The sequence below is a fragment of the Chlorocebus sabaeus genome, chromosome 24 (assembly GCF_047675955.1).
Source record: "Chlorocebus sabaeus isolate Y175 chromosome 24, mChlSab1.0.hap1, whole genome shotgun sequence".
NCBI classification, from domain to species: Eukaryota; Metazoa; Chordata; class Mammalia; order Primates; family Cercopithecidae; genus Chlorocebus; species Chlorocebus sabaeus.
This window is the reverse complement of record NC_132927.1, coordinates 81,836,313-81,974,447: the sequence shown is the minus strand read 5'-3', so window position 1 is coordinate 81,974,447 and position 138,135 is coordinate 81,836,313. Positions and strand designations below refer to the sequence as shown.

The following is a 138,135-nucleotide window of genomic DNA, read 5'->3' as shown; positions in this document are numbered from 1 at the left end:
TAACGGCTCTTAAGTCAGTCAGCATGCGCCATCTTCCAGATTTTTTCTGAATTACAAACACTGGAGAATTCTAAAGAGAGAAAGTGGGTGAAATATGTCCTTTTTAAAATAGTTTTTTTAACTATTTTATGTAGCACCCCCAACTTTTCCTCAGGGAGCAGCCACTGTTTGACCCAGACAGGGCGCTGCAGGGCGAGTCTGAATTGCTCCTTCACCGTAGTGCATGTGGGCAATAATGGGCACCGGGAGCGAGTCTCAGAGCCTGGTTTCGGGCTCCCTCCCCCAGCACTCACTCGGCTGAGGAGGAGGTGGCCATCCTGGTTTTAGCCCTGATGACCCCGATGGTTTTGGACCTTTTTCTTCTAATTTTAATGTTTCAGGGTATATTACCTCCTGTCATTGATTGTAGTCAACATTTTGCGTTGACCGAGCCATTACAGACTCTGTTACATATTTACAATGTGAACTTTTCGTTCCTTTCTGGAATTCCGTCCCTGCCTCTTCTTCACACTCTATTACACAGCTTTCAGGGGCATCAGAAACTGAAACACTATCTTCTCCTGTTTGAAACAGTTCTAAAGTTGCTTTAATAATGGCCCAATCATTCCATACTGTAAGTGGAATCATTTTACCTTCCCTACTTGCATGTTTTAATTCTTTGTCAATTTTTTCCCAAACTTTTAGATCTAAAGTTCCCTGTTCTGGAAACCATGGACAGAACTGTTCTATTGTTTGAGATAGTGTACTTAGATTTTGTGTAGAAGCTCTAACTCCCCCTCTTCTTAAGAGAATTTTAATGAAGCTGAGACAAGAGGCACATTTACTTTCAGTTTGTCCCGTTGTTACCTGGATTCCTCCAAGCGCACAAGCTTACCGCAAGGCTGACCGTGGACATACTCGGGAATCTCTCGTCGACTGTCCTCCATGCTCACGTTCTTAGCGTACCTTCACCCTAGAGAAAGGCACCCACGTTCGGCAGCAGATGAAGGGGGCCAGCCCCTGCACACCTATGGGTAGTTCTTGTCAGGCGGGATGAGAGACTGAGAGAAGAAATAAGACACAGAGATAAAGTCTAGGGAAAGAAGAGTGGGCCCAGGGGACTGGTGCTCAGCATACAGAGGACCTGTACTGACACCGGTCTCTGAGTTCCCTCAGTATTTATTAATTACTATTTTCACTATCTCAGCAAGTGGAATGCGGTAGGAGAGCAGGGTGACAGTGGGGAGGAGGTCAGCAAGAAAACATGGGAGCAAAGGAATCTGTGTCACAAGTAAGTTCAAGGGAAGGTACCCTGGATGTGCACGTAGGCCAGATTTATGCTTCTCTCCACCCAAACATCTCAGTGGAGTAAAGAATAACAAAGGAGCATTGCTGCCAACATGCTTCACCTCCCGCCACAGGGCGGTATTGCTCCTATCTCAGAATTGAACAAATGTACAATCGGGTTTTATACCAAGACATCCAGTTCCCAGCAGCAGGCAGGAGGCAGAGGCCTTCCTCTTATTTCAACTGCAAGAGGCCTTCCTCTTTTACTAATCCTCCTCAGCACAGACCCTTCACAGGTTTCGGTCTGGGGGACGGTCAGGTCTTTCCTATCCCACGAAGCCATATCTCAGGCTATCACATGGGGAGAAACCTTGGACAATACCCGGCTTTCCAGGGCAGATGTCCCTGCGGCTCTCCGCAGTGCATTGTGCCCCTGGTTTATCGAGAATGGAGAATGGTGATGACTTTTACCAAGCACACTGCCTGTAAACATTTTGTTAACAAGGCACATCCTCCATAGCCCTAGATCCCTTAAACCTTAATTCCATACAACACATGTTTTTGTGAGCTCAAGGTTGGGGCAAAATTACAGATTAACAGCATCTCAGGGCAAAGCAATTGTTCAGGGTACAGGTCAAAATGGAGTTTCTTATGTCTTCCTTTTCTACACAGACACAGTAACAGTCTGATCTCTCTTTCTTTTCCCTACAAATTCAAGATCCAGTCCAGTTTGCAGATAAATAACGAAACCTCGTAAACAATGAACAGGGCTGAAATCTCATCACAGTGCCCTGCAGTTTTCCATTGAGTCATTTTTTTGTCCACAGTCACTCCCATATTTCCATAAATGTTGATCCAAATAGGAGTGATATGTTTGCAAAGTAAGTCTAGTTTCACTAAACTTGGCCTGATTGTTTATATAAGTACAACAAGAAGCAATTGACCACACTGGCTCTCTTTAAATTTGCTTTGCTGGAGGCTGGGCGTGGTGGCTCACGCCTATAATCCCAGCACTTTGGGAGGCCAAGGCGGGCGAATCATGAGGTCAGGAGTTCGAGACCAGTCTGCCCAACATAGTGAAACCCTGTCTCTACTAAAAATAAAATTAGTTGGGTGTGGTGGTGTGCGCCTCTAATCCCAGCTACTCGGGAGGCCAAGGCAGGAGAATCACATGAACCCGGCAGGCGGAGGTTGCACCCAGCTGAGATCACACCACTGCACTCCAGCCTGGGTGCCAGAATGAGACTCTGCTCAAAAAAAAAAAAAATTGCTTTGCTGGAGCTTTTCATAAAGAATCTCAGATTAAACTGTAAAGGCCTCCTGAGGCTGGGAAGTCACACCAAGGACTTGCCATCTGACTTGGCACTCAGTACCTGTAGATCTGGATGAATTCCTTTCTTCTCACAGTCCCCAAAACGCCCTGAGGTTGCTGGGCTGCTTTACTCACCCTGCAAGACCGGGAACCCTCAGGCCAATTTTTCCAAGTGGGGGTTTATCAGCTCCCTAAAGTCAACCCTAGTTCCTTAAAGCTGTGTGGTCATATCTGAATATATGACGTTCCAGTCAAAGCCTTGGTAATATCATCAGTGTCTGTAATTGTGCCCTGTTACAAGGAGAACAGATTCTTATTGAACTTTTATAAATAATTCTATTGTCATAAAAACAAGTGTAGGGAAAAGAAAGAGATCAGACTGTTACTGTGTCCATGTAGAAAAAGGAGACATCAGAAACTCCATTTTGATCGGTACTAAGAAAAATTGTTTTGCCTTGAGATGCTGTTAATCTGTAACTTTAGCCCCAACCCTGTGCTCACAGAAACACGTGCTGTGTGGAATCAAGGTTTAAGGGACGAGGGCTGTGCAGGCTCTGCCTTGTTAACAATATGTTTACAGGCAGTGTGCTTGGTAAAAGTCATCACCAGTCTCCATTCTCGATTAACCAGGGACACAATGCACTGCGGAAGGCCGCAGGGACCTCTGCCCGAGAAAGCCTGGGTGTTGTCCAAGGTTTCCCCCACTGAGACAGCCTGAGATATGGCCTCGTGGGAAGGGAAAGACCTGACTGTCCCCCAGCCTGACACCCATAAAGGGTCTGTGCTGAGGAGGAGTAGTAAAAGAGGAAGGCCTCTGCCTCCTGCATGTCCCTGGGAATGGACTGTCTCGGTGTAAAACCTGATCGTACGTTCGTTCTATTCTGAGATAGGACAATACTACCCAGTGGCTGGAGGTGAGATACGCTGGCGGCAATGCTGCTCTGTTACTCTTTACTACACCGAGATGTCTGGGTGGAGAGAAGCATAAATCTGGCCTACATGCACATCTGGGCACAGTACCTTTCCTTGAACTTATTGTGACACAGATTCCTTTGCTCACATGTTTTCCTGCTGACCCTCTCCCCACTGTCACCTCGTTCTCCTGCCACATTCCCCTTGCCGAGATAGTGAAAATAGTAATCAGTAAATACTGAGGGAACTCAGACACCGGGGCCTGTGCGGGTCCTCTGTTTGCTGAGCACCGGTCCCCTGGGCCCACTGTTCTTTTTCTATACTTTGTCTCTGTGTCTTATTTCTTTTCTCAATCTCTCGTCCCACCTGACGAGAAATACCCACAGGTGTGGAGGGGCTGGCCGCCTTCAGTAAGAACACTCACTATTCGTTTTGGGGCTCTGGAGGGATTAGGAAGGGAGAAAATAGTTGTTTCATCTCTGTTCGCAAAGGTGTAACTTACCAAATTGCTGTAAACTATTGACAGCTTAAGGGAAAAAAAGTTTTCTAAGATCTGGAAAATAAAACATTAAAGAACCAACAATGTTTCCAACAAAAAGTCATTTAAAAATTATCCTCGGCTGGGTGCAGTGGCTCACACCTGTAATCCCAGCACTTTGGGAGGCCAAGGCCAGCAGATCATGAGCTCAGGAGTTTGAGACCAGCCTGAACAACATGGTGAAACCCCGTCTCTACCAAAAATACAAAAAAATTAGCTGGGCATGGTGGTGCATGCCTGTAATCCCAGCTGCTCAGGAGGCTGAGGCAGGAGAATCACTTGAACCCGGGAGGTGGAGGTTGCAGTGAGCCGAGATCGCACCATTGCACTCCAGCATGGGCAACAGAGCGAGACTCCATCTCAAAAACAAAAATTATCCTGATTGGTTCATTCAGTCCCATGTAATTAAATCTTGTTCTGTTTGAAGCTGGATTAGGAGTTTCATGACATTAGTTTTCTCATTCCATTTCTGAAAATTCTTACACAGTCCAATGGTAGGATCTCAAAGCTATCAGCAGCAGTCTGTATATCGGAGTAACTGTCAGAGTCTTTTTCATGAATCTCCTTGAAGAACAAGCCACTTTTGTCTGTAGCTAATTGCAAATGACTTTAGAAAAGAATCAAAGGAAAACAGTAACTGTGAATGGCAAAGGCTTAAAATGGCCATTTGTAAAGATGTGATGAGAGTTCATTATAATAATGATACAATTTACAAGGAAATCTGGTTATTTCTGTAACATACAACACTGTAACACAATATCTGAAATTATGGCTGATAAAATTATACCAGGACATGTCAGATTTCCGGGATTTCCACATAATTTCTGAAGCACTCATTAATAACATTTCCAAAAATATAATTTAAAGATGTAGCATCAAATACTATTTGCTTTCCTTATAACTTTATAATGTTTTCCTTATAACTTTACTTATCAAATAAGCCCAGTTAGACCAGGCGCAGTGGCTCACGCCTGTAATCCCAGCACTTTGGGAGGCTGGGGTGAGCAGGTCACCTGAGGTCACGAGTTTGAGACCAGCCTGGCCAACATGGCAAAACCCCATCTCTACTAAAAATACAAAATTTGGCTGGGCGTGATGGCACACACCTGTAGTTCCAACTGCTTGGGAGGCTGAGGCACAAGAATCACTTGAACCCGTGAGGCAGAGGTTGCAGTGAACCGAGATCTCACCATTGCACTCCAGCCTGGGGGACAGAGCAAGAGTCTGTCTCAAAAAAATAATAATAATAAGCCTAATTAGTTTAAAATCTCTCTCTTTTTTTTTGAGACAGGCTCCTGCTCTGTCACCCAGGCTGGAATACAGTGGTGCAACCATGGCTAACTGCAGCCTCCACCTTTCAAGCTCATGCTATCCTCCCATCTCAGCCTCTGGAGTGGTGGGGATTACAGGCATGTGCCATGTCACCTGGCTAATTTTTTTATTTTTTTGTAGTGACAGGGTCTCACTAAGTTGCCAGAGCTGGTCTTGAACTCCTGGTCTCAAACGATCCTCCCACCTTTAACTCCCAAATCGCTGGGATTAGGGACAGGAGCCACCATGCCCGGCCTAAACTCCAGGGGTAAGGCCATTCCAAAGCGTCCAAGTTGACTATACTCCAATAGGCCACCTCAAGTATTTACTAGTGATAGTAGACCACCTTACCCACTGGGCAGAAGCTCTCCCCTTCCCACATGCAACAGCCAGTAATGTCGTCAAAGCCCTGTTAGAACATATAATACCCAGGTTTGGACTAATAGACACCATTGATTTAGACAATGGGACCCACTTTACCAGGCTCATTATTAAAGGGCTAACCCAAGCACTAGAAATAAAGGGGGAATACCATACTCCCTGGTATCCACCCTCACCAGGAAGAGTAGAAAGAATGAACCAGACTCTAAAATCCCACCTACCTAAATTAATTCTAGAAATCCGGTTACCATGGACTAAGTGTCTTCCCATTGCCCTGTTAAGGGTCCGAACTGCTCCCCGAAAAGACACCAGCCTATCCCCTCATGAAATGCTTTATGGGTTGCCTTATTTAAGTTCCACTACTGACCTCCCAACATTTGAGACAAAAGATCAGTTTCTTAAAAGCTATGTATTCAGTCTGTCTTCTACCCTCTCCTCCCTTGAATTCCCAGTTCACCAACACCAGCCCCGAGATCACGTTCTTATCAGAAGCTGGAAAGGGGAAAAGCTTGAACCCACCTGGGAAGGACCTTATCTGGTGCTCCTAACGACCGAGATGGCAGTCGGACCGCTGAGAAGGGGTGGACCCATCATACCTGAGGCTAAAAGGCCTCGCCCTCTCCAGTGTCATGGACCTTCATCCAGGACCAATCCCCACCAGAGTAACGTTAAAGAAAAACGCCTAATCGGCCTGTCCGTTTTTCCTCTTCTCTTTTTCTTAGCTACCCCACATCTCACTATTAATGTAACCAGGGCACAGTCACCCCAAATCATTACTTTTGATGCTTGTCTTGTTATATCTTGTGGAGACTTGCAAAGTCAAAGGCAGCTCTCTACTTCAGAAAAGTATCTTTTTGGGAAAAAAAAAAATTGCTCTTTTTCATTAATTAAAGACATAATGAAAGACAACATGAAGCACAAGGCATTATCTTGATGAAACACAAAAACCTTAGTTTCCTAGGCCAATTACTTAAAAGGTAAACAAAAACCTTCAGACCGCCACCGCCGCCTCAGAACCCAGGCCTGGGGGGCGGTGGGGCAGCGTATGGAGCCCCCACCCCCCGGAGCTGCCAACATTGCCAGCGCCACCGCCACGCTACACACAGGTACCCCGGGATGGCGTGAGCGCTCCCCCAGCGATGGACGCATCTGTGACGCTGTGGCAGTTTCTGCTGCAGCTGCGGAGAGAGCAAGGCAATGGCCACATCTCCTGGACTTCACGGGATGGTGGTGAATTCAAGCTGGTGGATGCAGAGGAGGCGGCCCGGCTGTGGGGGCTACGCAAGAACAAGACCACCATGAATTACGACAAGCTCGCCGGGCCTTGCCGTACTACTATGACAGGAACATCATCCGCAAGGAGAGCGGCCAGAAGCTCGTCTACAAGTCAGTGTCCTACCTGAGGTCGCAGGGTGCTCCACCGAGGACTGCCCGCCCCAACCAGCGGTGTCTGTTACCTCCGCCATGGCACATGTGGCCCCTGCTGCCGTACCTGCCGCCCCAGGGAACGCTGTCTCAGGAAAGCCAGGCACACCCAAGGCTGCAGGAAGGGCAGGCCCCAGCCGTTCGGCGCGCAGCAGCCGGAACAAGTACCTGCGCTCGGGCCTCTCTTCCACCCGCACCATCCAGTCTCCGCAGCCACAGCCGCCCCCTCGGCCTCGGCCTGCTGTGCTGCTCCCCAGCGCCGCTCCTGCAGGAGCCCCAGTCCCAGCCGCCTGCAGGAGCAGCAGCGCCCCCGGGGAGCAGGAGCCCCAGTCCCAGCCGCCTGCAGGAGCAGCAGCGCCCCCGGGGAGCAGGAGCCCCAGTCCCAGCCGCCTGCAGGAGCAGCAGCGCCCCCGGGGAGCAGGAGCCCCAGTCCCAGCCGCCTGCAGGAGCAGCAGCGCCCCCGGGGAGCAGGAGCCCCAGTCCCAGCCGCCTGCAGGAGCAGCAGCGCCCCCCGGGGAGCAGGAGCCCCAGTCCCAGCCGCCTGCAGGCCCGCCTGGAGGCTGAGGAGGCCCGCTTGCCTCTGCAGGTCATCCTGACCCGGCCCGAGGCCCCAAACCTGAAATCGGAAGAGCTGAATGTGGAGCTGGGTTTGAGAAGCGAGAGTGGAGGGGCCCAGGGAAGAGTGGGAAGTTGCGGGAGAGAGAGGGTTTGTGCCGGAAACCGCCAAGGCCGAGCCCAGAGTCCCTCCGCGCGAGGGTGTGCCAGTTACGGACCCTGCAGGGCAGCCGGCGGCCACGCGGCTTCCATCCCTGAGATCTCCCAGCCGCAGAAGGGCCGGAAGCCCCGGGACCTAGAGCTTCCACTCAGCCCGAGCCTGCTAGGCGGGCCGGGACCCGAATGGACCCCAGGATCGGAAACTGGCTCCGGTCTCCCGGCGCCGAGGCCGGCGCTGACCCCGTCCCTGCTTCCTACGCATACATGGACCCCGGTGCTGCTGACACCCAGCTCGCTGCCTCTCAGCTTTCACTTCTGGAGCACCCCGAGTCCCACTGCGCCCCGTAGCCCGGCCAAGCTCTCCTGCCAGCCTCCGTGCAGTGGCAGCGCCCAGGTGCACATCCCTTCCATCAGCGTGGATGGTCTCTCGACCCGGTGGTGCTCTCGCCAGGGCCCCAGAAGCCATCACCACCACCACCACCACCATCCCTTCTGGGGTCACTCCATCCTTGCTCTCTCAAGGAGAAACAGTTCACCTGAAAGACTCATGCCTGATTGTGGTGGGGTGGGGATCCTTGGGAAGAATTACTCCCAGGGGTAACTAACTCTCATTAACTCCTCCACAGAAAACACGCAGCTTCCACAGCTCCTCTCTTTTCTGTCGGTCCCCCAGTGGCTGCCCTTACACGTCTCCTACTTCAGTGGTAGGGGCAGTTTGTTTATTTATTTTTTGAAGGCCACTGGGAGGCGACTGACCTAACCTTTTAGGATGGTTAGGATATCTCCCCCACCTCCCCACTTCTTTCCCCAAGACACGACAATCAGGGTCTGGCTTAGACCTTTCTTTCTTTATTCCTCAGCCTGCCCTTGGGGAGGTGAAGGAGCCCTGTCTGCATTTTCGGATGTGAGCAGAAGAGTTAGTTTATTTCGTTCTATTATTCCTGGCCATACTCAGAGGTTCAGGAAGAATTTGTACCATTTAATGGGTTGGGAGTCTTGGCCAAGGAAGAATCGCCCCCTTGGAATAGAAGTTTCCACCTCCCCAGCCTTTCTCTCAGACAGCTTATCCTTTTTCAACCAACTTTTTGGCCAGGGAGGAATGTCCCTTTGCTCTTCTTCCCCCTGAGAAGCCATTCCTTTGTCAGCCAAACTCCCTGGGGTCCTGCCTGTTTCCCCGCAATGGAGGGGTTTTTTGGGGGTGGTCCCCGTCTGGGGGGCCCCTCCAGCCAGTACTCCAGGTCTCCCTGTCTCTCCTCTGCTGCCATTTTGATAGTATAAACTATTTTTAAATGGGGATTTTCAATAGGGGAGAGGGAGTCATCTCTTCCTATATTTGGTGGGGTGGGTGGGAAGGAAGGGATCTGGGGGGAAATCTTCCTGCCGCCTCTCCCCACAAGTGTTTATTTCTGATACCAAATGTGTATTTTCAGATCCCTCTCTCCCAGCTCCCCAATTTCCTGCAGGTGGCTACAAAGGACCCTTTCAATGTCCCTGGAGTTGGGAGGGAGGAATGGGGGACATAAAGCCTGTCCTGTCTCTATTCTAGGTAGGAGAGAGTGGGTTCAAAAGACTGCTGGACTCACCTGTCAGCCCTGGCCCAGCCCAGGTCTCGGGACCTGGGGGTTGGTGATTTGGGGGACAGTGCTACACTCATCTCCACTGTTTGTTTTACTTCCCCAAAATTGACTTTTTTTTTTTCTAAAGAGTCCCAGAGAATGGGGAATTGTTCCTCTAAATATGTATTTTTCAAGGTGAAAAAAAAAGAGAGAAAAACCTTCCAGAATCAAGAGCAGACCAATATTCCAGAAAACTGTCACTTTAACAGAGAAGACCAAATTCTACTTTTGCATCAGTGAACTGTTAATAGTAAAGCTAATTTTAATTAAACCTTATAAATAAATCCATCCAGGCTGGGCAAGGTGGCTCACACCCATAGTCCCAGCACTCCAGGAGGCCAAGGAGGGGGGATCACTTAAGCCCAGGAGTTTGAGACTAGCCTGGGCAGCATGGGGAAGCCCTGTCTCTACAAAACATACAAAAAAAAAAAAAAATTATGCAGGCGTGGTGGCACGTGCCCATAGTCCCAGCTACTTGGGAGGCTGAGGTGGGAGGACCGCTTGAGCCTGGCCTCCAGGCCTCGGTGCTAAGTGTCACTGCACTCCTGCCTAGGCAACACAGTGGGACCCTGTCTCATAAATAAATAAATAAATAAATCCAGCCAGGTGCAGTGGCTCACACCTGTAATCCCAGCACTTTGGGAGGCCAAGGCAGGTGGATCATGAGGTCAGGAGTTCGAGACCAGCCTGGCCAACATGGTGAAACCCCGTCTCTACTAAAAATACAAAAATTAGCTGGGTGTGGTGGTGGGTGCCTGTAATCCCAGCTACTGGGAAGGCTGAGGCAGGAGAATCATTTGAACCCAGGAGGTGGAGGTTGCAGGGAACTGAGATCATGCCACTGCACTCCAACTTGGGCAACAAGAGTGAAACTCCGTCTCAAAAAGATAAATAAATAAATCCAATCACAGCCAGCTTTGACCACGTAAGATCCCTTTTCCACAATGCTTTTACAACAATTTTTTTTTTTTTTTTTTTTTTTAAACAGAGCCTTGCTTTCACCCAGACCAGAGTGGTGCAATCTTGGCTCACTCCACCTCCCAGGTTAAAGCGATTCTCGTGCCTCAGCCTCCCGAGTAGCTGCAATTACAAGCATGCACCACCACGCCCGGCTAGTTTTTGTATTTTTTGTAGAGATGGAGTTATGCCATGTTGGCCAGGCTGGTCTCTAGTTCCTGGCCTCATGTGATCCACCTGCCTCAGCCTCCCAAAGTGCTGGGATTACAGGCTGAGCCATCATGCCTGGCCTCCTTTCACAATCTTTTTCTTTTAATGTATCAGCTGTTTTTCTTTTTGTTGTTGTTCTTTGTTTTTTGAGACAGAGTTTCACTCTTGTTGCCCAAGCTGGAGTGCAATGGTGTGATCTCAGCTCACTGCAACCTCTGCCTCCTGAGTTCAAGCGATTCTCCTGCCTCAGCCTCCCAAGTAGCTGTGATTACAGGCATGCACCACCATGCCTGGTTAATTTTTGTTTGGTTTTTTTTTTTAGTAGAAATGGGATTTCACCATGTTACCCAGGCTGGTCTCGAACTCCTGACCTCAGGTGATCCACCTGCCTCAGCCTCCCAAAGTACTGGGATTACAGGAGTGAGCCAGCACGCCCAGCCTCAGCTGTTTTTCCTTACATTTTTGTCTCTCTTATTCTGAAACAGTCATTATCTTTCAGTACATAATTTATTAATATTACTCCTTTTCCTTTAACAGAAAACACAACCTCATGTCTTATAACTTTTCTTACTAAAATTACTCCCTGTATAGTTTGCATACAAAGTTTCTTTATTATTCTAATTGTTTTAATTACATATATTTTCAGAATTTTAATCCTTAGAAATTATGAATTGTCTGCCACCAGCATTCTGTAGATTAACATTTCATACTTTTTAAAAACATGTGCTTCCTCATAGTACAGCTTCTCATGTGATTAACAGACCCAAATATGTTTAGGTTTTCAATACCACATAAAAACGAGATGCTGGGCCAGGCACAGTGGCTCATATCTATGATCCCAGCACTTTGGGAGGCCAAGGCAGAAGGCTCACTTGAGCCTAGAAGTTTGAGACCAGCCTGGGCAACACAGCAAGATCTTGTCTCTACAAACAAATTAAAAGTTAGCTAGGTGTTGTGGCCCATGCCTGTAGTCTTAGCTGCTGGGAGGCTAAGGCTAGAGACTCGTTTGAACCCAAGAGGTTGAGTTTGCAGTAAGCTATGATCACACCACTGCACCCAGCCTGGGTGACAGGTGAAACCTTGTCTCTAAAAAATAAAATTTTAAAATTGTTTCACAATAGAAACAGAATGTATAACTTCTAAATCAGAAGAAGAAAGATTAAGTGAGGAAAATAACTCCTAAAGAAATAAGGAAACAATTTAAAAGATACTGAGGAAAAGCAAGATAAATAGAAACACAAAATAAGGAGGTAGGAATAAATATGACTAATGAAAATAAAAAGATATGGACTACATTCTCCAGTTAAAAGACGGATGTTCTTAATCCAGCTATGTGGTTTTCCAAGAAAGACACACAAAACGAAATGACACAGCAGAGTTAGGAGGGAAAAGATAAACCAGGCATACAGTAGTGCATGAATACATACACTTTTGTGAGTTTTGTGGCATTTTACTCTCAGGCAAAATTGATGTTTTGGGGAAAAGCATTACTAGAGATGTTTTAAAGGGCATTAAATACTGATTATTATAATAATATCTCCACACGAAGCACTTACAATGACCTGGGGGCAGTTCTCAACCCCTTAGTTAAATTAACCCCCATTTTATAGGTGAGGAAAGGCAAGCACAGAACAGTCAGGAAGTATTTTCTGAATTTTCATGGAAGCTATCTTTTCAATTATCTGCCTTATGATTTGTGCTTCCAAATTTTTATTTTAAAACTTTTTCCCTGCTCCAACATCAATAAGTGATCCTCCTTTTTTTAGCATTAACTTTATAGTTAATTTATAACAATTCACAGATCTATAATCTGGCTCAAGTCCACGCTTGTATGGAACAAGTGGTGGAGGCCCAGTTTTTATTTTTCTCTGTATCGTGAGTCCACTTTGCCAATACCATTTATAAATAATCTTGTCCCATTGATTTGTGGTGTTTCCTTTTTATCTTATATTAAGAGTGTGTGTGTGGTAGCAGTAAACATTGTTCATATTCAGTGGTTCTCTACTTCCAGGAGCACAGAGTTACTCCTCCCTCACCCCTTGGCATTGTCATTCGTTCTGGCCAATTTTATTTGAGAAGTGATGTATGGAACTTCCAGGTCTCAGCATTCAATGGCCAGGATCCCTCTCCATTCCTAGCTTCCCTGCTATAACTGTGATGATAACCTTCTTAGTTCATAGTTTTCTATCCTTCTATTTTTCAACTTGTGTCTTCTTTTGTTTTAATTATAAAGTTGCTCTTGGAGGGCTTGTTTCTTTGTTTGTTCATTTGTTTGTTTCAGAGACAGGGTCTTGCTGTGTTGCCTGGGCTGGACTCAAATTCCTGGACTCAAGCAATCCTCCACCCCAGCCTCCTGAGCCTAAGTAGCAGGGGCTATAGGCAAGTGTCTGCCACTATGCTTAGCTTTGTCTCATCTTAATTTTTTTTTAATTTCAATACAAGAATATCTATTTTTTAACTGATCAGTTTAAGACATTAATATTTATTGTGATTACAACTGTATTACGATTTAGTTATATCATCAAAGCTATTTTTTATTTGTTTCTTCCGTATTTCCTGTTTTCCATTGAATTGATTACATTTTTTTTTACTGGTTTAAAAAATTGTACTAATAATTTTTATAGTGATTGTTCTTAAGATTAACTTGTAATTACCTTACTCATTTACTGAATATATTAATTCATAAATATAATTCATATTCTCCCAACAAGGTATATGCTTTAGCATAATCTTAGTTCCTTGATTAATTCCACATCCAGCATCATATTGATATTTTCTGGAATTTTGGTTATGGGTAATTGTGGACATATTGTCATTTTTCGTTTTCAAGATATTAGCTGTTATCCACAGTATATTATATAGGCATATATCATGATATTAACAATAACCTTTACTCGCTCTTACTTCCTGTATCTCTTGCAACAGCTCCTGGGATTTTCCCTTCCTTCGTGAGAACTTTTTCCTACAGTGTTTTCAATGTGGGTCTCTGTACAGCAAGTATTCTGAGGCCTCTTTTGCCTAAAAATGTTTTTATTATACCCTCACATTTGAATTTAAAAATTTGCTGGATATAAGATTATAGGTGTAGGCTGGCCACGGTGGCTCATGCCTGTAACCTCAGCATTTTGGGAGGCTGCGGTGCGATGACTGCTTGAAGCTAGGAGTTCAAAACCAGACTGAGAAACACAGGGAAACCCCATCTCTACAAAAAATTAAAAGAGGAGCCAGGTGTGCTAGCACGTACCTGTGCTCCTAGGTACTCAGGAGGCTGAGGTGTGAGGATTGGCTTGAGCACAGGAGTTCAACGCTGCCGTGAGCTGTGATTGAGCCACTGCACTGCAGTCTGGGTGACAGTGCAAGACCCTGTCTCAGAAAAAAAAAATGGCAGGTATAAAGTGGGGTTTTTTTTTTTTTTTTTGATACCTTAAAAATAATATGTAGTCTTCTTGCATTGTTGAATCATGTTGAAGGGTCTGAAGTCGGTGTGATTCTTACCCTTTATCCACGACCTGCTCTCTCATTAAAACTTTTTCCTTCTTTTCAAATTTTTTTAAACTTTCCCTTTTTTTCTAATATTCTTACATTTTAATATAATTGTGACTAGGTACGGGTTTTCCTCATATCACCTTTTGGAATTCTGTGGCGTCTTACTTCCCTAACGTTTGAAAATCCCTCTCACCTTTTTCTTCTGCTCTGTCCTCCCACCCACTTCTCTCCTCACAGTCCCTGTGCTTCTTCCTGTGCCCCAGCTGCTTTGCCAGGATTCCTTCCCCTCGTTTGTCACTTTGCAGATTGTTTTCCTCGGCTGCGTCTGTCCCACTGTATTTCAGTTACCACATTTTCTCAATCATTATTTTGATACCTGAAATTCCTACTTGGTTCTTTGTGCTCCCTGTTATTGTTTTCTATTGCTAATATCTTTCCTTAATTCTTCAAGGATGTTACCGCGTTTGTCTTTAATTCTTTGCCTACAGGTCCTGACACTCCTGCTGCACACAAGTCATGCTGTGGAGGGCGCTGTTTTTCTCTCAGGCGCTGTTCTCTCCAGGCTCTTGTTACTTTGGCCTGGGAGGGTATGTCCCCCAGCGGGGCTCAGTTCCTCTGGCTTCTGGTGTGGCCTGGGGAAGTGCTGAAGGCCACAGCCTGGTCTGGGTGGGTCCTGGCAAGCTTTGGAGAGGGGAAGAGGGAGCAGACAGGCCTCATCACCCTGGCTCAGCGGTGAGCCTTCCTATTTCTTGCCCCACCACCAGGCTGCCCTCTAGCCGGGCTTCACCTTCCAGTCTCCATGATGGAGAAGGCTGGAGGGGGTGGTCTCCACAGTTGCAGCCCAGCCCTGGAGACGTGGACAGAGTAGGCAGGCAAGGGAATGGAAACGCGGCGGGTGTGCTCCAACTGGGATTTTCCATAGAAGGTCTATCTCCAAAGGAACTAGAGGTTAGAGTGGGATGAGTGGGATGCGGAAACCGCGAGGGTCAGTGCAGGAACCTGACGCTGCCGCATCCAAGCTTTGCAGCCCAAGACCCAGCGAGGCGAGGGTCCGGCACAAAGGGAAGCTGTGTGGACCCAGCCGCCTCTGGAGGGACAACGGTCTTGGGAAAGTTGTCAGAAGCAAAATGCAATCAAAATGAGGAAAAAAAAAATATCTGACAAACACAGCAGAAAGGAGAAGGGCAGAGAGGGTCGGGAAGGGAGAACCAAAGGTGCCCTGCAGCCTGACAAAGCTCCCGGAGCCGCGTTGGCCCACAGGTTCCCCAACTCCTCCCCACAGGGTTGCCCCCACCAGGAAGCACCCAAAGGATGCCAGCGGCAGAGGCCCGGCTGCCCCCACCAAGTTTCTCCAAGAAAAGGTCAGTCGTGAGAGCAGAAGGCAGCGAGATGGTTCCTGAGGGTTCCCTCCGCCTCCCCGGGGCCTCCACCCCAGTCTGCAGCCCTCACCCCACATGGGGCCAAGACAGTATCCAGCCTGCCCAGGGCTCTGCAGCCCTAAGCGTTTGCCGCTAGAGTAAATATGTCTTCCTATGCATGCAGGTTCTCCAGGGTGACTGGTTTCGGTTTTTTTACACAGTGTCTTGCTCTGTCATCCAGACTGGAACGCAGTGGTGCGATCATAGCTCATTCCGGCTTCTACCTCCTGGGCTCAAGGGATCCTCCCACCTCAGCCTCCCAAGGACCTGGGACTACAGGTGCACACCACTATGCCCTGCTAATTGTTTAAATTTTTTGTGGTGACAGAGTGTTGCCATGCTGCCCAGGCTGGTCTGGAACTACTTGGCTCAAGGGATCCTCCCTCCTCAGCCTCCCAAGGACCTGGGACTACAGGTGCACACCACTATGCCCTGCATGCACCTGTATTCCCAGCTACTCAGAAGGCTGGGGCAAGAAGAATCGCTTGAACCCGGGAGGCGGAGCTTGCAGAGAGCTGAGATGCCATCACTGCACTCCAGCCTGGCGAGACAGTAAGACTCCGTCTCAAAAATAATAATAATAATTAATAATGGCCGGGCGCGGTGGCTCAAGCCTGTAATCCCAGCACTTTGGGAGGCCGAGACGGGTGGATCACAAGGTCAGGAGATCGAGACCATCCTGGCTAACCCTGTGAAACCCCGTCTCTACTAAAAAATACAAAAAACTAGCCGGGCGAGGTGGCGGGCGCCTGTAATCCCAGCTACTCGGGAGGCTGAGGCAGGAGAATGGCGTGAACCCGGGAGGCGGAGCTTGTGGTGAGCTGAGATCCGGCCACTGCACTCCAGCCTGGGCGACAGAGAGAGACTCTGCCTCAAAAAAATAATAATAATAATAATAAATAAATAAATAAATATAAAACAAATCACCTAAAAGCTGGGGAACAAGAGGGACACCTTAACTTACATGAAAATTGATCATCTGGGCCAGTTCTGAAGCCTGTCACAATTCAGATTTGTCAGAAACTGGATCCAGTGAGCACCCTCGCCTGCCCCAGACCCAATCAGCCAAGCATGGGGAGAGCAAAGAATTTCGAAGTTTAAAGTGTGCCTGTGAAGAACTGCTTTGTGTTAGATAAATAAGTTTAAATTCTTTGAAATCTGGGTTTTTTCTTTCTTTCTTTGGGTTTTTTGTGGGTTTTTTTGAGACAGGGTCTTGCTCTGTTGCCCAGGCTGGAGTGCAGTGGCACCATCTCTGCTTGCTGCAGCCTTGACCTCCTGGGTTTAGGTGATCCTCCTGCCTCAGCCTCCCGAGTAGCTGGGACCACAGGCACGCGGCACCATGCCTGGCTAATTTTTTTAATTTTTTTAGAGACAAAGTCTCACTACATTGCCCAGGCTGGTCTCAAACTCCTGGGCTCAAGCAATCCTCCTCCAGCCTCAGCCTCCCCAAGTGCTAGGACTGCAGGGGTGAGCCACGGCACCCAGCCCTTGGAAATCTTTTGTAATGCCCAGTGATGTTTGTAATGTGTTGATAGCAGAGACCAAGTCAGGGTCCCTCATTCCCGAACACAAGTGGGACAGAGTCCCAGCCTTCTTGCGGCAGATGTCACCGTGAGGCTGGGCCCTGGACAACAATGTGAGTAAGATAAGCTGGGGAGCTTCCACCTGGCCAGGCTGTCGGGGCCTTGGCCTGAGTGTGACCCAGGGCAAGCCAGGGTCAGTCTGCGATGAGCGTCAAGGTTCAGTGTGGGCCTGGGCTCAGGGCCTGGGACTATGAGAGATGTGTCAGTCAGGGGCACGAGGCTCTGCTGCAAAAACAGAGGCCCCAAGAGCTCAGTGGCTTCAGCAGCAAAGGGTGGTTTCCTGCTTGGGTTTTGGTGGGGAGGTGGGATCCGCTCCAGGAGTCACTCAGGGCCCATGCCGAGGCACCCACCTTCCTTAGCCCACCCCTGGAACCGTAGCCTCTCCGGGCACTGCAAGAGGGGAGACGCCGCTGGGCCATGGTCAGCCAGGAGGTGACACAAAGGTGGCACAGGAGATGATGCGGGAGGTGACATGGAGGTGACATGCGAGATGATGCAGGTGATGTGGGAGGTGACACAGAGCTGATGCAGGAGGTGACATGGAGGTGACACACAGATGACACGGGAGGTGACGTGGGAGGTGACATGAACCCACTGGCCAGGCCCTCGCTACCGGGGCAGGCAGAGGCAAGGGAGCAGATGAGTGTTCAGTGAGCAGAATCGGGCTCGGGTTCTGGTCAGGAACATCAGCCCAGCCTGGGGCTGGGGCAGGTTTAGCCTTTGGCCGGGCAGGGTCCTGTGGGGTCAGGGTCGGGGTCGGGGTCGGGGTCGGGGTCGGGGCCCCACTGGTGTGTTCCGGTCTCACAGCCGGGTCCCGGCGCCTCCCGCCTCACAGGGACCGAGCGCCGGGCTCGGGAGCCCCCTTGTGGCCGTCTGGCGACACTGCAGGCTCCGCTGGCGCCAAGGTCCGGAGACTCCCGCCTGCCCCAGCCGGACGGGGTTCTCAGGCAGGTGAGCTTTGTGGGCAGCCCTACCTGCCAGGAATATGTTTGCCCCCCACCTACAGGCCAGCCTTGGCCACGGTCAGCCCCTCCATAACATCACGTGGTGAGGCCTACCCTAACCCAAGGCCTGCCTGAGTGGGGTCTCTCCGTGTGGCCCTGCACCAACCTCCCTGCATCGCACTCCACTCCACGCACCTGTGTGATACCTGTCTCCATCCAGGCGTGGAGCCTCTCTTCCTCGGAGGCGTTCCAGAGACGCCCCGGGGGGCGGGGGTCACTCGGGTGCACCCCACGGGTGCAGGTTTCAGATGGGAGACCAGCACGCACCTGCTGTGTGGCTCCTGCGGCGAGCACTGCCTCGTGGTGCTGTGGACTTGGCATCCGGTGCACAGGCCCACCCCGCCTCACCATCCCCTCCAGGACCACCAGCCGTTTGTGTGCAACTTCCCACAGCAGCCTTGAAAGTGTTCATGGAGGGAACGCAACACGGACCAGCTCTCGGGGAAATCACTCCCTGGGCGGATACTCATGAGGGCGGGAGAAAGGTTTCCTCAAGGCTCATACACTTTGCTACACATGTTTCCAATGAGCTCCACGTTCAGCTTATTTCATAAGCAATGAGTAAAAGTGAGTCGGTCACCTTAGGTCACCTTCAGCCGGGCGAGTGCTACGGGCCAGCAGGGGCTGCACGGCAGTGGGAGTGCAGACTGAGAAAATGCAGACCCCCGGGGCATTACTCATCTCTCCAGCTCCGGTCCGCTGTTGTACCAGGGGTCTGATCAGGCCTGTGTCTTTCTCCTTCTTGAACAGCCCAGAGACTTCATCTAAACAGCTTTCCCACAGCCGCTCCCCACACCAGGTGGCCAGATGGGAGTTCCCGACCAGAGCTGTCTCAAGGGACATTCACACAGCCTCAAAGACTATTGACGTTGGAGCAGCCCCAGTGGATGTGGCTGGCTTAGGGGTGGCATTGGAACAGTGTTTGGAAGCTTGATCGTTGGCTATGCCAGGAACCTGTCTCTCAAGCAGAGCTCATCTCTGATGCCATTCTGGGCTTTGCTCTGTCTGAGGCCATGGGACTCTTCTGTTCGATGATCGTCTTCCTCATCCTCTTCGCCATGTGAGGCTCCACGGACATCACTTGCCTGTCCCTGCTGCCTGTCCCTACTCCATGCCATTCCTGGTGCTGGGGTGTGCTAAGTTTTACCATTAAACACACGTTTATGTCAAAGAAAAAAAAATTCTCCCCCACATAAATGTTACTGCGAAGACCTGAACCATGGGCCGGTGCTCATCCATATCAAATTTCACCAGTTGATGGCTTCCGTCATCGTGAGTTTTCCTTCTCAGCCATTATAACCATCCAGGGTGACTCTGTTTTGTAAAATGTTTCAGCATTTCACTTTGTCCAGAGGATTTGCCAGTGGCAGGTGGGAGTGAGGAGGTGGCCCCTGGGGCTCTCACACTGCTGGGCAGGGTGCAGGTTCGGGCAATGCTTGGGAAGAAAACACTGAAAAATCCAGTAAAGTTACCAAGGTGCAGCCACACAGGATGGCTCCGCTTCCTCACAGTACAAGAACCCCCCTGGGCATGTGGCACCCAAAGGCAGGTCCCTCTTCCTGGCTCCCTGGCAGCTCAGGGCACTGGCATGTCTAAGTTCTGGGCAGCAGCGTGTAGGCAGCTGCCTTGTGCCAGCTCCTGAGACCCATCCCAAAGAGACCCCAGAAGCATCCCCTGTCGCTCCTCCACCCTGGCTGTGCTGCAGCTGAGACCTGATGGCGCAGCCTGACCTGTGAGAGCAAGAATTACACCCAGGACCCAGGGGCCAGGAGTGGGAGGGACCTGTGTCCTGGCAGCCTGGACCACCTGCCCAGACTCGCCCGGGAGGGAAATGAATGTGTATGTTGACAAGCACCACCATCATCCTAGCCTGGGGTAGGGCTTGAGTGTCCCCTCCAACATTCATGTGGAAATTTAATTGCCACTGTGGCAATATTAAGAGGTGGGGGGCTGGGTGCGGTGGCTCACGCCTGTAATCCCAGCACTTTGGGAGGCCAAGACAGGCAGATCCCTTGAGGTCAGGAGCTCGAGACCAGCCTAGTCAACATGGCAAAACCCTGTCTCTACTAAAAATACAAAAAATTAGGCGGGTGGTGGCAGGTGCCTGTAATCCCAGCTACTTGGGAGGCTGAGGCAGGAGAATTGCTTGAACCCCGGAGGCGGAGACTGCAGTGAAACAAGATCACGCCACGGAACTCCAGCCTGGCGACAGAGCAAGACTCCATCTCAGGCCGGGTGCAGTGGCTCAGGCCTGTAATCCCAGCACTTTGGGAGGATGAGGCGGGTGGATCACGAGGTCATGAGATCAAGACCATCCTGGCTAACACGGTGAAACCCCATCTCTACTAAAAGTACTATATATATATATATCACCGGGCGTGGTGGCAGGCGCCTGTAGTCCCAGCTACTCCAGAGGCTGAGGCAGGAGAATGGCGTGAACCCGGGAGGCGGAGCTTGCAGTGAGCTGAGATCACGCCACTGCACTCCAGCCTGGGCAACAGAGTGAGACTCCGTCTCAAAAAAAAAAAAAAAAAAAAAAAGAGCTGAAGAGAAGGGGCTGTTAAGAGGTGATGAGGCCAGGTGGCCTCCACCCTCACGGAGGGGTTAACGTCGTTATCTCGCGGTGTGTTTACTATTTGCACAGTGGGTAGTTACGACAGCAAGCTGGGCCTTCTCTGTCTCTCACCCTCTCCTGCCCCTGCACCTTCCACCATGAGCTGGCACAGCACAAAGACCCTCGCCAGAGCTGGCACCTCGATCTTGGACTTCCCAGCCTCCAGAACTGTAAGAAATAAATATCTTTTCTTTGCAAATTAATTCCCCAGTCTGTGGTGCTATTATAGCCACACAAAATGGACAGCCTGTTGCATTGGGGATTATGTTTCAACACAAGTTTTGGAGGGGATGCAAACGTTCAAAGCCCAGTGGCCACCATGGGTTTTCTCTCTCGGGGGACAGTGTGATGTTAACACCACTTCCTTGGCAGCTGCCCCAGCCCAGAGAGGCCGGAGTCCACTCCACATCAGCCACGGAGTGAGGAGAGGCGGTACTGGCCCAGGGAAATCTGGGGCCTCGTGCCAGTGCAGGGTGGTGGGGATGGGGATGGGCACGGGCCAGGGGCTGCCATGTGTCTGGCAACACTCCCGCTCACCTCCCCCTCTGTCTTGACTTCCCTCTGGCACCCAGGCCCCTTCCTCCTCCTGCCCCCTTCTGCCTCCCTCTGGTGTTCCCCTGACCTGCCCACTGCCTTTTCTACCCTCTCCTCACCCACCTGTTGACTGTCTGCACCCTTTGTCCTCACGCCCAGTGCAGCCCTAGTCACACTGCCGGGGCCTGCCTGCAGACCGAGCCCCCAAGACAGCGGATCTCCCTGACACCCTCTGACTGGGGGGTGTTTTTTCCCTTCATCTTTCTCTGGTTAAATGGCAGTTACCTTGTTTTTACAACAAATGAAGCCACCCATGTTTCAGCCAGGGTGGGAACGTGGCTTTGCAGCCTCCGCCACCGTTCTGCACTGGCAGTGACTCTGATGACTTTTCCCTCTGGGGCTGCCACTTAGTGCATCTCCATTATTTTACTGCATAAAACGAATCCAATAATGTTTGCTTTTTTATTGCTTAAGATAAGTGAGTTCAATTTCGCTCAATTGGGTTTTTATTATTATGAGGCTGTTTTCCTATAGAAAATGTGAGTGGAAGATGAAGGGTCAGAAGTTCAAGCATATTTTATCTTTTTGGATGACTGATCTTGTTGCGTCTGTGATTAGACTCTGACGTCTCTTCCCACAAGCAGGTGGAGGCGGGTCTGACCCAGCTCCCAGCCCTATAATTCTAGGGAAATGAAGGGGGACACAGTCCCACTCTGCCGTAAAGGAGAGTGGCTGGGGCTTTGGCCAGGGCGGCCCTGGGTAAGCCGAGCTGCAGAACTTCCCAAGGACTCAGGAGCTCCCAGACCGTGCTGCTGGAATCTCCTGGGAAGAGAACTATTGACATGTGCTGGGTGAAACAGAGCTGGAGGCTGGGTTGCTGCCGTGCAGGTTAAGCTGGATGTTGCTCCGTGTGAGGGGTTAAATATGTGCTGGCGTTATGTAGAAAGAACTTGATCACCATGATGGCTCTTATATGATCAAAGGCAATTTGCAAGCTCACAGCTTTTGCAGAATGTGAGCCTGGGCCAAGTTGCAGAGTATTTTTGATGTCACGCTGGGGCCTCCTGGGTAATGGCAGAGGCAGGGTGGGCTCCTGCCAGCTGCGTGTGCTGGATCACCAGGCACTCCCATCGCCCCTACAGGATTGTGGGCAAGAGGAGCCACAGCTGAAGCTCGTGCTGAGAAACAAAGCCCTTTGTCTCAGACCCAGGAGTCTCGTGTCTTCTGGGGCATCCATGATACCACAGGCTCACCTGTGGGCAGGTGGCCAGTCATGACACCCATGTCCTCTGCCAGTGGAAGTGTACAGATTGTCCTGGAACAAGCTCTGGACCACAGGACCTGAGCGGACACTTCTGAGAAGCATTTTCCTCCTAAGGAGAGGGAGGCACCCAAGGAGGAGCCGTCCCTCCTTCCCTCACACGGATGATATTTTGAGACAATATGAAGCTCGCTGCTGTTGTGGCTCCATCACCAACCCACCCAGATGGTAAAGAAAGATGGGCTGAGCCTCGGTCCTCCATGGCCAAGGGACCCTGGAAGGGGTCACCTCAGACTTCCACAGAGTGACCCGACAATGTGTTCACAGCTACAACCTGTCATGTACTTCACACTTAGAAAAGAGCTCACTCTCATTCATCTAGAGGAGCCGACTGGGCTGGGGCTTTCCTGGTGCAGCTTCAGCAGCACCTGAATTCCTGGTGGCGGTGGAGCTATGGTGGGGCATGCATACTGCATGGCCAGGCCAGGCCTCCGGGCCTCAAATGTGTCAGGGCGAGGGACACACACGGGGATTTATGGCGAGCATCTCAGACAAGGCAGAGCCCTGTCATCTGGAAGTGGGGTGTCTCTTGCCACAACTGCTCATGCTAGGAGAATAGCACACCCCACTCCAGGGCGGCAACATAGGCCACTGTGTATCAGAGACAGGGTTTGTCTTCTCTGCCCCTTGATCGACTCTCCTGCCCTCAGAGGGCTGCAGGGAGGACGAGGGACAGCATCTGGCTGTACTGGGAGGCAGGGGTTGCAGGGCAGGGAGGTAACTGCTGGTGTAGAGGTGGACTAGGCCACGAGAGGGAGCAGATCGCCTGCAGACAGCCTCTTTCTTGGGACAGGACCTCCACTGCCCAGTTTCTCTCCCCCACATGCACACCTCCCTTCCCAGCCGAACCACACGGGTGCACCCAGCTGCATCTCCGTCCACACTCTGCTCAGCATCCCAGCCCACCTCTTCCCTCCGAGCTGCCCACTTCTCCCTGCTCAGCATCCCAGCCCACCTCTTCCCTCTGAGCTGCCTACTTCTCCCTGGGGCCCTTTCAGCTCCCTTTGCTGGTAAGCTGCCCACCATGGTCCTCTCAGGCGCTGACACACCCAGCTCTCTGCCTCCAGGCTGCTGCACCTGCGGGCCTCCCCGGGGCCAGCTCCCAAGCCCACCTGAGGAGGCCTCCCTGCTCCTCCCAGGCCCTAACTCCCCAAAGTGTGGCTGTCCCCAGGCGTCTCTGTGTGGGTTGGGCACCGGGCCCCAGCACAGGGCCAGTGGGTAGTGGACACACATCAGGACTCACGTACTGACCAGGAATCAGTGAGGGGACAAGGGAGCCAGCTGGGGTCTCCATTGAATCTGGCCATCGCAGGACACCTCAGAAAACTCGGGAAGGGCAGGCTGGAGTGCGACCAGGTCCCCATCCTGTTTCCAGGGGAGATCCCAGAGGCCAAAAACCTCAGGCCATGAGCCTGACAAAGGCCCCCGGCTTCCCAGCCCTGCTGCAGTCGGAGCCACAGCTGAGCCTCATCGTGGAAACCGGGTGCCACTGGGCAGGGTGGGGCTTGATGTCTGCTCCAGTGTCCTCAGAGTCAGTTGCAGGGGCGATGGGCCATTGAACCAAGTCGGAGCGGGTAGAGCCAGGGTCCCTGGCCCCATTGGTGAGGGGGAGACAGCCAGGACTTGGACCTCCACTGCCGGAGATGTGGTGGCAGAGGTAGAGGGCACTGGCCTGTGCCAAGGAGCATGGAGACCAGGAACCACTCCTGAAAAGGCCAGGAGGAGTGAGGTGTGTGCAGGGCAAGGTTGCCTGGGGTGTCTTCGAGCCCCAGAGGCTTCACTGCCCTGAGAGTAGCTAAACTAGGGGAGCAGCTAAACCAGCAGCAGCCATCCCACCTCTGACTAGGGGATGTGGGCTTTCACAGGCCAAGCTGGGCCCACCGCCTCCCTGACTGCAGCCAGCAGGGAAGAGACCACGGCTTTCAGGAAGGGTTAGAACAGGATGTCAGGAGCCCAGAGCCCCTCAGCCCCATTCACCTATAGCCACGCTGCCCATCTATTCCCATGGGATTTGCTGCAGGTGCCAGAGCCAAGAGGGTTGTGGGCTCGTCTTCACCCAGGAGACCCTTAAGGCAGGATGGGGCTGGCACTAGCTTCAGCCCAGGGTGGAAACAGGCTCCACCTCCAGGATGAAGCTCGCCCCTCACCCACTGCCCCCCACTGCAGACCAACCCTCACAAGAAGGCCCAGGTCCTTCCACTGGCCCGCCACAAGTCCCGCGGCCCCTCTTCTCTCTCCATGCCAGGCCTGGGGTCTTTCCACGGCTGCTCACCACCACCCCTCCCTGGCCCCCCGGCCCCCCTAACCCCGCCGAGCTTCCACTTCCCAACACGATCGTTAGTGGTCCTGGCACAGCCCAGAGCGGGATGACTCAGACCTCCTACCCAGGCCAGTTCCCCGTGCCCACACATGGCGCTGGGAGGGGATGCTGGGGACATGGTCGGAGGCGGGGCCAAGGCTCGGGTTTAGAGGTGGGCAGAGCGCCGGCCAGTCTGACCTGGGCAGGGAGGTAATCCCCGTGACCGTGACCCTGACGACAGTGGTCCCAAGGCCAGTTGCCTAGAAGGCAGGCGACTTTCCAAGGCCAGACCCCAGGTGGCCTGGAGCTGGGGGATGAGGACTGTGTGGAGTTGGGATGCAGCTGAGGTGGCCACCAGCCATGCCCTTAACTGCTGCAGTTGTCCGGAAGGGCGCTTGGGGAGGACCCCGCTTGGGGAGGACCCCGGTTGGGGAGGACCCTGCTTGTGCAGCCTGCTCCACTCCCATCGATGGTTTTAGCCCCAGATGGCGAAACCTTGCCGCCTTTGGGCCATGGAAATGCGGGAAGTGGAGGTTCAAGCGTGAACTGTGACACGTGAGATGTATGTGACCATCACCCGCTCATGGAGCGGGCATCTTCAAACAGTCCTTTTAGGGGCCTCATAAAGGGGCCCTCCCCAGATGCTATGGACCTTCCCGGGCCAGATGGATACCGAGGGCCACATCGCAGGTGCAGGGGCCCAGGTGGAAGGCAGGTGAGAGACCACTTGCAGATGGGCTTCAGGCCGGGTGCTGCCTGGGCCGGGGCTGCCAGCTCCTGTGCTGGGGCAAGGCCAGGATGGTAAGTTGGGGCAAGGCTCCATGCTGCTCCTGGGGCTGTGACCTGGGGCTGCCCCATCAACTTGGGAACACCTGATTCCATCTGGCTATCCTAGGCTGGAGGAGCCCACGGGGAAGGTGGGTTCCACAGGGCAGGAGGAGGGAACCAGGTATGTGGGGGACACTGTCATGCCTGAGGTTGAGGGGAGCAGGGTCCAGGACACCCACGGGGCTGGGGGAAGATAGGGGTCAAAGTATCCCAGGAAGAGAAGTGGGAACACCGAAGCTGGAGTGGAGGAGCTGTCCCTGGGACAGAGCGGCAGTGGCCCCCAGGAGCTCCTGAGATCCCCGGGGGAAGTGGAGAGGCCCAGCCCCACCAGCATCCGGCACTTGGACACCACCATCTCCCCTGCGCTCCACACACCCCTCCTGGCTCCCGGCCTCCCAGCCTGGCTGGTAAAGACAGGGACACAGGAACAGGCAAAGCAGTGCGGCCTTGGATACAAAACTGTAAACACGAGTCTTTAAAATGACAGAGGCCTCCTTGGCCCCAAAATCTGAGCCAGAGGCCCCCACCGAGGGAGCAGATCTCCGCCCACACTGCCCTCCCTTCCAACCCGGGCGGTCCAGCAGGCAGGGGCTGGACCGCCTCTGCTCCGGCCCAGGCCTCCCAAACGGACCCACGCGCTGGGGCGGGCTGGTGGAGCTGGGGCTGAGGATCCGCAGTCCGAGGGATTCCTGAGATGAAGAAGCGGCCGCGGGACCCCAGGCACTGGCACTCGAGGCACCTGCCCCTAGGGGAGCCCGCCCCCACCCCATCCCATGCAAACCGCGCCCCGAGCCAGCCCGGTGTCTCTGCGCCCGAGGGGCGTCCCGGGGGCCGCGTGGGCCCTGTCACGTGTCCAGGGGGTCACGCGTGGGCGAGGACCCGTGGGGGCGCCCGGGTGGTCCGTGCAGCGGCGGCGGCACCGAGTTGCGCTGCGGGGGTGGTGGCTGCAGCTCCAGCGCTAGCGCAGGCGGCGGGAAGTCGCGCACCTGGCGACGGTACTCCAGGAAGGTGCAGGCCTTGGTGGCAAGCGCCACCACGTTTTTGCCGACGAAGATGGCCGAGACGCGGCTGTCTCGGAACAGCGCCATGTTGGCAGCGCGCGCCAGCACGGCCACCACGTTGACGGTGGCGAGGCTGAGCACCGGGTAGAGCATCATCTTCTGCGGCGCGATGTGCTCGCCCTGCATGCTGACCTCGCTGAGCGCCACGCACGGCAGCACCAGCAGCAGCATGTAGCAGTAGAAGAAGGTGAGGCCCTCAGCCCACAGCGGCAGCCCGGAGCGCGGCGGCTCCCACAGGCTGGCCTGCATGTCCAGCAGGTCCAGCAGGTCCAGCGCCACCCAAAACAGGCGGCCGCGCAGGTCCTCGCGCTTGCGGAAGGTGCGCACGTACTCCATGCGGTCCAGCGCCACAAGCAGCAGGAACAGGCCGGGCACACACACTGACAGCAGCAGCGTCAGCGCCTTGCGCGCCACAGGGTCACCCGCGCCGCGCCGCGCCGCCTTGTAGTTCTGGAAGATGAAGTAGAGCTTTATCTCCAGCACGAAGATGTAGAGGAACCACAGGATCATGGCGTAGCCGCGCTTGGCCGTGCGCACCTCGGCGCCCACCCACACGGCCACGTAGCGCAGCACCAGCAGGAAGCACACGTCGCCCACCAGCACGATGATGCACACGCCGATCTTGCGCGGGCCCTGGTTCTGCTCCACCAGGTACGCGTCCATGACCGCCATGCTGCCCATGATCACCAGCGTGGTCAGGCACACGTGGCGCCGGTCCGGGGGCGGCAGCACCATGGTCGGCCGCCGGGCCCCGGCCTGGGCGCGCGCGGCCCCCACGCCTGGCGGGACAAGGCCCTGCAGCGCTCAGCCGGCGGGCATGGCGCGACGCGGCCTGGCGAGCTCGGAACCTGGGGAGACCGGAGGAGACAAGATCAGAGGGCGGGCTGGGGCGGTCTCCGCCAACATCCCCCAGCCCCGCGTGCTTCCCACCCAGCGCGGTCTCCGAGCCGGGGCCCCGAGGCATCGCATACGCCTGCGCCCATGCGCGAACCGGCGGCCGCGAACCGCAGCGAGGCCTCCAGGGGGCGCTGCTGCCGCGCCAGAGCACCCGGGCCTCGTTCCCGCCGCCAGGAAGGAAACGGAACGGACGCGTTTTCTGCCCGCCGCGCGCGTTCCCGGAGCCCGGGGGGTTTTGTCACTGCTAAGCCCGCGCCGCCGTCCCTCCTGGCTCCGGCGGCCCGGACCCCACGCCCGCGCTGCTGGCCCCAGGCCGTTTCCGCGGAGTTCCGGGCGTACCCTCTCCCTCACGCGGCGCTGGGCAGGGAGGCGGGCCTGCCCCTTCGCTCTTGGAGTGCCCAAGGAGGCCCCGGCCCTCCCAGGCTTTCTGATCCCGGACCGAGAGTCACCCAGGTCCCGATGCATCTGTCCCACAAGCCTCTCCGAGCCTCCCCGCCCCTGCCTGGCAGCCCCCACGCCCCTCCTCCCTGCACTGGCAGGCTCGGTCTCCCCTCCTGTCCACCATCCTGGGCGCGTGGCCACTGCCTGTCCTGCTCCCCATGGCTCCGCATTGCCTTGGCGAGGTGTTGTCCCCCACCATCTGCCCCGGCACAGCCACCCTACTCTGCTCCTGTGCGCCAGGGCGCTGCCTGTGGCTGCCCTCGAATCTCGAGAAGCCCGTCCACCAAGGCCCGTCGGGCTTCCACAGGCCCCTGCACCTCTGTCACACACCTGGCACTGGTCGTCATTGCCGTGCTGTCGGAGTCCCCACACCTGGGCCTGCGCACACCTGGGTGACGATGGAGGCCCGCACACCCGCACCCACCCCAAAGTCACTGGCAGGCTCAGTCCCAGCCAGTCCCTCACCCCCTCCACAGCCCCAGGCCTGGGGCTCCGTTTACTGCCCTGTCTAGACAAAGGCATAAAATTTAATGTCCCCGTGACAGTCGGGCGCTCGGACTGCCCTGGTGACACCGCAGCCCCCACTGATCCGGGAAAGCATTGAACTCTGCACTCCCACCCCTGCCCCCACACAGCAGCCGCCTCCCAGGATCCCCACAGTCACACACAGGACACCCCCACCCCTGGGAGCACTGACAGGTCGCGCAGAGGGTGCCCTGGGGGTCCTCAGCACATGCCCCTGCCTCCAAGGTTCCCCGCACTCCGGGTCCCACCGGGACACTCACCCGGTTTTTACTTCCACTGGATCGACACGTCTGACCCAGGAAGCCCTCTCGGGGACCATTCCAGGCCCACCTGGGCCTCCCTTAGCTGCAGCCGCAGCCTGAGAATTTCCCCCCTCTCCGCGCGTGGCGGGGCCAAATAGCTGAGGAGCCGCGGCGCCGCTCACCCTTCCCGGCCGTGCCTCCAGCCCCTCCGCCCCACTACGCTGTCGCTCGATCCTCAGCCACTTGGCAGATGCGGGCCGAGGGCCGAGGGGCTCTGCGCTGGCGAAGGGACCGACTCCAGCCCCTAGCAGAGCCCCTACCCCGGGAAGCCAGAGCCTGGCCCGGCCACCCCTCCCTAGGGACCTGGCCCCAGGCCCACCTGTCCTGGGTCTCCTGGGCCCCGGCCGAGGCCCCTCCTCCCCCCACGCCCCGCGGCTCAGACCTGGCACAGACTCTGGGGCCTCCAGGCTCTTCACTGCCCGCGCCCCGCAAGGATCCCCGCCCCAGAACCAGCCCTCGGAGCCCCCGGGAGGAGGGGCGGGAGGGGACTGCTGCGCTCCTGCCGCGGGCCGGTGCAGAGCTTGGGCCGCTCCCAGCAGGCTGCGTCTCTGCTTGTCCCCCCGAGGCTTCCCCACGCAGGGCCGGGTCCCCTTCACCCCGCCGGCCCCAGGCCTCACCCCTGCCGCATTGGCCCCCGCCCCACCCCACAGTCCCCACGGCCCGGAGGTGCAGGGTCGCCCAGGCCCGCTGCCCCCTCCGCGGAAGCAGCCGCGCGCTCAGCCAGTCCCGCCCGCGCCCGCGCCCGCGCCCGCGCCTACCCCGCCGCCCGCAGATGCTGCGCGGCTCCCGGGCCCGCCCGCCCAGCCTCTGCCACCACTGCCGGGGCCTCGCCGGCTCCTCCCGCCGCGCCCCTCCCCCGCCCGCGCGGCACCGCCCCCGACCCAGAGGCCCCGCCCCGCGCCCCTCTGCCCGCTAGCCCCGCGGGACCTGGGGGCCTGGGAACGCGGGGGTCCCGGCGCCCCGCCCCCTCCTCGGCGCCAGTTGTCATGGCGACAGCACTGAGAGGCGGCGCGCAGGACTGGTGGCTCCGGGGAGCGGGGCGCCCTCGTGCACCCCCAGGCCCGGAGTCCGGTCTCCACCCTCCTCTCCCACCGACCAGAATTGCCGGGTTCCGCCCAGTGCCCCCCGCCGCGCCCTGAAACTCCGCTGCCGCCCCCTAGAGCGACCCCACTCAGCCGGACAGGTGCCCACCGGCCCGGGAGCTGGCAGGGACTTAGGCGCAGGGCTGGCCTGGCCAGCGGGGCCCTCACGCAGAAATTCAGCCTTCCCATGTTTCTTCTCAGGGCAGAGGAAAAGAATGATGAGCGACCCCCACCTTCTTCTCCAGCCAGTCCAGGAGGCAAGCTAGGGTTTGGGGACTTGGGCTTCATTTTGTCACTGAGGTGACACTGAGCCCCTCCACCCACATCCTGTCCCTCCCGTGTGAGCCAGAGGAGAACCCGAGGGCCCCTTCTGCATGCCTGCTCTCCTTCCCAGAACTGCTCTGGCTTCCCTCTGACATAGGAGGAGACTGAGGGTCAGAGAGGTAAAGGGACACCAGATTTGGGGGAAAGGCCAAAATTTGAGGCACCACCCAACTGGTAGTGAACTTCCAGATTCTCTTCCCGTATCCCCAGGCCTGGACTCAACATGGCCTGAAAGCCGGAAGTGGACAGAGAGCTCCAGAAGTTCTCTAGTCCTGGCACAAGGGGCAGGAAAGAAAAAGGTCGCCTAATGCTCCCAGGGTGCGGGAGAATGTCCCGGGGGATGTTAGGGTTTGGGAGGACGAGTGTTTTTGGTAGTGGTTGTTGTTTTACTCTTCTCCATTCTCTGATGCCCCAGCCCCTAGGTATCCCACCAAAGCATGACCAAGGCATGGGGTTTACAAGCACCTAAAACACTGAGGCAGAAGAGCCTTCCTTTCCAGCCCCAGGAGATGTGGTCTCGTGGTGGGCAGGAGAGATGCTGGGCAGGGAGAAGCAGTAGAAAGCAATCCCATGGGCCGGGCGCGGTGGCTCACACCTGTAATTCCAGCACTTTGGGAGGCTGAGGTGGGTGGATTACCTGAGGTCAGCAGTTCAAGACCAGCCTGGCCAACATGGTGAAGCCCCCATCTCTACTAAAAATATAAAAATTAGTCAGGTGTGGTGGCTCACACCTGTAATTCCAGCACTTTGGGAGGCTGAGGCGGGTGGATTACCTGAGGTCAGCAGTTCAAGACCAAACTGGCCAACATGGTGAAGCCCCCATCTCTCGTAAAAATATAAAAATTAGCTGGGCGTGGTGGCACACGCCTGTAATCCCAGCTACTCGGGAGGCTGAAGCAGGAGAATTACTTGAGTCCAGGAGACGGAGGTTATAGCGAGCCGAGATCTTGCCGCTGCACTCCAGCCTGGGAAACAGAGTGAGACGCCATCTCAAAAAAAAAAAAAAAAAAAAAAAAGCAACCCCAAGAAGTTGTGCAAGCCGTGCATGATGTACGAGTCTGACTCTCATTCACATCCCAAAGACTGAGAACTGAACACAAGGACAGGCCACTGTCCATGTCCCACACTGGCCACTGGGCCATGCACACAAACTACAGATCTGAGTCCCTCTGCAAAGGTTTTGAAAACAAAACCAACATGGAAGGCAGGACCCATAGGAGCCTATTTGAACTTGTGGCCTGAAACCAACTAGGCTGATTGCATGATAAAACAAAATACCAACATTCTCAATGGGATTTAAATAAGAGCAGTCTCATAACATAATGTCTAAATGTGCAGGAGACAATCTAAAATTGCTCTGCATGTGAAGAACCAGGAAATCCAACCTGCAAAAGAAAAGACAATCAACAGCCGCCAACACCAAGATGACACAAAAACCTCAACTAATTATCAGCAAATAGAATCAAGCAGCATTTAAAAACACACACACAAATACCACAACCAAATGGAGGCTATCCCAGAAAGGCAAGGCTGGTTCAACATGTGAAAATAAATCGATGTGATCCACCATATTAGTCTCAAGAAGAAAACCATGTGATATCTCAATCAATTCAAAGAAAGTATTTGATGGAATTCAACACTCATCCCTGATAAACACTCTCAGCAAACTAGAAAGTGAACGTGCCTAATCTCATAAAGGGAATCTACAAAAAAGCAACAACAAAAGCAACAGGCCAGGCATGGTGGCTCACCCCTGTAATCTCAACAATTTGGGAGTCCAGGAGTTCAAGACCAGCCTAGGCAACATGGAAAGATTCCGTATCTGTTATTTTTAATTTTTAAAAAAGGCCAGGCGCGGTAGCTCACGCCTGTAATCCCAGCACTTCGGGAGGCCGAGGCAGGCGGATCACGAGGTCAGGAGATCAAGACCATCCAGGCTAACATGGTGAAACCCTGTCACTAATAAAAATATAAAAAATTTGCTGGGCATGGTGGCCAGTGCCTGTAGTCCCACTTACTCGGGAGGCTGAAGCAGGAGAATGGCATGAACCCAGGAGGCAGAGCATGCAGTGAGCCGAGATCACGTCCCTGCACTCTAGCCTGGGCAACAGAGCAAGACTCCATCTCAAAAAAAAAAAAAAACCAGGCCAGGTGCTGTGGCTCATGCCTCTAATACAAGCATTTTGGGAGGCCAAGGTGGGCAACAGGGTGAGACTCTGTCTCGAAAGGCAAAAGTATACAGTCTGGGTGCAGTGACTCACACCTGTGATCCCAGCACTTTGGGAGGCCAAGGAGGGCAGATGACTTGAGGTCAGGAGTTCGAGACCAGCCTGGCCAACATGGTGAAACCCCATCAATACTAAAATACAAAAATTAGCTGGGCGTGGTGGCACACACCTGTAATCCCAGCTACTCGGGAGGCTGAGGCAGGAGGAGAATTGCTTGAACCCAGGAGGCGGAGGTTACAGTGAGCCGAGATTGCGCCACTGCACTCCAGCCTGGGTGACAGAGCAAGACTCCATCAGAAGAGAAAGAAAGGAAGAAAGGAAGAAGAAAGAGAGAGAGAGAGAGAGAGAGAGAAAGGAAGGAAGGAAGAAACAAAGAAAGAAAGGAAGGAAAAGAAAGAGGGAGGGAGGGAGGGAGGGAGGGAAACAATTCAATGATTTTTGGTATATTTACACGTCATAATCAATTTTGAAAGATTTTCATCATCCCCAGACCCAGTAGCATTCACCCTCCTTTCACCCCCAATTTCTCCCCAATTTTCCCAGCCCCTGGCAACCACTCATCTACTTTCTGTCTCTACAGATTTGCCTTTTCTGGACGTTTCATACAAACGGGACCATCCCATATGTAGTCATTTGTGACTGGCTTATTTTGCTAAGCAAAATGTGTTTCAGGCACATTCATGTCGTAGCATGCATCACTACTTCCTTCCTTTTTATTGCCAAATAATATTCCATTATTTTATTATCTCTTTATCAGTTGATGGACATCTTTTGGCTTTGTTTCCATCTTTTGGCTATTATGGATATGGCTATGAACACTTGAGTACAAAATTTTCTGTGGACCTGTGTTTATTTCTCTTAGGTATCCATCGAGGAGTGTAATGGTCGGGTCATACGGTAACTCCACGTTTAACATTTTGGGGAGGCGCCAACTGTTTTTCAGATCATTTTGCATTTTTAACAGCAATATGTGAGGATTCCAATTTATTCACACCCTTGCCAACACTTGTTATTATCAACATTTTTAATCATAGCCATTGCAGCATAAATGTTGTGAAATGTTACCTCACTGTGGCTCTGATTTGCATTTCCCTGATGGCTAATGACACTAGGCATTGGATCATGTGTTTATTGGCCATTTACATATCTCCTTTGGAGAAATGTCTGTTCAAATCCTTTGCACGTTTTTCTGTTGGGTTATTTATCCTTTTACTGTTCCACTCTAAGAGTTCCTTACATATTCTGGATACAATTCTCTTATCAGATATGTAATTTGCAAATACTTTCTCCCATTTTCTGAATTGTCTTTTCAACTTTTTTTTTTTTTTTTTTGAGACAGAGTCATGCTGTGTCACCCAGGCTGGAGTGCTGTGGCACGATCTCAGCTCACTACAACGTCTGCCTCCAAGGTTCAAGCAATTCTCATGCCTCAGTCTCCCAAGTAGCTGGTAATACAGGCGCACACCACCACACCCAGTTAATTTTTTGTATTGTTAGTAGAGATGGGGTTTCACCGTGTTGCCCAGGCTGGTCTCGAACACCTGAACTCAAGCAATCTGCCTGCCTCAACCTCCCAAAGTGCTAGGATTATAGGCAAGAGCCACTGTGCCTGCCCTTTTTTTTTCTCTTTTTTTTTTTTTTTTTTTTTTTTTGAGACAGAGTCTTGCTCTGTCACCCGGGCTGGAGTGCTGTGGCATGATCTCAGCTCACTACAACCTCTGCCTCCAAGGTTCAGGCAATTCTCGTGCCTCAGCCTCCCAAGTAACTGGGATTACAGGCGCACACCACCACACCCAGCTAATTTTTTGTGTTTTTAGTAGACAGGGTTTCACCATGTTGCCCAGGCTGGTCTCGAACACCTGAGCTCAAGCAATCTGCCTGCCTCAGCCTCCCGAAGTGCTGGGATTACAGGCATGAGCCACTGTGCCTGGCCATTTTTTTTCTTTTTCTTTTTTTTTTTTTCTTTTGAGACAGAGTCTTGCTCCATCACCCAGGCTGGAGTGCAGTGGTGAGATCTTAGCTCACTGAACCTCCACCTCCTGTATTCAAGCGATTCTCCTGCCTCAGCCTCCTGAGTAGCTGGAATTACAGTCATGTGCCACCACACCCAGCTAATTTTTGTATTTTTAGTAGAGACGGAGTTTTACCATGTTGGCCAGGCTGGTCTCAAACTCCTGACCTCAGGCGATCCACGTGCCTAAGCCCCCCAAAGTGCTGGGATTACAGGCGTGAGCCACCACGCCTGGCCTCAATGTTTTTTTTGAGACAGGGTCTCTCTCTGCAACCCAGGCTGGAGTGCAGTGGCACGATGACGGCTCACCACGGCCTTGATCTCCCAGGCTTAAGTGACCCTCCTCCATCAACCTCCTGAGTAGCTGGAACTACAGGTGCGTACCACCGTGGCTGGCTAATTTTTTAATTTTTTGTAGAGACAGGGTCTTGCAACTCTCATTTCCCAGGCTGGCCTTGAACTCATGGGCTGAAGTGATCCTCCCACCTTGACCAGTGCTGGTATTACAGGCGTGATCCTTACCAAGCCAACGTTTTTTATGGAGTCTCAAAGCACAGAAATTTTTCTTTTTTTTTCTTTTGTTAAGACAGAGTCTTGCTTTGTCACCCAGGCTGGACTGCAGTGGTGTGATCTCAGCTCACTGCAACCTCCACCTCCCAGATTCAAGCAATTCTTCTACCTCAGTCTCCCGAATAGCTGGGAGTGTGGGTGCACGCCACCACACTCGGCTAATTTTTCTATTTTTAGTAGAGACCGGGTTTCACCACGTTGACCAGTCTGGTCTCGAACTCCTGACCTCCAGATCTGCCCGCCTCAGCCTCCCAAAGTGCTGGGATTACAGGCGTGAGCCACTGCACCCGGCCAGAAACTTCTAATTTTAATTAAACCCAATTTATCTATCTTTTATTTTGTTGCTCGTGCTTTTCTGTGTCCTAAAAAGCTTTTGCATAATCCAAGGTCACAAAGATTTTCTCCTCTGTTTTCTTCTAGAAGTTTTATAGTTTTAGGTTTTACATTTAGGTCTATGACGCATTTTGAGTTAAATTTTATGTCTGTTTTAAGGAAGGGATCTGTTGTGGGCTAAATCATGGCTCCCAAAAAGATATGTTTCAGTCCTACCCCGGTACCTGCAAACGTGACCTTATTTGGAAATAGGATCTTTGTAGGTATAATCTAGTTAAGTTGAGACCACATTGGATTAGAGTGGCCCTACATCCAGTGTGTGTGTCCTTATAAGGAGGGAGGGTTTTGAAGACAGACACACACAGAGGAAAGAAGGCTGTGTCAGGACAGAGACAGAGGTTGGAGGGAAGCAGCTGCAAGCTGAGCGCTGCTGGCAATGTTACTGAAACACCAGCGTTTCATTCCAGGGCCTGCTGCTTGCTGCAAAGAAAGCCAATCACTGAGATGCCAAGTATGGCCAAGGAAGAAGGCTTTAATCAGGTGCTGAGCGGAGGAGACGGTAGCTCAGTCTCAAATCCATCTCCTGACTCACTAAAACCAGGGGTTTATATAGCAGGGAAGAAATGTAACAACGTGTAAGAAAACAAGAACTAGGGAGGGGCAATGTATTATCTCATTTTCATGCTGCTGATAAAGACATACCCCAAACTGGGAACAAAAAAAGGTTTCATTGGACTTACAGTGCCACATGTCTGGGGGAAAAAAAGAAGAAAAAAGAAATACAGTGGATTTTTTGCACATGAATCACAGGATTCTGCAACCTTGCTGAATGTCTTTATTAGTACTAGTATTTTTAGTTCATTTTTGAGGATTTTCTTGGTTTTTTGTTTGTTTGTTTTTTTGAGACGGAGTCTCGCTCTGTCACCCGGGCTGGAGTACAGTGGTGTGATCTCAGCTCACTGCAAGCTCCACTTCCCAGGTTCACACCATTCTCCTGCCTCAGCCTCCCAAGTAACTAAGACTACAGGCGCCCGCCACCTCGCCCAGCTAATTTTTTCGTATTTTTTGTAGAGACGGGGTTTCACCACGTTAGCCAGGATGGTCTCAATTTCCTGACCTCGTGATCCGCCCACCTCGGCCTCTCAAAGTGCTGGGATTACAGGCGTGAGCCACCGCGCCCGGCCAGGATTTTCTATATATAATGTTATGTCATCCCCAGACAGAAAGTTTTACTTCTTCCTTTCTGATCTGGATGTCTTTTATTTCTTTATCTTGCCAAATTGCCTTGGCTAGAGCCTCCAGTACAATGTTGAATAAAAGTGGTGACAGTAGATATGCTTGTCTTGTTTTTGATACCAGGGGGAGAGCATCCTACTTTTTACCATTAAGTAGAATGTTAGCTGTGAGGCTTAGCAGATCTCTTTCATCAGATTAAGGAAGTTCCCTTCTATTCCTGGGTTTTTGAAAGTAGTAATTAATTTTTAACTAAACTGCAAAAGTGATTCGACATTGGAAAGATAGTCTTTTCACCAAATTGGACATGGGTGTGGGGAAAAAAAAAAAAAGTATCCTCAACCTAGACCCTCATTCCTTATGCAAAAATTAACTCAAAATGATCACAGGTCTAAATGTCAAGTATAAAGCTACAAAACCTTTAGAAGAAAAAAAATAGAAAAATTTTTCACAACCTGGGCCAAGGCTAAAAATATTCTTAGATACAACAACAAAAGTTCAATCCACAAAAGATAAATTGATAAATTGGATTTCATCAAAATTTAAACCTTTTTTTCTATGTAAAAGTCACTATTAAGAGAATGAAAAGACAAATTATATACTGGGAGAAAGTATTTGTGTATTAGTCCATTCTCATGCTGCTATGAAGAAATACCCAAGACTGAGGCCGGGTACAGTGGCTCACACCTATAATCCCCAGCACTTTGGGAGGTAGAGGTGGTGGATCACCCGAGGTCAGGAGTTCAAGACTAGCCTGGTCAACATGTCGAGACCCTGTCTTTATTAAAAATAAAAAAAATTAGCTGGGCGTGGTAGCAAGCATCTGTAATCCCAGCTACTCAGGAGGCTGAGGCAGAAGAATCGCTTGAACCAGGGAGGCGGAGGTTGCAGTGAGCCGAGATCGCACCATTGCACTCCAGCCTGGGCAACAAGAGCAAAACTCCATCTCAAAAAAGAAAGAAAGAAAAAGAAATACCCAAGACTGGGTAACTTATAAAGGAAAAAGGTTTAATTGACTCACAGTTCCACATGCCTGGGGACGCCTGAGGAGACTTAGAATCATGGCAGAAGGGGAAGAAACACGTCCTTCTTCACATGGCAGCAGGAGAAAGAAGTGCTGAGCAAAGGGGGAAAAGACTCTTATAAAACCATCAGATCTCATGAGAACTCACTCACTATCAAGAGAAGAGTAGCATGGGGGTAACCACCTCCATGATTCAATTACCTCCCACTGGATTCTTGCCACAGCACGTGAGGATTATGGGAACTACAATTCAAGATGAGATTTGGGTGGGGACACCGCCAAAGCATATCAACTTGTAAATCATATATCAAAAAAAGGACTTGGTTGCAGAATATATAGACACACATATATATAATATATAAGGTATATTAATATCTAATATACATATTTACATATTTAACTTGTATTTTATGTCCAGGGATGCTTGTGCAGGGTTGTTATATAGGTTAGCTTGTGTCATGGAGGTCTGTTGTACAGATTATTTCATCACCCAGGTACTAAGCCTTTGTACTCATTAGTTATTTTGCCTGATCCTCTCCCTCTTCCCATTCTCTACCCTCTGATAGGCCAGTGTCAGCTGTTCCCCTCTATGTGTCCACGTGTTCTCATCATTTAGCTCCCACTTCATAAGTGAGAGCATGAATTTGGGTTTCTGTTCCTGCATTAGCTTGCTAAGGATAATGGCCTTCAGCTCCAACCATGTTCCTGCAAAGGACATGATCTCATTCTCTTTCTTTTTTATGACTGCATAGTATTCCATAGTGTATATGTACCACATTTTTTATCCAGTCCATCACTGATGGGCATTCAGGTTGATTCTATGACTTTGCTATTGTGAATAGTGCTGCATGTGCCTTTACAATAGAACAATTTATATTCCTTTGGGTATATATCTAGTAACGGGATTTCTGGGTAGAATGGTAGTTCTGTTTTTAGGTCTTTGAGGAATCACCACACTGTCTTCCACAATGGTTGAACTAATTGACACTCCCACCAACAGTGTATAAGCATTCCTTTTTCTCCACAACTTCACCAGCACCTGTTATTGTTTTACCTCAGAATACTTTTTTTTTTTTTTTTTTGAGACGGAGTCTCACCCTGTTACCCAGGCTGGAGTGCAATGGCATGATCTTGGCTCACAGCAACCTCCGCCTCCCAGGTTCAAGCAATTCTCCTGCCTCAGCCTCACGAGTAGCTGGGATTACAGGTGCGTGCCACCAGACCTGGCTAATTTTTTGTATCTTTAGTAGAGATGGGGTTTCACCATGTTGGCCAGGCTGGTCTCAAACTCCTGACCTCGTGATCTGCCCGCCTCAGCCTCCCAAAGTGCTGGGATTATAGGCGTGAGCCACCATGCCCCCCCTACATATTTTTCTAACTCAACATCGGCAGTAAGGCCAGTCACAGTGGCTCATGCCTGTAATCTCAGTGCTTTGGAAGGCTGAGTCAGGAGGATCACTTGAGGCCAGGAGTTCAAGGCTGCAGTGAACTATGTTGATGCCACTGCATTCCACTGTGGGAGACAGAGCAAGACCCTGTCTCTAAAAATAAAAAATAAAAAATAAATCAATCTGCAGTAAATACAATAATCTAAAAATGGGCAAAGGACTTGAACAGACATTTCACCAAAGAGGATACATGGATGCAAATCAGCACATGAGGAGTTCCATGTTAGGAAAATGCAGATTTAAACAATGATAAAGTTCCTGTGCACACCTATTAGACGGCTAGGAGTTGATAGTTGTGTGAGATTATGGGTTATGTGGAGGTTCCTAGTAAGATGGGAGATTTAAACCCAAATATGTTAGTGATTACAAATCAACTAGAAGAGTCCATCATAAGACAAATTTATTCTGTTTCTGCAATTTACATTTACAATACATATACAGAAAGATTGAAAATAAGAGAATAGGCCAGGCACGGTGGCTCACGCTTGTAATCCCAGCACTTTGGGAGGCTGAGGCAGGGGGATCACTTGAGGTCATGAGTTTGAGACCAACCTGGCCAACACGGTGAAACCGTGTCTCTACTAAAAATACAAAAAAAAAAAAAAAAAAAAAAAAATTAGCCAGATGTGGTGGTGCACACCTGTAATCCCAGATACTCGTGAGGCTGAGGCACAAAAATTGCTGGAACCCAGGAGGTGGAAGTTGCAGTGAGCCAAGGTTGTGCCACTGCACTCTAGCCTGGGCAACACAGTGAGACACTCGAAAGCAAGGAAGGAAGGAAGGAAGGAGGGAAGGAAGGAAGGAAGGAAGGAAGGAAGGAAGGAAGGAAGGAAGGAAGGAAGGAAGGAAGGGAGGGAGGGAGGGAGGGAGGGAGGGAGGGAGGGAAGGAAGGCCAGGTGCAGTGGCTCACGCCTGTAATCCCAGCATTTTGGGAGGCCGAGGCAGATGGATCATGAGGTCAGGAGATCAAGACCATCCTGGCTAACACAGTGAAACCCCATCTCTACTAAAAATACAAACAATTAGCCAGGCATGGTGGCGGGCACCTGTAGTCTCAGCTACTCAGGAGGCTGAGGCAGGAGAATGGTGTGAACCCGGGAGGCGGAGCTTGCAGTGAGCCAAGATAGAGCCACTGCACTCCAGCCTGGGCAATAGAGCAAGACTCCATCTCAAAAAAAAAAAAAAAATTCACCTTGCCAGGCGTGGTGGCTCACACCCATAATCCCAGCATTTTGGGAGGCCAAGGCAGGAGGATCACTTGTGCCCAGGAGTTAGAGACCAGCCTTGAAAACAAAGTGAGACCTTGTCTCTACACAAAAATGTCTATGAAAAAATTAGCCAGGCATGATGGTGCACACCTGTGGTCCCAGCTACTCAGGAGGCTGAGGTGGGAGGATCGCCTGAGCCTGAAAGTCGAGCCTACAGTGAGCCATGATTGCACCATTGCATTCCAGCCTGGGAGACAGAGCAAGACCCTGTCTCTAAACAAATAAAAAAGAGACCAGGCGTGGTGGCTCACACCGGTAATCTCAACACCTCGGGAGGCCAAGGCGGGCAGATCATGAGGTCAAGAGTTCAAGATCAATCTGGCCAATATGGTGAAACCCCATCTCTACTAAAAATACAAAAATTAGCTGGACGTGGTTGTAGGTGCCTGTAGTCCCAGCTACTTGGGAGGCTGAGCAGAAGAATCGCTTGAACCTGGGAGGCAGAGGTTGCAGTGAGTCAATATCATGCCACTGCACTCCGGCCTGAGCAACAGAGTGAGACTCCATCTCCAAAAAAATAAAAATAAAATAAAAATAAAACTTATTAAAAAGAAATAAAAAACTGGAATCATCTTGGAATAATAAAAGAAGTTGAATCCATTCATAACAGCTTTCCTACAGAGAAACTCCAAGCCAGAGGGCATCAGTAACGAATTGTTGCAGACACTTAAGGAAAAAAATGATCAAATTTTACCCCCAAAAAAAGATTTGTTTGTTTGTTTGCTTGAGACAGAGTCTCTCTCTGTCACCCAGGCTGGAGTGCAGTGGCGCCATCTCGGCTCATGGCAACCTCGATCTCCCGGGTTCAAGCAATTCTCCTGCTTCAGCCTCCCGAGTAGCTGGTACTACAGGCATGCATCATCATGCTTGGCTAATTTTTTTGTATGTTTAGTAGAGATAGGGTTTCACCATGTTGGCCAGGCTGGTTTCGAACTCCTGACCTCAAGTGATCCACCTGCCTCAGCCTCCCAAAGTGCTAGGATTACAGGCATGAGCCATGACGCCCAGCCCCAAGAAAAGTTCTTTTACAAATGAAAAAAATAAAAGAGCAATACCCAACTCATCTTTTGAAGTCATCTTCACTTTGACACCAAAACCAGACACCAACATAACAAGAAATGGAAATTATAGGCCAATTTCACTCATGAACGTAGAGGCAAAATCCCAGACAAAAGCATCAACACATAGAATCCAGCAACCTGCGAAAGGGTCATCTCATCGGTGTGTATCTGGGTTTAAACCAAGAGGCAAGGCTGGTACAACACTGGAAAATCACACCCTGTGCTGGCCTTTTGCCGGGCCCAGCTCCCGACCAGCATTCCTAGTGTTGCGGGGAAGGTGGTAGATTAGTTTCCTGTGGCTGCCAGAACAAATTGCCACAAACTCGGTGGCTTAAAACAGCAGAAATCAGGCCAGTCGTGGTGGCTCACGTCTGTAATCCCAACACTTTGGAAGGCTGAGGCGGGTGGATCTCAAGGTCAGGAGATCAAGATCATCCTGGCTAACACGGTGAAAGCCCGTTTCTACTAAAAATACAAAAAATTAGCTGGGCATGGTGGTGCATGCCTGTAGTCCCAGCTATGTGGGAGGCTGAGGCAGGAGAATCACTTGAACCCAGGAGGTGGAGGTTGCAGTGATCACACTACTGCACTCCAGCCTGGCGACAGAGTAAGACTCCATCAAAAACAAAAGTAGAAGTCTATTATGTCACCACTCTGGAGGAGGCCAGAAGTCCAAAATCAAGGTGTTGGCAAGGCCCTACTCCCTCCAAATGCTCCAGGGGAGAACCTGTCCTACACTTGACTTCACACCACCTTCTCTGTTGCTCTATCTTGGTGAGTCCATGACTCTCCCTTCTGTCCATGTCTCTCTCTTTTTTTTTTTTTTTTTTTTTTTGAGACAGGGTCTCACTTTGTTGCACAGGCTGGAGTGCAGTGACACAGTCTCAGCTCAACTGCAGCCTCAACCACCTGGGCTTAAGCGATCCTCCCACCTCAGCCTCTCAAGTAGCTGGGACTACTTTGAAAATTGAAGAAGATAGAATGGCAGGACACACTACAAGGTCACCAGAGCCAGCTGTAAGGCTGCACTGGCTGCCTCAGGGACCGTGTGAGCATCACATAAATAATGAGAATAATGCATCGCAACCCTCTGAGTAAACCACGCACCCGCGAGTCCAAGCTGATACAAATGAGCAGAGGGAGGGAAGCTGTAGCTGCAGCAGCTCGCTGAGGCGTCCAGAAGAGAAGTGGACTCCGTCCTTCGGCCACATCACAGTCCTCACTTAGTTGGGCGGGAGTCTCGGGGCGCCCCTCAGAGAGTGAGCATGAGATCAGGACCAGGACACCCAGTCGGGTGGGAGTCTCAGGGCGCCCCTCAGAGGGCGAGCGTGGGATCAGGACCAGGACACCCAGTCGGGTGAGAGTCTCGGGGCGCCCCGCGGAGGGCAAGCGTGGGAATTGGACCAGGACACTGACATCGCATTGGGGCATCATCACCCTCACACAATATTCAGGAATTATGCCTTAGTTAGCAACATACTTTGCATTGACCTCATGGTGGAGGAGCCATCGGTTGCCACTCTGACCAAGGGAGAGAGGTGGGTGGCACCGTCAGCAGGGCCCGGAGACCCGCACCCTCCTGAGTGGATGCCCTGAAGCCGACACAGCTCCGCTCCCTCGGGCGCCCGCGCAGCACACAGTGATCCTGCGGGACCCATCCAGGGCACTCCACAGAGTGCTTGTGAGCGCCGAGGGGAGACGGGGGCTGTTCCTGCTGGAAGGACACCAAGGCCAGTCGCAATCACAAGCACACGTGAGCCGTTGGGGTCACAGACCCACGAAGGGCTGCACTGGGACAGGGACAGGGAGCTGAGTGGGGTCTGCGGATCTGCAGATGAGACAGGGACACTGGATCAGTCGTCATTTCCCGATTTTGCAGGTCGCACTGTGGTTCCGCAGAAGGGAGTCCTTTTCCTTCGGGAATGTTCTCTGAGCTGTCGAGGGTAGTGGGGGCATCATGTCTGCAACTTAATTCTCAAATGGTGCAAAAGGAGCAGACGTACGCAAACAGAAATGAAGAGAGATTTCCTATGTATTGTACATATGTCCATCGTGTGTGTGTCTGTAGAGAATGGTAAGGTGAAATGTTAACAATTGGAGAATCTGTGTGAAGACATATAGGAGCTATTGTACCACTGTAGTATCTTTGTTGGTTTTTTTTTTTTCTTTTTCTTTTTCTTTGTTTGTTTTTGTGACAGAGTCTTGCTCTGTCACCCAGACCAGAATGCAGTGGTGCAATCTCGGCTCACTGCAACCTTCGCCTCCCAGGTTGAAGTGATTCTCCTGCCTCAGCCTCCAGCTCCCGAGTAGCTGGGATTACAGGCACCCACCACCATGTCTGGCTAATTTTTGTATTTTTAATAGAGGCAGGGTTTCACCATGTTGGTCAGGTTGGTCTGAAACTCCTGACCTCAAGTGATCCACCTGCCTCGGCCTCTCAAAGTGCTAAGATTACAGGCGTAAGCCACGACGCCCAGTCACTACTGTAATTTTTTATTTGAAATGATTTTTTAATAAAAGGTTTTCTAAAATCAATAAATGTAAGTCTTCACATTAACAGATTAAAGAAAAAATATGATCATATCAATAGGTGCAAAAAAAGGCAATTTAGTAGATTCAATAGCTGTTCATGACTTCCTAAACAGCTCTCAGTAGACGAAGAATGGAAGGGAGCTCTCTTTAATCTAATTAAGTGCGTCTACAGGAATCTACTTCACTAACAGCAGTCTTCGTAGTGCAGAACTAGAAATGCTCTTTTCCAGCCAGAAGCGGACAGAGACACTGCAGCTGCCTCAGCTGCTCAGCCCCTGCTAGAAACACCAGCAAAACAGGGTGCTTCTTTCAGGAAGCAAGAAAAAGAAATAAAAATTGGAGATTTTAAGCTGGGTGTGGTGGCTCATGCTTGTAATCCCAGCACTTCGGGAGGCCGAGGCAGGCGGATCACGAGGTCAGGAGATCGAGACCATCCTGGCTAACACGGTGAAATCCCGTCTCTAGTAAAAATACAAAAAATTAGCCCGGTGTAGTGGAGTGTGCCTGAAATCCCAGGTACTAAGCAGGCTGAGGCAGGAGAATGGTTTGAACCTGGGAGGCGGAGCGTGCAGTGAGCCAATATCACGCCACTGCACTCCAGCCTGGGCAACAGAGCAAGACTCTGTCAAGAAAGAGAAAGAAAGAAAGAAAAGAAAGAAAAGAAAGAAAGAAGGAAAGAAAGAAAGAGAGAGAGTGAGAGGCAGGGAGGGAGGGAGGGAGGGAGAGAGAGAAAGAAAGAAAAGAAAAGAAAAAGAATTGGAGATGTTTAAAATGAAACTATCATTAGTTTGTTTGTCTGTTTTGTTTTGGTTTGGTTTGGTTTTTTGAGACAGAGTCTCTCTCTGTTGCCCAGACTGGAGTACAGCAGCACAATCTCGGCTCGGTGCAACCTCTGCCTTCCAGGTTCCAGTGATTCTCCTGCCTCAGCCTCCCTAGTAGGTGAGATTACAGGCACCCATCACCACACCCAGCTAATTTTATTTTTTTTTATTTATTTTTTATTTTTTTTTATTTTTAGTAGAGATGGCGTTTCACCATGTTGGCCATGCTGGTCTCAAACTCCTGACCTCAGGTGATCCACCTGCCTCAGCCTCCCAAAGTGCTGGGACTACAGGTGTGAGCCATCGCAACTGGTCTTTTTTGTTTGTTTTTAAAGAGAGGGTCTTGCTCTGTGCAAGCTGGAGTGCAGTGGCATGATATTGGCTCATTAGTCTCAACCTTACAGGCTCTGACAATCCTCCTGCCTCAGCCTCCAGAGTAGCTGGGAATACAGATGCACACCACCACACCCTGCTAATTTTTTAATTTTTTGTAGATATGGTGTCTAGCAGCGTTGTCTGGGCTGGTCTCAAACTCCTGGCCTCCAGCGATTCTCCCACCTTGGCTTCCCAAAGTGCTGGGATTACAGGCGTGAGCCACTGTGCCCAGCCTAAAGTACAATTAGTTTTTGCAAGTGATATAATTATGCACTTAGAAAAGTCTTTTAAGATCTAGGCTGGGCACAGCGGCTCTTTGGGAGGCCGAGGTGGGCGGATCACTTGAGGTTGAGAGTTTGAGACCAGCCTAGGGACATCATGGTAAAACCCTGTCTCTACAAAAAAAATACAAAATTTACAAAACTTTGCTGGGCATGGTGGTGGGCGCCTATAATCCCAGCTTCTCAGGAGGCTGAGGCATGAGAATCACTTGAACCTGGGAAGCAGAGGCGGAAGTTGCACTGAGCCGAGATCATACTACTGTACTTCAGCCTGGGCGATGGAGTGAGACCCTGCCTCATCAAAAAAGAAATCTAGAGATAAAATTTTTTGGTATTAATAAGTGAGTTTAGCAAGATTGTTTAGACCAGGTCAAAATGCAGAAATCAGTTTTGGGTTTCTACAATTTTCAACAGAGTTAGAAAATGAAATGTAAATATGAAATAGGTGTGTGTGTGGGGGGGGTGTATGTTATACATATCTTACAATATCTTTTTTTTTTTTTTTGAGATGGAGTCTTGCTCTGTCCTGCAGGCTGGAGTGCAGTGGCCGGGTCTCAGCTCACTGCAAGCTCCACCTCCCAGGTTCATGCCATTCTCCTGCCTCAGCCTCCCGAGTAGCTGGGACTACAGGTGCCCGCCACCTCGCCCGGCTAGTTTTTTTTGTATTTTTAGTAGAGAAGAGGTTTCACCGTGTTAGCCAGGATGTTCTCGATCTCCTGACCTCAGATGATCCACCCGCCTCGGCCTCCCAAAGTGCTGGGATTACAGGTGTGAGGCACCGTGCCTGGCAATATCTTACAATATTTCAAAAAGACCAAATACTGAGAAACAAATCTAACAAAAGAAGTATAATACCTATACCCAGGAAACTATAAAATACTAATGAACACCTAACCCACGGAGAAGTGTGTTTGTAAGGCAGAAGAGCCAGCATTAACATTCTAACGACATCAGTTCTCCAACGGATCTATGGATTCCATGTCATCCCAAGTACAATCCCAACAGTTCTTTGCCTAACATTGGACAAACGGATTCTACGATGTCTATGAAATATGAAGCGTCGAGGAGAGTTCCAGGGCTCCCGACACAGGCGAGAGTGGACAACACACCCTCCCTGCCACACGTGGAGCTTGAGTGGCGGCTGGGGCCACGAACACTGTGTGGACTTCCCAAAAGGACAGAAGGAACACCCAAGACGGAGATGGACACCAGGGCTGTACCACGCGGCACACAGGGTGGCGGGAGAGCAGGTCTTTTCCACAGGTGGTACTGGGACCCTTTCCACATGGAGAAAAAAAAAAAAAGAGTCAAAACGCACTGGCTGGGCGTGGCGGCTCATGCCTACAATCCCAGCACTTTGGGACGCCGAGGCCAGAGGACCAGTTGAGCCCAGGAGTTCGGGACCAGCCTGGCAACATGGTGAGACCCCTGGTCTCTAGAAAAAATACAAAAATTAGCTGGGTGAGGTGGTGCACACCTGTAGTCCCGGCTACTCAGGAGGCCGAGTTGGGAAGATCCTTTGAGCCTGGGAGGCAGAGGCTGCAGTGAGCTGTGATTGGGCCACTGCACTTCAGCCTAGGCAACAGGAGACCCTATCTCAAAAAAAAAAAAAGTTATGTAGCCAAAGCACCCAGCAAGCGTCATACTTCGTGGACAAACTTTAGACGCCTGCCCTCTGAGACGGAGAATGAGGACGCCCACTGTCACCGGGGTTGCTGGGTGTGCGTCAGCAAGATGGCCAAAGGCAAACCCTGCCAATCACAGCCTCCCCCATGCCAGCCTCACACGCACCCCGCCCCTCCTGTGTGTCACAGTCCCACCAGCTCAGCTCCTCTGCTTGAACCCTGATGACACACAGGGTAATAACGAAGGTGGTATTGATGCTGGACCAAAAGGGAGGTCAGGGCAAGACCCCTGCACGGACGGGAGCCAAAGTGGATGACAGTGACAGCGTGGACTGTGAGGAGAGCAGAGCTCCCAGGAGAGGGTCTTAGGAAGTGGCTCGCCGTGTGGAGAAAAACTGGATTCAACATGAGACCACCTGCGGAGGTGGACAGTGGACGAAAGGAAGACCTGAGTGTTACAGGAAGAAGTGACAGAAGAAAAGTGGGAGGAATGGCCAGGCGCGGTGGCTCAAGCCTGTAATCCCAGCACTTTGGGAGGCCGAGACGGGCGGATCACGAGGTCAGGAGATCGAGACCATCCTGGCTAACATGGTGAAACGCCGTCTCTACTAAAAATACAAAAAAAAAAAACTAGCCGGGCGAGGTGGCGGGCGCCTATAGTCCCAGCTACTCGGGAGGCTGAGGCAGGAGAATGGCATGAACCTGGGAGGCAGAGCTTGCAGTGAGCTGAGATCCGGCCACTGCACTCCAGCCTGGGCGACAGAGCGAGACTCCGTCTCAAAAAAAAAAAAAAGAAAAGTGGGAGGAGGAGGACTGGGAGAGAGGAGCTCATCTTCACAAAATGTTAAGGTGAAAACCAAGTGGGGAAAAAAAAAAAAAAAGACAAATTTGATTACAGAAAAGTTAAAATGTTCTGGGTAACCATGGGCAAATCTTTAACCAGATGACAGAATGGGAGAAGCTATTTATAGAGTGTAAAGCCATTGAGAGATTCCTATCTTGAATTTTCAAGGCATTTCTGCCAGTTTTTAAAAGACAGCAGTCCCAGAAGAAAAACGATCAAAGGATATGACCAGGCAGCTCACAGAAGCGGAAACCCAGAAACAAAGCGTGTGAAAGATGCTCAGTCAATACTCGGAGAGATGGAAATTAGACGCAGAGATCACCTGACACTCTGCTGGCAAACCCGCAAACGCTAGAAAACGCTAGAAAACGCTGAGGGAGGGAGGGCAGGGACCCAGGAGGTAGGAGCCGGACAGGAGTACAAGCCAGAAAGGCCACTCAGGGAGTCACGGCACGCCCCCGACCAAGGGAAGGACCACGAGCCCTCCTTTTCTGTGGCCTGATCCCTTGGGCCCACCTGAGAGCTGCATCCTTTGTGTGGCAGGGATCTGGGCACAGCCTGGTACCTGTCTGTGGGGAGTGGGTGGTTAGTTGCTCCCCACCGGATGTGTGTGGGAGTTGGAAGCGGCGAGTCGCTGCAGGTGCACCTTAGAGGATGGAGTTTAAAACACAACACTAAGTGGAAAGAAATCATGAAGCCAGGCATGGCGGCTCACGCCTGTAATCCCAGCACTTTGGGAGGCCGAGGCGGGTGGATCAGGAGTTTGAGACCAGCCTGGCCAACATGGCGAAACCCCATCTCTACAAAAATACAAAACTTAGCCAGATATGGTGGCAGGTGCCTGTAATCCCAGCTATTGGGGAGGCTGAGGCAGGAGAATCACTTGAACCTGGCAGGCGGAGGTTGCAGTGAGCCAAAATCGCACCATTGCAGTTCAGCCTGGGCAACAGAGTGAGACTGTGTCTCAAAAAAAAGAAATCATGGGAAAGTTAGGGCTAGAGTTCCCAAACTGAGTCACCCCAGGGTGCCATCAAGAGTTTTCGGGGCCACTACAAAGTATTTTAAAGTTCTGAGGGAGGCTGGGCGCGGTGGCTCACATCTGTAATCCCAGCACTTTGGGAGGCCAAGACAGGCGGATCACGAGATCAGGAGATCGAGACCATCCTGCCAAACATGGTGAAACCCCATCTCTACTAAAACATAGAAAAAATTAGCAGGGTGTGGTGGTGGGCGCTGAGTGGTAGGGAGGCTGAGGCAGGAGAATGGCGTGAACCCGGGAGGCAGAGCTTGCAGTGAGCCAAGATCAGAGCCACTGCACTCCAGCCTGGGCGACAGAGCGAGACTCCGTCTCCAAAATAAATAATAAATAAATAAGTTCTGATGGAAATGCAGGGATACACAACACATCCGTTACCTCATGAACAATTCAAGAGAGCCCAGGCCGGGCGCAGTGGCTCACACCTGTAATCCCAGCACTTCGAGAGGCCGAGGCGGACAGATCACCTGAGGTCAGGAGTTCAAGAACAGCCTGGCGAACATGGTGAAATCTCGTCTCTACTAAAATCACACACACACAAATATTAGCTGGGCATGGTGGCCCACACCTGTAGTCCCAGCTACTTGGGAGGCTGAGGCAAGAGAATCCTTTGAACCCGGGAGGTAAACGTTGCAGTGAGCCGAGATCGCACCACTGCACTCCAGCATGGAGGACAAGAGCGAGACTCCGTCTCAAAAAAAAAAAAAAAAAGAGAGAGAGCCCAGAGTTTCAGCAGTGGGTTGCCCCTGTCTTGCGATGGTGTCTCTTTGCAAAGCTGGTTTTACAGCAGTTGCTGTGATCAAAAGCAGATACCAGGCAAAAATTAATGTGGATCAGAAAATCCAGATGATGTCCAATCTAATTAAGGTTTGCAAAAATGTGCAGACCCCAAAAGACCCAAGCATGCTATAAGTAATTATAATTATTTTAATATTTAACGGTTTTTTTTTTTCAATTTATACGACATTTTTTTCCCCCAAAACTGCTACTAAGTCGTTAGGACATAAATACTTCAGGCGTTTGGCCCTAACAGAATTGTTGGGTTTTGCCAGGCGCGGTGGCTCACGCCTGTAATCCCAGCACTTTGGGAGGCCAAGGCGGGCGGATCACAAGGTCAGGAGATCGAGACCATGGTGAAACCCCGTCTCTACTAAAAATAGAAAAAATTAGCCGGGCGCAGTGGCGGGTGCCTGTAGTCCCAGTTACTCTGGAGGCTGAGGCAGGAGAATGGCGTGAACCCGGGAGGCGGAGCTTGCAGTGAGCCGAGATTGCGCCACTGCACTCCAGCCTGGGCGACAGAGCGAGACTCCGTCTCAAAAAAAAAAAAAAGAAAAAAAGAACTGTTGGGTTTTTCTTTTGACCAAGGGGTGCTGTAAAAAAATCACTGGGACACTAAGAGTGCCATGAACTGAGAAAGTGCAGGAACCCCTGAGTTAGGATAATGCCAGCTGCTGTCACAAACAGACCCAAAGAAGTGACTGGAGGGAGGGGCTGGCAGCGGCTGCCACATTCCACTAGTTCCTGCACACTCCGGATCTGCGAGGGCTGCAGTCTCTCCGCCATTGCACTGCCTGCAGTCTGGAGTCATGAGCAGCAGGTTTTTCCCACAGGCAAGGCCCCAAACTCCCTCCCTCTCTACTGCCCTTTGTTTCTGCTCTCACACTGGCAAGGCCTTGCTCCAGCCCATCTCCTAGGGGTGACATGGAGCCAGATGCATATGGCCCTAGCCAGTAATATACAGGCCTTTTCCTCCCTCTTCCCTGAAACTACAGGGCTGGCAGCGGTGTGTCTGCTTTCCAAGTCACTGGAGCACACTCTGATCACAACGCCAGCTTCATGCCAGGGCCTTACCAGCCTGGCGTCCCCTCCAGTCAGGCGCCCCCACCAGCCCAGGGGTCCGCCAGCCCAGTGCACCCCTACCACCCTGGGGACCCACCAGCCCAGCATTCCCTCCAGCCAGGTGCCCCCACCAGCCCAGAGCTCCTCCACCCCAGCGCCCCACCAACCCAGTGCCCCCTCCAGCCTGGCTCCCCCTCCCAGCCTGGCGGTCCCCTCCGATGCCCCAACAGGCCCAGCGCCCCCACCAGCCCAACACTCCCACCAGCTGGGTGTCCTTTCCAGCCCAGTGCCTCCCCGAGCCTGGTGCCCCCCACCAGCATGACAAGTCATGGGTTCCCCACTTCAAGGCCTATATTTTTTTTCTTAGCTGGGGTCATGGTAGCTGTCGTACCACTGCACTAAGTGTGTCTTTTCCTGTAGTTCTGATGCTGACGTCTTACCCATTCCTCTGCCCCAACCACCTAGATCCGTGGAGTGGCCCCCACTCTGTGGATAAAAGACCTTTCTTCCTACAAGACAGGACAGTCTTTCCTGCGTCTGTGTGTTACCCTCCCTGATTACAACAAATTCTAGGCTCATTTAAAAAAGACACAGGCTCCAAATTTAGGGGGCTGCAGCCCAAACCCTCTGCAGCCAGCATCCCACGTCTCTGCTGCAGTTTATGGCAAGACCCTGGAGACCTGGTGAGAGCACAGCCCCCGTGTCCTCCTCCCCAGCCCCTCATCCCCTGCTGTCAGGTGCGCAGCCCCCACTCCAGGTGTGATCTTCAGCCCCGGCCCTGTCCCTCAGCAACACAGGTGATGACTCCTCCATCCAGAAGCACCGTCTTTACTCGGCCACCAAGACCCTCCACTTGACCGCACCCCTACTTGCCAGCCATCCCCTCCACCCCCTCTGCCCTGCCTATGCTTCCTATCACTGTGCGGGCCCAGGCTCAGGCCTCAGTCTTATGCCCCTCACCAGCCCTGGGCTCACCGCACCCTGGGGCCCTGCCCTGCCCTCCCACCCGGCTGAGCCCACCCACACCCTGGGTTCTCACACTCCATTCTCCAGCCCCAAATTCCAGGTTCATGCAGCCAACTGCCCACCTGACACCCACTAAGATGCCAAGATTGTTAGCAGGTCAGAGCCAGGCTACCAAGCAGCGGTGCCCACCCCAGCCTACCCAGCTCTCAAACCACCAACCATGGGCCCAGCCACCACAGCTGTTTACATCACACCCACAACCAAGACAGTGGCCAATCCTGTGCCCCAATGGGCCAGAACCCACCTCCTCTGAGCCAGAACCTCCCCACCAGCGGATGGGGACGAAGCCTGGGCCCTGCCTACTCTCATCATGTGCCCCCCTCGCGGCTGAGTCCCAGCGGGCACCCATGTCCTCCTCATAGAGGAAAGTAAGTACTTTCCTGTAAGGTGTTTGCTCTTCCCTCCGGGACATGGCCATGGGGCCCCTCAGAATGGCACGTATAAGGCACCACGTGACTCCAGGTAGAATGACTGAGTGAGGGACCAGCCCAGCACAGCCAGGCAGGAACAGGCAAGCCAGGCAGCAAGAGGCCGTGCAGGACACCCTCCGACCACTCTGAGGACAGGGATGGCTGCAGAGCCAGTGCAGGCACACAGGCAGGGCCACAGGACAGGGATGGCTGCAGAGCCAGTGTGGGCACACAGGCAGGGCCACAGGACAGGGATGGCTGCAGAGCCAGTGCGGGCACACAGGCAGGGCCACACAGCTGGAGGCTGAGCCCAGGCACAGGACTTCACGGTCGCCAGCCACAACCACACACAAGAACACGGGGTAGACAAGGGCCGTGTGGACTGAGCTGTCGGGGTCCCCGCGAGATAAACAGGAGCCACTCAGAAACACTTCTCTCCTGCCAGGAGTGGTGGCTCACGCCTGTAATCCCAGCACTTTGGGAAGTAGAGGCAGGCAGATCACGTGAGCCCGGGAGTTTGAGACCAGCGTGGGCAGCATGGTGAAACCCTGTGTCTACTTTAAACAATGAAAATACAAAAATTAGCTGGGCATGGTGGCACGCACCTGTAGTCCCAGCTACTCAGGAGGCTGAGGTGGGAGGATCACTTGATCCTGGGAGATCAAGGCTGCAGTGAGCTATGACTGTGCCACTGGGTGACAGAACAAGACCCTGTCTCAAAAAAAAAAAAAAAAAAAAAAAGAGGCCAGGCACAGTGACTCAGGCCTGTAATCCCAACACTTTGGGAGGCCGAGGTGGGTGGATCACGAGGTCAGGAGTTCGAGAGCAGCCTGACCAACATGGTGAAACCCCATCTCTACCAAAAATACAAAAATCAGGTGGGCATGGTGGCGGGCACCTGTAATCCCAGCTACTCGGGAAGCTGAGGCAGGAGAATCGCTTGAACCTGAGAGGCAGAGGTTGCAGAGAGTCCAGATTGTACCTTTGTACTCCAGCCTGGGCGACACGAGCAAGACTCTGTTTTTAAAAAAAAAAAAAGAAGTTTCTAGTTTTGTTGAGTTTATTGCACTTTCCAGTGAGTGTACTTGGTCTCACGGGCCAGGTAACTTCTGCTGTTTCCTGCGAGGGCATCTTTACATGTCTTCCTGGGAAGCAAACTGCACTGTCCTTAGACGGACACTGGCTCATCCAGGGTGCAAGGCCCTGCTGCCCCGGCCAGGCCAGCGCTGTGGGCCTCCAGGGTGTTCCGTGGGTCTGGGGCAGGTCGCACGGCAGAGGGAAAGGTTACAGCTGGCCTTACGACAGGAAGGCTATGGGGACAGAGGGGACGGGTGACTGGAGGGCAATTGGGGCTCCTGAAGGCAGGGGAGGGAGGCAGGAGAGTGTCAGAGAAGCAGTGTTGTGAAGATCTCCATGCCTGCTCTGAGCTGGGGGCACACTGCCCTGCTTGCCCATCCAGCTTTTTTTTTTTTTTTTTGAGACGGAGTCTCACTCTGCCACCCGGGATGGAGCGCAGTGGCCGGATCTCAGTTCACTGCAAGCTCCGCCTCCCGGGTTTACACCATTCTCCTGCCTCAGCCTCCCGAGTAGCTGGGACTACAGGTGCCCGCCACCTCGCCCGGCTATTTTTTTATATTTTTTAGTAGAGACGGGGTTTCACTGTGTTAGCCAGGATGGTCTCGATCTCCTGACCTCGTGATCCGCCCATCTCGGCCTCCCAAAGTGCTGGGATTACAGGCTTGAGCCACTGCGCCCGGCCTGCCCATCCAGCTTTAACCCCGTGGACTGGCAACCCCGGACCAACAGAACAAGAGGCTGTGACTTCAGGCGACTCGAGCCACTCCATGTGTGGTAACAGCTAGAGCTGAAGGCCAGGGTCCCATCCCTGCGCCATCATGACAGGCAGCACCACAGCAAGCCTGGGCGCCATCATGACAGGCAACACCACAGCAAGCCTGGGTGGGTGCATGGGGAGCCCTCCCGCAGGCCCTGGCCTCTCAGGCCCTCTCCACCGTCAGCAACCCGGGCACACACACACCCGGGACTTGGACTGCCCTGAATTCACGCATCATATTGAGTGGTGACAACCCCATGACAACAAGCCTGCTTTTGCGTTCGTAAAACTCAAGTCCCTAAGGCCAGTGAGAGCCCGGTGCTGTGGTAGTTTATAAAAAGCAGGGCTTCAAGTGGACTGGCTCCCAGCACAAGAAGAGCCCTGTCTGGCAGTCGAGGGTGGCTGACAGCACTGGGGACCTTCAGAGCTGCAAGCGGAGGAAGGCTGAGGTCTGAGAGCCTGGAACAGAGCTGGAATCAACAGGTGGAGATGGCAGGAGCCCTTAGGAGGAGCTGGCGGAGGGGCCGGAGGGTGGTGCAGGCCAGGGAGCATTTGCACAAGGCCTGGTGGCCCACAGGAGGCCCAGCGGCATGAGAGGATCAGAGAGATGCTCCTGAAAGGGAGGCCTTGCTGGCCATGGCCAGGCCCTGCCGGTGCTCCTGGGGTCCGTGCATGGGAATGGGGAGGCAGGTGGCCTAGGCATGTCCACCCCCGGGGCCAAGGAGGCCCAGACAGGCTGAGACTGGAGCTGGAGCCCGAGGTGTGCGCTGTCGCTCAGGCACAGGCCCCAGGCAGACGGGAAAGGTCCAGTGAGAGCATGTTCCGGCAGCGCGAACGGACATGGCCTCAGGGTAGGGTTGGTAGGAGCCTGGAGGTGGTCCCACAAGCCCCAGTCTGCCCACCTCAGGTCAGAGTCCAACAGCCCCAGAAGAGAGGGGAGCCCAGCAAGGCAGGCAGGGCCGGAGCCTCAGGGCCACCTGTGCCTGCTGGTTGGGGGGTTGGGGGTGCTGTGAAGCTGAGCCTCCTTCCGCCAGGCTGGGGCTCGTCCCCCGGACACAGATGCTTCTTTGTCAGGGCAGAGCTGAGCTTGCTGGGCAGCCTCTGGAACAAAGCCCCTCTGTCCAAGCCGTGCCTCCCCACCCGGAGCACCACCGCCCAGGAAGGAGCAGAGCCCCGGGCTCCCATCTGGCGCACCCACCAGGCACAGCCACGGCCGGAGGCGGGGGTGGTTGTGCTCCCGGCCCAGGGCTGGGCCCACAGTGGAAGCCCGATGAAGGGGGTAGGGCCAAGGCAATCCCACGCCAGGGAGGCCTGTGCCACCTCCCCATGGGCCTGCCACTCACCAGTCTAGGGAATGCATGTCCTCCAGCACCTGGCCAGCCCTACACTGGCCACCACAGCCCAGGGGCTCCTCCACACTCCCAGCCCCAAACAGGGAAACCTGAAAGGGTGACAGAGGGAGGGCCGGCAGCCTCGCCCCACAGGAAAGCCACTACAATTTATTTCCGAGTTCCCTCTAGACCACCGGGCCGGACCTGTCACGACCTCCTCAGGGGATCGGCCATTCCTGTCCCCAGTGCTGCTGGCCACGGGCCCGGGCTCCAGCAAGAGTCAGCCCAGCCCCAGCCCCTGGACTGAGCATGTGATGTGGGCTCTGTATCTGCATCATCCCTGTGGCCACCTGGCCTTGAAATCTGCTCCTCCAGGACCCAGCCAGGCTGGGCCAGGGCAGGCTTCCCATATGAGGGCCCGTCCACAGGCCCTCAGCGTCCAGGTGGCGGGATCCAGATGAGGCCAGGCAGGGCTCCCGCTAGCCTGGCCAGTTCCTGCCGACACTGTCTCTGTAGTTGACGTAGCACCGCCTCCAGGCAGGCCTCCTGGCTCCTCAGTGTCCTGATCAGCTCAGCTGCCCGCAGATCCCGGTCGCCTGCTGCCCCATCCTCTCGTCTCACCAGTCGGTACGGCCCATGGGCCGGGGCTGGGCCACTGTCTTGCTCCCAGCACCGCTGCAGAGCTCCCAGCTCCTTTTCCACGGTCTCCCGAGAGGCCCGCCGCGCGGCACTCCACTCTGGCCCCCGTCCACAGCCTCGAGCCTGCGTGGGAGACAATGGCAGTGGCTCTGTCCCCCCAGGACACTAGCCTCAGGCCCCCTCGGCATCCCCTGGGCTGACTCAGGGATGAGGGCGCCGCAGGCATGCAGGAAACGCCCATGCTCTTCAGAGAGGCTAACTGAAGATTTTAAGGGGAAAATCATGCCAGCAATTTATGTTAAAATTCCTCAGAAAAAGAAAATAGGTGGAGCCAACGCAGCCCCGTGTTCACAGCCATGAACCTGTGCAGCAGGTAAGAGGGAGGCTCTGTATTTGGGGTGGAAACCCAGGTGGCCACCAGCAGGTCAGACGGGTCCCAGGCAGGTGTGGAGAAGTGGCCATCACCCTATGAATGCACGTGTGGCAGAGGCATGGGAGCAGCAGGACCCACACAGCACGGGCTTCCCTCCCTCATGCAAAGAATCAGAGAACAGATCTCCAGCAGGAGGGGCGGGGCCGTCTCGCAGCAGCTGCAGCTCCTCGCCAACTGCCCTCCCGCTCCCTCAGAGTGTGTGCCTGTAAGTGTGTTGCCTGCCATGCTTAATCAGATGCAACTGTAGGATTCAACAAGTCCAAAGCGCCCTCAGGTCAGCGGTCCCCCGAAGGTGGAGCTGGGCCGGTGCCCAGAGCGACGCTGGCACTCACCTTGGCCTCCCAGGCCACCCGCCTGCGCTCCACAGCCTCCCGCAGCTCCTCCTCCAGGGTCTGCAGCTCCCGCACTACCAGCTCCAACTCGCCATCCCCGCACTCAGGGACCCAGGGCAGGAAGGTGGGCTGTGAAGCTGCAGCAGGTGCCTCCGGGGCACAGGTGCCCAGGACCGTGTCCTACAGAGACCCAAGTGAGACAGCGTGCACCAAGCCAAGGGGACAGAGGGACAGAGGGCGGGTTCCACAGCGGGCTGGATGCCACCATCTCAGCAGTCATGACGTCCAGAGAGGCATAAAGGCCACACTCTAGAAGGCCATGGAACCGAGGATGGGGGCAGCGGTGGGCCTCCCCCGAAGGTGAGTGGAAATCCTAGAAAGAGCCTGTGCTAGGTCTGTGGCCTCCCTAAAAGCCCCTCTTCCTGTCTGGAAAACAGGAAGATCCCCAACTCCCCACCTGGGGGCTGCTGTGGGAAGGGATGCCAGGGCAGGGGTGCGGAGGCTTCCTCACCATCCACTGCCAGAAGACGGGCTCTGCGCGCCGCCACGCCAGGACAGCCTCCAGGCGCCGGTTCTCATGCTCCAGAGTCCGCAGCAGCTGGAAGGCAAATGGCAGCTGGGCTAGAACCTCACACAGGACCCCGTGGACAGACAGTCGGATGGACAGCTGGACCCAATGCCCAGCACACGCCCTGCCCCTGCAACCCTCCCCTGCCTGCGCCCGGGGTCTCTGGCCAGAGTGATGAGCAAGGCACCCTGGTGCGGTGCAGACGCCACAGCCCACCTGTCCTTTCTGCAGCACAGGGCAGCCCCCATCCAATGCATGGCCAGGCCCTGCCTGCCAGGCGAGAGCTGGCCCTCCCCTCTGAGGACACCCGTTGTCCCCCACACCAGCCCCACTGCCAGTCCAACAGGTGCCTCTCAAGCCTAGACCTCTGCCCCACAGCCCTCACCGAATGGGGGCTGTATCCGGGGACTGCAGGAGGACAGGGAGGCGCCAAACTAAGGAGCAAGCCAGGCTCTGGGGCAGGGAAAACCCGTGCCCTGTAACTTCAGGGACTCCCCTAAGTCTGCCTGGTGACCCAGGTGGCAGAAAAGGCAGAGCTGAGCAACACTTGACATTCCCAAGTGAAGGGTCAGGCAGGGCCAGGAGACCCCGCCCTGCCTGCCCCATGGCCCTGCACAAAGGTACCTGCCCACAGTGTGCCCACAGACAGGCGGCTGGACATAGCAGCTGCTCTGCCCACACACGGAAGGCCTCCCAGGTTCACTCATGGGCTATCTGTACCAGTGACCTCAGGCCCCGGGGCATGGGACCCCTGCTGGGGACAGGCCCTCCACCCCTGAATCCTGCCCCACTCCACCCCTGCTCCCCTCGGGAACCCAGAGTGTGGAGCAGGCTGCAGGGGCCTGGGCCTCCAGCAGTGGGCTGGGGGGCAGATAGGGACGGTCCTGAACACCAGGTCCAACCCAGCCCACCTGGGGCGGAGCAGAGCAGAGGCAGGCAGGCCCATGGTCAGAGAATATGAGGACAGGCAGGTCTGTGGGCAGTGTAGGAGCTGGAGAAGGCTGGTGCCAGGGGCCGCAGCCCACCTGCCCACCCAGGCAGGCCACGAGAAGAGCAAAGACCTCCACCTTGGGGACAGCCACTTAAACATACCTAACAGAATGCAATCACCGCAGTTCCCAAGAAGGGCCAGGGGCAGGAGCAGGCAGGGGAGGAGGGACAAACATGCCCCCTCCCACCCACCACCGAGTCCTGTGGTCTCCACTGCCCTGCCAGCCTCCCTCCACTTACCACCCTAAGAGGGGAGAGGAGGCTGCAGGCTGAGGCCCCACCAGGATCCAAGGGAGCTGCCCAGTCACCTGGCAACAGGCCTGGTTGCTCACATACCAGCCACAGATCATTCCAGAAGGTTCTGGGACCCATCCCAGGAGTGCAGGAGAAGTGCGGGCCTTTGGGTAGGCCAGGTCCAGGTTTTGGGCGGCTCCCGCTCCAGAAACCTTGGAAGGAAGCCGGGCATGGCCCCAGTCCCCCTGGCCAGCGCCACATGCAGCTTCCAGGAGAGGGCGGGGCATCACTTCCAGGCCCCCCAGCCCACCACAGAGAGTGGTCCCACAGAGGCACCCGGCAGGAGCAGGCTGGGGCCAGGGTAGCCTCTGCTCTGCCCCAACCCAGGGCTCCCAGGGGCCAGAAGCCTGGGCTTCGCTGAGCCGCCTCCACAAGACAGGTAGGGCAAGGGCAGACCAGGACGCCCAGATGCTGCCTCAGCACCACCAACGCCAGTGAAGGCCGACTGGGTGGGCGCCAGCCCGGCTTCAGCCAGGGACACAGGCCCAGCTGGTACCAGCGGCCAGGCAGGCATCAGGGGTTGGGCACTGTGAGCCCACAAGTGAGGCATGCAATCCCGCAGACTTGGGCTGCAGAGCTGGAAGCCACGGGCCCTTGCCACAAACAGGAAGCCCCAGCAGACACAAGACTAGGGGCCAGGAGCCAGGCTATCCGCCTCTGACCCCTGGGTCCCCCTGGGCAGGCCTGGGATGAGGTACAGAGACCAAGTCTCTGGGGTTGGAGAGGAAAGAGGCAGAGAAGGGGGACTGGGCCTGGAAGAAGAGATCACACCAGCCCTGAGCCTCTGCCCTCCTGCCCGGCCATATGCATCTGGAGCAGCAGGGCAGTGCCAGCCCATCACTCAGGACAGCACAGAGCCCAGCCTAAGTGCACGGCTTCCCCCTATAATCCCAGCACTCTGGGAGGTCGAGGCAGGCGGATCACCAGAGGTCAACAGTTCGAGATCAGCCTGGCCAACGTGGCAAAACCCCGTCTCTACTAAAAATACAAAAAAACTAGCCAGATGTGGTGGCAGGTGCCTGTAGTCCCAGCTACTCAGGAGGTTGAGATAGGAAAGTCGCTTAAACCCAGGAGGTGGAGGTTGCAGTGAGCCGAGACTGTGCCACTGTGCCTGGGTGACAGAGCAAGACTCTGTCTCAAATAAATAAAATAAAATAAAATAGAAAGAGTGGCAGCCAGCCCTGCCCTTTCCCCTGAAAATAAGCCAGACAAGAGGAAGAAGCCAGTGATGATGGGCAGGCAGACCCCCAGAAAGAAAGATGGGGATGGAAGGCCAGCAGCAGGGTGAGAGGAAGCGGCCATCCCTGGGGAAGATGCCTGGGGCTAGGTCAACCCTGACATTTTGGTTAGTGCTCCAGTAGCCCCAGTCAGAGCAGGACACTGTCTGCCCAAGGTCACATGGCCACCTGGGGCTCACAGCCAGGCTTTCCTCCAGGTCTGTGCTATCCAGGGCCCAGGATCTGCCCGGGACCACAGAGACCCCGTCACCTGGGGCAGGCCTGCCTAGAAAGTGCTGTGCACCCTGGGTGGTCCCGGTGTAGCAAGCAGAACGGGGCCTACAAGTCTCCAGGGCCGATGCAGCTGGCTCCAGCTTGGCAGGCTCGGCCCAGCACACCCCATGTGGGCCTGGCCTTGGGCTCTCAAGGGTAGCTGTCCCCTCCCAGTCAGCCCTGTGCTGTGTGGGCTAGCCCGCCACACCCCCAGGTGCCCCCTGACACACCAGGTGAGACCTGCTTGAGACGCCAACACCACCAGCTCACACCTGAGGTCCGTGTTCCTTTATCCCAACAGCCTGCCCTCAGCCAGCTGCCAGTGCAGCCCAGGCTCCTGCATCCTGGGCCACCACCCACGCCACATCTCAATTTGTGGAAGGGAAGGATGAGTGGCCCATGAGGCTAGGAGAGGCCCAGAGAATCTGTCAGTCACACAGTCTGACAATGACCAGTGGCGGACATGCAGAGACACCCACTGCTGGAGGCCCAAGAGCTGCCACGCCCCCCACAGGCCCCTCCCACCTTGGGCGGTGCCCCCACTGCCGCCCCCCGCTGCCCCCCACCGCAGGCCCAAGCCCATTCCCGAAGCAACTTGCCAGCCCTCACCTGCTGGCCTCCCTCTGGGTCCCTGAGCATCTCTGCTTCAGTGACAGACAGATGGCCAAGGCTCTGGTCGCTGTGGCAGCCGCGTGTGTACAGGTGAATCTGAAACAGGCAGCACAACCCCGGGCTGAGTGGGAGTCAAGCACCTCCCCCAACACTGAGTCTTCCCACTCCAGGGAGGTCAGCCATCAGAGCCCACCTCACAGATAACAAGAGAGGGCTCGGAGAAAGCCACTCCTTGCCTGAGGTTGGCCGGGCTGGGCCAGGTGCAGAACAACCATCAGCACCGCTGGGGCCTGCTGAAGGGGGGCGCCAGGCAATCTCACTCATGGCCTCCCCACCCCGCCCAGCTCCCAGGCAGCAGCAAGATTGGAGTGGGGTGCCCTGGCTTCCCCAGCAGCGTCAGGGGAACAGCCTCTGGACAGGCACAGCAGTTCAGCCAGACTCACAGTGTGAACATGAACAACTGCTTGGATCTAGGGGAATGGGGAGGGCTCCCCAGCAAAGGGAGGCTGGAAGGTGGCACAGAGAGTCACAGGTAGGCACGTAAGCGGAGCAGCTGGTGTCAAGGCCAAGCCGGATGGGGTGAGGTCCCTGGAAAGACCAGCTGAGCAACAGACCCTCTGCAAGGGTGGGAATCGGGGGTCTCCAAGGAGCCCCGCACTGGTGGGAGCCACAGACCCACCTGTCAGCCCTGGCCGCACAGTGGACATGCCGCTGGGTACCTGTGCCCCTGAGCCAGCCCCTACTACCTTCAGGGACCCCCAGGAGCTGCCCACCCCACAAGTCAGCCCCCGCTAGGATGTGGTGGGAGCAGGGGCTGTCCTCCTCCCCCTCCAGTGCCCAGGAGGAAGTGGCTTTCACGGCACAGAGCCCATCCCACTGTTTAGTGACACAGAGCTGGAAAGCCACTGGTGACTTTTGGGAACAAGAAGGCAAATTCTGTGAGCTCTCTGACACCAGTTTCTGCCCACCATTGCCCACCCCACTGGGCTCCCTGCCCAGCCCTGCCCAACTCCATCCTACCCTGGACCCCTGCAAGGATCACCTGGAACCACGGGATCAGGCTCTGGGTAAGCCCAGGGCAGGAAAGCCCACATCCAGTCAAAAGCCTGTGCCGGGCCTCATAGGACGCGCTGCAGGGACTGGCAGCTGGTGGCCTGCAGCACGGGACGCAGACCCTGGGTGGTAGCCCTGTGCCAGCTCTACCTTGCTCAGGAGGGCGCACTGCTCCTGCTGACTGGACACCAGCTGGCGCCACCGGAACCGCAGCTTTCCCATCAACCACTGCACACGGCGGACATCCACAGGACCCTCTGCTTCCATGTGGGGTGCAGGTGGGCCAAGGCTGGCCAGGGCCTCACACTGGTGAGGAGTAAGGGTCAGGCCCTGCTCCCACCCCACCTTACCCCCAAGGAAGAACCAAGATGGAGACGGGAGTGGAGGCACAGCCAAGAACAACGGGTGCTCCCTGCACAGGGAGTCTCTGTGCTTTCAGCCCAGCAGCTGGGTAACCCCTCATAGAACTGCCCTGAGGGGCAAAGCAGACACAGACGGGACTGTCCCAGGCCTGCCCTCGCTCTGACCCCAGGAGTTGAGACCAGAGCTAGCTTGGCTTACCCTCACCCACACGGACCTGGCACACAGTCATCTCGTCACCCAGAGGCACTCGGGTCTGGGCCAGCATCTGCTCGGGCACAGGTCCTCGGGCCAAGAGCCAGGACAGAGCCAGCAGCAGCTCCCGGCTGCCCTGCGAGCCATCCTCAGGTAGTTGTGCCAGTGCCAGCCTCGGGTAGCCCTGGGAGCACAGTGCTGACTTCACCAAGCGGGCTTGGACCTCTAGGACAGAAGAGCACCACCTTAGGGGGACCACCTGCCTGGAGGTGACACCACCTGGATCCCTCCAGAGATCCCCACAGGTCACTCGAGCAGAAGCTCAAGACCTAGTTCAGAAGAGATGATGGTGGGAAAGCTGGAACTCAGACCAAGATGAGGAGACCAGAGCTCAACGGGGACGTCCCCAGGGCTTTGTAGGAGTAGAAGCCGGTGCTACCCAAGAGAGTGGAGCTAGGGCCCGTCAGGGGGCGCGGGTTACTGGGGAAGCTGGAGCTTTGAGCGGCAGGTGGGGTCAGTGTTACCGGGTTGGGTGGGGGCTAGAGCCCGTCGGGGCGGGACTTACTGGGGAAGGCGGGGCTTTACCGGAGCAGGCGGGGCCAGGAGCGGGGCTTACCCAGGGCGATCGAGGCCAAGGCGTTGCCCGCAGGGAGTGGGGAGAGCACGCGGAAGAGGAGCTGCCAGAGCGCGGAGGTCTGCGAAAATAGAAGGCGGGCGGTCAGCGAGCCGGCTCAACTCCCTGCGAGGGCCCGGGACCCCACCCAGCCCGGCTGCCCTCCGCGCGAGCGTCACCGCTTCCGGACGGTCGAACTTGGCGCGGCGGAAGATCTCGGGGCTGGGTCCCGAGGGCAGCGACCGACTCAAAGCGGCGATGGCCTCAGGAAGGGCCCCGGCCCGGGCCCCAGCCGCAGGGTCCACCCGCCGCCTCCGCATGCAGCCAGCACCTGCGTCTTTCGGTCGCCCGCCGCCGCCGCGGCCCGGGACCTGCGTCCAATCACCGCGCGGGCCGGGTCTACTGCCGCGGCTGGGACTTCCACCCAATCACCGCGCCGGCTGGGACCTGAGTCCAATCACGGCACGGGCTTGGTCCAGCGCCCAATCACCGCGCCGGCTGGGACCTGCGCCCATTCACCGCGCTGGCCGGACATGCATCCAATCACCGCGCTGGCCGGACATGCATCCACCCACTGCGTCGGCAGGGCCCGCCTTCGTGGCCAAGCCCAATGAACGGTTCCCCTGGAGTTTGAGTGTAGTCTATTCTGTTTCGTGCGGACCCACTTCCGGGCTCCTGGCAGGGCAATGGATATGGAGAACTCCACGGAGTCCGCCCTTGCCGGCTCAATCGTCACGACACCCGACACCCCGCCTCGCTCAGGCCCCACCCATCAGCGCCTCAAGCCCCTGGCAACCTAGCAACCGCCGGGCGGGAGCGCGGAGACTCCGGAAGGCGCCCCGTCGGGCTGCGCACGCAAGCGGAGCTGACGAGCCCCGCCCCATCGCACCGCCTTCACGGCCGGGCAGCCAGGAGGCGCCCAGAGCCCGCCGCGCCGCACAGTGAAGATCCCAGCGCCGCCGGCCCCTGGCTTCTGGCGCGAGGTCCCGGGCAGCTCCCGGGTCCCGAACGCTCGGCCCGAGCCCGCGGCCGCCTCGTCCGGCGCTCCCGGTCCTCGCCCGCCCGCGGCAGCGCTTCTCTCTGCCGCCGCCACGGAGCAGCCCCGGAGGAAGCCGACGCACGGAAGCAGCTGCTCCCCGGTAGCCGCTGAGCCGGGCCCGCGTGCACGGGCGGCCCCGAAAGGCGCGGGCTGGGAAGAACGCGGGGCTGTCTGCGGGGATAGAAGGTCGGGCTGGCTCCTGGCCAGCGGCGCCTCCGGGCATTCGTGAAGACCCCGGGTCGCGCGTCACCGGGGCTGTTCCCGCGATGCACCTGCACCTCTCAGGGCTGCGAGGACGGCAGCGAAGGCGCGGGGGAGGGAAACTCAGTCCTCCCTGGACCCCCAGCCCTGGCTGGCCGCGCCCATGCGAGGCGCAGCCGGAGAGGTCCCGGCCCCACCTTCCTCCCCGGCCTCTTTCGCCCCCGACCTCCTCCTCCAGGCAGCCCTCCCGGCCCCGCCTCGGGGCCCCCACCCGAGCAAGCCCCTCCTCTCCCTCCCTGCCCACCCCCGTCTTTCCCCGCCCGCAGTCTCCTTCCCTCCGGCGCATCGCGACCTCCTTCATGGCCCCAGTAGGAAGACTACGTTCCTCACCCCGCCCACGCGGGTTCCTTGGAGCTAAGGGGCCGCCTCCTCGGAGCACCTACTGCACCTGCCGAGCTACAGGGCGGCGGGAGCCAGGGGGATGGAAGCAGGGGGTGGGGAACCGCGGCGCCACAGGAACTTGGCAGGAAGCGTGGGGGAGATGGCGGAGCACCTCTGCGGCCTTGTTCAGCGCTCTCCCAGCCCCCGAGCTTGCGGATTTTTCTCTGCACCAGGTGTCGCTGGGTCTCAAAGATCTCAGTTCCCTCAGCTCCACCCACCACTGTCCATCCGGAAACCAGCCTCACCTCAGCACCCCCAGCGCCCTCCCCTCCCCTCCCCTGCCCCCATCCCATCAAAAGTGCTGTGGCTCCCAGGTCTTGGAATTCCAGGAATCCCCCAATCACCCCCACACACCCCACCCTGCGGGCCACCCTAGACTGCCCCCACAGCACCTGTCACCTGAGCCTGCAGCACACCCACCACAGCCCTAAGGCAGGGCGTATCTGGAGGGATGGCCTTCTACCAAGGCCGGAATCTAAGTGGCCAGTGTGGGGAAGGGGGTCTCTGAAGGTGGCCAGTCAGCAGCAGCTGGCTGAGGTTAGCAAGGGTTTCCAGAAGGCCCCCCAGCCCCTGTGCATGGCCAGTACTCAAGTTCCCCACTGGACGCCAGGCCACTGGGTAAGTCCCTAGGCTCAGGGTAGATGGCAGATGAGAACGCACATGGGGCAGTGGTGCCTAGGTCAGGGGCAGAGCAGCCTCATCAGGCCCCTGTAGAAGCTGGGCCTGGCCTGGAGGGGTGAGGAATGAGGACAGGGTTGGGGGGTGGAAAGGGGGAAAGCCAGGAGTCCCCACGACTCCCCCAGTACCTCTCAGAAAGGGAGCCAGCATGAGCTGATTCACCCGCTGACCGGAGGCCAGTCCCACCCGCCTCCAGGCCTCTCAGCCTGCTGAGCCTTTGGCTGGGGTCCTGCAGAGCCCCCCTCCCCACTCCCAGAAGGCCAGGAAGGCTCAGGGGCACTTCTGAGGGTCTGGGAGTTGCAGAGGTGAACTCAGAGTGCCAGGGCTGGGTGCGGGCTGTCTAGGGTGGCCTGGACTCACCCTGCACAGGGAGCCCTGGCCTATGAGACCCTGGAACAGCCCTCTGGGGAGGGCAATAGGCAGCAGAAGGGCAGGCGCCGGTGACAGCCTGCAGCCAGAGCCGGGCTGCAGCTCCCTTGGCACTCCCCAGCACACACGTGCATGCACACACAGGTTTTCCAAGTGTTACGGTTTATTGAGGGCATTAGGGGTTACAAGGGAGCTCTGGGCATCTGGGGGCAAGGCCTGGCATTTGCCTGGACAGTGGCCCAGCAAGCAGCCAAGGATGGGGTCTCCACCACCTGTGCAAAGAGAGACAGGCACAAACGTGAGTGCAGCGTCCACGGCCTCCCTTTGGGCCCCACGAGTGGTCAGGCCTCCCTGGGAGGGGGCATCCCCATCCTGAGGTTGGAACCAAGGGGCAGGATAGGGGGTGGGGTCCTACCTACCAGGTTTACTTGAAAGTGTGGCTCTCGGCTCCACCCCGCCCAAAGCCTGCAGAGAAGGTAGAAAAAGTCAACAGGTTGGGGTGGAGGAGGCAGTGGGGTGGGGCAGGGACGAAGGGAGCATACCTTTAGGCCCAAACATGGCTGCATAGCAGGGGTGGTTGCAGTAGGGTTTGCCTTCGTGCTGCAAGGAAAAGGGCCGTGAGGGGGTGCCATCACCCCTGGCCCCTGCCACCAGGGTAGGTCCCACCTACCTCAGCGTGGCCCCCAGAGGTCAGCGTCTTCCCACATTTCTCGCACTTCAGGCAAGGCCGATGCCAGTCCTTGCCCAGAGAGGTCACCCTCTCAGCTGCAGAGGCACAGACAGGCCCCGGTGAGACGCTGCAGGACGCGGTGCCCGCCCACCACTGGCGTACCCGCCTCTTGCAGCCAGCTCTGCCCACGGTCCTGTGCACTTGGGCTGCATCCGCCCAGCCTGGCAGCCCACCCTAAAGTCTCAGCACCCCCATGAGGGGGACATCTCCAATCTCCAAAGCCGATACAACCAAACAAAGCGCGGGGTCGCTGGTCCCCGGGGCACTTGCGGGTGCGGCCTGGAGTCTTGCTCCTGAGGGCTGGGTGGGGCTGGAGGGCGGGGCCGAGGGTCAGGGGTTGCGGCTTAGGTCAGCAGGGCCTGGGCCTGGCTGCCGGCTTTCAGCCCCGGGCCTCTGCGGTGGCAAGGGTGGAGCCTGCGAGAGCCCTTCTTGGCGGTGACAGGGGTGACTTCCCACTTCCTCCCTCCCCTCGGGGCGTGCGCGCGCGGGGCAGGAAGGCAGGCGCCCGGGATCGCGCCCCGGGCGTCGGTTTCCGCGTCTGTTTCTACTTAGCGCTGAGAGGCGCGGCCCAGCCCTGCGTTCCTTCCAGCCCTGCCGGTCCCCCACCCAGGGCGCGTCCGAGAAGAGACGGAAGAGACCGTAGGACCCAGAGACGGGGAGGCTCTGAGTCAGATAGCCCGCCGAGCGCAGCAAGACCGCGAACAGGCAGAGATCGCCAGAGCCCTCGGACGCAGGGGTCACCACCCTCATCCCGGGGCAGGCGGCGGGCCAGGCTGAGGCGTCTGCCCCGGGGCGGCGCCCAGGACCCAGCGCCCTCGGTCCTCCTGAGAGGCCCCCAGCCCCGTCGCCCCCTCAGCGGCGCCTCCTCGCGGGGCCGGTGGGCGCGCTCACCGAAGTACACCTCCTTGTTGCACTTGGGGCACTTGGGCATGGCGGCTCCGGGTCCGGTGCAGGCGGCAGCGGCTGGGGCGCACGGGCTGCAGGCGCGGGACTGGGTGGGTCCGGTCCGGTCCGCGCCTTTCAGGGACCCCGGGACCCCGCCCCTTGGAGACCCCGCCCCTCGCGCCCCGCCCCCTGAACCCAGGACTTGGACCCTGGGGACCTCGAATCTAGGCCCAGGGCCCGAGAAAGATCATCTGGTCCACCCCCGCCTTCAGGCAGGACCCAGACCTGACTGAGGACGGAGCGCGGGGGGCAGGGGGCCATGGGGACTTCTTGAGGGAGTGCAGCTCCTTAGGCGAGTTCAAACCGCGCCCCTAGCCCAGCGCTGTGATGTCTCCCGGGTCCAGGATCCCGGGCAAAAGGCTCCCCCGCAGCAGGAAGCGCCGCTCCCACCCCCAGACCTGCCCCGCCGGCACCCGCCGGATCCCCATATCCGTCCGGGCCAGGACTGGAGCAAACACCACTAAAATGCAAAGAGATGCAAAGCGGCCCGCGCACTGATCGTGCCCTCCCCAGGACGGAGGGCGGGTGACCATTGCCGGAGAGCCCCCGCTGTTGCCCCCCACCGAGGAACCCACTCTGGCCTTCCATCTCACGCAGTGTTAGGAGGCCGCCCCTCTCAGTCCCCTCACTCCCAAGGGACGTCCCCGCCTCTGCTAGCTCCGCTGACCTCCGCTGCTCTGGAAGGTCCATCGGACCGCAGCGGGAACTCCCAGCGAGGGGAGCTGTAGCTTGAGGACCGATCGGCTGCGGGGGCTGGGGTTTCAGCCGGCAAAGGAAAGTTCAGCCACCCCCAGGCCGGCTCGGAGATGCTCGGGCCGGGCGTAGGGAGGGTCCCTTATCTCTGCGGGAAGCGCCCAGGGAGGCCAAAGCGGTCCAAGTCCGCTGCTCAGTTGAGGCGGAGGATGGCCCCGGTGCCAGGCGGAGGTTGTCCCGCCTCACCTGCCTCCGAGATTCAGGAGGGCCGAGGGGGCTGCGCTGTCCTCGGGCTTTGGGGTCAGCCCTCCAGCTGACCGGCCAGCCTCAGGAAGGGGGCCCGGGTCAATATCAGCCCCCTCTCCTCTCGCTGGGCAGGGGAGCCCTCTCCCTGCAGGCCCTTCACCTCCGTGCTGCGTGGAGCCTGTGCCCAAGCTCCCACAGCACAAGGGCCTCCTGCCCTTCCTCCCCACCCACCATCCCTCCTGTCAGCCATGTTAACCAGCGTCCTTATCTGCCCTCGATCTCCACTGGGCTTGTGCCGGCCCTGTCCCCGCCAGGAGTGCTGTAAACCATGGTCCCAGGCCCCAGGAGCTGCTGGCCTACCCCTGGAGGGCACTTAGCCCTAATTGCACCTGTGATCCCAACCTCACCTTCCGTGAAGCCCACCGCCCCACTGTCAGCACCTTGAGGCCTGCACTGAGAGGAAGAGAAACCACCTGCCCTGCCCTGTTCACACCAGGCCCCCAGCTTGGGGAGAGGGCAGGGGCAGCAGGGCTGTAGGACAGCCAAGGCCAGACGGCACGGAGGCCACACTTCAGAGAGCCCCACACCAGCACACCCAGCCCAAGGGCACATCCTGCTTGCCCTCCTCCTGGCGCCCCTAAGGCCACAGTTCTGTCCCTGACTGGGCTAAGTCCTAGGGTCTGATAGGACATTCTACAGGGGCCCATCGGAGCCCTCCCCATCCCCTGTTCTGAGACCCCTCAGAGGTAAGGTTTCCAGAGCAGGGGTGCACTCCTGTCCTGCAACCTTGGAACCCCCAGTCTCCAGCCCATGAACCTTGAAACCCACTCTCAGGTCTGGGCCTACCTGCCATCTCCACTGAGTGTGGGGCGCCGTGGGACAAACCTGCAGACAGGCAGAGCGAGAGGCTAGGGGAGCCCAGACAGTCTTGGGGAGGCCGGGGGCTCTGTCACTGCACTTCCCCTGGGGTGTGCGCTGCCCACAAGCCCCAGGGTGCCCAGCACCACTGTCCACACCCCCACTAGGATGATGTGCTCTGGGTGCAGAGGTGCAGGGCAAGTGCCTGATGCACACGTGTGTGCCGGGTGCCTGCAGACATACCTGTGTGTGGGCATGTCCATCGGGGGTCTCTGGGGTCCCCGCGAGTGTGTGTGCGATCCCCCTCGCAGTTGTCCGCCCATATTTCTGTAAAGCCCCCGCCCCCAGCCCATCCCAGCTCCTTGCCCAGTGACTTGCAGCTCATGTAGGGACATTAGCCAGGGCAGATGGGGACAATGACCCAGTCCTTGTCCTCCCCTCTACCCACCCCCCAGGGATGGTCCCTTCCCCCACACTCTGGACTTCAACCCGCCCTGCCAATGGGGGAGCCCCTCCTTGAAAACCAGGGTGATGAGTCCATTCCTGGCCTTCCCTGCTGTTGCTTCCTGTCGCCATGGTCACGGGTGGGGTGGGAGGCAAGATGCCCTCGCTGTGGGGCTGTGCCTTCTGTGTTGGCTCACAGCAGTTTTTCCAGATACTCAACTCAGACACCCACACTCACAAACACAGATACAGACACATGCACAGATACAGGCACACACTCACTGACACAGAGATAACAGAGACACACGCAGTCACATACGCACAATCCCTGGAACCCTCCCTAAACTTCAGCCACAGACTGATGTGCCCCTCAAACCCCCTTTCTCCTGCGCTCCCCATCCACCCTGTGCTCTGGGGGTGGGGGCCCCTCATCAGCTGCAGGACCCCAGCTTCCAGTTCCTTTCTCCACCCACACTCCATGTTCAGGCCATCCCACCCACAAGGCCCACACCCATCTGTGCAGGTCAGGGTCCTGCCAGCTTCTGCGACACACTGCCCCCGACCGGCCCCAGCCCAGGCACTAGGCCTCCGGCTTTGTCAGCTCACCCGGCTCTCACCGGGCCGGGGATGCAGCAGGGACCTGGGGCGGAGCACTGACCTGGTCCATGGGGCCAGCCTGACTCAGGCCCCCTGGGCTGGCTGGAGACCCCAGCCCCTGCCGCTCTCAGCCCACTCTGCGGAGTGCTGGTGGCATTTGTTGCAGGAACAAACAGAGGACAGAGTGGTCGGGACAGGGACACAGAGCTCTCCAGCTACTTGCCCCAGGCTGCCTCTATGCCCAGAACATTCCACCCTGCAGCTGGACAGCAAGAGGGCCCTAGACCTGGAGGTGGCGGAGGCTGCTGCAGGGTTCCAGGTGCATCGCCGAGGCCTCTTTTGTCTACTCAGCCCACCCTCTGCACACATCTCTGCGCTCTGGCCTGCTCTGCTGGCCCTCTGGCTGAAGCCCATAGGGGATGGGGTGCGGCAGCCTGCAGCCAGGCCTGGGGTCCAGGAACCAGGGTGGCCCAATAGTCAGGGCTGAGCCCCACTGTCCCTGAGGAATCCCACCGTCCACCCCTCTAGGAACATGTTGCTCCTCTGGGCCCACAGCCCCTTCCTCTGCAGACTCAGCTTGGGGACTCGCCTTGAGACCGCCCCTCCTTGTCTTGGAGCCCTCCCCACCACCTCCCCTTGCCCCATGCCCAGGCTGAGGGTGTGGGCAGGTGTGAGGTGCCCTCCTGAGGCTGCAGGCCAGTCAGGCCTGTCCTGGACGCTCTGCAACCAGGTGCCCTGCATTGCCAATACGCGTGCCAGGACAGCGCAGAGCCGGCAACGCCCAGTTCAGGCCTCCCCAGGGCCCACCTCCCTGCCCCTCCCACTCAGCCCAGCTGAGTCTCAGACACTCCCAAGTTCCCAGGGTCTATTTTCAGCTGCTTGTCTCCCGGGACCCCCTGTCTGGCCTGTGGTCTGGCCCCAGTTGACTGTGCTGAGCCCAATGGCCATTCCTACCCTGGGCAGACCCAGCATGGGGCTGGGATGGGACGGACTTACGAGACAGGCCCCTCCTGTCCTCTGGGCCTGACCTCCAGCCCCGAGCAGGTGGGAAGGCTGCCCGGTTCCTCCTCTCCCAGAGCAGGCATGGCAAAGTGTGGAAGGAGGGGGCTCCCTCAGCCAGCCCTGCCCCCAACAGGGCTGCACCCCTGCCTGGGCTCCACAGACCGGCCAGATGGGGTGCCCCTGCCCTCCTTCCCCTCCCGTGAGACTGGGCCTAGCACCCAGCATCCTATAGTCATAGCCCAGGAATTCCAGACCCGCCTGGTAGCTGGACCCCATACCCCCACTGGAAGCCCATCAAGCGCTGGGAAAAGTGCTGCCCACACTTGACCATTCCTGGTCCCCAGCCTACCCTTGCCTGTGCCCAGCCCTCCACGGTCCAGAGCCAGGGACCCACAGCACTGGGTGATTTCCTCACATCCACCTCTCTGGTGGTGGGGGAGCGGGGGTACCCAGGGCTGATGCTGTGGTCACTGGCTCAGGGAAGACTGGGCAGGGGCTGGAGGAAGGGTGCTGGGGGTCCGGGGCAGGGGCCAGAAGAAGTGGAGACAGGGGTAGTTGCAAGCTGAGCTGGCCCCACAAAGATGCCTGGCTGGGGGCACCAGTGAGGTCCCTACCAGCCCAGGTTGGAGTGGGGAGTACCTTGGAGGGGCCTGGCCAGGAGGCACAGGAAGATTGGACAGTGGAGGTACAGATGGAGCACAGCTCAGCTCAATAGAGTGCCGGGGTGTGAGCTTGGCCCCACAGGGGCACCAGGGCCTTGTGAATCCCTGGACTTAGTTCCCGGGGTTCTGAAGGGGAGGGATGGAGCAGATAGCATTTCAGAGCAGCCTCACTGGCTGGGCATGGGTCCAAGTAGGAGAGAGTGAAGGTTGAGGCCAGAGCAGCCCCCAAGACAGGGACAGAGGAGGAGGCATGCCCAAGGGCAAAAGAGTCCACTCCAGATTCCCCTTCCTTTAAGGAGATATCTGGGTGGGTCTGTGGGCACCTAAGGAAGCACCTGGCTGGCAGACGGTCTGTGGGCGGATAGCTTCCTGGAGCTGGAGACACCAAGCGAGCCCTGTTAGTACCATGGGCACCCAGCCAACCCCAGCAACACCGCCCAGCGACGCCGTCCAGACAAACAGTAGCAACAACCGCCCTGGTTTCCATGACAATGACTTGGAAACAAACACGGCAGACAGGCGTCATCCAACTGGCCCTACAGGAAATGGTCCTGCCCCAGCCAGACCTGGGGTCGGGGCTGCTGCTGTCCCTGGTGGGGTCAGGGGCTATCTGTGAAGGAGACCCCTTGCCTACATCATCCCCACCAGGGTGGTCCTCCCACCCCGCCCCCCACCACCGCCCGGGGTTTAGGGAAGGGCACACCACCCACCACTTTCTTCAAGACATAGTTTCCACTGGAGGCTCCCAAGGGAGGGGGGGTCCAGCTGAGCCCTCCAGTCCCTCCCCCACCCCACCCTGCTCCCACCCCGCCAAGCAGAAAGCAGGAATTTCCCATGCAACCCTGGGAGCCCGCAGCAAGGGCGGAGACAGGCACTCCGGGAATTCTCAATTCTCCCGAAACAACCCCCCACATTCGAGGAAGCCTTGGCCTGGTAGGAGGGGGTGAGAAGGGGAACCGTCCCAGCCTCTCCTGTGAGCAGGGGTCTGGAACCCGCCTGATCCTCCCCTCTGCCTGGGGCTGGGGAGTGGCTGTGCCTTCCAAGAAGTCAGGCCCTGGGGGTTTTGGCCAAATTCCAGGTGGGAGGAGACGCTGTGGCTGCACTGGGTGCCTGGCTGGAGGGTAGCTGTGGCACTGCTGGACCCTGGAGCCAGCCCAGGCCCCGCCAGGGCATGGATGGCTGCTCTCAGGACAATGGGGTCAGCATCCAGGCTCAGTTCTGTCAGAGCCCATGGGCTGGAGAGTAGCCAGGCAGGCGGCTGTGCCAACCGCTGGGGGCAGGGAAGAGGCGTAAAGCCCTGGCCACCCTGTGGCACTGGGGACAGGGGCCTGGAAGTGGCCAGGTCTGAGTGCCCCTCACCGCAGGAAGGGCTGAGGCATCTTCAGTGTGGTACCAGCAGCCGAGGAGCATAAACCAAGGTGGGGAGTCCAGATGGAGCCAGGACAAGGATCAGCCACTGGGGAAGGTCTCCACATTTCTGCCCTGTGCTGCCAGAATGGAACACTGCGCCCTCTAGTGGGAACCCGAGGAGTGGCGCATAGAAAAGTCGGGGCGCGGGGGAGGGGAGGAGCCGCAAGGGCCCCTGGCTGAAAGGGCAGAGCCTGGACCATGAAGACGACAGGGGCAAGTCGGTCATTACTAAAACCTTCACCAGAACGCCTGGGCAGGGATTCTATCCCTGGGCCACACCCCAGGCCAAGGCAGGCCTGTCCACAAAAGCCTGTCCATCACCCTGTGGACAAAAGCTGGAAACAGCCACACTGAGCCCCTCCAGTCCTTGCTCTGACCACAGCCCTCAAACCCTCCTGCGCTTCTCAGTCCAGTCCTGAGCTGCCAGAGACCCCTGCTACACCCACCCTTCACCAGCTTCCCCATTCTCTGCCCAGGACCCCTCCTCTGGTCCCCTGCCCCCTTCCCTCCACGGCCACACCCTCTGCTCTCAGGGCTGACCCCTCCTGCGCTTCCCAGGCTCCACAGACCCAGGCAGCTCTGGGTTTTCAGGCCTGTTATTGGTATTTTCAGGGTTCCAGGTTCAACTTTCCCCCAGGGCTCTGTCCCCCATGGATCCCACCCTCACTTGACCCTGGCCAGGACCCTGGCCCCAGAATGCCTCCCACCCTCCTTACCTCCCCACAGCCTGGCGTTCTTACTGCCTCCCAATCTGGGTGGGCACCACCACCCAAACCAGGGACCACGCTGCCCACCCCCGTCCCTCCCTCCTCCTCAGAAATATCCCAGGGCCCCACCTCCCACCATCACCCTCAGGAGGAGGGCCCACCCCGACTAGCAGCCAGGCCCAGGGGCATTGGCTGGGGGCATGCATGGGTCGGAGGAAAGGACCCCGGTCTGGGATTTGCATCCATCCCACAAGCAGAGACAATCCTGCAATCCTCAAACCGTTTATTGACAGAACAAGGCTCAGCAGCAGGTGAGCCACGTGAGGGGGGCGAGGGCTTGTGAGGCAGTGTGGGCAGCAGGCAGGGGATCCCGGAGGGAAGCCCTCTGCCAGGGACACGGTGAGGGCGTGGCCATCACCCACAAAGGGAGCATAAATAACACTGGCAGGTGGGTGGGCAGCAGGAGAGGGAAGGAGAACAGACAGTGCCCCAGGGATACGCAGGGCTGGCGGGAAAATGCTGGGACAGGGTCACACAGGGATTCGGAGGCACAGATACAGAAGGGGTCATGGGACGCCCAGAGGACGCCAGAGGGGGCAGACACACCACAGACTCAGGGATGGGCATGGCGCTCTGCCCGTGGCTGCCCCTCCTCCAATACTCGCCCTGGGCTTGCAGGCAGGACTGGGTGGCTGGGCACTCTTCCAGCAGAGCCAAGCAGTGGGGCCCCCGCAGCGTCTGGGGTGCAGGTGAGCCCACATCATGAGAGCCGCTGTGGCCTAGGGCTGGACCTTGCCTTCGGGGTCCTGGTCATAGATGTAGCTGCCCACCACGCCGGTGTTCACGCCTGTGGAGGGAGGCCACTGGGGTGGGTGGGAGGAACAGTGGAGGGATGGGGAGGGCAGGGAAGACATGCAGACCACCCTGGCCACACTCACCCTTGGGTCCGAAGAGGATTCCATAGCAGGGCTTGTGGCAGTAGGGCTGGCCATCGTGCTGAGGCAGAAGGTGGGTGCTGAGGGAGGGGTCCACAGACTCCCCCGACCCATCACCTGGAGGCTTCCAGAACGTGCAGGCCAGCTCGCCGTGGGGGAGGGGACAGCGCAGCTCCCAGAAGCACCTCCCACCCCCCCATCCCTTCCTGGAGCGCCTCTCACCCTCATCCCCCCGTGCCCCTGCCCGGCCCCCAAGCCTCGTCGCGCTCCCCTCACCTCTGCGTGCCCGCCGGGGGTCAGTGTCTTCCCGCAGCGCTCGCAGCGCAGGCAGGGCCGGTGCCAATCCTTGCCCAGAGACGTCACCTTCTCAGCTGGGAAGGGGGAGGAGTGAGGCGGAGTCCCGGGGCGGGGGCGGGGGCGGGAGTCCGGGGCCCGGGTGCGCACTTACCGAAGTACACCTTCTTGCTGCAGCGCGGGCACGTGTTGGGCTCCCCGGTGAAAGTAGTGACACTGGAGGCTGTGGGCGCACGAGTCAGGGCGGGGCGGGGCCGGCGGCGGGGGTCCCCACAACCCCCAGCCCCAACCCGCGCCCAGCCCACCTCTGCTGGGCCCCTTCGGGGGGCCGCTCGCCTTCCGCTCCTCCGCTCGGGCCGCGGGGACCTCGATGGGGCCGGTGACCTGCGGCCCCTCCGCCAGGGGCTTCTCGTAGATGTAGGAGCCCGCGCCCCCGATGTTCACGCCTGCAGGTGGGGGCACGTGGGGTGGGGGCCGCGGTCACCCGGCGTCTCAGTAAACGGCCCGCTGGGGGCTGGGGGCAGTAGGCTTTCCAGGGTGGCGGGGAGTCTGGGCCGGGATCCGCAGCCCTCCCCAGCGCCAGCGCCAGGCTCCTCCCGGCGGGTCCCAGGGCAGGCCAAGGGCAGCCGGGGCTCACCTTTGGGTCCGAACAGGGTGGCGTAGCACGGCTTGTGGCAGAACGGCTTCCCGTCATGCTGCGCAGAGAGGCGCGGGTCAGGACTCTGCCTGGGGGTGGCGGGAGTCGCGACCCCACCCCCGCCCGCGCCGCACAGCGGGGCTCACCTCGGCGTGGCCCCCGGGCGTCAGCGTCTTGCTGCAGCGCTCGCACTTGAGGCAGAACTTGTGCCAGTCCTTACCCAGGGAGCTCACCTTCTCGGCTGAGCAGGAGGGGCGGGAGGGGGGTCAGGGCCGGGGCGCGCCCCGCACCCCCTCCGTCCCCACCTGGCAGCCACCACTCCAACGCGCTCCGGGGGTCCCGACTTTCAGGATGTCTCCGCCAGGCGCCTTCCTTCCACCCGGCAGGCCCTGCACCTCCTTCTGAGACCGTTGTTAGCCCGGTGCCCCCAGGTCCTGCTCTCCCTCTGGGTCTCAGCGCCCCCAGTCCTGCAACCCCGCTAGAGCCGCCTTTGAGGAGGGGCCCGGGCTGCCCTGTTAATCCCCTCAGTGCCTGCGGTGAAGGGGCCTGTGCTTGAGCCTGCCCTCAGTCAAACACCTGCCTCCTGGACACTGGCCTCACACCTGCCTCCCACACACACACCTGCCTCCCACACACACCTGCCTCCCACACACCTGCCTCCCACACACACCTGCCTCCCACACACCTGCCTCCCACACACACCTGCCTCCCACACACCTGCCTCCCACACTCCTGCCTCCCACACACACCTGCCTCCCACACACCTGCCTCCCACACACACCTGCCTCCCACACACCTGCCTCCCACACACACCTGCCTCCCACACACACCTGCCTCCCACACACACCTGCCTCCCACACACCTGCCTCCCATACACACCTGCCTCCCACACACACCTGCCTCCCACACACACCTGCCTCCCACACACCTTCCCCTCACACACACACCTGCCTCCCACACACCTGCCTCCCATACACCTTCCCCTCACACACACTCCTGCCTCCCACACACCTTCCTCTCACACACACACCTGCCTCCCCCCACATACCTGCCTCCACACACACCTGCCTCCCACCTGCCACCCCCACACCCTGCCCTCCCACATACACCTTCCCCACACACCCGCCTCCCCCACACACCCGCCTCCCCCACACACCCGCCTCCCCCACATACCCACTTCCCCCCAAACCCACCTCCCCCCACAGCCACCTCCCCCACACCCCCGCTTCCCCCCCAACCCACCTCCCCCCACACCCGTCTCCCCATACACACCCTTCCCCCCACACACCCGCTTCCCCCCCACCGCTTCCCCCAACACCTGCTTCCCCCTACACACCTGTTTCCTCCCCACACCTGCTTCCTCCCACCTGCCTCCCACACACACACCTCCCCCCACCTGCCTACCCCCTACACCCACTTCCCCCACACCTTCCCCCCACATACCCGCTTCACCCCACACACGTGCCTCCCCCCCACACATGCCTCTCCCCGACCTGTCATTCCCTCAAACACTTCTCTTACACTCACACACCTGCTTCCTCCACACATGTGCTCTCCCTCTCACACCTGCCTTGCACTGACATGCCCCTGATCCCCACCAGTTGGGCCCTGATGGGGCTGGCAGTGCCCCGCTGCTGAGTCAAAGGTGCGGCCCCAGAGCCTCCAGCTCCCTCGTGGGAAGGCCAGGCCCCGTCCCCGTGGGGCCTCCAGGCGGGACCCACATCTGTCTGTGGATTCCTCGTTCTAAACCCTGAGCTCTTCCCCCACCCTAATGCCCCTGGCTGCCACTGGCATGAAAGACCTGAGGCCAGCTGCTGAGGGTCAGGGACCCTCCGCCACTGCCTCCCACCCCCGCACTAGGGCTACTGGGCCGCTTCCCAGTGGACGGAAGCAGGGGCCTCCCCAGGGAGCCAGGCAGGAAGAGGTGGGGAGGGTCAGGAAGGGCCAGCAGAGCCGGAATTCTGAAGGGAAGAGGACAAGCTGCAGGCCCTGGGGGAAGGGAGCATGCAGGCTGGGCCCACCCTGACTGGCAGAATCTGGCCAAGCCCCTCAGGCGGCCAAGGACCAGTGGCTCTCCCAGCCCCCCTTCTCAGCAAGCGGCCCAGCGCCCTTTGTCTGGCAGATATCGGGGAGGGCACCTGGCTAGGGTGAAGCCCACTCTGAGAGGTCCATGGGTGCTGCTCCTGGCAGTGAGATGGGATCCCCCAGGTGGCCTACTAGGTAGAAGGCCATGAATGCTGGCTCTCCATGGCCCTGGCACAACCCTCTGGGCACGGCCAGGGTCAGCCTCCAGGACACCAGCCCAACCACAAGGCTGCACCAGCTTAGAGCCCTCTGCCCAGAACCACTTCACTCAGGAAGCTGGGACACACCAGGGCAGGCAGGGGCTGGCTGCACGGTCGGCAGGCATGTCCCAGCAGCAGCAAGGAAGTCTCGATGGCTATCGGCCGTGGCAGCTGCAGCCCAGGGCTGCCAGCACTCCGCTCTGGCCAGCTCTGGGACGTGGGCCAAGTGGGGGCAGGGAACTGGCCCTCAGACCCACTGGGTGGGTCAATGGCCACACATTATGGGTCCGAGTTGGGAACAGAGAATCGATTGGGTCTCATGGCTCAGAAGAAAACCAGCTGCCCACCCTGGCTGCCTGGGCTCTGGGGCGGCATCCTCAACGTGCTCTGACATCCCAGCCTGGGTTCTACTCAGGTGTAAGTTGCAGGGGCAGCCTGGTGTGAGGGTGGGCAGGATTCTGGGCCCTCGCCCTCACGGTGCCTCCCAGGCAGGACAGAAGCCAGCTGGGTCTGAAGCGCCTTTGTTTTCCCCTGAGAGCCTCGGCCGGCCCGGCAGGCAGAAGGCCTTTCCCGGCTGTCCACAGGACTATTGGCCAAGACCCTGGAGAGCCCCAGGCTGGCCTGGCCTGGCCTGGGGCAAAGTCATGGGGAGCTGGACTGCAGGAGGGCCCTGGGGACGGTCTCCCACCCTAAGCCTTGCAGAGACAGCCCTCACTGGGACAGACTGAGGGCTGATCGGGTTCCAGGCGAGGCAGCCGGAAGCCCCTCGGCTCCCAGCCACGCCAGAAGCACTCCAGGCCAAATCCGGTCCTTCCCCTCTGGGAACAGCAAAATACAACCTCCCCTCAGCCCCTCTAGCCTGTGAGCCGGGAAGCCCAGTGGCGGCCTTCCCAGCAGCCTGGCTGCATTCTGGGTGTGGGGCGACCATGGCAGGGGCCCTGTTGGTCCCGGCCCTCCTCTCTGCTTCACTAAGTCTATCCCCTAGTGCAGCAGCTGGTGGGTAGGTAGGCAGGGACCTTACCACCCTGGAGAAAGCTGGGCAGGGAATCAGCCAAGAGGAAGGGGGTAGGAAGGGCGCATCCAGGCCCAGGGAGTGAGTAAGCCCAGACCGAGAGCGCGCCTGGGGGAGGGGATACCGACCCAGGGCCGCCCTGTGAGACACCCCTCCTTCCGCCACCACCTGCATCCCGTCCAGGGCTGTTCTGACCTTGAGGGGGCAGGGGTCCTGGACACCTAGGCTTCTTGAGCACAAGGTCCCTCTCAGGTTCGCGGGGACCCGCGTGTCACACCCGCCCCCACCCTACCCCCGTGTGAAACTCCTGGGGGAACTGGCGCCAAGGGAATGCGTTGGGACAAGCAGGAGGCAGAGGCCAAGGTCGCCCCCGCTTGGACTGAATCCCAACACAGTCCAAACCTGGCCCAGCCCAGCTCGGCGGAGGCCAGAGTGGGAGCTGGGGGTCACTGTTCCTGGCCACGTGTTCCCGGGGCAGCGGGTGTGGGGGCTCCAGGAGAAAGGGCCCAGGCCCACGGGGTCGCGCGGGAGGCACCCAGGACGTACCGCCCCGCCCCGCCCCGCCCCGCCCGGCACTGGCCGAAGAACCGGGATGCGTCCGCGGATCTCCGAGCGCTCCCCCAAACACCGGCCCCATCCCGGGGGACCACCAGCCCCGCCCGGGTGGTCCCTGCCCCGCCCAGACAAGCGGCTTCGGGGTTCGGGCGTGGCCGCCCCCGCTTTCGCGCAGCCCCACCCTTTGGCTTCAGCCGCGTGGGCAGCGCGGCCAGCCAGGCTCCGGGACAAGCATCCTCAGGCCGGGGCCGGGGCCGGGCGCACCCTAAGTTACGCCGCGGCTCTGCGGCGTGGGACTGGCCGCGAAGGGCGGCGGGATGCACCGAGCGGGCCGGGAGCGGGAACGCACTCACCGAAGTACACGGTCTTGTCGCACTTGGGGCATTTGGAGGCCATGGTCGGTGCGCCCGGTCAGCCCGCGCCCTCCGCCCGTTCTCCCGGCCGCAGCCGCCCGCGCCCAGCCCCGCCTGCCCGGCTGTCCGCGCGCCCATTGGCTCCGCGGACGGGGCGGGGCCTCGATAACCCGCCCCCCGGGCGGGGGGCCGCCTAGGGGCACCGCGGAGGCGGGGCGCACCTGCCAGGGGTGGCGGGTGCGGGGCAGCCGGGCCAGGTCTGGCGCCCCCGCGCCCCTCGTGCCGGAGGTGGCGTCTACAGGGGCCCGCCCGGGCGACCGCGGCGCCGCCCGCGCCCTGGCTGTTTCCATGGCGACGTCGGGGCCGCCTGGCCGGGCCGTCTCCTGGGCTGCGGGCGGGGTGTGGGGAGCCTGGCCCTCGGCTCGCGGGGAGCCCTAGTGAGCTGGGCCTGGGGGTCCACCACTCCCGGCCCTGGGCGCTCAGGCTGCGCTACGCCGCGGGAAGAGGTCGCAGGCTCCGGGAGAACCCCACCCCCACCTCGCCGCGCCCGGCGCCGGTCCCGCTTCCCTTTGTTGCTCGGTTTCCATAGCAACAGTCGCGCCGCGGGAGCGGAGTCGGATTCCCGGTGGGCACGGCCCCTGGCCCTGTCCGGGTCTCCATGTTCCGCTCCGCCCCCTCCGCGCCCCGCCCCAACACTGTCTGTGGTGCTGAAGGCTCCTTGGGTGGAGGGCAGGGCTCAGGAAGGAAGGCGCCGCCACCTCCAAAAACAGCGCGAGAAGCTGCTGGTGGGGGGTGTGGGGAGGTCTACGTCTGCCTCTGAGGCCGGGAAGGGGCGGCGGGCACCAGCGCCGAGGGCTCCGCGCTAAAGGCGTCCACCCTAAGCACTCCCACCGAGGGGGCGGCCGGGGAGGCGGTGAGGAGGTAGGAAGAGAAGGAAGGAGGGGAAGGAATGGGCGTGCCCTCTGTGTCCCGGGCTGGGGCTGACACTCCAGTCCCTTCTCCCGCACCGCCCAGGACCAGCTGCGGGCCTCGGGGCCCAGGGCCTGACTTGGAGGGGTCAGCCAGTCACCCCACCCCCACATCCCGACTCTGGCCTCCTCCCAACCAGGGCCTGCCTGACCACTCCTCACCACCCTGCCTCCGCCCTAGAGCTCCCTAGAGCCTGCCCAGCCCCAGTCGGGGGAACCTCCGCGCCCACAGGCTTCCTGGTGCTCTGTCCCTGTAGGCCCTTCCTGAGCCTCCTGGCCCCAGTGGGGCAGCAGAACGGGCTTGCTGGGCAGCCGACCCTGGACACCCTTCCCCCAGTGTCTTGGAGGCTGTGGGCTGGACACAGAGACCTGCCTGTTTCCTCTGCCTGGTGCACCAGGCATGTCTGTGAGCCAGTGGCCCTAGGCACTCCTGGCTTTCATGGTGGCCCTGGCAGGGCTCCCTGTGGCAGCACCCTCCTCCCTTGCGCGCACACCCTGCAGCCACTGCCATTTCCATGGTGACAGCAGGCCAGAAACATGCCCCCCGCCCCCACGCCCGACTGACCAGCCTGACCAGCTCCCCCTCTGCACTTGGGATCTGTGCCAGCCAAGGCAGAAGATGGCGAGGAGGCATCAGTCAGTACATTTCCTGGGCAGTCCTTCCTCCCTGGCAGGCCCAGGGGTCCCTAGGGGTCCCTCACAGCAGGGCCTTGCTCAGGCTGGATTCATGGACCCACTGCCAGACCCTCTCCAGCTCCCTGCCCAGTTCTGCCCAGCTTGGGAGCCTGGGGCTGACTTCACCCCACCTCTGCGACCTGTGGCTTGCTCGGAGAACAGAGCTGACCGGTCACAGGGCTCTTCTGGAGGGAGACCACCGGCCCCAAGGTCCCCAGCCCTGCCAGAAGAGTGGATGGGGGTGGAGGCGGGTCCCTCCCAGGGTGGCAGCAAAGGAATGGCATTTGGCACTGGCCAGGTGCCCTGGAGACACATGGAGGGTGGGGTGGGACAGGGAGTGTGCCAGCTGCTGCACTGCCCTCACCCCAGTCACAGTCCCTGGGCAGCAGCCAGAAGCTCCCTAATGCGATGGGGCTGTGCTGGGCCTGGCAGGCAGGGGTCAGGATCAATGGGTGCAGAGCAGTGGCCTTGGTCTCCACCTCTGAGGCTGCGGTGGGTCACAGGCAGGGGCAGTGACAGAGCGGGATGAGCCCGAGTGGAGAGGGGGGCACAGGACACAGCAGGTGTGAAGGGAGCTGGCAGGGCCAATGGCTGGGTGTGGGGCTGAGTCACGCCCCTGGCCGTAGTGGTCTGGTGCCTTCCGCCATCCTGTGACACTGGCAGATGGCAGGCCCCTGCCACTCAGCTCCACTGCAGGGAAGCCAGGCTGGGCTGAGTGGTGGACAGAGGACCCTAGCAGGGTGGAGCAGAGCTGACAGGACAGGTCTCCAGGCATGACAGCGTGATGGCCTTGCCACCCTGAGATGCCCTGGCCCTGGGGAGCCACAGCCCCTGTGGGGTTGCTGGTGCAGGGAGCAGGCTGTTGTCTCATCAGCAGGTAAGGGCCTAATGAGGACAGAGCAAAGCTGGGAGTCCCCTTCATGGCCTGGGCACCAAGGCCAATGCTGCCCCCGGCCCGTGCCCACTCATTTCTAAGTCCACGTTTAGACCCCCAAGCAGCCCAGGCCCTACCCAGCACAGGTGGCCAGAGCTTGGCCCTGTGAGGGTGCTGCAGCCTGGGTGTCTGGCTGGGGAGGGTGTCTGGGGTGGGAAAGGGCCCCACTTCTCCTCAGGCCTCCCTGCCCTTGGAACAGAGCCCAGGACCTAGAACACCTCACAGCCCACATGTTGACTCTAGAGGAGGACAGGCCCTGGGGGACGGAAGAGCTGCTGAGGCCAGAACCTCACAGGCAGCACTGGGAGGCAGGTCCTAGGCCTGGGGAAGGGAGAGGGGGCTGGGGTCTTCACTGAGCCCCTGCTCCCTTCCTCCAGACCCCCAGGGTTGGAAAAAGCCTCAGAGGGGGCTGTGTCCTTCATGAGGTCAGGGGCCTGATTTCCCAGCCCTCCAATGACGCACTACAGACAAGTCCTCAGGCTGTGGGGTCACTTGGATGCAGGCTGCAGATTAGAGTTGGCTGGTGGGGGCGGAGTGGCGGGGTGCCAGCAGCCCAGGGAGGGTGGTGGGACATGCACTGCAGCCGAGTCCCCGACACCCAGTCCTGTCACTGCTGGGCCCCAGCACAGGCTCCCATGGGAGGCCAGGACGCCCCCTTATCTTTGTCTCCTGGGAGACAGCAGAAGTGGTGTCTATTTTAATTCCGTGGCTGAGATTTCCACATGACAGGGCGCCTGGGTGGGCTGGGGGAGTAAAGGCACAACTCTGGGGAGAGACAGAGGAGCCACTCTCCCTGAGAGGCCTGGGCGGACCCTCCTGGCCAGCTGAGGTGGCATGGCCAGAGGGGTGGTCTGCAGCCAGGTTATCCACTGGACCCCTCCTTCTGGTGGCCCGGCCTGCACCTGTCCCTGGACCTGCAAGTCGGGTGCCGGAGGATGGGCCAAGCAGGATTTCTGAGAACGTGCTTGCTGAAATCTGAGCAGATTCTTACTGTGGAAAGTGCACACCTGCTTGGGGGCCACAACTCTGGGCACAAATGCTTAGGCGGCTGGGGCCAGGCTCTATATGGCCAGGAGGCTGGGACCCCGGCTGCAGCACTCCAAGGCCTCGCTGGCCCAGCTGTGCTGGCTGCCCTGGTGGGAAGCCCCAGGGTCTTCGGCAGGGCCAGCTCTGCCTGGTGGGAGGCAGTCCCGGGCCCACCACTGCTGCAGACACAGACGCACGGTTTCAGCACAGCTCCACTGGGGAAGGGGGCTGGGCCCTGCGACTGCTTGCTGCCCCCTGTGGAGGGCAGAGAGCACTGCGCCAGGCCCCTGCAGGGGAAGGTCTGTGGGCAGGTGGGAGAGAAACAGAGCCCAGAGGCTGGGGTGGCTCTCCACGGGCCTCCGGCTCCAGGGGGAGCTACAGCCTAGGGCCGCCCGATGGGGGTGGGGAGCCCAGGGCCTAAGTCAGGGAGAGGGACTGGGAACAAAAGACACAGGGAAGGACAGGTTGGTTTTTTCCTTTTTATAAGATTTTTTTTCTTTGTTTTTGTTTAATATGAAAATTACTTGAAAAGACAAGGGCCAACCCCGCCAGGCAGCTCGGCCGGCCGCGGCCGCACGATCCTAACATTCCAGGTGTAAGTTACAGAGCTCAAGTTCATCTACAAAAAAAGTAATAAAAATAAAATTTAAAATGGCACCTTCAACAGAACACAACAAAACCTTAGGGCCCGGCCTCCGGGCAAAAGGCCCCGCAGCACAGGGGCACGGGGTGGCCCCTCATCTCCGCTCCAGCCAAAAAGTAAACACAAAGCTAAAAACGACAACTCCTCGGCATTCTCGGAATAAGTTAGCCGTGCTTCTTCCTCTCCTCCCCCAGTGTCCGCCAAGGAGCGCGTTTCTCTGCAGGTGAGGGCGGGAGGTGGGGCACTACCAAACTGAGGGGCGGGCGGCGGGCTGGCTGGGAAGGGGCCGCGTGGGCGGGCGAGGGGCGGGGGGGCAGCCGCAGGAGGGGGCAGCCCCTAGTCCTCGATGACAATGGGCTCGTCGTTGACGGGCGCAGGCGGTGGCGGCCGCAGCGGCAGGGCCTGGCTCTGGCGCAGGGCGATGGGCTTGTAGGGCCGGCGGGCAGCACGCTTGGTTTCCGAGGATGAGAGCAGCTTTCGGATCTTCCTGTGGGCAGAGGTGGCGGTGAGGGCCGGGACGCTGTGCAGAGCCCTCCCGCCTGCCCTGGGAAGGCCCCACCTGGTCTCCTCGGTGGCCATGTAGAACACGTCATCCGGGGCATCGATCCAGTTCATCCGCCGCCGCTTGACCGGGGGCAGGGAGCCCCCCCGGATCAGGCGCACTTTGGTGGGGTAGGACTTCCCGTTGAGCAGGAGGTTCCGGCTTGGTCCCTGCAGAGGGGGTGCGATTCCTGGGCAGCTGGCCAAGGGCCAGCTCCACCTCAACTGCAGGGCTCCCGCTGGGAGGGGCCACGAGCCAAGGTACCGCGCCTGGCCGACCCCCCACCACCCCAGGGAGCTCCACGGACCCCCGGCCTGGCCCAGGGCAGCCCTGAGGGCTGGTCAGCCCCACACCGCTGGGCCTGGCTCAGGGGCCGTGGCCCCCACATGCTGCAGCCCCTCTGGTCTTGCCAGGCCTCTTGGAAGCTTCCACGTGGCACCCGGCAGGGCTGGCCGGGCCTCTTCACAACACCCCAGAGAGCCATGTGGTACACACGGGTGAGCACACGGTACCCCAGAGAGCCATGCGGTACACACGGGTGAGCACACAGTATCCCATCATGGGCTGTTCCTCTTACCATGTGCCTGGTCTGTCCGTGGTTTGCCAGACCTAACAAGAAATGGAGAAGAGAAATGAGGCCCCGAGACAGCACGTCCTGCACTCCCACCACCCACTTCGGCCTCGGCCACCTTGGACAATGGGCCGGGGCCACCTGCCAACCAAGCCACAGCCCACACCCAGGATGGGCCTGGGGGCTTCGCCTCCCTGGGTCCTGGGCCGCCTGGTGGCCCCACAGCTCTCTGGCCACAGGCCAGAGAGGTTTGGCTCCACGCAGGAGCTTGGCTTGGCTCCACGCAGGAGGCCAGGAGCCTTGGGCCTGACAGCCGCTTCCCTGCACAGGGGCCGGGCTGCCCACCCACTTGCCCACCTGTACCGAGACAAGCAAAGCCTCGCAAGGCTGTCCGTCCAGCAGCAGCACAAGCCCCTCTGCAGGGCACCCACACCGTGGCTGGCACTGCCCCACCAGGAGACTGGGCTTCTTCCCAAGGCTCCAAGAGAGCCGCCAGCCCGGGCCAGAAACAGGTCACCACCCACTGTACCGGCTGGGCCCAAGCCAGCCTGGCATGTGCTCGGGGATGGGGTGCCAGAGACCTCTGACTTCCCACAGTGCAGGGTGAGGAGCCCAAGGGGCACTGCGGGAGTTGGGCCAAGAGGCGGGGTCCATGCTCATGGTCACCCCCAGCTGGGCCCAGGACCGCCGCTGCTCTCCCCCACTGCCCTGCCTGTGAGTGTGAGTGTGGGCGTGTGCATGTGGGAGCTGGTCCCAGGATGGCTCGGCTCCCAGCCCAGAGAGGACAGGACATCATACTCAACTCAGTTAGGTGCCAGGACCCAGGGGCATCGGAGCAACCTGCCAGCTCCAAAAACGCTGCTTAGCTGAGGCCCGTCCCTTAAGGAACAGAAGCGGCCTGTCCAGCCCCTCCCCACCTGTAGCCGCCTCCTAACTCGGGGCACTCCCCTGATCCGCCTCCTAACTCGGGGCCCTGGAGCCCTGGGTCAGCCTTTCCCTACCAGTTTGCTTAGCTCTGCCGGGCAGGGTCGGGTGGGGGCCCAGGTGCCTGATCCACAGTGCTCCTGAACAGGAGCCGCCATACCTCAGGGCACCTGCCAAAGACCAAGGCCCAGCACCCAGGGCTGGCCAGTAGCACAAAACTACTTACCCAGGTAAGTGCCTACCAGAGCAGTGGACGGCAGAGGGAAGAAAACACACGCTTTAGGTTAGTGAGCCACACGCACCCATCTGCAGGCCCCGCAGGTGGGGACAGAGCAGCAGGCTGCACGGGCAAATGGCCGGGTTAGAGCACTAGGGCCCCATGCTGTGGGCAGGCTCAGCTCACGCCTACCCGGGCTGGACAGAGACCCCATCTCGTGTGTGCCAATGCCCCCGGGCGGCATCTTCACCCAGCCAGCCCCCTCCAGCGCCCAGGTCCTGGCCACTACACGTCAGGACAGGCGCTTCCTCTGTGGCTGACCCCTCTGAGCCCAGGGCCCGCCCAGCCAGGCGGCGAGTGGTGGTACTCTCTCACAACCACCGCACAGCTGGGACTGAAGTGTGCAGTGTGGAAAATTCAGTGGGAATAAATAAGCTTTTATCTAACTTGGTTAACCGCTTTTCACAAAACAAAACAAAAAGTTCGAAGATGCCTGCTGACAAGGACTCCCTCCTGTTTCTACCAGTTCTCATGGCGCTGTTCCCCGCCATTGGGAACAGACCAGTAAAGCCAGCCCACAGTGGGCTGGCCCTGGGCCCACGACTAGGCAACGGGGGCAGCCCCAATACCAGATGGCTGGAAGGGTGCCCCAGGAAAGGAGGGGGCCGGGGTGAGACAGAGACACCACCAAGGGCAGTCGGGCAGAGGCTGCACAGATAGGCCAGGGGTGCGTGTCCAGACAGGTGGAGATGGCGGAGCCTGGCACCCGATCTCAGGCCCACCCTGCGCTGCAGCCGGCGTGCTCACCCCACAGGACGTGCTTGCCAGGGCACCCAGCAGCCTTGAGAGAATGCCCTGAGGGGACAAGGCTGGCTGGGCTGGACGGGCTGGACGGCCACTGCCCATATCCACCTCCAGGTGCCCACACCGGCCCTGCTGCCCTGGCCAGCATCCTCAGTGAAAGCCGCCTGGGGAAGGGGCTCCAGGCACATCCACACTGGCAGGCCCAGCACTTGCACCCCCGGAGGCCCAGGCCTGGGTGCACACCCGGGCCCCACACACCTGGCCCCCCCATGCTGGGCTTGGTCCTATCTGCTCTTCCCCGAGGGGCCTGGGGTCCCACAGCCCCTGCTCCAACCAACCAGCACAGAGCACCTGAGCCAATTGTCCAGAAGTCACCAATGTGTGCAAGCTCAGTTGCCCACGACCTGCACAGACACCCCCGACCATTCCCTCCCCACTGTCCCGCCTGGCAGGCGCACGAAAGGATTGCAGGCACAGCACGGGCGGCCCCGGGAGCTGAGGCTGGCAGCATGCGGGCAGTCACAGCGCGATGGCAGACAGCGCAGGCAGGGGCGCCAGGGCCACACGTGCCAGGACAGTCCACTGACAGGGTGTGGGGCCAGGGGGCCGAGGGCCAGATGCCTGGGCTCAGGGGGTCTTCACCAAGGGACCAGTGATGTCAGGAGGAACGTGGGGGACTGGGCTGTGGCCGGGCTCACGTGGACTGCCCCAAGCACGGGCCCTGGGCCGCCCGCCGCGGGGACACACTCAGCAGCACAGCACAGGCATCACGGGCGGGGCCGGCGCAGCGCCCGCCCGCGGCCCCAGGCCTTACCCCTACTGGGCATCAAGAGGCGCTTCTTCATGTTGCCTGGCAGCGCCGGGGTGGGAGAGAGGGAGAGAAGACAGTGTCAGCACGCACCGCGGGTGCCCCGGGCGGGGGCGGGCCAGACTCACCGGGCGGGGAGGGCCACACTCACCGGGCGGGGCGGGCCCGGATTCACAGGGCGAGGGGGCCACTCACCATCCACCCCGTTGTGCTGCTCATAGCTGCGCTTGCCCAGGATGGTGGGGGAGCCGTTGTTTATGACAGGGGCCGCCTTGGCGGGCGTCAGGCTGCTGAGCACGCTGGACACACTCTTCACGGGGTCAGGCTTCGGGGGACGGGGGTGGGTCTCTGCCGGGAATGACAGGCAGAGCGAGTCGCCTCTGCCCGGCAGGGGATAGGCAGGCAGGCCCAGGCTCCAGCCCTCATGGTTCTGGGATACGACCAGGAACCAAGCTCCACGCGGCCCCCACCCGAGGCCCCATCCTGACTGGGCTGGAAGCAGGGAGGTCACCACAGAGCCAGGAGCCCAGGAGCACCAAGTGCTCTCCTGCAAGACATGTGCCCAGGCCAATCCTGCACCTAGAGAGCAGGGAGACCACCTGGCAGGGGCCAGGCCCCTCACCCCCGCACAACAGGATCCATACACAGGCCCGTGAGCACAACACCTATTCAACAGCCCCCATGTCCAGGCCTCCGGAGCTGCTGGTGGAGGGCTAGCTGCTGGTCAGACAGCGAACCGACCATCCAACCAGCCTGCCCAGGGGCACAGCTGCTGAGGACCAGCCCTGATACCAGCCACCTCTTCCCACAGGACAGGGGCCACGACCCCAAACAGGGAGCAATGCCAAAGCCACTTGAATCTCAGAGCACACGTGGTTCATGGCTCTAGAATGTCCTTCTCAGGACAGTCACTCTGTGTCAGGAGAGCAGATACACAAGCCCACTCGAGCCCAGCAAATGGGGGAGGCCCCCACCGCCACCACCAATGTCTGGCCCAGCCCCCAAGCTGCTTCTGGCTGGGCCAGGGTAGCCGGCAGAGGTTCTCAGGTATCCTCAGACCCTCAAAGATAAGGGAACCCCTGCCTGAGGCTGCTTGCCAGGTGTGCACCTCCCCCTGCCGAGGGCCTACAGAGGCCTGAGTGCTGCCCCTGTGGAGTGGGCATGGCTCAGGAAGTATGCTCCCTGTAGGCAGCAGGTGCAACCCTGCCTTAGTGGCATTACAGGCAGGGGTGTGCACTGCCCAAAGCCCACACCCTCAGGCCCTAGGGACGATCAGAACACAGGGAACGGTAGCGAGGCTGGCAGGGAAGCCCCCTGGGTGTGCCTTGAGGAGGCTGGCCCCGCAGAAGGCAGGGCGGCAGCCACTCCGCACTGGGCCCTGTCAAGACCCCAGGAGCAGAAAGCAGCCGGGATCCCAGTGGGTCGGCCTGAGCCTGGCACAGTGCAGAGTACCTCAAAAGGACAGTTCCAGGCCCTGTGGGGCTGTCCAGGAGCTCCTAGCTAGAGAAGGCTGGGAGCACCAGTGCATCAGCTTGGGTCAGAAGCTGCCTGCAGGCAGCATTAGGAGCCCCCATCGCGCCTGGACTGCTCACCAAGATACCGGAGCACGGCTTCCAGCGGCTTGCGCACCGCCTGCTTCAGCACCAGTGGGCTCTGGGAGGCTTCGGGCAGCCGCGCCGTGCCTGCGGGGCACCACAGTGTGAGGGGTGGGACATCCCCGGGGAGCACAGGACCCTGCCTGCGCCTTGACCTGGGAGCCCTCACTGGGCTCGGCCATGTCAGCACCGAGGAGGAAATGGGGCTCCCTGAGATGAGAACTCCCAGAGGGGCTAAAGGCTGGGCCCCAAGGTTGCTGTTCCCTCCCCACTGCCTGCAGCGACAGAGTGAGCGGGGCGTTGGGATGACTCACACTCGGCCTTGATGGCTGCGCTGTTGATGGGCAGGTAGGGGTGCCGCGCGGCATGCCATGGGCGCAGGATCTCACGGCACAGGCGCCGGGCGATCCGTGTCAGCTTCGTCGTGTGCAGATAGAAGGCCTGCCTGGTCTTCATGGCGAACTTGGGGCTCCCGCTGCTCCGGGCTGGGAGGCCGTGGGGACTCTGCGGAAGGGGGCATAACCGCCCCAACACAGTGCCATGACCGGGGGCCGAGGACCCGCAGGGCTGACACGCTCGCGGCAGGCAGGGCGGATGTCCCCCCCTTACCATGTTACTGCGGTTTGGTCCTGGCCTCTCTCCATCTAACCGGGTTGGCATTTTCAAGCCACCATATTTCTTCCAATATGTCCAACAAGATGCGCAGAGACGACACTGCATGTTAGGGGGACCCCAAGAATACCACTGGTAAGACTGTGTGGCTACGGACAACAAAGTTGGAAATAGACGGATTCTTAAGCAGAACCAGCGATGTCAGAGTATTCCCCACCACCCCCACACCGGCCGCCCCCACCCGCCAGGCACCCCCGCACATTCCCCAAGGCTCTCCCAACCACATCCCTGGGACACAGCCCCCCATCATCAGTGGGCCCCTCCCAGGCTGGGCCACGCTGGAGCCCTCAGGGCTAACACAGGCACCACGGCCCACAGGCGGGTGTGCGGTGTGCCCCCGGCCATCCAGGGCACTTACTGTAACAGCTCTCGCAGGCCCGGCCAGCGCCAGGGCTCTGGCCCGGTGCTCCCGTGCCGTTCACCACACCGGCCTTGACGTTGTTGACGCTGATTTGGTTCGGATTTGGCTTGTTACTTAAAGAGGTAAAGGAGAGAAGAGAGGAGTTGCAGGAGCACAAACCTCAAGGGCCCATCTGCCCAGCAGGCACCGCGGCTGATCGCCCCTCGTCCGGAACCACGTCCTCGCACCCCTCGGCCTCAGCAGTTCCTGGGAGCCACTGCTGGGGTCTGAGCTGTTTTCCAGGTCCCCGTGCTCCCCCAGCATGGAGCCCAGCTCGGGGACTGAGCCCTGCCGGTGTGGGTTGGAATCCCAATGCTCTCTTACTGAGCAGGAGCCAGGACGACGGAGACATGGCCACCGCGTCTGCAGCCAGAAGCCCCCGCCCTGCGCCGCCCTCACAGGGGCTGGCCTAACATCCCAGCCTCTGAGCCTGAGTTTCCTTGGGACCCGCCTGGCCCCGGCACCCTGTGCCCACCCTCCCTGGCCCCCAGGGCCACGAGGACGACGGCTGTAAGGGCACACTTACTAGTTGGGAATATAAACTTGCTTTAACTTGCTCTCAGCTTCAGCTGCTTTCAAGCGTTTCTTAAAACAAAAGAGAAAGTCAGAGGTCAGGGGGCTAGGCCCAGGTTGGGGCTGTGGTGCAGACAGGCTGGAGGCCACGGAGAGAAGAGCGCCAATGGGGAGGAGAGCCCCATGGACAGAAGAGCGCCAACAGGGAGGAGAGCGCCAACGGGGAGGGGAGCCCCAACGGGGAGGAGAGCGCCAACGGGGAGGGGAGCGCCAACGGGGAGGGGAGCCCCAACGGGGAGGGGAGCGCCAACGGGGAGGGGAGCGCCAACGGGGAGGGGAGCCCCAACGGGGAGGGGAGCGCCAACGGGGAGGGGAGCGCCAACGGGGAGGGGAGCCCCAACTGGGAGGAGAGCGCCAACTGGGAGGAGAGTGCCACGGGGAGGAGCGCCAATGGGGAGGAGAGCGCCAATGGGGAGGAGAGCCCCAGTGGAGAGGACAGCCGGGCCAGGGACTCAGCAGCACGCCCACCTGCTGGGAGAGGATGGGGCGCAGGACACGGAGGTGGCATGCCACGGGCACTGAGAGGCAGGCGGGCTTACCTGCTGCACGTATCTGTCGGTGGTCTTCCACATGTAGTAGTATTCAATGATGCTGGTCAGCGACTTCCACGGGAGCTGGGTGGGAGGAGGCGTGTCACACGAGCAGGAAGGGGCAGGAGGTAGGCACATCATGAGGGCAGCGGCAGGGCTGCGGCCAGAAAGCCACAGAGGGGGCAGGAGGTGGGAGGGCAAGGTGTGCTTGGTGCGCTGAGGCCAGGCCCCTGCTGGCAGGCAGGTGCAGAGGGAAGCTGATGAAGTGGGTCCCCCCTGCCAGGTGCCAAAACACAGTGACGCCAGGGGAAGAGGAGCTGACACAGGGTTAAGGTCGAGATCTTGCTGAGGTGGCACTGACAACCCAGCCTCCATCTCAGCCTTTTTTTTTTTTTTGAGATGGAGTCTCTCTCTGTCACCCAGGCTGGAGTGCAGTAGTGTGATCTTGGCTCACTGCAACCTCCACCTCCTGGGTTCAAGCGATTCTCCTGCCTCAGCCTCCTGAGTAGCTGGGACTACAGATACGCGCCACCACGCCTGGCTAATTTTTGTATTTTTAGTAGAGATGGGGCTTCACCATGTTGGCCAGGCTGGTCTCGAACTCCTGACCTCAAGTGATCCACCCACCTCGGCCTCCCAAATGGGATTACAGGCATGAGTCACCATGACCGGCCATCTCAGCCATTTTTGTTTTTGAGACGGAGTCTCACACTGTCACCCAGGCTGGAGTGCAGTGGCGCAATCTCAGCTCATAGCAACCTCCACCTCTCCAGGTTCAAGCGATTCTCCTGCCTCTGTCTCCCAAGTAGCTCGGACTACAGGCGCTCGCCACCACACCCAGCCAATTTTTGTATTTTTAGTAGACACAGGGTTTTACAGGTTTTACTGTGTCACATGTTGGCCAGGATGGTCTTGATCTCCTGACCTCATGATCCTCCTGCCTTGACCTCCCAAAGTGGTGGGATTACAGGCGTGAGCCACTGTGCCCGGCCTGTGGCATGGATTTAAGAAACTTGTCTTATTAAATAAGGGTTCAGATAGTTCCTCAGTCTGGTCCACTGCATCTGGCAGGAAGGAAGAGCAGGGCCTGCTCCCTCCACACAGCCCCGAAGCTACAGCCTCCTGACCCCACGCCTGGACTCGGCCCCGCAGCCACAGCCCCCTGAGCACTGCCTTGCTAGGCTCACGTGGGCTCAGCACTGGGGTCTCCTCTGCTGGAACCATGTGCAGCAGGGTCTCCCTCAAATTCTGCCCTTGTCTGAGCCAGTTGGTGAATTTTGTTTCTAGCCCTCATCCTCTTGTCTGAACATGTTCTGCTCATCTTGGTTAGATTTTAAGCCTGGAGAAATCCATATCCGCCCTTGGAGAGGCCGCTGCCCCAGTCAAGGACTCCTCCCGAGCCTGGCCAAGCTCTCCCCTTGGCCAGAGGCCCCCACACAAAGCTGCATTCCTGCCTCACGGCTGGCTGCTGTCCCTCCTCTTCATGTCTAGGCACCCTACCCAACCCCATGTTTGTTTCTTCCGAATTCCAGATGCCTCTCCAGTCTCTGCTACGCTGGCCTGTGTGCTGCTGCGTGGATGGTGCTTTTCATCAGACAGCAGCAACCCCGCCATGTCCTGGCCCTTTGGGGCTCCTCCCTGCCCTGCCACGGGCTCCACCTCCCCAGGGCCGATGGTCAGGGGTCCCACCGCCTCCACGTGGGGATGCCCTTCTAACAGATCCGTTTAAACGTATTTTAGGAGGGCTGACGGTGGGAGGATGGGGGTCCTGAGGTGGAGGTACAGGGAAGGGGAGACCCCATACCATGAAGACCCTCTCGGCCTGTTGCTGGGCCAAACTCACATGAGACAGAAAACAAGGACATGAGGAAACAGAGGTTCAGCTTAGTCAAAAACAAAGCAAAACCAAGGCTGGGGCTGGAGGGGGCGGCAAGGAAGGGAAAGTCTCCGTGAGGACACCCTGGCCTCCGTCACCTGGGCCAACCCTTATCCTTATCACGCGGTGGTGGTAGCAGCGTGGCTCTCTATGCCCAGGCCCCACCAGTGCCCCCACACCTGTCTGCTGACCCAGTGTGACACGACTGTGGTGGCCGAGCACAGCTGAGACAGAACTCATGTAGCTCCACATAAGGAATCAGGGTGCGGGACAGGCTCCCTCAGGGCAGGGGGGGACGTGGACCCCACGCCCCCACAGCCCACCTGGAGATGGGCATGGTCAGCCACTCCCACATCACCACCCACGGTACTCACAAAATCTTGCTGAATGTCCGTGAAATCCTTCCCATATTTTTCCAGGGCTTCCTCGAAAAGGTTGGCCTCTGACGCAGACCACTCCTCCATCTCGTCCCTGCAGAGCACGGGCCCGCCCTGCGGCACCAGCGCTGAGATGGCCTTGGAGATGTCGTAGATGTTCTTGTGGAGAGTGTCCATGGCATGGAACTGAGGCAGGAGACAGCAGGGTCACCTGGGCCAAGGTGGCTTTTCCTGCACCTGTGGCACGGCAACCCTCCCTCAGGGCCTCAAGGATCCCCTGCTGCAGGACCAGGCAGCACAGCCCTCCCTGCACCCTCAGGACAGTCTGGCTGAGCCTGGGATGGATAGGAAAGGCCAGTCCAGGTGGGACAGCACCTCTGTGGGGGTCCTGAATACCTGGAGCAGGTGCTGGGTCCAGGTAGGAGGAAGGGCACAGCCACTCTGGGCCGTGGGTCACTCCAGGTCTCAGCTGTCCCACCCTAGGCCCACTTACCAGGGTGATGTCTCGGGAGGCAGCTGCGGCACTCATGTGCAGGCTGGGCTGTCGGACGGAGCTGCTGCAGTCCAGGGCCCGTGCGAAGGTGCCCACGGAGCTGGGGAAAGGAGATGCGCTGACCAGTGTCAGCCAAGCAGGGGCTCCCCCCAGGCACACCGCTCCCCAGGCACCACGGACCAGGGGCCACGGCTGAGCAGGGGCTCCACCCAGGCACACCGCTCCCCAGGCACCACGGACCAGGGGCCACGGCTGAGCAGGGGCTCCACCCAGGCACACCGCTCCCCAGGCACCACGGACCAGGGGCCACGGCTGAGCAGGGGCTCCACCCAGGCACACTGCTCCCCAGGCACCACGGACCAGGGGCCACGGCTGAGCAGGGGCTCCACCCAGGCACACTGCTCCACAGGCGCCAGGGACCAGGGGACCATGGGCAGCAGGGACAAACTGCACGGGCATCGCAGGGAGCAGCCCACAGGTGGCAAGGATTCCTTGTGTCTTGGGCCCCAGGATGGGGAGTGGGGCCCAGCACCCACCCAAGAACCCACGTGTCTGACTGAAGGCATCCTGATAGACTGGAAATCGCCTTGGGGCTCCTTTTGGGGTTTTCTCCACCTCCTAGGCTGCTAGCAGGGAAGGTGCATGGTCCTCTCCTGGGCCTCGGCCTTCCCCCCGCCCCAGGGGTCTGCCCGGGCTGCAGCTGCTCTGCTCCCTGACCAGGCCCAGCCCACTTGCTCCCGGCAGCCCAGGAGTGGGAGAGCGCCTCAGGCCCATCCTGGGAAAGTCCCATTAGGGACACATGGGTGGGCACACAGGCCCGCCCCCGAAAAGGCCGCCCTTCTATTTAATGAAGAGCCTGGGCCCAGCGCTCCCGAGCCTCTCTGGGAACTGCTAGCAGGGTGTCAGGGCCACAATGCATGGGCTTCATGTTGGGATATGGGATCCAAGACTGTACGTCCCCAACACCCACCACAAGGCAGGGAGAACAGCAGCTCCAGGCACCACCCCTGCTGGTCTTGCCCGGGAGCAGGACTCACCGGGCCACTACCAGGAACTGGTCAATCTGCTTATCTGTGAGTGGGTTGTGCGCCTCCCACACCTTGGTCTCCAGCTTGGACTGGTCTCGGCCATCCTCCTCGCCTACAGAGAGAAGTGTGGCCTTTCTGAGACAGGGTCCCCCAGCGCGCTGGGTCGCGCCTCTCCTCCCCAGGCGCACGGAGCTGCTGGGATGGGGAAGGGGAAGGGTTGCAGGGCCCCATAGGTGAGGCCAGGGTGCAAGGCTGGACGGAGGCTGTTGCACACACAAGTACATGCATGCACACTTGGCACACAGTGGCCTCTCAACCCGGGGATGGGGTGCACACGCAAGGGGCCTCTCAGCCCGCCCAGAATGCAGGGCTTCAAGAACTGTGGCCACAAGAGATGGGAAGGTTGGTTTGTAAATTTAAATCAAGCTCTTTATTTATTATTATCATTATTTTTTGAGACGGACTCTCACTCTGTCGCCCAGGCTGGAGTGCAGTGGTGCGATCTCGGCTCACTGCAACCTCCACCTTCCAGGTTCAAGCGATTCTCCTGCCTCAGCCTCCTGAGTAGCTGGGACCACAGGCACCGATACCACACCCAGCTAATTTTTGTATTTTCAGTAGACACGGGGTTTCACCATGTTTCCCAGACTGGTCTCAAACTCTTCACTTCAGGTAATCCACTCACCTTGGCCTCCCAAAGTGCTGGGATCGTAGGCACGAGCCACTGTGCCCGGCCCAAGCTTTTTATTTTGAGATACTCGGATTCACATGGTGTTGCAAGAGGGCCCTGCCACATCCCAGCAGAAGGCAGACCACCTCCAGGGACCTTCTGGGGGCACAGGCTCCCTCCTGGCCCCTCTTCCACCCTGGCAGGTTCTGGGGCAGCTGCTCTAAACCTGGCATAGCCAGAGCCGGGGGGCAGCGGGGGGGGCGCCTGTGGGGTCACCAGTTGTTTCCTGTCTTCTGGGAGCTGGGACGATGGAGAACTCAAGGCTGGTGAAGAGGCCACCTGACGCCTGCAGTCGGCCAGGGCCAGCAGGCTTTCTGACAAAACAGTATTTTACTCACAAAAAAACAGGACCGTGGTGTTGGGAGACACCCTCAGGAGAACGTGCGTCTGAGCATGGCTGAGCCTGACTCCCAGGGAGGACTCGGAGAAAGTTCCACAATTGTCCTCTGTCCACCTCTCCAGCCTCCATGGCTCAGCGCAGGGTGCCAGGCTCAGACTCTGCAGGCGGCTCCCCTCTGGTCCCGGGCAGCACCGAGGCTCCTGACCAAGGACCATGGAGTGTGGGGCCACCCTCCACTGGGGCGCCTGGCTACAGGTCCAGCATGGAGAGTGCTCTTGAGACTAGAAAGTCCCCAAGGAAACACTACCCTCGCTAAGGGGCACTGGCTCCCAGACCCTGCCCTGAGGGCTGGGCGTCCGGGGCTGTGTGTCCAGGGAAGGTCAGGCCTTGCGGCCTCTAGGAAACAATGCCTGGCCAGTCTCAGAGGACGGGGTCAGCCAGGGAAGCGCAGTGCTGCAGAGGGAGGGGCCGCTGCATGGCCCTGGAGGTGAAGGGCCTGGGGCTGTGTGAACCAGTGAGGAGGGCTGGGGGGTCTTCGGCCTGGTGTGGACTCCTCACTTTGGCTCAGGGGTACCCTGGGGAAGCTGGGGTCCAGCTCCCTGACTGCCAAGAAGTTGAGCCTTGGTGTGAACCACGCAAGCCACGGTGCCTCTGTGTATGCTCACTGCTGGTCATGATGGTCACACTCCCTTCGACGTTTCAAACTCACTAAAGGCAGGTGCACAGCTAGTGTGCAATTTTTCATCACTCAAGAGGGACACGGCCTCCTGGAGGTGGGGAAGGCTCTGGAAGCCACGTCCCAGCCCCACACGAGCTTGTGGGATCCCTGGCCCTTGCACCAGCGGCCCAAAAGCCAAGGAACGGCAGGGCAGCGGGGAAGGCAGCGTGGGGAGGAGGAGGTCGGCTCCTGCGGCTGGCTCAGGCTGGTGGACCCTTAGTCCCATCGCCCCAGGCCCTACAGAGCTCTGCCAGGTCTCTGCAGGCCGGATCTCAACCCTGTGTACACGGGAGGATGGGGGTACCTCAAGGCCCATTCTCCTGCCAGGCCCACCAGCCCCCGGCTGAAGGCACGGATGCGCCACGTGAGGGCCTCTGACCTGAGACGGCTCCTCACTCTCTGGCCCTCATGTGATCTGTGTTCTCACCTGTCTCCCAGCCACGGATGCTGCCTTTCCACCTGGGCGTGGCTGCCAGGCCTTCACCCTTGGCCAGGCCAGAAAGGCAAGACAGCCCCAGGCTGGGAGACCCTGGTATGACAGCAGGGCACCCTGGAGGCCACAGGCCCAGACCCAACACAGCGGCCTCCCCAGGCTCAGACCCACAGGCCCCAGCACAGAGGCCTCCCCAGGCTCAGACCCACAGGCCCCAGCACAGCAGCCTCCCCACACTCAGACCCACAGGCCCCAGCACAGAGGCCTCCCCAGGCTCAGACCCACAGGCCCCAGCACAGTGGCCTCCCCACGCTCAGACCCACAGGCCTCAGCGCAGAGGCCTCCCCACCCTCAGACCCACAGGCCTCAGCGCAGCAGCCTCCCCACGCTGACCCAGGCCTCAACGTGCCCTGTGTGCCTGGAGAGAGGGGGGTTCTGTCCCTGACTGCCCAGCACCTCCCAGAGCTTGCAAAGCAGCAGGCCCACTACATTGCTAGCCCAGTGCTAGAGCCCGCAGGTGCCTGGGGAAGGTGGCACCGGTGCATCTTATGGACAACCAAGAACACAAAACAGCCCCAGCTACTCAGGAGGCTGAGGCTCGAGGATCGCTGGAGCCCAGAACTTCAAATCCAGCCTGGGCAACACAGCAAGACCCACTCTCAAAGCAAACCAAAACAGGAAAATCACCAAACACCTCGATCACAACTACAAGAAGCAGGGATGCGAGTCCCTGCCGACCCTCAGGGCAGAGCCCTGCTTCTTGAGGGCAGCCTCACAGCCTTGCCCAGCGGGGAGATGAGGGACAGGGTTGAGAAGGTGACAGTGAGCCTCAGGACTTCCCACCAGGGCTGCTGAAGCACCTGGCGGAGGGAGGAGGCCACCTGCGTCTGGAGTGCGTGCTGCGTCAGAGCTCCATGGCCCCATCAGACCTCAAGGGTGGGGTACCCACAGGCAACACAAGAAACGCAGGCAGATTTACACAGAAGAAAATTTCTGGAGACAAAAAGAACTTTAAAAAAGTAATGAGAGGGGCACGATGGCTCAAGCCTGTAATCCCAGCACTTTGGGAGGCCGAGATGGACGGATCACGAGGTCAGGAGATCCAGACCATCCTGGCTAACACGGTGAAACCCCGTCTCTACTAAAAAACAAAAAAAATACAAAAAACTAGCCGGGCAAGGTGGCGGGCGCCTGTAGTCCCAGCTACTCGGGAGGCTGAGGCAGGAGAATGGTGTAAACCCAGAAGGCGGAGCTTACAGTGAGCTGAAATCCGGCCACTGCACTCCAGCCTGGGCGACAGAGCGAGATTCCATCTCAAAAAAAAAAAAAAAGTAACAAGGCCAGACGCAGTGGCTCACACATGTAATCCAAGCACTTTGGGAGGCCAAGGCAGGTAGATCACTTGAGGTCACGAGTTTGAGACCAACCTGGGCAACATGGCGAAACCCTGCCTCTACTAAAAATACAAAAAAATTAGCGGGGTGTGGTGGTGCGTGCCTGTAGTTCCAGCTACCCGGGAGGCTGAGGTGGGGGGATCAACTGAGTCTGGGAGGTTGAGGCTGCAGTGAGCTATGATCGCACCACTGCACTCCAGCCTGGGCAACAGAGCTAGACCTTGTCCAAAAAAAAAAAAGTAGTGAAAAACAACTGCCAAGGTCAGACTCGGTGGCTCATGTCTGTAATCCCAGCACCTTGGGAGGCCTGAGGTCAAGAGTTCAAGACCATCCCGGCCAACACGGTGAAACTCTGTCTCTACTAAAAATAAAAAAATTAGCCGGGTGTGATGGCAGGCGCCTGTAATCCCAGCTACTCAGGAGGCTGAGGCAGGAGAATCGCTTGAACCTAGGAGGTGGAAGTTGCAGTGAGCTGAGATCACCCCACTGCACTCCAGCCTGGGCAACAGAGCGAGACTCCATCTGAAAAAAAAGAAAAAGAAAAACAACTGCCACAGGGAAACCAGGTCTCACTGTGCAGGGACAACTGACCACCACGTCCTGCCTGAGGGTCTGGGGCTTCCCCAGAACTACAACACCACCAGCAGTGGGTGGGGGAAGGCTCCAGAACACCAGCCCACACACACCACCCGTGTGGACAGAGCCCAGGCCTGCACCTGCTGCCCCCAGTCACACAGGAGTCACTGACACGGCGGCCATGTCCCAGCCTCGTCCTGCCCAGTGTGTCACCCGGCAGGGCAGGACGGGACGCAGCACGCCATGCCCAGGGCGGCCCACCCTACCTTCTTTTAACAAGTCGGTGATGTCTGCCTGGTACCGGTTTCCTACTCGAATCTCTCCTTTATCTGCCAGCAGGGTCTTCTGCTGTGGGTCGTAGACTAGAGAATAGAAGAAGAAATCCTGGAAAACACCACAGGAGACAGAGAGGCGTTAGCACGGCCGGGCTGCCGGGGGGTCAGAGAGGCATCAGCACGGCCAGACTGCTGGGAGGGTCTTGCCCAGAGCTCCTGCAGGGTGACACAGGTGCTAGAGGGAGGGCACAGGAGCCCCCACAGCTCCCGGCCATGCCCGGGAGGAGCCTACAGTGGGGCCTCGAGGGTCACTGGGGGATGTACCTGCCCCATGACCCTACCCGGAGGAGACATGCTGAGGGTCAGCAGGGGTGGGGCCAGGCTCCACAAGCCCTTACCAAGGCAGGGTGGATACGACTGCAGCCCAAAAACCATGACTTATTTGCCTTTTTTTTCTTTTTTTGAGGCAGAGTTTCGCTCTTGTTGCCCAGGCTGGAGTGCGATGGTGCGATCTCGGCTCACTGCAACCTCCGCGTCCTGGGTTCAAGCAATTCTCCTGCCTCAGCCTTCCAAGTAGCTGGGATTACAGGCACCCGCCACCACACTCAGTTAATGTTTTGTATTTTCAGTAGAAACACGGTATCACCATGTTGGTCAGGCTGGTCTCAAACTCCTGAGCTCAGGTGATCCACCTGCCTCGGGCTCCCAAAGTGCTGGGATTACAGGCGTGAGCCACTGTGCCCGGCTCCCTCTCACCTATTCTGAAAGCTACTCTGCGTTTTTTCTTTCAAGAGCTACCTTTAAAGTCCAGCATGACACCTGTTCCATGTGTGACCATGAGCCACGCTGCAGCAGGGCCTTCATCCTCTTGAACTGACACAACTATCCAGAGGCCAGCTGCCAGGCTCAGCCTCAGCCTCAGCCTCAGCTCCTACTCTGCCTGGATCATTTTTTTTTTTTTTTTTTTTTTTGGAGACAGGGTCTTGTTCTGTCACCCAAGCTGGAGTACAGTGGTGCGATCTTGACTCACTGCAGCCGCCACCTCTTGACTCAAGCAAGCCTCCTGAGTAACTGGGACAACAGTAAGTGCGCACCACCATGCCTGGCTAATTTTTTTTACTTTTGTAGAGTTGAGGTCTCACTATGATGCCCAGGCTGCTCTGGAACTCCTGAGTTCAAGTGATTCCCCTGGCCTTGGGCTCCCAAAGTGCTGGGATTATAGGCATGAGCCACTGCGCCCGGCCTATTTCTTTAAACTAATAAACACACATGGTTTCTATTTAGTGCCGGACTGCTCCACCGGCCAGGGCCTGGGTGTGTCTGTGACCGCTGTGTGATGTTTCTGCACTCCTGCTTATCTGTGATGTGAGTCTGTGTTCGTCAGGACTTCATCAGTGAAGGTTATTTGAGGCGAGGCAGGGGCACAATCCCCCAGGGGTCAGTGGCGCAAGCTTCTGCCGGGTGTTAAGTGTGCTCACCCTGAGCCCGTTACATTAAATTCCCACGTTGGGGCTGTTCAGAAACCCCAGGTAAGAAAAAAGAGGGAAGTGGCCGGGCGCAGAGGCTCATGCCTGTAATCCCAGCACCGTGGGAGGGATTACACCTGAGGCGGGATGATCACCTGAGGTCAGTTCGAGACCAGCCTGGTTAACGTGGTGAAACCCCGTTTCTACTAAAAATTAGCCAGACGTGGTGACGCACGCCTGTCATCCCAGCTACTTGTGAGGCTGAGGCAGGAGAATCGCTTGAACCCAGGAGGCGGAGGTTGCAGTGAGTCGAGATCGCACCATTGCACTCCAGCCTGGGCAACAAGAGCGAAACTCTGTCTCAATAAAAAAGAAAGAAAGTAAAGGTGGGGAAAGGCTGCATCGTGCAGCAGGAGGGTTTCGGGGTGCCTGTGCAGCCTGCTTTGTCTCCTCGTGAGCGTCGACCCGGCCGTTTCTAGGGCTGATGCGGTGCATACAGGCTCGTCACTGCCCCTGCTGCTTCCTCACGGGCCTTTCTTGCTAACACACGTTTTCTGTGTCCACAGAGACATTTCTGCAGCCTCACCCTCTCTGTGTGGCTCTGTCAATAAGGGCACTCCTCCTTCCCGAGCGGGAGCATTCACGGCGACCCCACAGCCTCTGCTCACGCCCAGCAGGTTGCGGCTCAGCCTTCTGGAAAGCTGGTCTGGCAGCCTGAGAGGGTTCGAGCCCAGCCCATGCTCCAGGCATGTGTTACGACCCCGGGCCGAGCCCTGCCTGCTCTTCTCTGCCTGCTCATGACTCTCAGCTAAGGCCTGGGGCACGACCACAGCCCGAGCTGAGCCACTTAATGCCTGTTTCCAGGCTGTGTGGTGGGAACGGGGACTGGGGCCACAGGGGTAGTACAGGACTGAGCTTGGGACACACCGTGGCCATCCTGGATCCTTCAGAGCCCACACCAGAGCACCGATGGCCACAGCAAAGATGAGCCCCCCTAGGACAGGGAGGGTAGGGCCTCATCCAGCAACCTGCATCTGGGCTGGCTGGACACGCTGGGGGTGTTCAGGCCACAAGACTCCAGCCAGGTGGCAGCAGAGCCTGTGGGAGGCCAAGTCCCAGGCCTGGAGAGGGGCCTGCCCCTTGGGCAGGTATGCCCTGCAACTATGACAGGCACTCCAGGGAACCGACATGCTCCAGATGCTTTTGCCCCCACGTGGCCTCGGAAACCCAACCGTCCTGTTAGCTGCACCTCATAGCAGCCTCAGTGCCACTGCTCTCCGTCAGGCGACACTGCTCCCCAGGTAGGTATGGCATTGTCTAGAGACATTTTTTGGTTGTCACACCTTGGGGGATGCTATATGGCAGGTCAACACGGTATAATCACAGGTGACCCCCAAGGTGGGCCTACCAGGACTCTGCCCACTGCCCAGGAGAGACCAGCCAAGACTCCTACGAAGACCCAGGTGGCCCCTGCCCCCATATGCCTCAGCCACACCCTCCCCAGGGGGACCTCCCCTCACTGGTTGTCTGGGAGGCAGTGGCAAGAGGAAAAAGTCCTGTGCTCCTGGCCCACAACTCTAGACGCGTAGGGTAGGGGCAGCTGCACACTAGGACACCCGGAAGTGGCTGTCAGGACGCAATCCCCACTTCCCTCCAGAACAGCCTGGGCCTAGAGGGAGGACGGAAAATCGTCCCCGCTGCCCAGGCCAGCAGAGGTCACGGGTGGAGGAAACAGTGGCCTGGGACTGGCTGCAGCAGACCAGGCCGGGCTGGGCCTCACCTCCCGCTCCAGGTAGGACTTGAGCGATTCGGTCTCGTTGAGCAGGGTGACGCTGCACTTGCCCCTGGAAAAGAAGGACGGGCAGGCTGGAAGGGCGAGGACAGCCCGAGGGGCCCAGGGCGGGAGCTGCTGGGGGCTACCTGATGTGCGTGGCGGGCAGGGACTCCAGCTGCCGGGAGAGGAACAGCTCCCGATGCCGCAGCTGGTGCTTTAGTTTCTCGGGCAGGTCCACCATTTCCGGATTCTCCATTTCCTCTTCTATTTCCCCTGAAGGACAAGGAGCCCCTGTCAGCGCCACGGCAGACGCACGCTGCCAGATCAAAGCCCACCCCACCAGCCCCACCCGGCGCCAGCACGCAGGAGGCCCCGTCCTGGCAGGTGTGCATCCTCCTGCTGCCGGACACTGTCCCGCTGCCCCACCCCATGGCGGCCCAGCAACTCCTCGGCAGGTACCCCTGCAGACACTCTGGTGCCCATATGCCCTTTAAGTCCAGGCACCCTGAAGGCCCAGATTCCCCAGGGCATGAAGATGGAAGGAGGAGGGAAAACAAGGTCTGGGCTAGCCCCAGAAGCAGCAGACAAAAGAGCAAGAGGAGCAGGGGAGCCAGCGGCTGCCAAGTGCCCAGGCAAGGAGGGCGAGGGGCAGCTGCCCTCTGTCCCTCCCCATCTCGTGACCAGACAGCCCCACACAGCCCACCACAGACCTCCCACATCAGCAGGTCACCCTCAGGCCGGGGCTGCACCAAGTCTGGGCTGTGGGCCGGACACAAGGGAGGGCCCCTCAGCCGGGCCGGCCGGGCACAGGGCGCAGGCATGCAGGCGGCCCGCCCAAACTCTGTCCCTCAGCGGCGCTGCCGCCCCCAGCCCAGGGACACAGACAGGAGGACACCCTCCTTGCGGAGGCCGGCTCTTACCTTCCTCGCCGTTGTCCGCCCCCGGTCCGGCCTTATAGCAGACTGACAGGGCTATATAACAGACAGACAGCACCCGGCAGCACGGTCAGCGCACAGCAGCGGCCTGCTCCCTGCCCAGGGCCCGGACCGAGGGCTGTGCCACCAGGGGGCAGGGCAGAACGGGGGCCACAGGCCTCCCGGTGGGGTGTGAAGACCACCCGGTTGAAGATCATCTGGGCCTCAATGTCCCCCCACTTCGGCCGCCACCCACCCGGTGCCAAGCCTCTTTGGGAAGAGCCCAGACAAGCCTGGCTGTGGAGGGCCCCTGTCCAGCGACCACCCCTGCTCTCACTCCATTGTGGCTTCCCAGAACAGGCTGTCCAGAAGAGGCCGGGGCCGGCCGTGGGCCAGCAGCATGGGCATTCCTGCCCTGTGCTAGGAACCCAAGTAAGGTTCTTATAACACCCAAAATGGGGGTGTGCGGTGGTGCTCCCCATCGTCCCCTCGCACACCCAGCACCGGCCGCCAGTGGGCCACTCATCCTGCCCAGCGTCCTGCCGGCTCTCTGAGCCCGAGGTCCCCAGACCGGACCACAGCCAGCCGGGTTGCTCGCTCTCTGCGGCCCCCTTGTGGTGCCTACAGGAAGTCCTGGCTCCTCTGGGCACTCCCAGGTGCACTCCCAGATTGAGGCTGGGAGCAGCCATGCTGGGCCTGTTCTGGGCAGGCCCTATCTGGGCCTCAGAAGCCTGGGGTGTCTGCCTGCTGAGCCTCACCTCCTGCCGGTCCATAGAACAGGGCAGGGCCAACCAGGATAGCCCCAGTCCCAGCATCCCAGGCCAACACACCTCACTCGCTCCCACCCCTGGGGCCCCACAAGCAAACTGCACCCTCAACTCAGAAATCCCCAGGGCCCAGAGGCCCACACACCATCCCAGACCAGAGGCTGGCTTTCGTTCACACGCGCCCTATGCCAGGCCCCGTCAGAGCACCGACCCAGCCTGGAGAGAAGCCCACAGCGACTCCGAGACTCCCATCTCACCAGTGCCCCGATCAGCAGAACAGGGCTGCGGGGTGCAGCCTGTCGGAGATGTGGGCGAAGTAGGCCTGCAGCTCCTCAGGAGGCCCTCAACAGGCAGAAACACCCAGGCGGGAGGCGGGGCTGGCCAGTGCACCCTGCACCGCCCACACTCTGAACCCTCCCTCGGACCCTGGATACACCCCTAAGCATGAGGCCAAGGGAATGGCAGCCCCAGGCTCAGGACTAGGCCCAGGCTGTGCCCTCACACCCACTCCAGGCTGTGGTCTCCAGGGCCCCCACACCTGCTCTGGGGGGCTCTGAGGACGGACGTTCCCCTCTCCCTGTCGTTCTGTCTATAAAAGGCTTCACGCTCACAGCCTGCCGGGGTGAGGTCTCTGCCGCAGGGGCCGCGGTGCAGCCTGGCCGGTGTCTACCCTCCACCCTGAGGCCTGCACTGTGGGCTGGACGCCCCAGCAGGGACTGGGTGGAGGCAGTGATGTGGAAGAGCCAGAGGCCTCCCGGAGTGTCCTCACACCTGTCCCTGGGATCAGCTGGGGCCTCACCCTCGCTGCCGTGAGCTCACAGAGCGAGCAGGAGAAACGCACAGATGTACACAACCCGGGGATGTGGGCCCTGCAGAATCACCGCAAGGCCCAGTCACCAGGCAAGAGTGGGGCTGTGCTCCGAGCCCCTGGACCAGCGGCAGACCCGTCACCCATGATGCCTGCTCCCTGCAGCTGGGCTGTCAGTTCACAGGAACGCCCTGCAGAGGGGCCGCCATGCAGCTTTCCAGGGAGCACCGTCCAAAGGGGCTGGGCTGGGCACCTGGGGGGGGCACTGCTGCTCTCTGCCCAGTCCCACCAGCCCCAACGAGGCCCTTCTGGAAAACACGCCCTCTGATACCTCTAATCACATTATGTCTGGAGTCCCCTTCTGGGGCCCTCCTAGCAAAAGGCCATCTTCTGGGGTGTCTGAGAGCAGAACCTCAGGAAAGGGGGACACCGTACCCTCAAAAACCACTGATAGACTCTCTGGAGCAGGGACACTGTGCTCCCAGGTGCCAGAGGACAGAGACAGGATGTGCCCTGGGCCAGCCATAAACATGCCCAACTCAACGGTGGCGCCTGACTCCCCAGGCCACACAGACTGGCAGGGCCACACTGCAGCCACTTAGCCTGGGCACTGCTTCTCCATCACCAGCCTGCTCCCCACCACTGCTTCTCCATCACCAGCCCGCTCCCCACCACTGCTTCTCCATCACCAGCCCACTCCCCACCACTGCTTCTCCATCACCAGCCCACTCAGCCTGGGCACTGCTTCTCCACCGCCAGCCCGCTCCCCACCACTGCTTCTCCATCACCAGCCCGCTCCCCACCACTGCTTCTCCAGCGCCGGCCCGCTCCCCACCACTGCTTCTCCATCACCAGCCCGCTCCCCACCACTGCTTCTCCATCACCAGCCCACTCAGCCTGGACACTGCTTCTCCACCGCCGGCCCGCTCCCCACCACTGCTTCTCCATCACCAGCCCGCTCCCCACCACTGCTTCTCCATCACCAGCCCGCTCCCCACCACTGCTTCTCCATCACCAGCCCGCTCCCCACCACTGCTTCTCCAGCGCCAGCCCGCTCCCCACCACTGCTTCTCCAGCGCCAGCCCGCTCCCCACCACTGCTTCTCCACTGCCGGCCCGCTCCCCACCACTGCTTCTCCACCGCCGGCCCGCTCCCCACCACTGCTTCTCCACCGCCGGCCCGCTCCCCACCACTGCTTCTCCACCGCCGGCCCGCTCCCCACCACTGCTTCTCCATCACCGGCCCGCTCCCCACCACTGCTTCTCCTGCTCCCTGCAGAGTTGACACAGATCAGCCCTCGACACCAAGAACCACCAGCCGTGCTGCTGGCTGGCGTCCAGCACCTGCAGGGCCAAGGGCCACACCAAACGCCCCTCCAGAATGTGCAGCCTGTGGACTTTCAACATCCCCAGCTCTCTTCCTTGGTGCCTGGAGTGCGCACCAGTGGAGTACCCAGGCTTTGAGGTCAGAGGTCAAGGGTCACCATGCCCCACCTTGAATGCTCCCCTCCTCTGAGCAGAGAGCTAGGAGGTTCCAGTTCCTCACGAAGCCAGAGGAAGCCCATAGTCAACTGGCAGCTCCCTTTGGGCCACCACAGGCCCCACAGCCCGGTGTCCAGAGTGGACCCAGGGGCCCAGCCCAGCTGCACTGCCCCAGGGCAGCTCATGTCCGCACCCACTGGGTGCCAAGGAAAGGTTGCAGCTGTCCGGTGGGCAAGGCAGTGGGGTTAAGGGACCCTTCCTTCCACAAGCGCCTGCCCTGGCGGACTCCCAGCAAAGGCTCAGGAACAAGGCATCGGTGGCAGGATGGTCTGTCCTGTCCCTAAGCCCCTCCCAGGGCAGGGGGAGGTTGCCTGGGCTGGCTTCTTGCCCCTCACCCACAGCACTGGGACAGGGGCAGAAGATGTTAGGGTCCTCCCACCTGACCCACTGCCAATCACAGTCCCTGGATCTCACCCCATTAGGGGTCACAGAAGGCTACAGGTGGGACCTTGGCCCACCCCAGCAACACAGGTACTAGGGCAGTCACATGCCTCACCGACTGGGAAATGTCACCCTACAGACCACAGCCTCGGCCTGGGCTCAAATCCCACCCCAGGTGATGTATCAGAGCGGAAGCCAATAACAGCCCTCGCGCCTGCCCCCACCGACACATGAGAGGCCTCAGTGGGGGCACCACAGTGTCTGGTGCAGGTGGGCCCAGCCCGGCAGGCCCTGTGTCAGTAGCATGTGGAGGGCATGGGGGTGCCTCTGGCTCCTGGCTCTGAAGTCGACGTCCCCCAGTGCGGGAGACTCCATCGCCTGTGAGTACCTGTTCCCAGGGGAGGAGCTGGGCCCCCAAGGCTGAGGGCATTCCCATGCAGCCAGTGGCTTCCTCCCACACACTGTGCTGGCCACAGCAGCCCCTTCCAGCCAGTTTACTGAATTTGGGTTTGAACTGTAAAGAATAAGGAGAGGACTGCTTTCCTGAAAACACTACTCGGAATGCCAACAGGAGCCTCTTCACAAAATTAAAAGGCGAGAGACAGTGGCAGGTGCGGGCAGCAGGTCCCACCAGCCTGAAAAGTCTCCAGAAGTCATCATAAAAAAGAAGCCTCAACCAATGATGCCCACACCCAGCCACACCCCGTGACAAGCTCACAGAGGATGCCAGCGAGAGGCACACCGCTCCGGAGGGGCCTGTGAGGAGTTCATTCGCCCGGCCCCCGAGGAAACGGAGCCAGGACACCCCCACCCACTGTGGAAGGGAGAGAAAGAGAGGCCAGAGCGAGTTGGGCAGAGGGTGGCCCCACGAGGCCAGGACCCCGAGGATGGACCCTAGGGAAGAAGGACCCCGCCCGCCCTCCCCGGCGGACCCTCCCGCCAGGCGGGCACCCCGGGGAAGGCCAGACTCACTTGCGTGCTTGTCGGCCAGGGCGATGAGGGTGCTGGAGATGTCCCGCCTCCGGTAGAAGCACACCACCTTGGCCTCCACGTTCCCATTGGCCGTCTGTAACAGCAAGGCAGGGGCGTCTGAGAAACGCGACCAAACCCGGGCTGCACAGCTCCCAGGAGGGGCTCCAAGGCCGGCCCCTGCCGTCCCAGGACTGCGGGTGTCACCACACTACCCCTCAGGACTCCAGGAGGGCACTTCACAAATGGAGCAAATCCTGCAGCTCTGGACGCCCATGGGTCTATCCCGGGGGAGAAGCTGGGCGTGCGCACCCAACTTCAACCTGTGTCTCCATCCGCCCTCCCTTCCAGACCCCAGTGTACCACCTGAGAACACCAGGGTCCCAATGAGGAAAAGGCCCCGCCACACTGGACAGGACCTCAGTCAGCTCCTGGGAGCCCACGCCCAGCTATCCCAGTCCCTCTCGGGTGAGCTGTGCAGCAGCCACAGCCCGAGCAGCGGATGCAGCGTGGACCCCCGTGTGGGACCAGCCCTCCCATCACCCTCCTGGAGCAGCCACAGACGCCCCCACCTGGCCTGGCTTACGAATGTCTCAAGACTGCTGTAAAACGCCCCGGCAGAGGAAGGTATGTTTTTGGAACGAGCTTTTATAACATCTTTGTGACCTCAAGAATTGTGCTGTGATTCTAACCACGGTACAAGTGCCTCATGGACTACCATTCATAACTTTTTTTTTTTTTGAGATGGGGTCTCACTCTGTCATCCAGGCTGGAGTGCAGTGGCACGATCTTGGCTCACTGCAACCTCTGCCTCCCGGGTTCAAGGGATTCTCCTGCCTCAGCCTCCCGAGTAGCTGAGATTACAAGCATGAGCCACCACGTCCAGTTAATTTTTGTATTTTTAGTAGAGACGGGATTTTGCCATGTTGGCCAGGCTGGTCTGGGACCCCTGACCTCAAGCAATCTGCCTGCCTTAGCCCCACAAAGTGCTGAGATTACAGGTGTGCCACAGCGCCCAGTCTCACATAACTTTTTAATTTTTTGGGATAGGGTCTCACTCTGTTGCCCGCACTAGAGTGCAGCGGTGTGATTTCAGGTCACTGCAGCCTCCATCTCCTGGGACTACAGTCCAGTTACACCATGCTAGGCTTTTTTTTTTTTTTTGAGACGGAGTCTCGCTCTGTCGCCCAGGCTGGAGTGCAGTGGCGCAATCTCGGCTCACTGCAAGCTCCGCCTCCCGGGTTCACGCCATTCTCCTGCCTCAGCCTCCTGAAGTACCTGGGACTACAGGCACCCGCCACCACGCCCGGCTAATTTTTGTATTTTAAATAGAGATGGGGTTTTACCATGTTGGCCAGGATGGTCTCGACCTCCTGACCTCATGATCCACTCACCTCGCTCTCCCAAAGTGCTGGGATTACAGGCATGAGCCACCATACCCGGCCAACCTAATTTTTAAATGTTTTGTAGAGACAGGGTTTCACCACGTTGCTCAAGGTAATCTTGAACTCCTGGACTCAAGCAGTCTGCTCGCCTTGGCCTCCCAAAGTCCCAGATTATAGGAGTAAGCCATGGCGCCTGGCCACTTTTCTTAGAGTTAATTTGGTTTAATGTTATAAAGGGGCTGGGTGCGGTGGCTCACTCCCAGGAGCTCGAGACCAGCCTGGGCAACATGGTGAAACCTCATCCCTACAAAATGTTTTTTAAAAAATTAACCAGATGCTGTAATCCCAGCACTTTGGGAGGCCAAGGCGGGCGGATCACAAGGTCAGGAGACCGAGACCTTCCTGGCTAACACGGTGAAACCCCGTCTCTATTAAAAATACAAAAAATTAGCCAGGCGAGGTGGCGGCGCCTGTAGTCCCAGCTACTCGGGAGGCTGAGGCAGGAGAATGGCATGAACCTGGGAGGCGGAGCTTGCAGTGAGCTGAAATCTGGCCACTGCACTCCAGCCAGGGCAACAGAGTGAAACTCTGTCTCAGAAAAAAAAAAAAATTAACCAGACGCAGTGGTGCGCGCCTGTAGTCCCAGCTACTTGGGAAGCTGAGGTGAGAGGGTCACTTGAGCCCGGGAGGTCAAGGCTGCAGTGAGTTGAGATCGTGCCACTGCACTCTAGCCTGAGCAAGAGAGCAAGACCTTGCTTCAAAAAAACAACAACAAAAAAGAAAGAATAAAGAGAAAAGTGCTCAGCTGCTCTGCACGGCCTGCCTGGAAGCAGGGCGTTCTCGAGGGTGGAATTCCTCTGCTTGGGACGTGCATCTCGTCTCCCCTTCGGATCTGCATCTGCTCACTACGGTGGTGTGAACCCAGGACCGCCATGCTCTGCTTCAAGTCACAATCCAGTGTGGCCTGACCCCTCCTGCAGGTTGCGCTGTCCCTACTCTGGCCGCTGGGTTCTCGCTCTATTGGCTCCTGTGTCCCTGACATACTCCACCACAGGTTACATCCACATTTCATCACAGTGACACACACAGACCATCCAATGTCACGTAGCAAGCCATGAACGCTGCAAGGACACATAACCGCAGCCACCCCATCTGGGCAGCCGGGACCGTGGGGCCAGGCTCTTCCGCATTCAGGTTCCCACCAGCTCGGAGCCTCAGGCCAGGCCTCCCTTCCCACACACGCACCCCACTCTCCAGGATCACTCTGTGGACTCAGTCCCGCTCGGGGTCTGTTCGGTTGTGTTCCTGCACACGGTGGACTCAGTCCCGCTCGGGGTCTGTTCGGTTGTGTTCCTGCACACGGTGGACTCAGTCCCGCTCGGGGTCTGTTCTGAGGCACTCCTGCACACGGTGGACTCAGTCCCGCTCGGGGTCTGTTCTGATGCACTCCTGCACACGGTGGACTCAGTCCCGCTCGGGGTCTGTTCTGTCGTGTTCCTGCACATGGTGGATTCAGTCCCGCTCGGGGTCTGTTCTGTCGTGTTCCTGCACACGGTGGACTCAGTCCCGCTCGGGGTCTGTTCTGTCGTGTTCCTGCACATGGTGGATTCAGTCCCGCTCGGGGTCTGTTCTGTCGTGTTCCTGCACATGGTGGACTCAGTCACGCTCGGGGTCTGTTCGGTTGTGTTTCCGCACACAGTGGACTCAGTCACGCTCGGGGTCTGTTCTGATGCACTCCTGCACACGGTGGACTCAGTCCCGCTCGGGGTCTGTTCGGTTGTGTTTCTGCACACAGTGGACTCAGTCACGCTCGGGGTCTGTTCTGTCGTGTTCCTGCACACGGTGGATTCAGTCCCGCTCGGGGTCTGTTCGGTTGTGTTCCTGCACACGGTGGATTCAGTCCCGCTTGGGGTCTGTTCTGTCGTGTTCCTGCACACGGTGGACTCAGTCACGCTCGGGGTCTGTTCCGTCGTGTTCCTGCACACGGTGGATTCAGTCACATTCGGGGTCTGTTCTGAGGCACTCCTGCACACAGTGGATTCAATCACATTCGGGGTCTGTTCTGATGCACTCCTGCACACAGTGGACTCAGTCCCGCTCGGGGTCTGTTCGGTTGTGTTCCTGCACACAGTGGACTCAGTCCCGCTCGGGGTCTGTTCTGATGCACTCCTGCACACGGTGGACTCAGTCCCGCTCGGGGTCTGTTCTGTCGTGTTCCTGCACATGGTGGATTCAGTCCCGCTCGGGGTCTGTTCTGTCGTGTTCCTGCACACGGTGGACTCAGTCACGCTCGGGGTCTGTTCGGTTGTGTTTCTGCACACAGTGGACTCAGTCCCGCTCGGGGTCTGTTCTGATGCACTCCTGCACACGGTGGACTCAGTCCCGCTCGGGGTCTGTTCGGTTGTGTTTCTGCACACAGTGGACTCAGTCACGCTCGGGGTCTGTTCTGTCGTGTTCCTGCACACGGTGGATTCAGTCCCGCTCGGGGTCTGTTCGGTTGTGTTCCTGCACACGGTGGATTCAGTCCCGCTCGGGGTCTGTTCTGTCGTGTTCCTGCACACGGTGGACTCAGTCACGCTCGGGGTCTGTTCCGTCGTGTTCCTGCACACGGTGGATTCAGTCACATTCGGGGTCTGTTCTGAGGCACTCCTGCACACAGTGGATTCAATCACATTCGGGGTCTGTTCTGATGCACTCCTGCACACAGTGGACTCAGTCACGCTCGGGGTCTGTTCTGTCGTGTTCCTGCACACAGTGGACTCAGTCACGCTCGGGGTCTGTTCTGTCGTGTTCCTGCACACGGTGGATTCAGTCCCGCTCGGGGTCTGTTCTGTCGTGTTTCTGCACAAGGTGGATTCAGTCCCGCTCGGGGTCTGTTCTGTCGTGTTCCTGCACACAGTGGACTCAGTCACGCTTGGGGTCTGTTCTGTTCCGTCGTGTTCCTGCACACGGTGGATTCAGTCATGCTCGGGGTCTGTTCTGTTGTGTTCCTGCACACAGTGGACTCAGTCACGCTCGGGGTCTGTTCTGTCGTGTTCCTGCACACGGTGGATTCAGTCACGCTTGGGGTCTGTTCCGTCGTGTTCCTGCACACGGTGGATTCAGTCACATTCGGGGTCTGTTCTGAGGCATTCTTGCACACACAGGTAAAGGTAGCGAGGCCGCACTAGGCCATTCTTTCTTTTCTTCCTTTGAACAGCTTTGCTTCCTGAGGTTAACAATCGTCTCATTTTCTCCACTTGCCTAGTTTTTCATGGAATCATCACTGATTCTTCCCTAAAGTGCTCGGCAGCAGAGCTCCTGAAGGGAAAGGGCTCACATCAGGGTGCCCGGGAGACCCCTCCCAGAGCTGGCGTCCACCTGCTTGCTACCCGCACCGGGGACTGCGTCCTCCTGGGCGGGAGGAACATGCACCTTCCTCGTGGTGGAAAGGCGTGGAGGGGTGCACTCCGAGGCCTCAGTGGGGAAACCTCACCCATCTGCCTTCCGGGAGATGGAGCTTGGCTGGGCCTGGAGCCTCCACACCCGAACGTGGCTGCTGAAAGGCAAAGTGGGGTTTGACTCCAGGCCTTTGTATGTGACCCACTTTTCCTCTAAATGCATTTCTTCTCCCATGTTCTAACAGTTTAAATACACCTTGAAAGGGCCCCTCTTTATTTCTGTGTTCACTCCTTCTTCTCTGCTATGAACTGGACATTGGACCAATGGACTGATCGTCTCATTTTTTGTCTCTCCTAGTTTCTTTGTGTTTTTGCCCCATCTTCTGGGCGGTATCCTCAACTTTATCACCTGGTCCTTTCATTCCACTTGTTACTTCTCCTAAGCCAAGTGTCAAGAGCTTGCCTCTCATCTGACTACATCCCAGGACGGATCCCTTCCCTTTCTCTGAGAACATTCATGGGCTTTGTTTTGCTTTAGTTTCCTTCTGTTCTCTGCACTGGCCCTTCCTCTGAGTTCCATTTTTTTCTTTTTCTTTTTTTTTTTTGAGACAGAGTCTCGCTCTGTCGCCCAGGCTGGAGCGCAGTGGCGCGATCTCAGCTCACTGCATGTTCCGCCTCCTGGGCTCCGGCCATTCTCCGGCCTCAGCCTCCTGAGTAGCTGGGACCACAGGCACCACCACCGTGCCCGGCTAGTTTTTTGTATTTTTAGTAGATGGAGTTTCACCGAGTTAGCCAGGACGGTCTCGATCTCCTGACCCCGCGGTCCGCCTGCCTCGGCCTCCCAGTGCTGGGGTTACTGTGGTCCGCCCGCCTCAGCCTCCCTGTGCTGGGGTTACTGGCTGAGCCCCACACCCGGCCCTGAGTTCCATTTTCACGTTGCCGACTAATCTTCATGTCAAAAGCCCTCCCCAACCATCTTGTGACTTTTGGTCACCGGGAGCCTCCCAGGTGCTGGACAGCTCGCTGCATGCGCTGCACCCACGGGCGCTGGGGTAGCGGGCATCCTGCTGGGTCCCCGATGCCAGCAGCTGGGTCTGTGGGCTTTAGAAGTCTGGATGCTGGGGTCCTGGGAGCCAAGGAGGCAAGAGGGGCACAAGGGCCCACCAAGGGACAGCCCACGAGCCAGGTGACCCCCACTTGCAGCCCCCGCATGAACCGTGCTGGCCTGGGCCTAGTGCCCCAAATCTGGGTCCTCTGAGTCCACTGCTCCAGCCCAGGGAAGGGTTCTGCAGGTTCACCTGACCCCCAGACAGGTCTTCCACCAGTCTTCCGCACTGCCAGCCGCACGTCAGCATGGTTCCTGTTCTCCCGACCCTGACCCGGGCCAGGGCCGGGGCCTCTCAGGTTTCCCAATCCGCCTGGCTGCCTTCCGAACTGCGCCCACACCTCCCAGTGGCACCTCCTCTCCCACCTTCCTTGCCCTGTGGGTGCAGAGCTCCAGCACCCCTTTCTTGTTATTTGAGGGGGCGTTCAGGCCAGGGAACAGAGGGGAGGTCTGTACTCAACCAGCTGCGCCCACCTGGAAGCCCCGCCTGGAGCTCCTTGGTGTGGAGGGCACCGGCCACGCTGTGTTGCAGGCCCACGGGTTCCTTTCCACATGGTGAGCGTCTGGGTCAGTTGCCCTGCCTGAACTGTCTGAGACAGTAGTCGTGCCCCTCACAGGCTGGTGTCCTACCCAGAGATGGGCAAGTGTCCAGGCCATGTGGCCCTGGCCCTGAGGAGGAGGGAGTGCTAGGATGAAGGGGACAGCTCTGAGCGTGCGCAATGCTACATCTGTACCTGAACATTGCCAAAGGGCCGGAAGCCAGTCCCCAACTGCACACGCCTGCAGTCTACTGTCTGCACGTGGAAGCCAGAAGCAGCACGAGGGAACCTTCCTGACAGTGGCACCTCTCAGCAGTGGCACCTCCCAGCAATGGCACTCGGCCAGGCGCCCACGGAGGCACTGCAGCCTCCCGCCCCAGGCTGCCTGCCAGCTGGCTGTGTGGAGCCAGCAGCGCCGTCTGCCAGCCACCCCTCCACTACATGGACCAGGAGGGACCCAGGGCCTCCCCGAGCCTTGGTTCAACTCAGCTGAGGAACCTCCCTCTGCACCTCAGTTTTCCTACAGTCCGCATGCTGTGATGTGCAAAGTGCAGCCCTGCAATCGGGAGGCCCAGGCACAGCAGCAGCACCCGTTCCAGCCCCGCACTCGGGAGGCTCAGTCCACAGCAGCAGCGCCCGTTCCAGCCGTACCCAGAGTCCAAGTGGCCTTGCTCTGCAGGCGGGCAGGCCCTGCCCAGCAGGGGCAGTGAGACAGACTCAGAGGACACCCGGATCATTGCCCATGTCTCCAACAAACAGGCCTGCCCCTCAGACCTCCCAGGAAGCTGCAGGGGAGCAGACACCACATCCCACGCTCCTCGGCCCCTGGTGATGGCAGATGCCGCAGGAAATGGTCCTTGACAAGCACAGCCAGGGAAGCCCAGAGTGCAGCATGGCTACGTCAGAGGTGGCGTGCTGACCTTCCCCACCCTGTCCCCTCTGATCCCAAGAATCCCACATCACCGATGCCACCAAATCTGATGTCCAGGAAGGCAGGTAAGCCTGCAGCACCCAGCATGGAACACCAAGGGCCCGGGTGCCCCAGGCCTGTGGAGTGGGCAGGGCTCCTAGAAGACAGCCATCAGGCCACTGGCTCCAGAGGTTCGGGGGCTCGGGAGCCCTGCAGGCAGGCACAGAGAGGTCTGTGAAGCACCTAGCAGCCCACCCCACTCTCTGCTGGAACCATGTGTCCACTGGTGGGGACGACCTGCCCTCCCTCAACACCCTTAGACAGTGTCCAACCAGGAGGAGAAGGGAGGCTGGGGTACCCACCCCCCATCCCTGCGGACAGCGAGAAGGCTCCCAGGGTGTGCGGGTGCCCTGCACCTCCACAGCCATCTGCAGCTCTGTCTCCCAAGCCGACGGGACGGAGGCTGTGCGGAGGCGGAGGAGGCCGGGAGTGGCTGGGGCTGAGGGGCCCATGTGTCACCACCCCCCCGGAAGGATCTGGTGCTGCCAGGCTCAATGCATGGGCACAACCACGTCCCCGATCAAACAGCAAGCAGCTGCCAAGGACTCATGGCAGACACGAACCAGGTGGGACCAAGGGCTGCCCGAATGACCAGGGAGGGTGCCTCCAGCCACACAGATACCTCAGGCGTCAGGGCAGAGCTCACAGCCCTGCAGGGCTGGCTGCTGGGAGCTGGGCAGGGCAGGGGCACCGAGTGTGGCTTCCTGCAGCCTTTGGTTGGTTTCAGAATCATGCCATTCTGCTCAGGCTCCCCAGGGGACGCTGGCATCTTCAGGGGACCCAGCGCCCACAGACCAAGTGTGGAGTGGGCAGGCAGCTCAGGGCAGCCGCGCTGGGTCCTGCACGAGGCCACCAGGCCCCTCATTCAGTTTCTCCAAGGAGGGGCCAGGGTGCAGGTGACAGTGGACGGAGTCACTGAAGGGCCTGCACAGTGGCCAGTCCAAGGCCAGCCCCAAAAGGGGGCCACCCACAGGGCAGGAGCTGGCGTAGCCCCCACCCACTACCCTCTGCAGCCACGCCAGGGCCACCCAGTACCTTGTTGAGCTCCTCAATCCTCCGGATCAGGTATGGGTTGCTGGAGGAGTTCTCGAAGTAGACGTAGTCTGCAAACAGCAACAGACAGAGCAGAGGGTCACCTGTGGTACCAAAGCCCAGAACCAGGGCCACCTCCCGCTGCCCAGAGACCCGGGGCTCAGGCGGGGCAGTGTCACTACCCCCACCTCTGCTCTCTCAGGCGAGGAACAAACAGAGGAAGCGAAGCCCCCACACCATCAGGGAGGGGTGGCTGCAACCAGAATGGACTGACAGGCTGGGTCAGGGCCAGGGAGATGCACCAGGAGGGGCCATTCCCAGCAGGAGCCAGCAGCCCCCATCCCGGATCCTCACAGACGCCAGCCGCCCCCAAAGGCTCAGGCCCTTCTTGGGGAAGCTGTGGGGGCCAGGTGGCAGCTTCCCAGGCGAAGCCCAGCTCCAGCACTGCCCAGACCCTGCCGGGAGCCCCGGGACACCTTCCCACTGGCAGCAGCCAGCCTGGATGCTACTCTCAAGAGCCACATGGCCACCACCAGCCCCCAGCCCTGCCCACAGCGGTCCCCATCTTTCCCTCCAAAACACAGCAGCGACTACACAGAGAACACAGCTGGGGCTTCCTGGGCCCAGGCAGGCTCAGAAACGGGGCAGAGTTGCTCCAGGAATGACAGGGTCACCCTCACCAGAGCTCAGAGACAGCAACAGGCAGCAGGCACTGGGAGTGCCCCGAGACCGGCCATCAGGTGAGTACAACACTTCCCTCAGCAACGACACCATGGGGCCCTCCAGCCTTCTCACCAGCTCCACACGCAGAGAGCCACTGAATCTTCCGGAGCCCAGAGGCTTACTCTGGAAGGCCCAGGGAAGTCCAGGCGGGTGGTGCTGACACCCCGATGCTCCAGGCCTCCTGAGGCCGCTGCAGGGGCTCAGCTTGGGAGGCAGCGAGGCCACGTCCTCATGAACCAGCACCACAAGTACCCTCGCCAGCCCACCCTGCACCAGCTCTGCAGGGAGGACTGAGCACGAGGCCTGTCTCAGCTGGAATCCGCCCAGAGGCCCACACAGGCCTGGGATTCAGCAAAATGCAGCAAGACCAGCACCAAAAAAGCCCAGCCCATCTGTCCACATAGAGGCCAAACCTGTGCTGCAAGGACCCTGTGGAGGGGCCTGGAGAGTATCTCCCTCCTGCTGCTGGCACACACTTGCAGGCACACACCTGTCAGGACACACCCATGGGTGCACACCCGTGACACATCCGTCAGGACACATCTGCAGGCACACGCCTGTGAGGACACACCCATGATGCACCTGCAGGCACACACCTGTCAGGACACACCCATGGGTGCACACCCGTGACACATCCGTCAGGACACATCTGCAGGCACACGTCCGTGAGGACACACCCATGATGCACCTGCAGGCACACACCTGTCAGGACACACCCATGATGCACCTGCAGGCACACGCCCGTGAGGACACACCTATGGGTGCACACCTGCGAGGATGCACCTGTGTGGGCACCCATGTGCAAAGTCACGCCTGTGCGTGTGGCTTCTGAGCCCCGCGTGCTGCCTGAGTAAACCAGCTCATCACATGAGGCTACGCCCACACAGAGCTCCACAGGACAATGGGCTAGGAGCATGGAGAGTCCAGAGGGACACAGCCTTGGTGCCCGGGGACACGCACAGCAGTGACTGTTCCCTGCAGAAAAGCCTGCAGAAGTGGCAGGAGGCTTGCAAATCCGTGTCAGGGTTACAGAGTGTTCTGAATGCAGGATGTGGCCATGCTTGGGCAATGCTGTGAAAACACTAGAATTCACTGAAGCACATACTCAAAATTGGTGGATTTCTTTCTCTTTTTGTTTTTTTTTTTTTATACGGAGTCTCACTCTGTTGCCCAGGCTGGAGTGCGGTGGCGCGATCTCGGCTCACTGCAAGCTCCGCCTCCCAGGTTCAGGCCATTCTCCTGCCTCAGCCTCCCGAGTAGCTGGGACTACAGGTGCCCGCCACCACGCCCGGCTAATTTTTTATATTTTTAGTAGAGACGCGGTTTCACCGTGTTAGCCAGGATGGTCTCCATCTCCTGACCTCGTGATCCGCCCGCCTCGGCCTCCCAAAGTGCTGGGATTACAGGCGTGAGCCACCATGCCCGGCTAAAGTTGGCGGATTTCATCACATGTAGATACCTCAAATTTTTTTTCAAAAAAGGTCTCAAATCAATGGTCTAACTTTTCACTCCAAGAAACCAGATAAATTAAATCCAAAGCAATGCACCAAACTTGCCAAAAACTGGGGGAAAAATGTCCCTTAAGTGAGGAAAGACAGACAAGGTGGGGTCCGTCCACTTGATGGAAGACTCCTTGGCCGGGGCCAGGAGTGAAGCTCCCTGGCAGCACAGGGCCTGCAGCACCGGAAGGCCCACTCGGGGGAGGTGGCGGGCAGGACGGCTGCGTGCAGTGGGGCCACCTATAAGCTGCAGGCGCAGGAAAACCAAGGCGTGGAAGATGAGAGAACATGCACGGAATTCGGGAACTGTTCTGTATCATGACTGTGGTACGACATGACTATGGACTTCCAAAATTCACAGAACTGTACACGTAAAAGGAATTGTACTGAATGTAAATTATGCTTTAATAAATGGACAAATAAGGCAAGAAGGCAGGAAATGATAGAGTAAAAATAATGTGAAACAAAAATAGTAGAGGGGAAAATATCAAAGGAACCAAAAACTGGGTGTTTGTTTGAGACGGAGTTTTGCTCCTGTTGCCCGGGCTGGAATGCAATGGCGCGATCTCGGCTCACTGCAACCTCTGCGCCTCCTGGGTTCAAGTGATTCTTCTGCCTCAACCTCCCAAGTAGCTGAGATTACAGGAGCCCACCGCCACGCCCAGTTAATTTTTGTATTTTTAGTAGAGGCCGGGTTTCACCATGTTGGCCAGGCTGGTCTCAAACTCCTGACCTCAGGTGATCCACCTGCCTCAGTCTCCCAAAGTGCTGGGATTACAGGCATGAGCCACCACACCCAGCCTTCAAGCTGGTTATTAACAAGATCAATAACTGAAATCTATAGCCAGACTGACAAAAGAAACAAAGAGAGAAGCCACAAGTAACCAACATCAGGAATGACAGATGGGACATTACTGCAGATCCTACTGACACAAGAAGGGATATAAGGAATATTATGGAGGACTTTATGCCAGAGAATTTGACAACTTAAATGGAATGAACCAATTGCTTGAAAGACAAAAACACCAAAGCTCATTCAAGAAGAAACGGGTAACCCTATTCACACTACAGAAATACAACAACAAAAACCCTAGGCCCAGATGGCTTCATTGGTGAAGTCTATCAAACATTTAAGGAAAAATTAACACCAATTCTACACAACTCTTCCAAAAAACAGAAAAGGACAGTGTGGACACCATTCCCCGCTACCAAAACCAAAGACACACAAGGAATCACGAGGATCACCTGAGTCCAGGAGTTTCAGACCCCATCTCTAAAAACAAATGGTTTTTGATTAGGCAGGTGTAGTAGCATGTGCCTGTAGTCCCAGCTGCTTGGGGGCTAAAGCGGAAGGATCGCTTAAGCCCAGGAGTTTGGGGCTGCAGTGAGCCATGATGGTACCACTCAAGCCTGGGTGACAGAGTGAAACCCCAATCTCTAAATATAACTTAAATTTTTTAAAAAATTGAAAAATCAGTGTAGCTCACCATATTCACAGATTAAGTAAGAAAAACCCTAAGACCATCTCCGTAGATGCAAGAGTATAATCTGAAAAAACTCAACACATACTCTATATAAACTCTGAGCAAACAAGGAACTAAAGGGCACTTCCTCAGCCTGGTAAGACATTTACAAAAAACCTACCGCTAGCATCATACTCAGCGGTGAGAAAAGGGCTGCTTCTGCTGGGATCAGGGATTGTGGCAGGGGTATACCTACTCTCACCGCCACTGCCTCCCACCGCCGCTGCCTCCCACCGCCGCTGCCTCCCACCGCTACTGCGGACCATCAAGGAAGTCCCAGCCAGGACAATGAGAAGAATCAATGAAAGGCACACAGACTGGATATGAAGACACAAAACTTTCTATATGCAGAAGATGTGATTTGCTATATAGAAATCCCCAGTGTCTACGAAAAAGCTATGGAAACCGCTGAGGAAGAGTTTTGCAAGGTCACAGGTCAACATCAAAAAATAAGTCCTCTTTTGGGCCAGGCATGGTGGCTCACACCTCTAATCCCAGCACTTTGGGAGGCTGAGGCGGGCGGATGACTTGAGGTCGGGAGTTGGAGATCAGCCTGACCAACATGGAGCTACCCCATCTCCACTAAAAATACAAAAAACATTAGCTGGATGTGGTGGTGCATGCCTGTCATCCCAGCTACTCAGGAGGCTGAGGCAGGAGAATGGCTTGAACCCAGGAGGTGGAAGCTGTGGTGAGCCGAGATCACGCCATTGCACTCCAGTCTGGGCAATGGTGAAATTCTGTCTTAAAAAAAAAAAAAAAAAAAAAAAAAAGTCCTCTTTCTATGTACTACTGACAAACAGAAATCAAAATTGTAAAAGTACTATTCACAAGAGCACCAAGAAAAATTAAATACTTAAATATAAATTTTACGGAAGATCTACAGATGTTTAAAGATCAAAAGATCTGTGCAAAGATCTATATGCTGAAAAGTACAAAACAAACACTGGTGAGAAAAATCAGCAAAAGATCTAAATAAATGGTAACAGATGAGATGTCAAGGGTTGAAATACATGTTGGTGAGCTTCCTATAAAGGTTCGGATAGTAAATACTCCATGCTATGCAGGCCAAGAGGCCACACCAAGGATATTACATAAGGACTAATGTAACAATTTCCACATATTTTATACTGATGAAATTAAAATAACTGGGCCAGGTGTGGTGGCTCACACCTGTAATCCCAGCACTCTGGGAGGCGGGCAGATCACGTCAGGAGATCGAGACCATTCTAGCCAACATGGTGAAACCCTGTCTCTACTAAAATACAAAAAATTAGCCAGGTGTGGTGGTGCACACCTATAGTCCCAGCTACGTGGGAGGCTGAGGCGGGGGAATCACTTGAGCCTGGGAGGCGGAGCTTGCGGTGAGCTGAGATCATGCCACTGCACTCCAGTCTGGTGACAGAGTGAGACAGTGTCAAAAAAAAGCTGAGTGTGGCCGGGCGCGGTGGCTCACGCCTGTAATCCCAGCACTTTGGGAGGCCGAGGCGGGCGGATCACAAGGTCAGGAGATCGAGACCATGGTGAAACCCCGTCTCTACTAAAAAATAGAAAAAAATTAGCCGGGCGTGGTGGCGGGCGCCTGTAGTCCCAGCTACTGGGGAGGCTGAGGTAGGAGAATGGCGTGAACCCGGGAGGCGGAGCTTGCAGTGAGCCGAGATTGCGCCACTGCACTCCAGCCTGGGCGACAGAGCGAGACTCCGTCTCAAAAAAAAAAAAAAATAAAAAAAATAAAAAAAAATAAAAAAAAAAAGCTGAGTGCAGCTTTCTATAATACAGATGCACTCATGAGAGGACTTGTTTTGGGAGATGACATTTTGCTTAATTGGGTTCAAATTTAATGTTCCTTATCACCAAAATCAACGACAAAGGTGCATCCATGAGCGCCGGCTTACAGTGCGTTCTCGTGTTTCCTCTGTGACTGTCTTTCCACACAGGCACTGCCAGGCACACTGTCAGCCCCAGGTGTGTAGCTCTAAGTGCCAGCCTGGCTACTTAGCCAGTATGTTTTCCCCTTCCTGGAAATGGCCAGCTCAGCAGGCTTGGACCTCCCGCATTCTTCCTTCCAGAGAGAGGTCTGACCCTTGACCTGCTCTGAGGAGGTCACCTCGGGGCCCTGGGAGCATCCTGCCTGCCAACAGCATCTGCTCACCCAGGGCCTCAGGCCGCCTCAGACAGGCTACCCTGACAGAGTGACGTACCGTGGCGCCTTGTGGCATCCGCCTGACCTCTGGAGGGGCTGAGAAGGGACCGAGGGCAGCCACACGGGTGCTCAGCCAGGCCCACCTGACCAACCACTAAAAACACCTGGGCCACCAAGGCTCAGGGGAACTTCCCTGGTTGGCAGTACGCCAGGCCTGCCATCCCAGACCACTGCTAGATCCACGCACCTCCCACGCCTCCGCTGGGACAGAAGCCCAGAAGCCCACCCCTGGTCTCTCCTGAGCCCGGCCCCTGTGCCACTCCCTTTGCTGGTTTGTCTGTGTCCTTTTGCTGTAAGGAACTGCAGCCCTGGCAGAAGTGCTCTGCTGTATTCCATGAGTCCTAGCGAGTTACTGAACCCGAGGGTGGTCGTGGGGCCCCTACACTGCAGCATGTGATTACGCCACAGTCCAGTCGTTCTCGGCTGGAGGTCAGGTGGGAGCTCCTTAACACACAGCTAAGTGGATTTTGAAATGTAGACGTTTCTCTTGTACTTGCGTCAAAGTCCCAAACACACTGCTGTAACCATAGTTTGAGCCCAGAAAACAAGCTCACTGCAAATCTGTGTGGCAATGGAGACTTTGCCTCTCATTTTACCTCTTGACAATAACTGTACAAAGCAGTTTGTGATTTAAACATGAGCTGTTGCCAAAACGACTTCATCACCGTATAAATTTTGCAAGTAAGTGTGGTTGTGCCTTGTACTTTAAGATGAATTCATAAAGAACGTAGAGAACTTCATGCAGCAAAAACTAGTTTCCCAAGTCATCCGGTGGACTGATGATGGCAGTCGACAGTGGTTCTTCTCATTCTGAAATTTTCCAATTTCGGCGCTTTTTCAAAAAGCAGGCCAGACACAGTGGCTCACGCCTGTGATCCCAGAACTTTGGGAGGCCGAGGCAGGCGGATCATGAGGTCAGGAGTTTGAGACCAGCCTGGTCAACATGGTGAAACCCTGTCTCCACTAAAAATACAAAAATTAGCCAGGTGCGGTGGCATGTGCATGTAATCCCAGCTACTTGGGAGGCTGAGGCAGGATAATTGCTTGAAGCCGGGAAGCAGAGGTTGCAGTGAGCTGAGATCGTACCACTGCACTCCAGCCTGGGCGACAGAGAGAGACTCCGTCTCAAAATAAATAAATAAAAAATAAATAACAAATAAATAAATAAGTAAATAGTAAAAGTAAAAAAGCAATAGAACGTCACACTGCCGAGCCATCAAGCTGCTGCACGGGGCTCCCGCCTGAGCCCAGGAGATCGAGGCTGCAGTGGGCCAGGACTGTGCCACTCTCTCCAGCCTGGGCAATAGAGCAAGACTCTATCTCTTTAAAAAAGGCTTTTTAATTCACAGAACTGATGACAGTCAAGTCCACAAGGTCAAATAAAGTTCACTGTTGACACTACTGGTTCAATAAGGCATGACAGACTCAAACACTTTCCACAGGCCGGGTGCAATGCCTCAAGCCTGGTAATCCTAGCACTTTGGGAGGCCAAGACGGGTGGATCACTTGAGGTCAGGAGTTCGAGACCAGCCTGCCCAACATGGTGAAACCCCATCTCTACTAAAGATAGAAAAACTAGCCAGGTATGGTGGTGCATGCCTTTAGTCCCAGCTACTTGGGAGGCTGAGGCAGGAGAATTGCTTGGGCCTGGGAGGCGGAGGTTGCAGTAAGCTGAGATTGTGCCACTGCACTCCCGCCTGGGCAACAGAGTGAGACTCCATCTTAAAAACTAAACAAATACTTTCCACAAAATATTTACCTGTCAACAAGTAATAGAATGAATAACTACAGGCTTTTTAGCACTTTATATGTTTAACAACCCTTGTACCTTTGTCCAACCAAGCCCTTTTCTGTGCCACACTTCTCCTGTCAGCAGGATCTGCAGTGATGTCCCATCTGTTGTTCCTGATGTTGGTTACTTGTCGCTTCTCTCTGTTTCTTTGTCAGTCTGGCTATAATTTCAGTTTATTGATCTTGTTAATAACCAGCTTGGCTGGGCACGGTGGCTCACACCTGTAATCCCAGCACTTCGGGAGGCCAAGGCAGGTGGATCACCTGAAGTCAGGAGTTTGAGACCAGCCTAGCCAATATGGTGAAACCCGGTCTCTACTAAAAATACAAAAATTAACTGGGTGTGGTGGTGGGCGCCTGTAATCCCAGCGACTCGGGAGGCTCAGGCAGGATAAGTGAAGACAATCTTGTGAAACTCAGCCCTTCAGCTGCAGAACCTAATCTCTCCAGGTAAGCAGTGTCAACATTGGGTTACATCACTGGATAACCGACTGGCCGCTGGTGGGGAGAAAGCCCACACACATTCCAGGGACCAGAGGTGAAGTGTTCTGTGTTGAATGTGTGAGAGTAGGAAAAAACTGGGCTTTTCCTGTCCCTATCACAAATATTCAACCCCATCACGGTGGCTCAAAGCAGCCACATAGTAACTGAATCCCATTAGTGCGGCCCTGTTCCCATAACACTTTATTTCTGAGCACTGAAATGTGAATTTCATATAATCTTCATGTGTCATGAAGTTTTCTGCCTTTGATTTTTTTCTCAACAATTAAAAAATGTAAAACCCATTCTTAGCTCATGAGTCATCAAAAACAGGCAGTGGGCCAGTTTGCCGGTCCCTGTACGAGAGGACCCAAGATTGGTTCAGATGCCAATTATTTCCCAAACTGATCTACACGGGCATCGTGCTTAGCTTTATGCTTTGCAGGTAGTGTGTTTCTTACAAATTGAAGGTTTGTGGCAACCTGCATCAAGTCCGTTGGTGCCATTTTTCAAACAGCAGGGGCTCACTACGTGTTGCTGTCACAGTTTGGTAATTCTCTCAATATTTCCAACTTTTTAACCAGGATTCTATCTGTGATGGTGATCTGTGGTCAGTGATCCTCCATGCTACTACTGTAATTGTTCTGGGCACCGTGAGCCATACCCACCTAAGAATTTAATCATAAATGTGTGTGTTCTGACTGCCCCAGGAACTGGCCATTCCTCCACCTCTCTCCCTCTCCCGGGGCCTCCCTATTCCCTGAGACACAGTAATATTGAAATTGGGCCAACGAGTAACACCGCCATGGCCTCTAAGGAGTCCAGTGAAGGGAAGAGTTGAGAGTCACACATCTCTCACTTTAAAACAAAAGCTGGAAATAAATGACTAAGCTTAGTTAGGAAGGCACGTCGAAAGCCAAGATACCCTAATGGAAAGCTTGGCCTTCAGCACCAAGCAGGTAGCCAAGTTGTGAATGCAGAGGAAAAGTTTCTGAAAGAAATTAAAAGTGGGCTGGACACAGTGGCTCACACCTGTAATCCCAGCACTTTGGGAGGCCAAAGCGGGTGGATCACTTGAAGTCGTAGTTTGAGATCAGCCTGGCCAACATGGTAAAACCCCATCTCTACTAAAAATACAAAAATTAGCCGGGTGTGGTGGTGGGTGCCTGTAGTCCCAGCTACTTGGGAGGCTGAGGCGGGAGAATCACTTGAACCCAGGAGGTGGAGGTGAGCTGAGATTATGCCACTGCACTCCAGGCTGGGCAACACAGCGAGACTCGGTCCCCCCCCAAAAAAAAAGAAAAAGAAAAAGAAAAAAGAAATTAAAAGTGCTGCTCCAGGCTGGGCGCGGTGACTCACGCCTGTAATCCCAGTACTTTGAGAGGCCAAGGCCGGTGGATCACTTGAGGTCAGGAGTTGGAGGTTGGCCTGGCCAACATCATGAAACCCCATCTCTACCAAAAATACAAAAAAATTAGCCAGGTGTGGTGGCATGTGCCTGTAGTCCCAGCCACTTGGGAGGCTGAGACAGGAGAATCGCTTGAACCCAGGTGGAGGTTGCAATGAGCCAAGATCACGCCACTGAACTCCAGCCTGGGTGACAGACCGAGACTTCATCTCAAAAAAAAAAGAAAACAGTGCTGCTCCAGTGAACTCAAGAATGATAAGAAAGCTAAACAGCCTCAGTACTGACAGGGAGAAAGCTGAAGTGGCCAGGATGGGAAATCAAAGCAGACACATTCCCTTCAGCCAGAGCCTCAGCCAGAGCAAGCCCTAACTCCCTTCAGTTCTATGAAGGCTGAGGGAGGTGCGGAGGCTGTAGAAGAAAAATCTGAAGCTAGCAGAAGTTGGCTTGTGAAGTTAAAGGAAAGAAACCATTTCTATCACATAAAAGTGCAAGGTGAGGCTGGGCATAATGGCTCATGCCTATAATCCCAGCATTTTGGGAGTCAAGGCAGGAGGATCACTTGAGGCCAGGGGTTGGAGACTAGTCTGGGCAACATAGTAAGACCCCATCTCTACAAAAATAAATACAACTAGCCAGGCATGGTGGCGTATGCCTGTAGTCCCAGCTACTCAGGAGGCTGAAGCGGGGAGGATCACTTGAGCCCAAGAGGCTGAGGCTACAGTAAGCCAAGATCACACCACTGCACTCCAGCCTGGGCAACAGAGCAAGATGCTATCTTAAAAAAAAAAAAAAAGAAAAGAAACACTTCTTTTTGGTTTCTGTAGAAATCAACAAGCCAATTCTAAACTCTGTAAGGGAAAGCCAAGGAACCAGAACAGGCTAAACAATTTTGAAAATGAGGAACAAAGTTCAAGGATTCCCACTACTTGATTTCAAGAGCGACTGTAAGGCTGGGCACGGCAGCTTACTCTTGTAGCCTCAGCACGACGGGAGTCCGAAGTGGAAGGAAAGCTTGAGCCCAGGAGTTTGAGACCGGCCTAGAAACATAACAAGACCCCATCTCTACAGAATACAGAAAAACTTAGCTGGGTGTGGTGGCGCACAGCTGTGGTCCTGGCTATTCAGGAGGAGCACCTGAGCCTGGGAGGTAGAGGCTGCAGTGAGCCATGATCGTACCAATGCACTCCAGCCTAGGTGACACAGACCTTATCTCAAAAAATAAGAAAGAAGCCAGACTCAAAAGCCCACATACTGTGCAATTCCACTTCTACCACACTCTGGACAAGGCAAAACGGCAGGAACAGAAAATACGTCAGTGTTGCTGGGAGCTGGGGGAGAAGAGGCGGCTGACTACAAAAGGTCACAAGGGAAGCATGTCAGGTGTGGAAGAGCTGCAGTGGCCACACAGTTGTGCACGAGTGGAAAATCACAGGCCTCTACACATAAGTGGGTTCCCATGTGAAATGTATATCTCAACAAACCTAATTTTTTTTTTTTTTTTTGGAGACAGAGTCTCGCTCTGTTGCCCACACTGGGGTACAGTGGTGCGATCTCCACTCACTGCAACCTCTGCCTCCTGTACTCAAGTGATTCTCATGCCTTGGCTTCCCAAGCAGCTAGGATTACAGGCACGCACCGCCACGCCTGGCTTTTTTTGTATTTTTAGTAGAGATGTGGTTTTGCTGTGTGGTCAGGTTGGTCTCAAAATCCTGAGCTCAAGAGATCTGCCTGCCTCAGCCTCCCAAAGTGCTGGGATTACAGGTGTGAGCCACTGTGCTCGGCCTAAACCTTGCTTTAACTTAAAAAAATATACACGCACCCACAGAGTCAATTCTAATTATTCGCAGTAATTATGTTCTACAAAGTCACCACTAATACTGAACTACTGAACACCAAACCTCTGTTCCTACAGGAAATACAGGGTCAGGTTCCTATGAGCCTCTGGTCACAACATTTCCAGCAACCAATCAATACGCAACAGCCTTATTTTACGTTTCTGTCAAAGAACTTTATACGATAATTATTGTTATTCTCTGACACTGAACTGACGTGGGGACAGAGCCTGTCCAACACACACTCTCTCCATGGGACCCGTCCCAGTCTGCCTGTGCCCAGGGACACTCGACAGCACTGCGGTACCTCCCCCAGGGGCATCGAAAAAGCAAAAGCACCAAGAGCCCCCAAATGAAAGAAGCATGGCCCTCAATAGACGAAGAAAGGACAGTTTGCTTCCAACATGGGAGCAATAGCAGAGGGTAGGGTCCCTCACTCACCCCAGCAGGCACCCAGGCACCACGCAACTTGGGCTTTTAGCGGCCTGTGCGTGCCCGCAAATGACTGGGAAAGTGACATAAGTGTGAATTTTGGGGTTACATGTAAGTTTTAGCAAGTAGGGGATGGGGCCACAAAAGGATTGGGGGAAAACAGACATGACCCCCAAGATCATTGAGCACCAAGAGCTGCGCTGCAGAGCGGTGCCCGTGGCCCCTGCCTGTGCGGGACCCTCCAGGGCACAACCCATTCTCCTGAGCTCACCCACAGCCAGGTCTGCCATGGTCAGAGACAGGGCACCAGGAAGCACAGACAGGAACTTCCTTGTTTTTTCCCTTTTGGGAACAGAGTCAAAAGAAACAGCAACAGTCGTCGGGAAGCCCCCGGCACCCCTACTCCAGGAGCCGGGTCTCCATGTGACAACGTCCCAAATGCTGCAGGGGTGTCTTGTATTTTTATCTGCAAAACCTGGGAACTGCTGCAAGCCTCGTGCCTGGCCCATCCTCGGAGGCATCCTCCTCCTCCGTCGCTGTCCCCACAAAGTCCAGGAAGGATCGGAGACCAGAGCCCCAGCGTCCAAGGTGCATCCAGCAGCCAGGGATGGGGACAGCAGCCCACAGGGGCTGCAGACAGACGCTCCCTCATGCAAGTGGCCAGATGGCACAGGCACCGTGTCTCCTGGAGGAAGGGACAGAACACTCCCCTCCCCCAGAACTGCCCCAGCCCAGCCCAGAGAAAGCCACACCTCAGGGCCTGCCCCCATGTGCGCTGCGCCGTGGCTGTCCTCTGAAGGCAGGGGATGAGCCAGGGTAGAACCAGGCATGCCCCACCCCTGATTCCACCACTGACCAACTGCATGGGCCGTGAGGCTCATTTTTTTTTTTTTTTGGTGAGATGAAGTCTCGCTCTGTCACCCAGGCTGGAGTGCAGTGGCGTGATCTCGGCTCACTGCAACCTCCGTGGGCTCATTTTTAAGGTGTGCTTGGTACTAGGAGTGGCTGCCACTGCCCTGGTTTCCTCCCCTGTGACCACGCTGCCGTGAGGACAGCCTGGCAGGGCACAGATGGGAAGGGACGCATGGGTCCCTCCATGCCCCAGGGGTCCCCCAGCCACAGATCTGTAAACCCTCCTCCTAATGGCACCCACAGAGCTCAGGCCCTGACCGTGGAAGGGCTCTGGGGGCAGGGGGGCGCTTGAGCTCCTCAGGCCACCAGGGTTGTCCAGGCAGAGAAAGCAGCAGAGCCTACGCCAGGCCAGATCATGGGGCTGCAGTGCTGAGGCCAGCCCTGGGGAGGCTGCAGGGCGGCTTTGAGGAGCGGTCACCTCAGACCCCTCAGGTGCGCTGCACAGCCCAGGCGGGAACAGCCTAGTGGGTGGTGCAAAGCCCACAGAAGCAAGCCTGGGGCCTGGTCTCAGGGGTGCGGGGTGCATGCTGGGGGATGGGTGGGGTACAGGGGTGTGGGGGGCATGCTGGGGGGTGGGTGGGGTATGGGGTGCAGGGTGCTGGGGGGTGGGTGGGGTACAGGGGTGCGGGAGGCATGCTGGGGGGTGGGTGGGGTACAGGGGTGCGGGGGGCATGCTGTGGGGTGGGTGGGGTACAGGGGTGTGGGGGGCATGCTGGGGGGTGGGTGGGGTATGGGGTGCAGGGTGCTGGGGGGGTGGGTGGGGTACAGGGGTGCGGGAGGCATGCTGGGGGGTGGGTGGGGTACAGGGGTGCGGGGGGCATGCTGTGGGGTGGGTGGGGTACAGGGGTGCGGGGGGCATGCTGGGGGGTGGGTGGGGTATGGGGTGCAGGGTGCTGGGGGGTGGGTGGGGTACAGGGGTGCGGGAGGCATGCTGGGGGGTGGGTGGGGTACAGGGGTGCGGGGGGCATGCTGGGGGGTGGGTGGGGTACAGGGGTGCGGGGGGCATGCTGGGGGGTGGGTGGGGTATGGGGTGCAGGGTGCTGGGGGGGTGGGTGGGGTACAGGGGTGCAGTAGGCATACTGGGTGGGTGGGGTACAGGGGTGCAGTAGGCATGCTGTGGGGTGGGTGGGGTATGGGGTGCAGGGTGCTGGGGGGGTGGGTGGGGTACAGGGGTGCGGGGGGCATGCTGGGGGGTGGGTGGGGTATGGGGTGCAGGGTGCTGGGGGGGTGGGTGGGGTACAGGGGTGCGGGGGGCATGCTGGGGGGTGGGTGGGGTATGGGGTGCAGGGTGCTGGGTGGCCCTGCACTATGAGGGTGGCTCCAGCCTCACTGGGCTTGGCTCCATTGTCACCAGGATTCCCCAGCTTGCACACTCAGACACGACATTGTCACCAGGATCCCCAGCTTGCACACTCAGACACGAGCCCACAGGGACAGGAACGGAGCAGGCCAGCTGGGGTGGAGGTGGGGGTGGGGACACCAGCAACACGAGAGCCCCAGAAAGCAGTGAGCCCAGGCAGCACACAAGCAAAGACCATTTGGAGAATAGTAAATGCTCTGCCGGGCATGGTAGCTCACAACCTTGCAACCCCAGCGGCACTTTGGGAGCCCAAGGCAAGGGGATCGCTTGAGCACAGAAGTTCAAGACCAGCCTGGGCAACATACAGACTCCGCCTCTGTAAGAAATTTTAAAATTAACTGGGTATGGTGGTGTGCACCTGTGGTCTCAGCTACTCAGGAAGCTGAGGTGGGCGGATCGCTTGAGCCTGGGGGGTGGAGGCTGCAGTGAGCTGTGATGGTGCCACTGCACTTCAGCCTAGGCAACAGGAGACCTTGTTGCAAAAAAACATAATTACACGCTCTCAAGACAGCCTGTTGGAGTCTAAGGTAGCATCTAAGCTGCCCCCCAACAGGGTCTCAGGGTGGGCTCCTCTTGGGGAATGGGGGCCCCCATCCCTAGCAGGACTCAGCCCATAATCTGGCAAGAGCACCCCAAGTTCAGCTGGAGGAGGAAGAAGGCCCTGCAGCCAGTGCTCCTCCAGGTACCTGGCCAGGCACACGGCACCTCCCCTGGCATCCCGGCCTCACCTGCTGACCAGCGTCCAGATGCGCAGCTGGGGACCCACCTCTAGGTAGGACGCCTGCAGGGCCGCTGCAGCAGTCTTGACACCCGAGCCCACACACACGGGCGGGAATGGCACTGCCACAGTCGGGCATGAGGGATATGCTTCTTTGGACTATTCATTCCAACATCTCTCATTGACAGCTACTTTTTTTATTAATCTGAGAGCTTAATGGTCAAACTCTCCACTCAGAACAATATGGGGCCAGGCACAGTGACTCACGCCTGTAATCCCAGCACTCTGGGAGGCCAAGGCAGGCGGATCACCTGAGGTCAGGAGTTCGAGACCAGCCTGGCCTACATGGTAAAACCCCGTCTCCATTAAAAACACAAAAACCAGCCAGGTGTGGTGGCGCGTGCCTGTAATTCCAGCTACTCAGGGGGCTGAGGCAGGCGAATTGCTAGAACCCGGGAGGCAGAGGTTGCAGTGAGCTGTGATTGTGCCACTGCCCTCCAGCCTGGGTGACAGAGTGAGACTGTCTCAAAAAAAAAAAAAAGGGGGGTCAGACACAGTGGCTCACGCCTGTAATCCCAGCACTCTGGGAGGCTGAGGCAGGAGCAGCTCAGTGGCCCATCCTGCCTGGAGAGTGAGACAGGGCTGCCAATGGCGCAGTGCTTAGGCTGATCCTCACAGGCCAAGCGAGACAGCCCCACGCCATCCCCTCCAGGACATCACACCCGGGGCCCCGGCCACTTCTACAACTCCCGCTCCTGGTGCTCACAGGATGGCTGTCTCCAGGGCTCTTCCTTGCCTTCTTACATGGGTGGGACCCCAAAAATCGGCCCATGGAGCAGCAAGCGTCTAGGGACACGGTGCACTCAGCACTGGAGGGTAGGGTGCTGGCTGCAGCCCTCTAAAATCTGAAACGTTTTTTAAGTTTACTTTTTTCCCCACTGGCAAGTATGTAGAGCAATAAAGTTTAAACTTCAAAAAAAACACCAGAACAAAAATACGAAAGCAGCACTTCTAACAGCACAACAGAGTGCAGTTGATGGCACACGCCAAGCCCAGGGAAGACCAGCAGCACAGACCGGGTGCTTCTGCGCAGGCTACGCCCGAGACCAGGGAAGACCAGCAGCATGGACCGGGTGCTTCTACGCAGGCTGAGCCCGAGACCAGGGCCCTGCAGGGGCAGAGGCTCTCTGGCATCTTTTCAAACTACGCTAATTTTTTTTTTTTTTTTTTGAGACGGAGTCTCGCTCTGTTACCCAGCCTCAATCTATACTAAAATTAAAACAAAAAGGCCAGGCGTGGGCTCACGCCTGTAATCCTAGCACTTTGGGAGGCCGAGGCAGGTGGATCACTTGAGATCAGGAGTTCGAGACCAGCTGACCAACATGGAGAAACCCCATCTCTACTAAAAATACAAAACTTAACCAGGTGTGGTGGCGTCTGGCTAGTCCCAGCTACTTGGGAGGCTGAGGCAGGAAACTGCTTGAGCCCAGGAGGTGGAGGCTGCAGTGAGCTGAGATCGCACCTCTGCACTCCAGCCTGGGCCACAGAGCGAGACTCCATCTCAAAAAAAAATTAAAACAAAACAAAACAAAATTCAGCCGGGCGTGGTGGCTCAGGCCTGTAATCCTAGCACTTCGGGAGGCCGAGGCGGGCAGATCACGAGGTCAGGAGATCGAGACCATCCTGGCTAACACAGTGAAACCCTGTCTCTACTAAAAATACAAACAATTAGCCGGGCATGGTGGCGGGCACCTGTAGTCCCAGCTACTCAGGCGGCTGAGGCAGGAGAATGGCATGAACCCGGGAGGCGGAGCTTGCAGTGAGCTGAGATTGCGCCACTGCACTCCGGCCTGGGAGACAGCGAGACTCTGTCTCAAAAAAAAAAAAAAAATCCAAAAGATGGGGTGTTAACCTCTTGCAATGAACAGAAACACCCAAGGCAAAACGGTAACGGTCTGTCCACTGAGAAGCAGAGTCCCCACATGAGCAAGCTGCAGGTGGCTCACAGGCACTGATTTCTGCTGTCCTGTTTTGGACGCTATCTAACATCTTCATGTTCAACCCAGGGAAGAAACAGCCCGCCATCGCCCTGGGGCCTCTCAGCCCACAGCAGGTTCCAAGCCTTTCCCAGCCTTCGGGATGGACAACCCTTAAGGAGCAGAGGTCAGGGAACCCTGACCCCGCCACCCTTGCCCAGGCCATCCGCTGCCCTCACAGGCACAGACAGCAGGCCTCTGTCCGTGGCCAGGGCACTCCACGGGGAAGAAACAGGCCCTGTTCTCTCCCGCTCACCACTTCACCCAGCTCAGCTGGCACAAAAATGCTGCTGCCACACCTTCACCCTGCCCAGCCCGACCTGGCATGGCCTCGGAGCAGCCTGCCAGCTAAAATACGGGATGCCCAGATAACTGTGAATGTCAGATAAGAATCTTCTGGGACAAGTATGTCCCATGCCATATTTGGGACATACTTACACTAATAAATTTCTGTTTATCTGAAACTCAAATTTGCCTGGGCATCCTGTACTTTTTTTTTTACTAAATTTGGCACCTCTACACACGAGGTCCCTTTGCGGGGGGAGGGGGCAGGAGCAAGCCCCTTCCCAGGCTGAGTCCCTGCCGGCAGCTCCCACAGGCCAGGATGGCCGCCCAAACGGGGCCCACGCCAGGCAGCCGGCGGCAGACGGACAAAGGCTGCTCAGGAGACACCTTCCTCTCTCGTCTGGGGGCTCAAGAATCCAGACACCCACCTCCCGGGGCGAGCACCAAGACAGGAAGCCAACCTGCAACACCCAGCTCACTGCAACCACAGGCCCTGCCAGGGTCCTGCGGGAACCCGGGGTTCGGGTCCAGAAGCCAGGGATAAACGCCACTTCTCCTATAGGGACTGTCAGAGTAGAGCGGGAGAGGCCCACAGTCTCACCTGCAGGGAGAGGACGTCCTTGGGGTGGGCACACGGAGGGCCTGACAACCCTGAGCACACCTGGCCACAGTGACCACGGACTGCACACACAGAAGCAGTCTGGATCCCACGCGTGGCTGTGTTGCCAGCAGACAGCACCCAACCTCCCATGCTCCTCATCACAGAAAGAGACCAGCAACATCTCCGCCAGGCATGGTGGGCACCTCCGCCACAGCCTAGGGGTCCAGGCCACCCAGCCTCACAGCATGGAGTGTTGAGGGTCAGTGAGACCCCGGGACGGGCCTGCAGGCACAGAGGGACAGAGGGTTCGGGGAGGGCGGTGCAGACCCACACAGGGCTCCTCCCAAGCCTGTGCAAGCCCAGAGGAGCTGCACCTCCGGGACGGGACAAGGCAGGGTCCTGGCTTTCGTCAGCCACAGCACAGCTGCCACAGGGCACAGAAGGATGACTGACAGACGAGGTCCTCACCCACACCATGGGGAAACCGAGGCACGGGACGGTGGGGGGCAGCCAGGCTGGCGCCAAGTTCACAGGCAGGTGGGCCTGAAGGCCGAGCAATGCAGCCACTGGAAAGGCACGAGTCAGGGTCGGGGTGTCCCCAGCCCTAGAGCCCAAAGCGGCCACCACTCCCCAGCCCCAGCCTGGGTGGGGGCAGGGAGAGCTCTTCTTGGGACCAATCCCAAAACCATGCGCAGTGGGCCCGGCTGGAGCCCAGGCAGTAGGCATCCTCTCTACCAGGATGAGAAACTGGGCCCTCATGTCAGGCTGGAAGGGGGGTCTCCAGGTGGGGAGAAAGAACAGGAAGAAACAGGCCGCTCCCTCAAGGGACCCCGCACCCAGGCTGCTCCAGGCGTGGGGTGGGCTGAGCCCACCTGTGTCCACACAGGGACCTGGCAAAGCTGTATGAGGCTGTGGGAGGGGCTGCCGCTGGATGGGCACAGGCCCACCGCCCCTGTGAGAGGACAGGGGAGGCCCAGAGCTGCTGATGCAGACTGACCACCCATCTCACAGACGGGGTGTAGGGGGCTCCCACTGTCCCCAAGGTCACAGGGCTGGCCGGCGAGACCACACGGCGTCCAAGGCAGCAGAAGCCACGCTCAAGGGACACAGAGTGTTCTGGGCACTCGGGGTCACGGGCATGGGGATCAGGCCAGAGCGGGAGAGACCCCAGCTCCCTCCTGCAGCGCAGGCTGCAGGTGGGAGAGGCAATGGGCACCTGCCGAGAGGGTCACAGGCAGGGAGGGGTCTCAAGAGTCCTGGGGAGGGAGGCACTGATGGAATGATGGAAAGTGCACGACCCCCCATCTCCCTGTGAAAGACCCCACGGAGTCCCAGGCACTCGAAGCAGGGCAAGGCCCAAAGCTGCAGGCCCGCAGGGCCCGAGCAACAGGAGGCTTGACCCAGAGAGGAAGCCCCGGGCCCCTGCCCAGGGGACCCTCCGGCCTCTCCCCAACCCTAGCAAAGCGCCTCCCGAACGGGCTGGGGTGAGCGGGAGGCAGGGAAAAGTTTGGGGGGACTTAGAGGCGTGCTCGGGATGCTCGCTCCCTGCTGAAGACCCCCTGAGGGCGCCCTGCGGGGGGAAGCCCCGGGGCCAGGCTGCAGGAGGGCATAGGGAGGAACGAGGCCCCTCACCGGGGCTCCCCATCCGCAGAGGAGACGCACCGGAGTTCCTAGCACAGGGCCGCGGGCCGGGGGAGACCCCACAGCCCCAAAACTCCTGCTCCCAGACCGGCAGCCGGCGCCTCCCAAGGCCACGTGCTCCCGCGGGGGGCTCCCGGCCCCGGCCACCCGGATGTCCCCGGCCGCCCGCGCCCCCCCGCCACCCCCGCGGCCGCCCCCTCGGCCCCAACAGGTGGGCCGCCCCCCACCCCCGGGCCGCCGCGCCCCGCCCGCCCCCGATGGGGCCGACCCGCGGGGCCATTTTGGGTTGGGGTGAGCACTGCGGGGGGAGGTTCGGGAAGGAGCCGGGGGCCGCGGGGGCGGGCGGGGGGCGCGGGGCCTGCGGGGCGGAGGGGCGGGGGAGGCGGCAGCGGCGGCGGGTGGGGGCTGCGGGCGGGTCGGGGCCGGGCATAAAGGCGGTGCGGCCTTACCTCCGACCCTGTACATGTTGGCGGCCATGTCCGGGCCGGCGGCGGCGGAGGGGCCCGGGGCGGGCGCGGCGCTCGGCGCGGGCGGCCGGGAAAATGGAGGCGCGATGGCGGGGGCGGGGGGCGCCGCAGGCGTTTAAAGGGGCCGCGCTGCTGCCGCCGCCGCCGCCGCCGCCGCCGAGGCCGCCGAGGCCGCGCAGGGACGGGAGGGCCGCGGCGCGGGCGGGAGAGGAAGAGGAGGAGCGGCCGCGGGCGGCGGGGAGGAGCCTCGGGCGCCGCCGCCCACCGCGCGGGCCGTTACCGACCCCGCGCCGCCCGCGGCCCGCGCGCCCCTTCCCGGACAGTTCCTCCCGGCGCCCCCGAGTCCTCCCCGCGCGCCGCTTCCCGGGTGGGCCCTTCCACCAGACCCCCCTGGTAGATCCTCCCCTAGTGCCCTGGGGGTAGAGGGGGGATCCTCCACAAGGGTCCTTTCCCTGGTGATTCTTCCTGTGCCCCACAGGTGAGTCCTGCCATAACTCTCCAGGGGGTTCCTCCTGGTGCTGGGGTCCTCTGGCATTCCCCCCTGACCCCCAACAAGGGCCCTGAAGCTCAGCGGCCCAGCCCTGGCCTCGGGGTCCCCACCCCACACCTCCCTTCCAGGCCTAACCTTTGCCCCCGACACCAGGCAGCGTGTGTCCTTGGCCTTCGCCGCCCAGCCCGCATGGCATCTCTGGACCGGTGACCGTGCGCGCCTTGGTGTGGGCAGGCTCCGTAGCCGGCAAAGCCTCCCTGAACTGTGACCTGGTGAGAAGGCCACAGAGGAGGTGCCTGTGCCCAAAGGCCACCTCCGAAGACCCCACCTGAGGCTGGAACCCAGCGCCTGCTGACCTCCCCAGCCCTAACAGGGCTGGAGTCCGGGAGCGGCCGTGCTCTTTCCACAGTGAGGCAGCT

At 57.8% G+C, this 138,135-nt stretch overlaps 5 protein-coding genes and 2 pseudogenes across 13 annotated transcripts; 2 read left to right on the top strand and 5 right to left on the bottom strand.

Annotated features, from left to right (window-relative positions):
* The first annotated feature begins 5,767 nt into the window (after positions 1-5,767).
* Positions 5,768-8,399, top strand: LOC103229809 (ETS domain-containing protein Elk-1 pseudogene; annotated as a pseudogene).
* A 10,389-nt stretch (positions 8,400-18,788) lies between these two features.
* LOC119619099 (ATP synthase F(0) complex subunit C1, mitochondrial pseudogene) lies at positions 18,789-19,215 on the top strand (annotated as a pseudogene).
* Positions 19,216-26,085: 6,870 nt separating this feature from the next.
* Positions 26,086-29,782, bottom strand: TMEM121 (transmembrane protein 121). 2 transcript variants are annotated; one of them, XM_007988061.3, is made up of 2 exons: positions 29,714-29,782; positions 26,086-27,638 (listed from the first exon to the last, which is right to left on the bottom strand). In XM_007988061.3, the coding sequence occupies exon 2, from the start codon at positions 27,523-27,525 to the stop codon at positions 26,575-26,577; it is 951 nt and encodes a 316-aa protein (XP_007986252.1). In that variant the 5' UTR covers positions 27,526-27,638; positions 29,714-29,782; the 3' UTR covers positions 26,086-26,574. The 2 variants fall into 2 exon arrangements, with proteins under 2 accessions (XP_007986252.1, XP_007986251.1); XM_007988060.3 differs by lacking the exon at positions 29,714-29,782 and adding an exon at positions 28,914-29,552.
* A 25,947-nt stretch (positions 29,783-55,729) lies between these two features.
* TEDC1 (tubulin epsilon and delta complex 1) lies at positions 55,730-63,487 on the bottom strand. Of its 2 annotated transcripts, XM_007988056.3 has the most exons (8): positions 63,250-63,487; positions 63,074-63,152; positions 62,480-62,682; positions 62,053-62,208; positions 60,847-60,945; positions 57,407-57,493; positions 56,896-57,075; positions 55,730-56,253 (listed from the first exon to the last, which is right to left on the bottom strand). In XM_007988056.3, the coding sequence occupies exons 1-8, from the start codon at positions 63,388-63,390 to the stop codon at positions 55,924-55,926; spliced, it is 1,275 nt and encodes a 424-aa protein (XP_007986247.2). In that variant the 5' UTR covers positions 63,391-63,487; the 3' UTR covers positions 55,730-55,923. The 2 variants fall into 2 exon arrangements, with proteins under 2 accessions (XP_007986247.2, XP_007986249.2); XM_007988058.3 differs by lacking the exon at positions 62,053-62,208.
* A 2,456-nt stretch (positions 63,488-65,943) lies between these two features.
* On the bottom strand, positions 65,944-67,580 carry CRIP1 (cysteine rich protein 1). The gene is made up of 5 exons (XM_007988059.3): positions 67,420-67,580; positions 66,469-66,563; positions 66,341-66,398; positions 66,218-66,263; positions 65,944-66,070 (listed from the first exon to the last, which is right to left on the bottom strand). The coding sequence occupies exons 1-4, from the start codon at positions 67,457-67,459 to the stop codon at positions 66,223-66,225; spliced, it is 234 nt and encodes a 77-aa protein (XP_007986250.1). The 5' UTR covers positions 67,460-67,580; the 3' UTR covers positions 65,944-66,070; positions 66,218-66,222.
* Positions 67,581-74,358: 6,778 nt separating this feature from the next.
* CRIP2 (cysteine rich protein 2) lies at positions 74,359-80,316 on the bottom strand. 2 transcript variants are annotated; one of them, XM_007988055.3, is made up of 8 exons: positions 80,164-80,292; positions 76,105-76,199; positions 75,959-76,016; positions 75,627-75,767; positions 75,476-75,544; positions 75,304-75,398; positions 75,031-75,088; positions 74,359-74,939 (listed from the first exon to the last, which is right to left on the bottom strand). In XM_007988055.3, exons 1-8 carry the CDS (start codon positions 80,204-80,206, stop codon positions 74,872-74,874), a joined length of 627 nt encoding a protein of 208 aa, XP_007986246.1. In that variant the 5' UTR covers positions 80,207-80,292; the 3' UTR covers positions 74,359-74,871. The 2 variants fall into 2 exon arrangements, with proteins under 2 accessions (XP_007986246.1, XP_037840581.1); XM_037984653.1 differs by lacking the exon at positions 76,105-76,199 and having other exon boundaries at positions 80,164-80,316.
* A 3,915-nt stretch (positions 80,317-84,231) lies between these two features.
* On the bottom strand, positions 84,232-137,927 carry MTA1 (metastasis associated 1). Of its 6 annotated transcripts, none has more exons than XM_073011388.1 (21): positions 137,852-137,927; positions 117,319-117,386; positions 108,908-109,001; positions 104,445-104,495; positions 103,671-103,797; positions 103,531-103,594; positions 100,276-100,393; positions 95,828-95,930; positions 94,791-94,890; positions 94,295-94,483; positions 92,054-92,128; positions 91,468-91,526; positions 90,900-91,015; positions 90,479-90,630; positions 90,184-90,373; positions 89,867-89,956; positions 88,470-88,622; positions 88,281-88,316; positions 85,528-85,559; positions 84,969-85,120; positions 84,232-84,896 (listed from the first exon to the last, which is right to left on the bottom strand). In XM_073011388.1, the coding sequence occupies exons 1-21, from the start codon at positions 137,910-137,912 to the stop codon at positions 84,746-84,748; spliced, it is 2,181 nt and encodes a 726-aa protein (XP_072867489.1). In that variant the 5' UTR covers positions 137,913-137,927; the 3' UTR covers positions 84,232-84,745. The 6 variants fall into 6 exon arrangements, with proteins under 6 accessions (XP_072867489.1, XP_037840576.1, XP_037840571.1 ...); XM_037984648.2 differs by lacking the exon at positions 137,852-137,927 and adding an exon at positions 137,209-137,442; XM_037984643.2 differs by lacking the exon at positions 137,852-137,927 and adding an exon at positions 135,119-135,314.
* Positions 137,928-138,135: the final 208 nt, after the last annotated feature.

Coding starts and splice junctions, on each gene's coding strand:
- TMEM121 (XM_007988061.3), bottom strand. CDS start 27,525: ATGGTGCTGCCGCCCCCGGACCGGCGCCACGTGTGCCTGACCACGCTG.
- TEDC1 (XM_007988056.3), bottom strand. CDS start 63,390: ATGCGGAGGCGGCGGGTGGACCCTGCGGCTGGGGCCCGGGCCGGGGCC. Junction 57,494..60,846: donor ACCCAGAGGGAGGCCAGCAG/GTGAGGGCTGGC, acceptor TTTGCCTTCCAG/CTGCTGCGGACTCTGGAGCA. Junction 57,076..57,406: donor CCGTCTTCTGGCAGTGGATG/GTGAGGAAGCCT, acceptor GGGTCTCTGTAG/GACACGGTCCTGGGCACCTG.
- CRIP1 (XM_007988059.3), bottom strand. CDS start 67,459: ATGCCCAAGTGCCCCAAGTGCAACAAGGAGGTGTACTTCG. Junction 66,564..67,419: donor CAACAAGGAGGTGTACTTCG/GTGAGCGCGCCC, acceptor GTGCCTCTGCAG/CTGAGAGGGTGACCTCTCTG. Junction 66,399..66,468: donor CCTCTGGGGGCCACGCTGAG/GTAGGTGGGACC, acceptor TTTTCCTTGCAG/CACGAAGGCAAACCCTACTG.
- CRIP2 (XM_037984653.1), bottom strand. CDS start 80,301: ATGGGCGCGCGGACAGCCGGGCAGGCGGGGCTGGGCGCGGGCGGCTGC. Junction 76,017..80,163: donor CGACAAGACCGTGTACTTCG/GTGAGTGCGTTC, acceptor CTCTCTGCGCAG/CATGACGGGAAGCCGTTCTG. Junction 75,399..75,475: donor CAGCAAGAAGGTGTACTTCG/GTAAGTGCGCAC, acceptor CCCCCTTCCCAG/CTGAGAAGGTGACGTCTCTG.
- MTA1 (XM_037984643.2), bottom strand. CDS start 135,299: ATGTTGCTGGTCTCTTTCTGTGATGAGGAGCATGGGAGGTTGGGTGCT. Junction 103,798..104,444: donor GGCGGACAACGGCGAGGAAG/GTAAGAGCCGGC, acceptor CTTGTCCTTCAG/GGGAAATAGAAGAGGAAATG. Junction 85,121..85,527: donor ACGGACAGACCAGGCACATG/GTAAGAGGAACA, acceptor CCCCCTCTGCAG/GGACCAAGCCGGAACCTCCT.